The sequence below is a fragment of the Miscanthus floridulus genome, chromosome 19 (assembly GCF_019320115.1).
Source record: "Miscanthus floridulus cultivar M001 chromosome 19, ASM1932011v1, whole genome shotgun sequence".
In the NCBI taxonomy this organism is placed as follows: domain Eukaryota; kingdom Viridiplantae; phylum Streptophyta; class Magnoliopsida; order Poales; family Poaceae; genus Miscanthus; species Miscanthus floridulus.
This window is the reverse complement of record NC_089598.1, coordinates 96,548,455-96,691,784: the sequence shown is the minus strand read 5'-3', so window position 1 is coordinate 96,691,784 and position 143,330 is coordinate 96,548,455. Positions and strand designations below refer to the sequence as shown.

The 143,330-nt window shown below is 45.9% G+C and overlaps 6 protein-coding genes, 7 non-coding genes and 1 pseudogene across 13 annotated transcripts; 6 read left to right on the top strand and 8 right to left on the bottom strand.

Moving 5' to 3' along the window:
* Window positions 1-11,026: 11,026 nt before the first annotated feature.
* LOC136530205 (small nucleolar RNA snoR97) lies at window positions 11,027-11,132 on the bottom strand. The gene has a single exon (XR_010777691.1). It is a non-coding gene; the product is annotated as a small nucleolar RNA snoR97 (small nucleolar RNA).
* A 298-nt stretch (window positions 11,133-11,430) lies between these two features.
* LOC136530081 (small nucleolar RNA Z223) lies at window positions 11,431-11,530 on the bottom strand (annotated as a pseudogene).
* A 35,517-nt stretch (window positions 11,531-47,047) lies between these two features.
* On the top strand, window positions 47,048-49,952 carry LOC136526431 (uncharacterized). Its single transcript, XM_066519098.1, has 2 exons — window positions 47,048-48,789; window positions 48,960-49,952. Exons 1-2 carry the CDS (start codon window positions 48,034-48,036, stop codon window positions 49,443-49,445), a joined length of 1,242 nt encoding a protein of 413 aa, XP_066375195.1. The 5' UTR covers window positions 47,048-48,033; the 3' UTR covers window positions 49,446-49,952.
* A 9,312-nt stretch (window positions 49,953-59,264) lies between these two features.
* On the bottom strand, window positions 59,265-59,370 carry LOC136530199 (small nucleolar RNA snoR97). The gene has a single exon (XR_010777685.1). It is a non-coding gene; the product is annotated as a small nucleolar RNA snoR97 (small nucleolar RNA).
* A 96-nt stretch (window positions 59,371-59,466) lies between these two features.
* Window positions 59,467-59,585, bottom strand: LOC136530109 (small nucleolar RNA Z278). Its single transcript, XR_010777610.1, has one exon. It is a non-coding gene; the product is annotated as a small nucleolar RNA Z278 (small nucleolar RNA).
* An 86-nt stretch (window positions 59,586-59,671) lies between these two features.
* LOC136530076 (small nucleolar RNA Z223) lies at window positions 59,672-59,766 on the bottom strand. The gene has a single exon (XR_010777583.1). It is a non-coding gene; the product is annotated as a small nucleolar RNA Z223 (small nucleolar RNA).
* Window positions 59,767-59,831: 65 nt separating this feature from the next.
* Window positions 59,832-59,917, bottom strand: LOC136530222 (small nucleolar RNA U36a). Its single transcript, XR_010777706.1, has one exon. It is a non-coding gene; the product is annotated as a small nucleolar RNA U36a (small nucleolar RNA).
* Window positions 59,918-59,989: 72 nt separating this feature from the next.
* On the bottom strand, window positions 59,990-60,137 carry LOC136530230 (small nucleolar RNA snoR134). Its single transcript, XR_010777714.1, has one exon. It is a non-coding gene; the product is annotated as a small nucleolar RNA snoR134 (small nucleolar RNA).
* Window positions 60,138-60,230: 93 nt separating this feature from the next.
* LOC136530213 (small nucleolar RNA snoR111) lies at window positions 60,231-60,359 on the bottom strand. Its single transcript, XR_010777698.1, has one exon. It is a non-coding gene; the product is annotated as a small nucleolar RNA snoR111 (small nucleolar RNA).
* A 14,528-nt stretch (window positions 60,360-74,887) lies between these two features.
* On the top strand, window positions 74,888-75,190 carry LOC136526430 (uncharacterized). Its single transcript, XM_066519096.1, has one exon. It carries the CDS (start codon window positions 74,888-74,890, stop codon window positions 75,188-75,190), a length of 303 nt encoding a protein of 100 aa, XP_066375193.1.
* Window positions 75,191-77,718: 2,528 nt separating this feature from the next.
* Window positions 77,719-78,225, top strand: LOC136526429 (uncharacterized). Its single transcript, XM_066519095.1, has one exon. The coding sequence runs from the start codon at window positions 77,719-77,721 to the stop codon at window positions 78,223-78,225; it is 507 nt and encodes a 168-aa protein (XP_066375192.1).
* Window positions 78,226-80,089: 1,864 nt separating this feature from the next.
* On the top strand, window positions 80,090-80,896 carry LOC136526428 (uncharacterized). The gene has a single exon (XM_066519094.1). It carries the CDS (start codon window positions 80,090-80,092, stop codon window positions 80,894-80,896), a length of 807 nt encoding a protein of 268 aa, XP_066375191.1.
* A 10,004-nt stretch (window positions 80,897-90,900) lies between these two features.
* On the top strand, window positions 90,901-94,823 carry LOC136526814 (L-ascorbate oxidase homolog). Its single transcript, XM_066519400.1, has 8 exons — window positions 90,901-91,290; window positions 91,386-91,495; window positions 92,536-92,806; window positions 92,893-92,995; window positions 93,099-93,444; window positions 93,610-93,975; window positions 94,078-94,156; window positions 94,346-94,823. Exons 1-8 carry the CDS (start codon window positions 91,129-91,131, stop codon window positions 94,556-94,558), a joined length of 1,650 nt encoding a protein of 549 aa, XP_066375497.1. The 5' UTR covers window positions 90,901-91,128; the 3' UTR covers window positions 94,559-94,823.
* A 315-nt stretch (window positions 94,824-95,138) lies between these two features.
* Window positions 95,139-132,039, top strand: LOC136526815 (BEACH domain-containing protein B-like). Its single transcript, XM_066519401.1, is given in 43 exon segments — window positions 95,139-95,486; window positions 96,699-96,762; window positions 97,416-97,620; window positions 98,788-98,964; window positions 99,475-99,795; window positions 100,160-100,379; window positions 101,177-101,230; window positions 101,401-101,805; window positions 102,136-102,454; window positions 102,582-103,028; window positions 103,136-103,294; window positions 103,400-103,549; window positions 103,627-103,782; window positions 103,908-103,949; window positions 104,047-104,391; window positions 105,506-105,679; window positions 106,828-106,988; window positions 118,409-118,694; window positions 119,161-119,578; window positions 119,662-119,998; window positions 120,187-120,375; window positions 121,554-121,815; window positions 121,916-122,138; window positions 122,201-122,415; window positions 122,514-122,690; window positions 122,819-122,927; window positions 124,287-124,752; window positions 124,822-125,032; window positions 125,208-125,417; window positions 125,419-125,430; window positions 125,519-125,677; window positions 125,679-125,978; window positions 126,062-126,352; window positions 126,430-126,882; window positions 126,969-127,015; window positions 127,099-127,192; window positions 127,446-127,652; window positions 128,175-128,300; window positions 128,382-128,429; window positions 128,431-128,754; window positions 128,840-129,071; window positions 129,570-130,329; window positions 131,059-132,039. Coding segments are annotated over 42 exon segments (9,636 nt in total). The 5' UTR covers window positions 95,139-95,343; the 3' UTR covers window positions 130,268-130,329; window positions 131,059-132,039.
* Window positions 132,040-143,330: the final 11,291 nt, after the last annotated feature.

Below are 143,330 nucleotides of genomic sequence, written 5' to 3'. Positions count from 1 at the left end.
AGGAAAAAACAAGTAAGTTGTCACTTTATCACAACAAGTGCATGACACGTGTTGTTGCATTGTTGGTAGTAATAGCTATAGTGTAGGCTTAGAAGCCAAAGTAGTCCATCTCCAAGAGGAGAATAGCCGTGTGTCCATAGAGTGTGGTCGCCTGATGGAGGACAACAAGAAACTGGTGCACGACCAGTCGCAACTCTAGGACCGCACAACCAAGATGAAGGAGGAACTGAAAAGTAAATGTTCCAGACCACCTTGCTCACTTTGTTGCCCGCCTTATCTTGTCGTGGCGTGATATTTTAATGTCTTATACGGTTTGCAGTTTTAAAAGTCAATGCCAAGAAGCATCTGGAAACTGTGATGAAAGATCGTGACGGCTAGAAGGCGTGATGCCTAGAGATCACCGAGGATCAGGACACATGGAAGAACCGGTGCCAGGAAGTGGCAACTGGCATTTTGCCCGTCCTCAACCTTATCAACCCAGCGCTTATAGAGGAAGTGTCAAGGACGCCGCAGCTCGAACTGGTCAAGAGATGCCGAAAGGCATGGGGATGGTTCCAAGAGTTCGTGAAGGAGGCGGGTGAGTACACAGGCGCACATGTGCTAAGCATGGTGCGTGCCCACTACCCCCTGATCGATCTCAAGTGCCTAGAGGCTAGGTACCTAAAGGAGGTAGATCTAGACAAGGCTGAGGAGCTTTGAATGACCTAGCTGGACCTGTCTTCAAAGATAATTGGCGACATTAACCTATGTGGAGGTGGGACAGCACCTGTACAGGGTACGCCATCAACAAGTCAGCTAGAAACGCCATCAGTTGTGAGCCAACCGGTGAAGCCTGTGGTCTCAACCAGCCAGGCATCGACGGGGCCATCCTCTTTAGCTTGACCAGTACAAGAGTCCCCGAGACTCGAGCAGGATGTTGGAAGCAGCAAGCAGCAGGTGCCGCGTGCCCTGACCAGCCAACAGGATAGGCTAGAGCTATAGAAGAAGGATGTAGTTGTGTTATTGTAAACTTGTACCTCTTCAGGCAAGCTTGTAATAACGTAACTGTATATCATTATAAGCTTGTTTGTTTTGTATAAAATGTATTTAAGCTTCAACTCGTGTTGGTGTAACTAAGTGAGAACATGTTAGCTTTCTGTTTAGTTGTACCAGTTTACTCGACACGTCATCCTGAAAAGTTTGTACGGCCCTAATTTGCCATGTGGTCGGAGTGTGAGGTGCGTGACCTATGCACATGTAGATGCAGACAAGTCAAACCAGGGGGGACCTACCGATCACCCGTAGCGTAGAGAGTGGATCCCATGCACGCATTGGGAGGAACTAGAGATAGGGCCTACTCCGAAAACCCGGGAAGGATTGGTGGTCGGCTTTGACTGGCTAAGTTAGAATAACCTTAAAATTCGAAGTGACACATCAGAGTGGTCGGGGAAATCATAATAGCTTTATTGAATTAAATTAAAAGTACAAGAGGAGTACATATCTCAGTAGTTAAGCATAGAAACGCCTAAGCTTGTTGGTGTGCCATGAATGGGGTACGTCCGTACCGTCCAGGTGAGCTAACCTGTAAGACGTTGGTCGTGTGACTTCCTTGATCATGAAGGGCCCTTCCCATGGAGTTGCGAGTTTATGGACACCAGCCTGATTTGTCTTCCACTTCAGGACCAGGTCCCTGACCACGAAGAACCACTCTTTAATGTTCTTGTTGTAGTACCTGCGCAAAATAGCAAGGTATTTGGCTGTACGTACGCAAGAATCGAGCCACTTCTCTTCTGCACTATTCACTTTTAGCTCCCGCACTTCATTGACCTTGCCTTCGTCGAAGTTCTCGACCCATGCTGATCTGAAAGCTATATCTGCTGGGAGGACTGCCTCAGCGCCGTAAACCATAAAGTATGGTGAGACGCTGGTGTTATGACTGGGCTGAGTTCTGAGGCCCTAGACTACGGCTAGTAACTCTTTGAGCTATCTTTCGGGAGCTTTGTCATTTTCTCTGTACATCCTCTTCTTCAATGCATCCAAAATCATACCGTTTGCCCGCTTGACCTATCCATTAGCTCTAGGGTGCACCACCGAGACGTATTTTACTACTATGCTCCTTTCATCGCAGAAGTCCCAAAAAGCATTCCCGGTGAACTGAGTACCCAGATCAGTGATGATGTTGTTGGGTATGCTGAAGCGATGGATGACCTGGTCAAGAAACGTGATAGCCTTTTCTGAGGATGCTTGTACTAGAGGCATGTACTCTATCCACTTAGAAAATTTGTCGATCAGCACAAAGACACATGTAAATTTCCTAGGAGCCGGTTTGAAGGGCCCGATCATATCCAGTCCCCAGCATGCAAAGGGCCAAGAGGCTGGTGTTGTATGGATCTCATGTGCTGGTACGTGGATTCTCTTTGTGAAGAACTGACAACCCTCACAGTGGCAGACTAGCTTTTCTACATCGGCTACAGCTGATGGCCAATAGAACCCTGCTCAGAAAGCCTTGCCGACCAGCGTTCTCAAGGCCACGTGGTTGCCGTAGGAGCCAGAGTGGATTTGGTCCAGGAGATGTTCGCCATCCTCCTGGGTTATACACTTTATCAAGATTTCCTCCTTTGCGTTCTTGCGCCATAACTTGCCATCGACAAGCAGATACTACTTACTGTGATGCATTAGGCGCTCGTTTTCTGTCTGATCAGTGTAACCACTACCATCTGTTAGGTACTTGATGAAAGGTACTCTCTAGTCGGGCTCATGAGTGGTCAGAGGTGGCTCGGTGGTGCTCAACGCCAGACCGTAGCCACCAATTGCTTGTCTAGAGGCTTGTCGACCGTGGGATCTTCCTCTTCGATGGAAGGCGTGAGCAGGTCTTGGACGAATACACCATGTGGGACTTTGGCTCGGGATGATCCTAACTTTGACAGCGCATCTGTTGCTTGATTTTTGTCCCAGACCACGTGTGTGTACTCGATGCCATAAAACCTGCCTTCCAGCTTTCTGATCGATTTGCAGTATGCATCCATCTTTTCACTGGTCGTGTCCCATTCCTTGTTGAGTTGGTTGATGACCAAAGTCGAGAATCTATAGACATAGAGACGTTTAACACCGAGCTCAACCGCAATGCGCAAACCATGTAGGCATGCTTTGTACTCGGCGGCATTATTAGATGCTGGGAAATAAATCCTGAGGACATACCAGAGCTGCTCCTTGGATGGTGACACGAAAAGGACTCCTGCTCCTGCACCGTCGATGTTGAGAGAGCCATCGAAGTACATCTTCCAATACTCGTCGGACCCCTGAAAGGCAAGCGTGCTTAAGTCTGTCCACTCGACGATGAAATCGATGAGTGCCTGAGACTTGATTGTAGTACGGCTTGTGAATTCCAAGGAGAAGGGGCATAGCTCCATTGCCCATTTGACGATGCACCCATTCGCATCCTTGTTGCTAATGATGTCTCGCAGAGGGTACTCAGTCATGACCACCACACGATATCTATCGAAGTAATGTTTGAACTTTCAGGATGTTATCAGTATGGCGTAGATCAATTTCTGAATCTGTGGGTACCTGGTCTTGGATTCATTGAGTACCTCACTGATGAAATAGATTAGTCGTTGTACCTTGTAGACGTGGCCGGGCTCATCGTGCTCGACCACCATGGCAGTGGAGATCACTCGATTAGTCGCCGCAATGTAAAGCAGGAGTGTTTCGTCTTCTCTGGGAGCAGTGAGGACCGGAGGTGACGTAAGGTATGTTTTCAGCTGTGTGAAGGCAGCGTCTGCTTCCTCCGACTACTCAAACTTCTCGGATGCTTTGAGCAGTTTAAAGAACGGTAATCCCTTTTTGCCTAATCTTGATATGAAACGGCTAAGAGCGGCCATGCATCCGGTAAGCTTCTAAACATCCTTCACCTTTTTGGGCGGCTTCATGTCCAAGACAGCTTTGACTTTCTCCGGGTTAGGGCGTATGTCATCGTGACTAACAATGTTGCCAAGTAGTATGCCAGAAGGAACACCAAAGATGCACTTCTTTGGGTTTAATTTCCATTGGAATGTGTTAAGGGCTGCAAAGGTGCGTTCCAGGTTGTCAACAAGGGTATGTGCTTCCTTGGTTTTGACAACTACATCATCAACTTAAGCCTCGACGAGGTCGTCTTTTATCTCGTCTTTGAGGCAGGCCTATATAGCGCATTGGTAGGTAGCCCCGGTGTTCTTGAGCCCAAATGACATGGTTGTGTAGCAGTAGGCGCCGAAAGGCGTTATAAAAGATGTCTTGATCTAGTCGTCCTTTTTGAGAGCGATCTGGTGATAACCAGAGTAGCAATCGAGAAAGGAAAGCAGCTCGCAACCGGCGGTTGAATCTACGACCTTGTCTATGCGAGGTAAGCCGAAGGGGTCCTTAGGGCAGTGTTTGTTGAGATCAGTGTAATCAACGTACATTCTCCATTCATTATTCTTTTTGCGTACAAGAATCGGGTTAGCTAACCACTCCGGATGATACACTTCTTTGATAAATCTAGCTACCAAAAGCCATGTAACTTCTACCCTAATCGCCTCCTTTTTGTCAGCAGGTTTCCATGCAAACACATCCACATTGCTCCTCAAGAACCTGATGAGCGCGTCTTCCTATTTAGGATCCAGGTTGACCCCAATAAGGGCCGTTTTGCTGGGATCACCGTCGACCAGCTGGATCACCTTGTGCTCCTTGGACTTGATGTTCTTGCGTGGAGCCTCGAGCTCTGGGATCTCTAGGTGGTCGGCCGAGGTCTTCTTGGCGTCGAGCATGGTCTCGGCCATGCGAATAGAGAGGTTGTGAGCCTCTGCTATTTTAAAGATGTCGTCTTTGTAGGTATAAGCTGCGTATATGTTACCCCAGAGGGTTAGAACTCCTTTCTCGGTAGGCATCTTGAGCACCAGATACCTATAATGAGGTATGGCCATGAACTTGGTGAGCGATGGTCGACCAAAGATAGCATGGTAGGTGCCGTCGAAGTCAGCGACCACGAAGTTGACGTAGTCGGTGCGGAAGTGGTCCGGGGTCCCAAGCTGTACAGGTAGCGTGATCTGCCCAAGAGGTGTAGAGCTCTGTCCGAGGAGAACACCCCAGAACTGTGCCTCATATGGCTTGAGATCCGCCTAGGTTATCTTCAAGGCCGGTAGACTATTCTTGAATAGTATATCGATGGAGCTGCCGCCGTCAATCAGCACTCTGTCGAATTGAACTTTGTTGATACAAGGATCGAGGACTAGGGGAAAACATCCTGGTTCAGGTATTGCGGCCCATTGGTCTTTTCTACTGAAGGAGATCTCATAGTGAAACCAAGGAGGGAGCCGTGGATCGGCGATGAGGTTGTCAGTGTTGGCCACGTTCAAGCAAGCGCGGGTGAGCAGCTTGCGTTCTCGTTTGGTCTCGATGGACACTTTGCCTCCAATGATGGTGTGCACGCGATCGGTTGGCTTAACATACTTGTGATAAGGATCTGTGTCTTCATCGTCGTTATCCTCGTTGCGCTGTTCCCCTATGTCGTTAGGCTTGTCGGATGTATCCAGAGCCTGTTGACGTGTTTAGATAGACTTGAGAACACGGCAATTCTCCATGGTGTGGTTTGACTTGGGATGGAGCTGGCAGGGCCCTTTCAATGCTTTGGTGTAGTCTTCTTTGTAGTTACGACGTCCGCCACCTTTCTTAACGATGTTGACCTCGCCGTCGTCTTCCCGAGCATGCTTGCCCCTGTAATCGTCCCGGCGGTTACGTCGCTGATTATGTTGGTCGTGGTGATCGCGGGAGTCGTTGCGCTGGTTGCGGCGGTCAAAATTGTCGTTCCGACCACGGTTGTCGCGGTAGTCGTCGCAGTGTGGGGGGTGGTCGGAGCGTGGAACCCTTGCTGCTTCTTTGATAATTATCTTTTTAGCGTCATCGGCGTTCGCATATTTCTTAGCAGTGGCCAGGAGCACTGTAACCGATTCAGGTCTCTTGCGGAGGAGCTTATCCCTTAGGGCATCGTGGAAGCGTAGGCCAGTGATGAAAGCCTCGATTGCCTCGTTGTCGGAGATTGACGGGACCTTAATGCGCATCTCCGAGAAACATCGGACGTACTCTCGTAGTGGCTCATCCTTCCAATCTCGGATCCGCTACAGATCATATTTGTTGCTGAGTTGCTCGCAAGTAGCAATGAAGTTGTCGATGAAGGCTTGCTTGAGCTCTTGCCAAGAATCAAAGTAGTTCGCCGGCAAGCTGACTAGCCATTGGTGACCTACATGGCCAACAGCGACTGGGAAGTAGTTAGACATGACGTGCTCGTCAGCCATAGCTGATCTGCACGCAGTTTCGTAGAGCATGACCCATAATTTGGGGTTCTCCTTGCCATCGTACTTCTAAAGTTTTTTGAGCTTGAAGTTCTTGGGCCATATGACTTGGCGAAGTTGCGGAGTAAACTGCTTCAAACCCGACGGGCCGTGGGCAGTATCATATTCCATACGGCGATAGCTTTCATGGGATGTACAATCGTTGGCTCTCTGGTTGATGTGATCGCGCAGATCACGTCCTCCGAGGTAATGGCGGAGATCGTTATTGCCATCGCGGCGATCTCGGTTGCCATCTAGATTAGCCCTACGACCGTGGTTATCACGGCGATTATCATGGTTGTCTCAGCGGTTGTCGTCCCGAACATCACAGTGGTTGTCCTCCCGATGGCGGTTGTCATCCCGACCACCATCATGGCCACCGTTTCTGCCTTGACGGTTGTCTGATGGGTCGTTGTTGCGCGAGCCACGTTGGTTGGATGGCTGTGAGCGACTTGAGTACTGGCGGCTGTGGCTTGATTCGACTGAGACAGATGGAGCCCGGGTTTGATTTACAATCTCTACGGTCTGGGCCATAGCAGCCATCAGATAAGCTTGTATATCATCGCGAACTGCCTGGGTTTCCGGGGTATTGGGTAGCCGTTGCATTGTCACCATAGCAACGGCTACGTTGGCGCTTGGAGTCCTAAAGACCTGTTTGTCCCCCACCCTGTCGAAGGCATTGTTGAGGTCGCGTGGCTGGACCCTTATGCATCGTGTCTCCTCTTCTGCTTCGGCTTTGATTTGTCGGTGATTAAACCGGTCAATATTGCGTGCTTCGCGTGCAATCCTTTCTTGTTCTGTTTCGCCGACTGCTAGTGGTTCGTCATTACTGACAATATTGATCAAATCCCCTTGCCTTGGTGGGAAAGACGGGAATTGTGGGAACCCCAGGGCGTGGTCTGAGATATCCAGATCATATTCGACGCCTTCATCATCGTGATGCTAGAGCTCGATGTGGACGAAGGCATTAGATGCGATGCCAGACGAGGAGCTGGAGTCACCCTCTTGGACTGTGTGGATGGATCCTTCTTGATAATCCTCAATCCGGATCATGTTGACGAAGTTGCGTGGCTTCAGGCAAGGTCGATGTATAAAACACAGATCCGAGCGGCGTTGTATATTATACACATAGTTGGAGGTAGCGTTTCATAGGCCGTAGGGCTGGGCCTGGTAGTTCTCCATCGAGGCTTCATACTTGAAGAGCCGGAGACCCATCGTGGAGGCTGGCCAGCGATGAGCGGAGCGCCCTTCAGGAGTAGATATGACCACGAGATCTGTACCAAGTCATGCAGGACAACTGGCCCGAGCTAGTCGGGTAGATCTGTTGTGGGGAGCGGTTACCTGCTCATTAGGTTGACTTTGAATTGAACTTACCAGAGCTAGGGTTTCAGCGAGTTTGGTGCCGACCTGATCGATGGAGTCGAGCAGGTCGATGTTGTTGATCTGCTTCCCTTTGTAGTGGGGAAGCAGACGACGGGTTGTCGGCGTGGCTGAAGATGATGCGGGCGTGGTCAGAGCCAGATGTACCGTGGTCGAAGCCAAATCCACCATGGTCGGAGCCGTATCCACCGTGGTCGGAGCCGTAGCCGATGCAGGTGAAGCAGCGGTCGACATAGATTGAATCCACGCCTCCTCCATGGTCATGGTGATGAAGTCGTTGGAGCCGGTGGTCTAGGTGATCTAGCCGACGGTGAACATGAGGTCGTTCGGCGTAGCCACGAAGCCGGAGATGATGACCATCTTGTTTGCTTGGAGAGCAGTACACACACCCTCTACCTGGCGCCACTGTTGACGAAATATGGTCGGCAGTCTACCTAGGGGTATGCCCAAGGTAGTAGATTGTCGACAGATAGATGCGTAAGCCACAAACAAGACGGTGACGCAAGACAGACACGAGGTTTTATCCAGGTTCGGCCGCTAAGAAGGCGTAATACCTATGTCCTGCGTCTGATTATATTGATGTATGTCAATGAGAGATGTTTTTAGAGGGGTCCCCTGCCCGCCTTATATAGTCCAGGGGGCAGGGTTACAGATCTAGAAACTAATCCTAGCCAGTTACAATTGCCATAGGTGGCCGGACAAGGATTCCTATTCTAACCGACCATGATCTTGCTTGATCTCCAAATCTGCCTTGACTCCTTGCGCGGGACTCTGAACAAGTTGGCCGGGCCGCGCGTCATCTTCCAGTGGACCGGACCCCCTGATCCGGGCCGACCTAAGCCTAGCCGTAAGGGTATAGGGGTTAATACCCCCACACTATCCGACTGCTGCTGGCTTTGGCAGCAGCGAAGGACTGGTGCATCCATCACCTAGATGTAAAATCAGCCTTCCTCAATGGTGAGCTGGCGGAGACGGTCTTCGTCAGGCAACCTCTGGGTTTTGCTGTCAAGGGAGCAGAGCATGGGGTGCTCTTACTGCGCAAGGCGCTCTACGGGCTACGATAGGCTCCGCGAGCTTGGAACGCCAAGCTTGACACCACGTTGGGCGAGCTTGGTTTCACGTGGTGTGCAACCGAGCACGTGCTCTACACGCGGTGATGGGGGAAGAAGGAGCTCATCGTCAGTGTGTATGTGGACAACTTGATCATCATCGGTGTGCGTGCGGAGGACATCGACAGCTTCAAGCGCGAGATGGCGGCTCGTTTTCGAATGAGCGATCTCGGCGCGCTCTCCTACTATCTCGGCATCGAGGTGAGACAGGGGAAGGAGGCGCTCACGCTCGGTCAGAGCACATACGCCTCGAAGCTGTTGGAGCGGAGCGGCATGGCTGAGTGTAAGCCATGCGTGACTCCGATGGAGGAGTGGCTGAAGTAGACGAAGGCCAGTACCACGGCGATGGTAGATGCACACTCTACCGGAGCATCATCAGCGATCTGCGCTACCTAGTCCACGTGAGGCCGGGCAGTGCGTTCGCCGTGGGCTACGTCAGCCGCTTCATGGAGGATCCCCAAGAGGATTACTAGGCCGCGGTGAAACGGCTACTACGATACATCAAGGGGACGGTGAATCAGGGGATTGTCTTCCCCAAGACCAGCGGAAGTGGGCTATAGCTCACTGTGTTCAGCGATGCAGACATGGCGGGGGACATCGACGGACGACGGAGCACCTCTGGCGTGCTCGTCTTCCTCGGATCGGCTCCAATGTCATGGTTGTCGCTGAAATAGAAGGTGGTGGCGCTGCCCACGTGCGAGGCAGAGTATGTGGCGTCGGCCACAGCTGTGTGGCTGCGTCGGCTGCTGGGCGAGCTGACCGGTGTGGAAGCTCACTCACCAGCATTGATGGTGGACAACCAGCCCACCATCGCCCCCGCGAAGAATCCAGTTCTCCACGACCGGAGCAAGCACATCGACATCAAGTTCCACTTCCTCAGGGACTGTGTCGATGGAGGGCAGATCGTCATCGAGTTCGTCGAAACTGGTCGGCAAGTCACGGACGTCCTCACCAAGCCGCTCAGCCGTCTTCAGTTCACGGAGCTAGAAAAGATGATCGGCATGGTGGAGGTTCTAGGGTTAGCAGCAGGATTAGGGAAAGAATTGTAAAATAATTTGCTGCCCATCGGTGTGAACGCATGGCAGGGGCAGGCGCCGAAAGGGCTCCCTGCCGCTGCACTGTAGCCACGGCAGCAACCGGCGCCGAAAGGCTCCCCCACCGCACAGTAGCCACAGTAGGGGCATGCGCCAAAGTTAGAGCCTAACATGTCTGTGTACTAGCATTAGATGGGTAGAGTTGTATATATATCTCCCCACTACAACTCAGTAAAGAGAGCGAATTCAGTTTTGTCATCTTCTCTGCAGAGCTCCGGCCAACGCTGATGTTTGTGCTGTGTGTGTGCGCTTTGTTCTCCCTTTCTTCTCCTACCTCGAGCCATAGTGTGGTCGGTAACGCCGGTGATCGATCGGCTCACCCAGTGACCAGTCGGCTTATCCGTGCGGGAGATCAGGGGCCAACATAACTAACCTTCCAGAACCCCGCTCTGCATCAGAGTAATTACAGAGACAGCAACAAGCATTACCACCCCCGAAACACCAACATAATTCTTTAGCTCCAGATTAGGAAAACCACAAACCATGCAAACCTACCAGATCAAATCGAACAGCTAGCACCAAGGCAATGTTGAGCATGTCTCGTGTTTGGCGCTATGCCCGTACGTTTGTGCACCTCATGAGCAGCCTTTGATCAGAAACTGAACTAAGAATTGGATGTTCCGAACTGATTGATAAATTCAGGGAACAAGGGACAAATACGCTGTTATATAAGTATAACGCTTATACATACGCTTCACAGTCAAGGTGGATGTTGATCTTGATTCTGAGCCAGAGTAAAGATATCTGTTATCAGGTGAAGTTCAAAGAGGACGACTGTAGATGGATCTTAATCTTAACACCAATGTACTCTTATTAGCTTAGGTCCTTTTAAGCCGTTTTACCTCCTTAATTTAAAATTCAAAAGTTAAGTAGACATAGTAATATAACAATTTGTCCTCTGGAAAGCAGGAATTTCACCCACAACCAAGTCCCGTTCGATCTTGGCAAGGGGCACCAGGGCTCCATTTTCACGGATGTTATGGATCAATTGCAAAAGAGTAGAAAATTTCTGTTACATCAAAATAAAGATGCATTTGCAAAATATTTGTAGTACCTTTCAATTTGAAGGTATTAACAAAAAAATCAATTCAATTGTAGTAAACGATGTAACAATAAAATGGAATCTCGTGCTGTTATTTAACTCCCATCTCACAGGATAAGCAGAGACGAAGCTGATGACAATATATGATCACCGAGTTTTTCAGCCTCCGCGCAACTCAGAACACTTGCGCTAGGATAGTTAAATTTGGCACTACTTTTTGGAAAGCTGCAACTGTTAATTACGCAATGAATCATAACAAAACCAGAAGAAATTGCTTCAACGACCTCAGATTTGACCACAGTTATCATGCAAGAGCAGCGGCACCAAGTCGGTTCTTCCTGACTTGGAAACGACAGCAGCTCAAAGCAATTGGCGATTTCATCACTGAACAATGGAATTTATTCCAAACTTAAATATGATGATCAGAGAGACGGAATTTATCCTATAGCGAGTATGAACGTGCAAATACCTGTGAGTGTTGGATGCTCAGATAAATCAGCTTTATTTGTCATGAATTCTCACTTCTCAGAAGCAAAACTGGCTGGCGTTTTAAGCTGAATGGTTGTATCATCACTGATAGATAAATCACAGAGTTGACTCAGGTGCAGAAAACCGCGAAATGAAGGGAAGGGTCGCTACATTGTTGGACGTACGGCTCATATTAAGAAATTGAACCATTATTAACTAGTGTTATTCTAAATGCTAAACGGTCTGATCAATTATCATTTAGCTATTATATTATTCGAACAAAATGACCAATTAAACATATAAATTAGTCATTTAAATAGGATAAACATATGATTATAATAACATGACAATTACATATCTTTTGAAGGAACAGTACAGCGAGTCTAGGCAATTACAGTATTTGCTAGTTTTAAGTACTAGACGGCAACAATACTACATGGACAGGAACTCAAAAAGAGAGGAAGCCCAGAAACACTGTGGGGTGGTGTAGCAGACAAATCTAGGGACAAGAGGTAAATATAATTGAAAGGCTCCTTGACACCGGTTTATATTTAAGAGAGTAACAGGCTAGAACAAGGCCACGACCCCGATTGCTGCTTCCACGAGCTGAGCCGCGACACCGTGCAGGTGCAACCGCCCCTGGTGGAAAGCGATCGGGAGTGAGCGCGAACAGCAGGAGCGCAACGCCGGCCACCCAAATGAGGAAGCCTGCGGCAGCGAGGGCGTGGCTGCCGTCTGTGTCGTCGTTGTCGCTGGGACCAGCGACGGCGTGGAAGAGAGCCGAGGCCCCTAGCACCATGAGTGTCGCGGCGGCTGCGCGGAGGAGCCGGCTGTGGCGACCGAGTGGGAGAAGGCGGCGGTGGCGGTGGAGGAGTGCTGCCGTGTTGAGGACGAGCAGCAGGACACGGCAGAAGATGGCGGAAGCTGCCATTGGTATCCCAAATGTGGAGCAACCGAGCAGATCCCAGAGCTTGGAGCTTGCAGCTGTGCGAGTGCCTTTTGGTTTGGCTGTGTGATGAAAATGTTGTGGTATGTAACGCTACTTATAGGCCCGGTGGCGGGTTAATCCTGACTATAGGTACATAGCCAACGCTGAAAAAGTGATGTTTACAGCCAAGGCTGTGTGATGTGTTAGCCCACTGGATCATCGGCAACGCTGGTGAGTCGGTCGACTCACCCGTGCCGGTGATCCAGTGGGCTAACATGATGAAGTCGCTTCCAGAGCCAACAATGAAAGTGATGTTTACAGCCAAGGCGGCTGTGTGAAGTCAGGCCAGCCAAGGCGGCTGTGTGATGAAGATTGAAGTCAAGCCAAGGCTGTGTGACGAAGTACCGGAAGGAAACTATAGGTAAATTAGCCAACGCTGAAAGTGATGTTTACAACTAACGCTGATGTTTTTACCGCTCGGAAGCAGTGCCGGTTCTAGGATTTTGAGGGCCCTCTGACGAACTTGTCGCGACGGCCCCTCTCGACAAATGTTTCTTAGGTAACATTCTAAAATTCTAACACCTGACCTAAATTACAAGAAAAACATAACTATATGAGTACAAAGTACTAGACAAAAATTGAACAAGGAAAAAAACCTAGGGCCTAGACAATTTGGATATGAACTTATTCAGAACCAAGATTCACAAATCACAAAAAGGGCAGAAGGCAATAACCAAGATCAGATGTCGTCGTCTTCGTCGAGCCCTGTTTCAGCTGCTTGGTCGCCGCCGTCGTCTGGCTTGTGGAAGACTGGAACTCGAGCATCGGTGTCTCGGTGATATGCGCTGGTGATCGCGTGGTGAACTGGTGATCGGCGCTGCGTCTCTCGCAGTCTCCCGTCTCGCCAGAAGTCCGGAAGTTGCGACTCGCGATCGCTATGTCCGCGTGTGCGCGTGTTGGCGGCTCGGCTCCTTGCCTCCCGGAAAGAAAGAGGCCGACGACTCTTTTTGCTGATGGGCCGCTGCATCTTCTCATTAATCTTAAATCCTAATGGACTATAGCTAAAGGATATGGAGTATCACATACTTGGGCTTGGGCCCCCATCCCGCGAGGGCCATCGGCCGTCGCACCTCCTGCCCACCCCTTAGGGCCGGCACTTCCCGGAAGGAAACTATAGGTCCTCGGGCAGCCAACGCTGGAAGTGATGTTTATTAAACAAACTGTCTTTTCGCCGTAGGCCACTTGTGGATCACAGGTTGATATAGCAAGCCGAATGTTAATTAATTATGATATACGGTGCACTTATTAATAGACATGGCAAGCAGAAATTTGGTTAAATAATTATTATATATACGGTGCAGTGCATATATACAGGAGTACTTCATTGGCTGCAGATGTGGCACGGATTTGTCATGCTTCATTCCAGAACCCCGCTCTGGCGCTAGCTCTGCATCAGAGGAATTACAGAGACAGCACAACCATATAATCGTAACAAATCGGAACAAAGCAAGGCAATGTTGAGATGACATGTCTCATGTGCAGCCTTCGCTCAGAAACTGAATTTGGGGATATTGTATTGTTTGATAAATACAGGGAACAAGGAACAAACATATGCTGTTATATAAACTATATATACGCTTAACATCTACCTTACCGCCCTTCACAATCAACGTGTATTTGATCTTGAATTCTTGATTCTGAACCTTAGTAAAGATATCTGTTATCTGGTGGAGCTCAAAGCGGATGACTGTAGATGGATCTTAACCTTAACACCAATATCTACTTGTTAGCTTATGTGCTTGTAAGCTGTTTTATGTAATCCACGCATTCCAGGAATGATGTGGAAATAGACATTTGCAGATCAGATAATAACTAAAATACAAAAATGATTCTAATCCTAATCGCTCTTCTATCAAGTGCTAATCAATTAAATGACGAACTTGCGCTTTTAAAGCCTCTAATGCTTCTCCTTGTCTTTCCATCTAAATCTAAACAGTCCAAAAATTCTAGGCAATAATATTTCATAATTTGATTTCAACATTTCTTCATCTAATGAATCAAAGTGTCGCTACAGTAATTCAGTCCTCTCATTCCATGTAGAAATAGACACTTGCATATCAGGTAATAGCTAAATTACAACAATCAAGTGGCCATCTATAGAATGGAAACCCTTTTTTTTCCTAGTGCCAATTTGTAGTCAAAAGTTCAAGCGTTTTCAAACATGTTGATATTGCTAGGGCTCCCGCGGCGTGGGGAAAACATTGAGGTGATTGATTATCTTCACTATCCACTCTGGCTTGCATCTTAGATGTAGGCTTTCGTTGGCCAGGCTCTGACAATACAAAGTATTTTTTTTTTTTTGGTTGCTTGTATTCCTCTAGTCAGGATGCATCGGGTCGTTGATTAGTTGCATGAACTTCTGACCTAATTCAGAGACAATGCATACATCAAAAGCAGTCAAACTACATCATGCCAGCCAGACATGCAAGAAACAGACACTACCGGAAACCGGCACTTTGCCGAGTGCCGGAGGCTTTACCGAGTATATTTTATCGGGCACTCGGTAAAGATGGTCTTTGCCGAATGCCAAATAAAATACACTCGGCAAAAAAACACTCGACAAAATTCGTCTTTGCCGAGTGCCTTTTTTCTGGCACTCGGCAAAGATGGAGTTTGCCGAGTGCCTTTGTTGTGGCACTCAGCAAAGAGGCATTTTGCCGTGTGCACTTTTTTGGCCCTCGGCAAATCAGTTTTTTGAATCAATTTTTGAGGCCCTAAATGAATTCAAATGAAAAACTTTTCAACTACAAAGTTGTATAACTTCTCAAGATCTACAAAGTTTATTTTGGTCATTTCTTCATTTGACAAAGCGACAATAACGTTGTTCATAAAATCTACATCTCTCATATTAGTTTCATGAAAGTAGAAGAGAGATATATAAGATTTGTGAACAATGTTAGTACCACTATATCGGATGAACAAATGAACAAAATAAACTTTATAGATCTTGAGAAGTTATGAAATTTTGTAGTTGGCAACATTTTGATTTGAAATCATCTTGTCATGCAAAAACGACGTTTGAATTTGAAATTTTTAAAATTTGAATTTTTCAAAAGACCTCGGATGGAAAAACTTCCTAAATGAAAATTGTAGATCTCCAAAAGTTATGAAACTATGTAGTTGACAACTTTTTGATTTGAAATCATCTTATCATGCAAAACTATGTTTGAATCTCTCAAATTTGAAATTCGAATTTTTCAAACGACCTCGGATGGGAAAACTTACTAAATGAAAATTCTAGATCTCGAAAAGTTATGAAACTTTGTAGTTGACCACTTTTTTATTTGAATTCATTTAGGGCCTCAAACAAGCAATTTACTCTCAGTTTGCCGAGTGTCTTTTTTCTAGCACTCGGCAAAGATGGAGTTTGCCGAGTGCCTTTGTTTTGGCACTCGGCAAAGAGGTATTTTGCCATTTGCATTTTTTTTGCCCTCGGTAAATCAGTTTTTCAAATTAATTTTTGAGGCCCTAAATGAATTCAAATGGAAAACTTGTCAACTACAAAGTTGTATAACTTCTCAAGATCTACAAAGTTTATTTTGGTCATTTCTTCATTTGACAAAGCGACAATTATGTTGTTCATAAAATCTACATCTCTCTCATATTAGTTTCATCAAAGTAGAAGAGAGATATATAAGATTTGTGAACAATGTTACTACCACTATGTCGGATGAATAAAGGACCAAAATAAACTTTGTAGATCTTGAGAAGTTATGAAATTTTGTAGTTGGCAACATTTTGATTTGAAATCATTTTGTCATGCAAAAACAACGTTTGAATTTGAATATTTTAAAATTTGAATTTTTCAAAAGACCTCGGATGGAAAAACTTCCTAAATGAAAATTGTAGATCTCCAAAAGTTATGAAACTATGTAGTTGACAAATTTTTTATTTGAAATCATCTTATCATGCAAAACTACGTTTGAATCTCTCAAATTTGAAATTCGAATTTTTCAAATGACATCGGATGGAAAAACTTCCTAAATGAAAATTGTAGATCTCGAAAAGTTATGAAACTTTGTAGTTGACCACTTTTTTATTTGAATTCGTTTAGGGCCTTAAACAAGCAATTTACTTTTGGTTTAGTATAATATATGAGGATAGATAACGGAATCTAGACACAAGTGATAGTGTAGTGCAGTGGTAGAGCAGCAGAGACGCTAGGGAGATGTTGTGAGTTCGAATCCCGCCGGCCGTGTTAGCCGCGGATTTTGCACAAAAAAAATGCAGTGACTTCGATGGAGGCAGGTGCGCGCTGGCCGGTGGTGGCCTCCCTCGAAAAAAAAATTCGGGTTTTTTTGCTATTATTTTTGGGTTTTTTTGCATTTTTATTTTACCGAGTGTAAATCTTTGCCGAGTGTTTTTTCGGCACTCGGCGAAGTCTTTGCCGAGTGCCCGACAAAAAACATTCGGCAAAGTCTGTTTGCCGACTAAAATTCGCCGAGTGTCGTTTGCCGAGTGTCGACACTCAGCAAACCCTTTGCCGAGGGTTTTTTAGGCTTTGCCGAGTGCCCCTGGCACTCGGCAAACCTCCTGAGATTTCAATTTCATTTCTGCAGAGCCAGGCTGATGAAGGAATCTTGGCACAAATAAATCGCCAGGCAGACATCCAAACAGTAGGCTAACACATATACATCCAACCAAACAAGCCCCAAATAATACAAAAGCACATCTCGTCTGAACCATACTTGAGCATCAATACTTTCTCTCAACTAGTAATGGTAATATTTGTAAATGATGATTTTTCTTGTCTGGATATGCATAGAGAGCTTGATATTTCGTTCTGCAGACATCAAGCACCGGTGATCTTAATGTTGATTTATTGTAAATAGGGGTTGATTTTGCAGAATAGCTTTTGGTTACATGGTTGTAAGTGTACAGCTTTAGGTCCGGCCCTGACGGGGGTGTAGGAGTGCCACCGCACTGGGCCCATGAAGCGACAGGGCCCATGGTGCATTTTTACGGTAGCAGACATACTTCAGCATTCCTGCGGGCTGTGTATTGGCAAACGTCGTCGTCCGTCAGCCCCCACCGTTGAGTCCGCAAGTCGAGCCAAGCTACACGATTGATCGCAATCACGCGCACTGCCACGATATCCCAAAATCACATAAGGCTGCCTATTTACACCTTGCGCAGATCATATGAACGCATCAGATTTTGTGTGCCAGCGAGAGAACGTTCCGGCTGAATTATTGTGAAAGAAAACACTGTTATTGTTGAAAAAAAGAAATCAAACAAGACAAAACTTAAGGTCAGCCAAACGGGGCCATATAGTGTATCTTTTTTTCTCGATCACGCAAAAGATTTGCACATCTTTGTATTAAAGTAGAGAAAATGTTTAATACAACATGCCTTGGTGGTGCCCTAGATGGTCAGAAGAGTGGTACATGAACACTCGGACCATTCCTAGCGTACTTAAAGCTATGTTGTCACATTGGACACTGATCAACCCGACTTGTGGAGCCGACTAGGAGGCCTATGCCTGGGCTGCCGAGCGGCGACGGCGCTGCTTGCCACACCGACATCCAGTGGGAACAACTCACGTAGCGCTTGCATATTACAAGGGTCGTCAATGTAGATTTCATTGTACACCTTTAGAGCCGACATAGACGGCGATGATATTCCGCTGGTTAGTCCCAGACACTTCAAGACAATGTCGTTTGTATTGCATGCATCGGGAAATCGATGTGTTTTCAGAGGTCATGAAGCCGGCGAAGAGGAGGACGGTGTTGAAACTCGCGGTTTCAATCTGCGTGGAAGAGACTGAGGCCTCTGCCCGTCGGACGGTCGGCCTCGGGCGGAGGCTCGGGATAAGAACGATAGGGGGAGAGTGGTGAGTAAGGGAATGATACGGAAAACTATGGTTTCATTAATTCGTCTACCAACCAACCTCTATGGTTACAAGTATCCCCTATTTATAGGACTCAACTACTACATAACAGAATTTATTACAATGCCCCTCAACTGCTACAGTACATTCCTGGAATATTCCGCCGCTAGCCTCTTGTTCGCGGGGCAATCCATCCATACCGTCTTTAAGTGATGGGCTTCCATGAGCAGCCGGCCCACTGTAGCTCGGTCTTCGGCCCAAAGGCCTGGGTCCCTGGCGCTGGCCTTCATCTCCCGGGGCGCGCTGCTGCCTCAGCGGGTCTCCGCCAGACGGTCGGAGACATTACCCGCGGGTCTCCGCCCGGCCGCGCGGGGGCCATGGTTCTCGCCGCTGGCCTCCGCCTTCAGGGGCGCGCCGTTGCCTTGGAGAATCTTCGCCGGTCCTGGCGGAGGCATCATCCGCATGTCTCCGCCCGGCCGCTGGCCTCCGCCTTCAGGGGCGCGCCGTCGCCTTGGAGACTCTCCGCCGGTCCGGGCGGAGACATCATCCGTAGGTCTCCGCCCGGCCGCGCAGGGGCCATGCTGGCACGCTTGCGCGGACCGCGAGCGCTTGCGCCTGAGTACCTGCGCACACTTAGGCAAGATCGTTTGTTTGATTAGTTTAGAGATAAGGCGGCCTCCGCCCGTAATACCAGAGACGCCCGCCTAAGCGGTCGGCGGGATGCGTGCCTGGCCTTGGCGGAGTCCGCGATGAAAAGGAGATTCAACACCCTTCGAGCATAGCCAGGAAAGTTCATTTAGTCAGCGCCGGGTCACCACCCTAAGATGGTCGAAGACGCCTTGGCGACACCCCACTGTCGGGGGCCTTCGCCACCCGCCGAAGCCATGTTACAACAGTTCCCCCCTTTTGAGACCATGGTTCACCGGAGTGTGCCGTGAGCTCAAAACGCCTTGGCCGAAGGCATCCGTAGGGGCGGAGGCTGCCTTCGGTGTCTTCGAGCGAGGCCCCGCTACTTCCCCCCTAGCCCGCTCTAGCGTAGCCGTTGGTCTCGTTGAGAGTAGCCGTTGGGCGGCAAATCTAGCCGTTGCCCTACGTTGCGACCGTTTCCGCCATGTCAGTGTCCGTTGCATTCCCTACGACTTTTTCGGAGGTGACCGTTGTGCAACGGGCGAATCTTCCAGAGGTGACCGTTGTGTGGCGGGAGTCAGACCGCCTGCCCGCTGCCTATATAAGGGTGCTTTTGGCGGCAGGGTCCCCCCCCACACCGCTCATTCACTTTCATTGCGTCCGAGAAATCGCTCTCTGCCCTCTTCGCTTTCGCCTCTTGATGCCCTCGCGCATTTCGTCTTTCTGTTCGTGTCTCGCGCTTAGGTTGCTGTCGTGGTGGCTTTCCTTTCCGCCTCCGCCCAAACTCGCCGGCCCGCCTTCTCCGGACCCTACCGCCACCTTCTCGGCGTTAGGGCCGTCGGCTGGGGTGCGCGCTTTGAGGAGTGCATGCTTGCCTCTGCCTCCGCGTTGGAGTTGGAAAAGCTAGTGGAGGAGGATTTGGGGAGTGTCTCTGCGTCTATCGGAGACCTGATCGCCGTGGGCTCCGGAGACATGGCGATAAAGTCTTGGGACTTCGGCCCATCCTCTATTACTGAGGAGGCAATCGCGGAGATGCTAAAGGAGTCTTGTTTTCCTTCTTCCAGGGTAAAAATCCCTCCACCGGGTTAGACTGTTCTGAAGCCGGAGGAAGGATATGCGGTGGTCTTTTGGGACTTCTTCACCTGCGACCTCCGGTTTCCTTACATTCCCTTCCTTCGCCGGGTGTTGGAGACCTTCAACGTCCAGCTCCATCATCTGACTCCCACTGCTTTCCTGACACTTAGCAAATTCTGCTGGGCGTGCGTCTCTTATGGTGCCGAGCCGGATGTGGACAACTTTTGCACATACTATGAACTGCAGAAGCAGCCAAAGAAGAAGAAGGAGGTGCGAGATGGTAAGGAGGTGGAGGTGACCTACCAGTACGGTAGTTGCACTTTTATGTCTAAGAGGAACCAAGGCGTGGACCGCCTCGAGATCTCTTTTTGCCAGAAGGGCAAGTGGGACCATGGCTGGCTCAAGCAATGGTTCTACGTGAGGACTTACGGGGTCCGCAGCACAACTGAGGATGGCGAGGAGCTCTCGGAGTATCCATTGACTTCTCGGATGGAGGAGATGGCGCCACTCACGCGTGTGGATCCGCTGGAGGAGGTGTCTCCGACGCAGGAGGCCTGTGATCAGGCTTTTGTGGCAGCGTGCCACTACTCTGGTGGCCGCGATCTGGTGGAGGAGATCATGGCCTCCAACTACTGGCCCTTGGGCAAAAACAACCTAGCTTTTCAGCTAGAACAGGTCAAGGTTCCTGTTTTCGGGCCGAAGGCCGGGATTCCGTTCCCCCGCTTCGGTCGGTCTTTGGCGGAGGGGGTGACGGAGGACGGTTTTGTCTCCAAAGTTGAGGAGGCCGCCATAGGGTTGGTTGGCAAGATTTCCGAGCATGAGTACACATTTCGGATGGCCATGGCAGGCACCATGCCGCAGCTCAATCGAGTTTTTGAGGAGGTCGGGATCATCTACCGGGAGCGCGAGGTTCCTGCTGAGGTCCTGGCCTTGATTAAGAAGAAGAAGAAGAAGGCCTACGCAAAGAATGTTACAGCGGAGGCCGAGTCTAAAAAGAGGAAGGGCGCCATCGGCTCTCGGGCGCCTATGAAAAAGAAGAAGAAAAGCGGAGCCCCATTGATCGCGCCAGCCTTGTCTTCTGCTGGCAGTGCGGGCGCTGCCTCCGTCGGCAGCGAAGACGTTGAGAGCTCCTTCGCCCCGTCAGCGGACGCTCGAGTTGCGAGCGGAGGGGATCGTTGCTCTCCTATAGCTTCGGTGTGCCCGACGAGCGGGGCTGTGAGTGGTGCCGGGCGTCCGGAGACCAACGTTGTCCCGGCGCGCTCCTCGCATGGTGCTACGAGCGTCGGCAAACAACCGGAAGATAGCGCCGTCGAGCCTATGCCCGACATTCTTGGCGGGCTGTGCTCAAGCTCTGAAGAGGACACGGAGGCCATCCCATGGCATGTTCCTTCATCCCCTGCCACCGCCGCACCTTCGCCCGTGCCTGCGGCCGACGTCGGGCGGCTGGAGGCCGCTCTTGCTGAGGAGGCTCCGGCGGCTCGGCCTTCTTTGAGTCCTCCGCTCGCTAGGCCACTGGCTGAGGAAGTCCGGCCCTTTGGGCCTTCGCCACATGATACGGCGGAGACCTCTGCTCAGAGGGCGCGGCAAGCTGCCCTGCCTGGGCTTTTATGAATAAGTTTGTTTGGTGCACATCCTTGTGTTTATTGTCTTCGCCCAGTTCATTCCTTTGTGTATTGTGCTAAGTGCCAATACTATGCATCTGCTGCTTTGCAGGTGATGTCATGGCTGGACTTCTCACCCCGAAGGAGCGAGCAGCCGCCGCTGGCACTAGGTTCGGTCCGGGGCAACCTGGGCTGACGGCGCTGGGTCCGAGTAAGTAAAAATGTTTTTATCTTGATCATCATCTGGCCTGTTTGTGATCTGTCCTCTGACCTAAGCTATTGTTGTTGTTGTTTTTTTTATGTAGGCTCCTCCGACACTTTTATCTCAGGTTGGGAGGAGTGTTATCTAGCCGTTCTTGGAGACGTCAGAGGTGGTCTTTGGCTGTTGGTGCGTTTAACGTGAGATTTGCTTTTCTCACCTCATCGTTTCGTGTTTGTTTGTTCTTCTTTGAACAGATCGCTTCAAACAGCGTCTGAGGGATATGGATTTCTTCTAGCTTCTTCGCGTTCACCTAGAACACCAGAGCCTAGTGCGTCTCTGGCGGTTTTCCCCCTTTCCTTGTTTTATTATTTTTTGTGTATGCTCGCTTCTAGACTTGTTCTTGATTCCGTTGCTGATCACTTTGGGTTTTTTTTGGTCGCAGGGGTATCACACGGGCGTTGTTATGGAAGAGCACTGTACCCGCGAGGTCTCTGACTATGACGCCACGATCAAAGCGCTCAAGGTGGAAATCGAGCGCCTGGAAGGTGAAAAAGGGAGTCTGTCGGACTCTCTTATGGCTCTCTGCCTGTCTTTGACGGAGAAGGAGCGAGAAAAGGATGGCCTGAGGGTCGATCTCACCAAGGCCCGGGAGGCAGAGGTTTTGTCCGTCGAGCAGGCCCATAGGGCGAATGAGCTGGCCGAGGGTCTCCGGCGAGAGCTTGCCTCTGAGAAGGAATCCACAACAGCGGTGAGGGAGCAGCTTTCTCTAACGACGATGCATTTGGACTCGGTCAAAGGAGTCCTTGCTACGACCGTTGGTCACTACCGGGCCACCGTCGCCGAGCTTGGAGGCGAGACCTCCGCTCCTCCGAAGGAAGACAACGTGTACGCCCTCGCCTCCTGGCTAAAACATCATCTTGTGAAGCTCCCAGGTCTGATCAACGGTTGCATGGACTACGGGGCGCTAGCGGGGATGGTGAACTATGCCAAGCTTTTGGCACGTGGTGGGTGTACGCATACCGAAAGTATTCCGGAGGGGGCGCTGCCTGGTCCAGAGGAGCTCGGTGAGACCTCTCTTGGTTTGCGAAAAACCTTGAGAAATTTCATCGGGCACTTTTGGGCTCCATTTGGGAGATCTGCTACCCAGAAACTAGCGGAGGATAAGAGGGCGAAGGTACTTATAGTCTTTGTAGTCAACCCTTTTTTTTGATGATGCGGAGGCTTTCGTTGCTTTTGCCCCTGACATTCTAGCCTACGTTGCAGGATGCGCAGAAGGGTCTTGCGGGCAAGCCTCCGTCGGTTCCGCGCTCGGCGACTACGGTTGGTGCCTCCACCGCTGGTGGTGCTCCGGGGGGATCTACGATCGGCGGAGGCGGTGGTCGGAGGCCGCAGGCGCCGTGCCCGCCCACAGCTGATGCGAGCTCCGCTCCAGGGACTTCCGCTGTGGCTGATGCGCCAGAGGTCTAGGCTCTTTGTAGCATTTAGTTGTTCTAGCGTGTATCTCGCAGTCCAACTGGGCTTTTGTGAATAAAGTTTATTTTGTTCTGAATGGTTTTGTGGAAAATTTTAACCTTGCGCAAGTTCCGAATCAGGAGCCTGCGCAAGACGTTGCTCCTTTGACTCTCTACAACGACGATATTTATGTGAGCAGAGAGCTTTGGGAGTATTGGTGTTCGGCCTTTCCCCGTAGCGTTGCGCACGACGTATTTGAGTCGGTTAGGTTTGACATAGACGATGATCGTGCTGGGTTTACTCGCGCGCTCGCTTGGCACAGACCTCTGCCACAGTAGTTAGGATTTTATTTCAAGTTGGTGTCCTGTAAGAATGTTTCTCGACGCTTTATAGAATACAAGACAGGTTCACTTTCTTGATTGTTTGTGCGGTGGCTTGAGCCCGTCGTGGTAGTTTACATATCTCGTCTAGTCCCGAGCTCGCGCACCATTGTCCTTTGCTTGGGCGATCGAGCGCGATACAGAGGTGGTGGCCAGGACCTTCGCCCCATTTTTTCTCATTCTCTGTGTTTGCTTGATGGCCGGGGTAGAAGTCTCCGCATTTTTTCGACTGGCAGAGGCGTACTTGAAGTCCGCCTAGCGAGGTTTGCCGATTCATCATTTGATCCGGCTGGGGGTTTGGTGCAGCTTGTGCAGACGGCAGAGACTCTAGATATTTCTTTAGCTAGGTGTTTTAGCTGTCTGGAGGCATGGGTCTCCGACGCTGCACACCCGTGGGACATGGTTGACCTTTGGAGATGGCAGGTTAGGTCTCCGGTGTCAGGGGGATGTTACGAGTTTTTGTGCGATATCCCCCTGCTCCCGTAGGCCTTTGCTATTCATCACCGTGCCGTAGGACCTCTCTCTTTTTCCCACTGTCTCCGACTGTCTATCGTTGCATCCGATTTTACGAGTTTTCGTACAATATCTATGGCCGATTTGGATATCTAAGGAGACCCCTGCCTCCATGGCTATCGCTATGGCTTTTGCCTGCACTATGCCTTGCTCCCCCCTTGCGCCCTTACGCCTTATGCTGACTGAGTTTCTTAAGGGCACGGGGGGAATCCGTTTTTATAGTGGGGTGGTGGCTTTCGGGTGTTAACATTTTTGTATGTTGTTAGGTGGAATGTATCTTGGCTTTAATGGCTTGTATGTTGCCTGAATTATTCGTTCTCCTTGAGATCTTTGAAGTAAAGAGGTCTGGCGCCGCAGTGGTGGTAGTGTTTTGTCAGGCACTTTCTGTTTTTCCTGTTTCGGATGGCGGAGACCTTTTTCCTGGTTCTAGCGTCACAAATTTGTTGCCCCTGATGCTAGGGTTTTTTTTTGCTAAGGTCGGAGGCCTATTCCACCGAGGTTATTGCCTTGATGCCTAACTTTGGTCAGGTCTTTGTCAAGGGTCGGAGGCCTTTTCGGCCAAAGATTTTTGCCTTGATGCCTGACTTTGGTCAGGTCTTTGTCAAGGGTCGAAGGCCTTTTTGGCCAAAGATTTTTGCCTTTGATGCCTGACTTTGGTCAGGACTTTGTCAAGGGCGAAGGCCTGTTTGGCTATAGAGGTCGTTTTAAATTGCCCTTGCCTATGGCTGGCGCTTTGAAAGGACCTGTAGTTTTTGTTTACCGAATATTGCGGTGCCAGAGCTGGCCGCTTTCGGTTTTGGGTTCTTTGTGGCGTTCTTTTGGGGAATTACCTATACTTGTAGAGGATTTTTACATTGAGCCTGCCTCGTTAAAAACCTCACCTCCGCTTAGAGTTCCCCTGTGAGGAAAAGAGTGCAGGCTCTTTTACATTTTGTTTTGAATAAAGTAAAAAAACTAAGGTAAATGCATGTAGGGACCTCCGCTTATATTTTGCGGAGGTTGCCCTTTGGTACATTGCCTAGATGTAGTATCTGCGAAGACTGCAATATTCCATGTGTGGGTTGTCGTGACACCTTCGCTATCGGTCAAGTGGAAAGAACTAGGTCGGCCTACTGCCATTGCTGTGTATGGGCCTGTTGACACCGTTTTTTGCACGTGTCAAAATAATCGGAGTGGACTAATCGGCAAGGGGAAAGTTATTGAATACTTTGATAGCCGATGAAAGCCAGTTTGTAAAGATGGTTGCCGATAGCTGGTGATGGTCGATGGAAAGGTTGATTTGGACTCGGGCGTTGCCGATGAGGTTGGAGGTGTTATTGTCGATGCCGATGAAGGGAGGCTTGAGGACTACTGCCGATGAAACATGGAGTATGCCGATGAAGGGAGGCTTGAAGACTACTGCCGATGAAACAGGGAGTATGCCGATGAAGGAAGACTTGAAGACTACTGCCGATGAAATAGGGAGTATGCCGATGGGAAGGAGGACGGTGAGATTTCCATCGTAATTGAGGCGGACAGGGAAATAGATAGGAGTTGATTTCCTTTTCTATATTTGTTAGGGTATGATTCATGTAAGAGTCACGTGTTTCCTTAGATATGGGATTGGTGTCCTAGTTGTGTTTGGTTGTGTCTCTTTAGATCAGGGTATAAATATGGAGTAAGGGGCAATGTAATATATATATCAATCAATATCAAAACCAATTTTTACTCCTATTTGCATCTACTTACTTTTCGGCGACTCCGTCAATTTGCATATTTTTTCCTTTTTTACGAGTTCTCATTGATTCGGCGAGCTGCATCGTTTCAGTGCGACCTTCGGCGATTCTCGAGTTCCGCGTGAGCACCTCTTGGCCGTGACTTCCGGGCGTATCGCTGTTGTCAGGACCAAAGTGTTCGTATCTTCATCCTTGTCGATTAGCAGGTCAAATCGACTGGCACGCTTTGGATATCGATTCGGGTATTAGCCCTTTGTGTTTGCAGATCCACTTTTGCATCAACACATCTTTTGGCACGCCCGGTGGGACCAATCAATCAATATGTTCAATCCCGAGATCGATTCAGGGAACATTATCGCAGTATCAGAAGAAGATCTCAAGGAAGAACAGAGGCAGGCTATGGAAAAGGCTGTAGAAGAATACAAGCAGCTTTGTCTGAGATCGTTTAGCTTGAACAAGAGTGGACAAGTCATCCAGAAGCAAGATTTGTCGTTGCCTCGGCAGGTTACCTTTGACTCCAATCCTGGTAAACTTCAAGAGATGGTTAATTCTGCAGTAAATCATGCTTTGATTAATCATTCCAATGTGCTGTCCAATACTATTCATAATGCTGTGGTTCGAACTCTCAAAGAAGGACAAGCGGCACCACATTACGTTGGGCCTGCCTATCATCAACCAAAGCCGGCATCTGTCAAAACTCCATCGGCTCCTTCGGCCGTTGTGGGTACAGAAGTTACTTCCCCTCCAGTATTGGCAGGCTCACCTAATATTTAATCTACACCGATACAATCAGATCAGGTACTACCAGGAGGGCGAGTTCAGCTTAATACAGATCTATCGGCATCAGCTATGTCAGGCCCTGTGTCTCAGAATAGCCAGATTCCTACTAATTGGTGGGGATATGGCATGCCTCCAGAGTCATCTGCTTTCAATCCTAGATTACCTCAAGTGTTTGATGCAGTAGGAAGAGCGCCTATACCATCGGCCGTTTCGCCGATGGCTCAAGTGCCTCAATATGCCGCAACTACTTCTGTGCAACCAACTCCAGGAGGTTTCCAGATGCCTATGGTTCAAACATTCAATTCAAGTCCATCGGCGAGCTTACTGCCGATGCAGCAGAAAGCCCCTGCTATGAGTCAAACTGGGGTTCAGTTCATGCCTCAAACCAGTTATAATTATCCAACAATATCAGCAAATTACCAGCCATCGGTAAGTTTTGTACCGATAAGTTCTAATAATGATTGGTCAGGACAGTTACCTGTTCAACATACAGTTCAGCGAAATCAGCAGGTTGCAGGGATTCAACAAGGTCATATGCAAGCTGGTTTCCAGAATCAAGCATCGGCAGCCCAGCCGATGAATCCTTTCCAACAGGCTAATGGGCCACAAGTAACGGCAAATATGCCGATTGCTGGAGATCGTGGGCTACAAAGATATGTGGAGGGATGTCAGCAGGCACCTCCTGTAGAAATTCAACCAGTTCGTCAGCAGGAGGCTGATGCTTTTTGGGCCGATAAGATAGCAGAAATTGTGAAGGATCAGTTTGGGATAAAGCCCAAGGTCAATACTTATTCTTATCGGACTCCATACCCTCCTGCATACGATTTAATTCCTCTCCCAAATTGGTACAAGGTACCGGATTTCACTAAATTCTTTGGGCAAGATGATACATCAACAATGGAACATGTCAGTCGCTTCATTATTCAATGTGGAGAGGCAGCTAACAGAGATGAATTAAGAGTTCGATTATTTTCATCATCTTTGTCTAGATCAGCATTTACATGGTTCATTTCATTACCACCAAATTCTATTATTACTTGGGTTGATCTAGAAAAACAATTCCATAAGTATTTCTTTGCTGGAATCCATGAAAAGAAGCTTACCGATTTAGTAAAATTGAGACAGCGTAATGATGAATCGGTAGAGAGCTTTGTACAAAGGCTACGAGATGTAAAAAATAAGTGCTACAGCCTGGTGCTGGATGATCGGCAGCTTGCCGATCTGGCTTTCCAAGGGTTATTGCCACATCTTAAAGACAGATATGCTTCTCAGGAGTTTGAAAGCCTCAGTCATCTTGTGCAAAGGATCTCTGATCGAGATACTAGGGTTTTTGAACCTAAAAAGAACTGGAGTAAAAAGATATCATTTGTTGAAGAAGTAGGAGATTCTGACTCTGATGAAGAACCAGTTATCGGCTTAGCTGAGTGGGTTAAGAATAAAAAGCCGATATCATGTCCCTTTGGTCAAAAAGAGCCAGAAAAGTTTACCTTTGATATCACCAAGGCCGATAAAATATTTGATCTTCTGCTTCAAGAGGGCCAAATTAAGCTGTCACCTAATCATGTGATCCCATCGGCAGAAGAGTTGAAGAAGATTTTGTACTACAAATGGCACAATGCAACTTCACACAGTACAAATGAGTGCAAGGTATTCAGGCAACAGTTACAATCGGCTATTGAATCTGGGAGAATTAAGTTTGGTACTTCCAAGGCCCAGAAGCCGATGAAAATTGATCAACACCCTTTTCCAGCAAATATGTTGGATGCCAAAGGAAAGACCAAGGTATTGACGTCAGAGGCTGCTGAGAAAAACGCGTCAGTGGACCCCCAACATCGAATAACTACCGATGATGCAAAGAGTAAGGGTTTGCTAGGAGAAAGCAGTAGTTCCAAAAATCCTCCTCGACCTGGCATTGTGATTACTCATCGAAGGCAGCAGGAGGGTTGGCGTCAACATAATGACCGATATCGACAACAGCAAGAAATGAGACGTCAGGAAGAATGGAATCGACATAAAGATCATTGGAGATGTCCGTTTTTCATCCATTGCTGGGAAGAAGGTATTAAATTGCCAACTGTTGAAAATTGCCCTGAGTGTAATGGTTATTACGGAGTCAATCGCTCAGAAAGGAGGTTTCAACTTGGTAATCAGGGTTTGTCTATCAATGAGCCGATCAGAGGCAGAGCATCAGTGCATGATCGGCTGGGGGGCAGACTTAGTGTACATGAGAGGCTTGGTAAACGCGCTGGATATTTTCCAAGGAATCAAGAGGAGCTTGAGGAGATGGCAAACGCAAGAGTTCCCGATGAGGAAATATTCTACAGGGACCCTAATATACGTCGTGTAGAACCAACTAGGACTTGTTATCAGCCGGTTTGGAAAACCAAGTTTCCTCGATGGTGCCCAGAGGGTCTGACAAAGACGCAGAGAAGGAGGATGCAACGTGAGCGTCAGGAGGATTTATACCAAGAGGAAAATTCCTCCAATGAAAGGCCTGGTCATCAGCAGTGGCAGGTAAAACACAAAAATAAGGGTCCATCGGCAGATGTTAATATGGTATTCATGTTGCCGATGGAGTTTTTGGCACTATCTGATAATGAGGAAGAAGTTGTTCTCTCTGATCAAGTAGCTCAGTTAACACTAGATCCAATGATGGCTGTTTTTGAGAAACCTACCGATGACGAGAGACAGCATCTTAAGGCTTTATTTGTGAAGGGCAGAGTTGATGGGCAGCCTGTGTCTAAGGTACTTATTGATGGAGGGGCTGCGATTAATATTATGCCTTACGTGATGTATCAGAAACTTGGTAAGGGAGATCAAGACTTGACCAAAACCGATATGATGTTGAAAGATTTTGAAGGCAATGTGTCACCGGCTAAAGGGGCAGTGTGCGTTGAATTGACCATCGGCAGCAAAACCTTGCCAACGATGTTCTTTGTTATCAACGGCAAGGGTGCATATAATCTGCTTCTAGGGAGGGATTGGATTCATGCTAATTGTTGTGTTCCTTCTACAATGCATCAATGCCTCGTACAGTGGATTGGGGATAAGATTGAGGTCGTCCCTGGTGATTCTTCTTATATCATCGCATCGGCAGAATCAGATACTTATGAGCGAACTAAATGCATATCAGGAGAAGCTTGGGAAAAAGAGTTCCTTAGAGTTGCTGATTATGAAATTCCACCGATCCAAGCAGTCGGTTCTGAAGAGGAGTTTTAATGGATAGGTTTGCCGATGATGGAAAATTAGGTCAAGGGTTCACATCGGCAGATGATTTAGTAGAAGTAGATATCGGTGATGGTGATAGGTCAAGACCTACTTTTATTAGTGCTAAGTTAGATTCCAAGTGTAAGCAGCGAATAACAGATTTGTTAAAAGAGTATAAAGATTGTTTTGCTTGGGATTATACTGAGATGCCTGGATTAGACCGATCGATAGTTGAACATCGGTTACCTATCAAATCTGGATTTCGGCCACATCAGCAGCTAGCGCGCCGATGCAACCCTAATGTACTTCCTGACATTAAGGCCGAAATAACTAAATTAATTGAAGCAAAGTTTATTCGGCAATGTCGATACGCAGAGTGGATCTCTAATGTGGTTCCTGTTTATAAGAAAAATGGAAAACTTCGTGTCTGTATTGATTTCAGGAATCTCAACAAAGCCACACCGATGGATGGCTATCCAATGCCGATTGCTGATTTGTTGATTGATGCTGCGGCTGGACATCAAATTATCAGCTTCATGGATGGTAATGCAGGTTACAATCAAATATTCATGGCTGAGGAAGATATTCCCAAGACTGCTTTCAGATGTCCAGGTCATGTGGGGTTGTTCGAGTGGATAGTCATGACGTTTGGTTTGAAAAATGCCGGTGCTACTTATCAAAGGGCTATGAACTTTATTTTTCATGAGTACATCGGCACATTAGTGGAGATCTACATTGATGATGTAGTGATTAAGTCTGGAGATATCACAGCACATTTAGCCGATCTGCGAAAGATACTGGAGTGCACAAGGAAGCATGGATTGAAGATGAATCCTAATAAATGTGCATTCGGTGTATCGGCAGGACAATTCTTGGGTTTTATGGTGCATCAGCGGGGCATTGAAATCAGTAGGAAGTCTATTGATGCAATTAACAAGGTGATTGCTCCTGCCAATAAGACTGAATTGCAATCTTTGATCGGTAAGATTAATTTCATTAGAAGATTCATATCTAATCTGTCGGGTAAGATCAAGGCTTTCAGCCCACTACTTAAATTGAAAGCTGATCAGGAATTTGTATGGGGAGTTGAACAGCAATTAGCCCTTGATGAAATTAAGAAATATTTATCAAATCCTCCAGTGCTAGTTCCACCTCAACATGGGAAGCCTTTCAGGTTATATTTGTCAGCTGATGATACAGTTATCGGTTCAGCTCTTATTCAAGAATTTGAAGGGAAAGAACGTGTTATTTATTATTTGAGCAGAAGATTAGTGGATGCTGAGACGAGGTATTCGGCCATCGAAAAATTGTGTCTGTGTTTATACTTTTCTTGTGTCAAATTAAGGCATTATTTGTTATCTGCCGAATGTACGGTTATATGCAAAGACAATGTGGTCAAGTATATGCTGTCGATGCCGATATTAAGTGGTAGAATCGGCAAATGGATTTTAGCATTATCAGAATTTGAACTACGCTACAAATCAACTAAGGCAGTTAAAGGGCAAGTGATGGCTGATTTTGTCACTCAGCATTGTAATACAGTGGACTCTCTGGGGATTGCTCCCTGGACACTTTTCTTCGATGGGTCCACATGTGGTGAAGGAGCAGGTATCGGCATTGTGTTAATTTCACCTCAAGGAAGAAAGTATGAGTTTTCATTGCCGATTGTTGCTACAGCGACAAACAATCAAGCTGAATACCAAGCCTTGGTAAAAGGGTTAGAATTGCTAAAGGAGATACGTGCCGATGTTGTTGAAATCTTTGGTGATTCTATGCTAGTTATAAATCAATTGGCTGGAATTTATGAATGCCGAAGTGAAGCTTTGATTTCGTATTATGAAAGATGTTTGCAATTGTTGAAAGGATTTAGAGATTTTCGTCTTGAACATATCTCTCGATTGCATAATGAGGAAGCTAATCGACTAGCTCAGCATGCTTCAGGGGTATCAGCCTATTCAGGAAGTGCTAACATCGGCAGTTGATACCGATGACTGGAGGAAGGAGATTGTCGATTATTTAAAGGATCCATATAGAAAGGTTGAGAGACGTATAAGGTTCCAAGCTACCTAAATATGTGCTCCTCGATGATGAATTATATTATCGAACTATAGATGGAGTTTTACTTAGATGTGTTAGCAATGATGAATCGAAAAGCTTGATGGGTGAAATTCATGAAGGAGTATGTGGGGCACATCAATCGGCTTTCAAGATGAAATGGATGATCAGAAGGAATGGGTACTATTGGCCGACTATTCTTGAAGATTGTTTTAAATATTTTAAGGGATGCCAGGGGTGTCAAAAGTTTGGTAATATTCAAAGAGCGCCTGCATCGGCTATGAATCCTATAATCAAACCATGGCCGTTCCGGGGATGGGCTATTGATCTCATTGGTCAGATTTATCCGCCATCGAGTAAAGGACATAAATTTATTCTGGTTGCTACCGATTATTTCACAAAGTGGGTTGAGGCAATTCCTTTAAAAAAGGTGACATCGGTCAATATGATTGATTTTGTGAAAGAGCATATTGTTTACCGATTTGGTATTCCTCAGACTATCACTACCGATCAGGGCACTATGTTTACATCAGGAGAATTTGATGAGTTTGCTGTAGGTATGGGAATTAAAATTTTAAATTCTTCTCCATATTATGCTCAAGCTAATGGTCAAGCTGAGGCTTCTAACAAAGGGATCATCAAACTCATTAAGCGCAAAATTGAAGAAAATCCTAGGAGGTGGCATACAGTATTAAATGAAGCCTTGTGGTCATATCGGATGTCATGTCATGGTGCAACCAAAGTAACGCCTTATCAGTTAGTATATGGACACGATGCAGTATTGCCTTGGGAAATTAAGGTTGGCTCTAGACGAATACTGTTCTCAAAATCAGCTGACAGCCGATGATTATAATACTCTTATGAAGGATGAGTTGGAAGATGTGGCGGGTCATCGGTTAAGGGCTTTAGTTAGTATCGAAGAAAATAAGAAAAGAGTAGCTAGATGGTATGACAAGAAGGTGAAAGTAAAAGAGTTTGCCGATGGAGATCTGGTCTGGAAATTGATTTTACCGATTGGGACTAAAAGTTCAAAGTTTGGAAAGTGGTCTCCTAATTGGGAAGGTCCATATCGGATAAATCAGTCTGTTCCTGGTAATGCATATATTTTAGAAACCCTCGAAGGGGTTGTGTTTCCCAGAGCGTTAAATGGAAAATATTTAAAGAAATATTACCCTAGTATCTGGATAGATGCATAAAAGTATAAGTGCCGATAACAGTACTATCGGCTAGAATTATGCAAGGATGTCAATGTCTCATAAAGTGCCGATACAATAAATAAGATTACACGTTCAACAAGGATTGGATAGCTAATATCGCACGCAGGCGAATCTGGTCGGCTTCCTCCATTTCTTTGATATCGTCATCGGCAGCACCCTCCACAGGCTTGAGTTTTTTCTTCATGGCTAAAGCTTTGCGAGCTTGGATATCTCTTTCTTGCTGAAGGGCTTTGACGGCATTGGGTAGCTGGCTTTCTTCTTGTTGAGCATGAGTTAAGGCTGCATCGATTTCTTTCAATTCAGCCAATAGAGCTATCTTCCTTGCTGATAGATCCAAGATTTTCTGCTTAAGTGCAGCACCCGAAGTCTGCAAGTTGACGATGCCCTTGTGCTTCTCATCAGCGATTTGTTTCAGTTGTAGCATCTCTTCTTTGAGTTGAGCTTGAGCTGCTCTATCGGCAATGCGCTGAGCAGCCCGTTGATATTGCAGTTGGCGGCTTTCTAAGTGAGCTGCTGGGAAGAGTACTTCTTCAACATCGGCAGGGACCTGGCCACGAATTGTTTTGAAAATTGCCTTTGCGGGGTCCGAGTCATCTACCAGTTGGGCGGTACCTTGCTGTAGCAAGTTCAGGAGGGTTTCCAACTTGGATTTAGTCTCTGCCGATATTGTTCCCAGTGCAAGGGAAGAACTTGTTTCCTCTCCATCGTCGTCAGAAATGTCAATGGCAAAGGAAAATAGGCTGTTCGGGGAATCTTGTTCCTGAGAGAGAGAAAAGGAGATCAGTTAGGGGTAAGTATGAGTATTGTAAAATCAGCTAGGTTGATCGGTTTACCTGTTTCAAGGCAATTTCCTGTGCTTGACTGGAGGAAGCAACCTGGAGTATGTCGTGTGGGGGATCGGCTGAGCTTGCCGATGGGATATCCTCTGTGACTTCATCGGTGGTGGGCTCTTGAGGTATGATGACCGATGACATTAGGGGCAGATGTAGGGATCGGCATAGACCTTTGTCGTTTTGGCTGTGCTTCAGTATCTGTTAAAGCTTTGCGCTTTGCTTGGGCATCGGCAACGATTGGCTGGGGGGCATCGACACTTGTTGGTTGTGAAGCTTGGACATCTGGTACGTTTGCCGATGTACCCAATTGTTGCTGCAAAACAAGTGTAAGATATGATATTTAACAGATAAAATGTAAAGTCAAGAAGCTACCTCTGAAGGTTCATCGAAAGAAGTGGTGCTTGATATCGGCGGAATTGCCGATGACGATCCAGTAGCAGCTCTTACCCCCTAATGATTAAGGTTAATACAGTTTGTGATCGGCATAAGTGAAAATAAACAAGGTTGTTACCTTAAATGCTTTGACCAAGGTTGTAGCAGCGGCCGATGGAGTAGCCCTGGATGTAGCCAATTTGGACTTAGAAGTGATGGTCTTGGTACGAATCTTCTGGTGGGTCAAAGCGGCTAAGGTGGGAGCGTTGTAGCCAATCGGCGATGTTGGGGAAACAGGCCGGAGATTGAAGGGTTTCCCACTTTTGCTCACCGATGGTGCTGGGTTGTTAACCTGTTACAAGAGAATCAGTTACTGATATATGAAGGGAAAAGCAGAAGGGAGTTAAAGGAAACTTACCGCGTCGTCAGGGATGGCATATTCAGGGTCGATCATGTGCCGATATGTGTGAGCAGAAGTTGCGAACAGTTGTTCTTTCCACTCTCGCCACCATTGCTTATATGACTCGGTGATGAAAGATATTGGTGTCCAGGTGGATATATCAACATCTGTAGTATCGGCATCGGGGGAGAGTTGTACTACCTTGTTCCAATCTGTTCCGCAGGTGATTGTTTCCCTGGGTTTGATCACATCGGCAAAGCAGAGTTTGATTGGCAGTTGCCCAAAAGCCAATTGGCGGGATACTGCCGATGGGTTGTAAAATTCATATGTAATGTTGGTGTTTTTCCCGCTGCCGAATGTGTTTACTGGAATTGCCCTGGGAGTGATGATAGCCATCATGAGCTCATTATCTTGATTCAGAGTGTCATCGGCAAAGTTGAAAAGAAGGGGGAATCTGTTTTCTTCGTCAATATAAGGCACCCAGGCCCTATGATCACGAGAAAGACCATTGTAGAAGCTTTGAAAGAATCTGCCGATTTGGTCTTCGTTGGCTTCTGTTCCAGGAAGGACAATTATGGCTTCACCAAAATTGAGGGGTGAGCGTGTTGCCGATTCATCATCCCCAAGCACAGTCTTCAGCAATTTCTCGTGGGAATTGTTGAGCAAAAAAGTCCCATTGCAAACATTTGTGCATATGGGCATTCAGCCACATGTTGATAAACCACCACGGGCCTCCCAGGTTGCCGATGGGTTCGCCAAGAAAAAGTTTCTGAGACACTTGATGAAGAAGATGATAAGTGGAGCTCAGAAGGTATCGGCCAAGAGGAAACCTTACGCCATTAGCCAAAAGTTCAGCTGCAGGGAGGAAGGCGTTGGTTGGTCCTACTGATCGACCACAGAAGATAAATTTTTCTAACCACATATTCAGGAATGTGGCATGTTCCCTCTGGCTAAGTGTCCCGGTTTTCTGGTATTCTTGAATATATCCTGTCCAACCGCCGATGTTGCGGGTATTCACCCTATATTCAGACTTTCTACCATAGATGGAGCCTTCATCGGCAGTTGAGATGTCCAAGCCAGTAAGCATGTGGATATCGGCAAGGGTAGGAGTAGCTGGGCCATGTCCAAACATAAAAGTATTGGTCGTGTCTGACCAGAAATAAGCAGCTGCAATTATCATTGATTCATTTTTCTGCATATCGGCAATAGAGAGCCTAATGCATTGGTCTAACCTTCGTTCTGCCCAGTATACTTGCATCGATCTATTGACCCTCAAGTACCAATCTTTCCACCCTTTGGTGGTTTTGGGCCAAGATCAGAATGTGTCTTTCCACAAATTCAGAGAGAAATTTTGGGCTCTAAAGGGGATTCTGTTAACCTCTGCATTGATCAGATCGGTTGGATCTGGGTTGCCCATTGGTCCAAGGCATTGGACGTGCGGCTGATCGGTTGGGATAACTAATTTGTTGCGCAGTTCCTAAGGTTATGGAATCCAGAAGACAGAAGAAAGGAAAAATCACCAACTGAATGAATTTGCAAAAAGATCAAAGTAAAAGGTAATGGAAGTGGAGCGAACCGCGGGGACGTCGAAGTTGATGGCCATTGTCTTGAGGAAGGTGGAGGTACGAGCCGGAAACTTGAAGTTAGCGCTGGAGAAGGGTTCTTGTTGGTTGAGGTCGCGCGGTTGTTCGTCGGAGTCGCCGCCGGAGAGAGAGAATGCCAAGGATTGGAGGCTGAAGGTAGAAAATGAGGGTTCCGGAGAAATCTATTTATAAGCCGCCCAGAATAAGGGTATTTTGGACTTATCTCTATGTCGCGCGCATATAGGTCAAGGCGGTTCAGAGGGATATGGTAACTGTTCGCGCGATAATCAGGGGATTGTACAGATGAGTTGATGACAAGTAATCATGACTTGGAGGGGATATCGATACATGATATTTTAATTCTGAAAATGGCAGCATTATCATGTTAAGATCTTGCCGATGGGTTATTGTTTCGGTATCTTAACCATAATCAAGGCAAGAGTGGTTGGCGATTGTGCGATATTTACTGAAGTGCGTGAATCAAGATTAGATTTGATTGGATTTGATAACAAATCAAGTTTTGGCTTGGAGAATGAGTTACGGTAATCGGGCAAAGGCAAGCGTTATCTGGAGTAAATTTCGGAGCATTAATGGTTTTATACTCCGAAATTGGGGGGCATGTGTTGACACCGTTTTTTGCACGTGTCAAAATAATCGGAGTGGACTAATCGGCAAGGGGAAAGTTATTGAATACTTTGATAGCCGATGAAAGCCAGTTTGTAAAGATGGTTGCCGATAGCTGGTGATGGTCGATGGAAAGGTTGATTTGGACTCGGGCGTTGCCGATGAGGTTGGAGGTGTTATTGTCGATGCCGATGAAGGGAGGCTTGAGGACTACTGCCGATGAAACATGGAGTATGCCGATGAAGGGAGGCTTGAAGACTACTGCCGATGAAACAGGGAGTATGCCGATGAAGGAAGACTTGAAGACTACTGCCGATGAAATAGGGAGTATGCCGATGGGAAGGAGGACGGTGAGATTTCCATCGTAATTGAGGCGGACAGGGAAATAGATAGGAGTTGATTTCCTTTTCTATATTTGTTAGGGTATGATTCATGTAAGAGTCACGTGTTTCCTTAGATATGGGATTGGTGTCCTAGTTGTGTTTGGTTGTGTCTCTTTAGATCAGGGTATAAATATGGAGTAAGGGGCAATGTAATATATATATCAATCAATATCAAAACCAATTTTTACTCCTATTTGCATCTACTTACTTTTCGGCGACTTCGTCAATTTGCATATTTTTTCCTTTTTTACGAGTTCTCATTGATTCGGCGAGCTGCATCGTTTCAGTGCGACCTTCGGCGATTCTCGAGTTCCGCGTGAGCACCTCTTGGCCGTGACTTCCGGGCGTATCGCTGTTGTCAGGACCAAAGTGTTCGTATCTTCATCCTTGTCGATTAGCAGGTCAAATCGACTGGCACGTTTTGGATATCGATTCGGGTATTAGCCCTTTGTGTTTGCAGATCCACTTTTGCATCAACAGGGCCTTCCCATTTCAGTTGCAACTTACCGACAAGTTGTGCGTTGGGTTTTCTCCTGAGTACGAGGTCTCCGTGTTTTATGTCTTTCCTTACCACCTGAGAGTCTCTCCACTTCTTGGTTTGGGACTGATATTTTACAATGTTGTCGACTGCTTCTAGTCTGGTGGCTTCTCTTGTTTCTTTTGTATATTCTTCATCTTGCAACATCAGCTGATTTTTTATGCGGAGGCTTTCGTGCTTTATTTCTTCTAGCATCATGGCCTCTTCTCCATAAAGCAGTTTGAATGGTGTGAATCATGTTGTTCTTGAGACGGATGTATTGTGTGACCAAATAACTCTAGGTAATTCATCTATCCATTTTCCTTTGTGTAGGCCTAGCAGTGTTTTTGATATTGCTGAAAAGACTATTCTGTTTGCTCTTTCCACTGCTCCATTGGACTTTAGGTGGTATACCAAGGCGAAGGCTAATTTTGTCCCTATGCTTTTGCAGAATTCTTTGAAGTTCTCTGAATCGAATTGTTTCCCATTATCTACTATCAAGATACTTGGTACACCGAATCTGCAAACGATGTTCTGCCAGAAGAATTTTCTGATAGTTTTTGAGGTTATCTTCGCCAGCGGCTTTGCCTCTATCCATCTTGTGAAATATTCCACTACCACTACTGCGAATCTGTTTCCTCCTTGGGATGGAGGTAATGGGCCGACCAGGTCCATCCCCCATCTTTGCAGCAGCCATATCGGAGGTATAAGCTGGGTCTCCAACGATGGTTTTGACTATCCTAGAGAGAATGTTTGGCATGCTTTGCATGTTCTGACTGTCTGCTCTGCGTCTTGTATGTGTGTTGGCTAATAAAAGCCTTACCTTATTGCCTTTGCTGATAAAGCTCTGGAGCCAATGTGCGACCCGCAAATTCTTGAGTGTATTTCTTGAAGCAACTCTATGCCTTCGCTCTACGATATGCATTTGAGGAGAGGCTGGACTACTCCTTTCTTGTACAGTATGCCATTTACGATTGTGTAATTTCTTGCCCTGGCCTATATTCTTGCTGCTTTTGCTTCATCTTCTTCGGTGGTTTTGCCTTCTAGGAATTCTATTATCACCTTTCTCCAATCTTCATTTTGTAGGTGTAGTATGGGTTTTAGTGCCTTAGATGTCTCCGCAGTTGCCGGAGACTTCAAGATCTGGTAAAAAGTGTTTGGAGGCAGTGGCAGGTTGTTTGCCGCAGCCTTTGCCAATTCATCTGCCTCTGCATTTTCTGATCTTGGGATGTGCTTCAGGGTGAAACCCTCGAATCTCTGCTCCAAATTTCTAACAACGGATAGGTATTTTATGAGTTCTGGCTCTCTTGCTATGTATTCTTTCTCTACTTGGCCAGTGACCACTTGAGAATCTGTTTTGACTATCAATGTTTTTGCCCCTAGGGCCTATGCTTTGCTCAGCGCTAAGATCAGGCCTTCATATTCTACTATGTTGTTTGTTGATTTGAACTCTAGCCTTGCTGCGTATTTTAGTCTGACGTCGGAGGGTGTCGTTAGGACGGCGGAGGCTCCTGCTCCAGCTTGGCCCTAGGCTCCATCCATGAATGCTATCTAGCCTTGAGTTGTTGGTTGTACCTTGGGCTCTGTCAGAGGTGTCCAATCTGCTACAAAATCAGCTAATGCTTGTGATTTGATTGCTGTTCTGGGGACATATGAGATTCCAAACTGTGATAGCTCTATGGCCCATTTGCCTATTCTGCCGGAGACTTCTTTGTTTCTGAGCAAGTCTTGTAGTGGCAGCAATGTTGGAACTGAGATTTCGTGGGCTTGGAAGTAATGCTTTAGTTTTCTTGATGCCATCAGCACTGCGTAGGCAACTTTTTCTACCTCTGTATAGTTTAGTTTGGCTCCGGACAGTGCTTTTGAGATGAAATAAACTGGTTTTTGAGTTTTGCCTGATTCTTTTTCTAGCTCATGGACTAAGACTGCGCTGACTACATGGTCGGAGGCCACCACATACAGCAATAAGTGGCTGTCTAATTCTGGGACGGAGACCATCAGTGAGTTTGCCAGATACTCTTTCAAGTTATGAAATGCCTTCGACTGCTTGGACCCCCATCCGAAGTTGTCTCTGCCCCTTAGGGCTTGGAAGAAGGGTAGGCTGCGTTCTGCTGATTTTGAGATGAATCTGTTGAGCGCTGCTATTCTTCCCGTTAGCTTTTGTACTTCCTTCTTATTTTTGGGCTCTGCCATTGCCATTATTGCTCTAGTTTTGTCTGGGTTCGCTTTGATGCCTTCGCTGCTTATGATATAACCGAGCATCTTCCCTTTTGTGACTCCGAATATACATTTCTCTGGGTTGAGGCAGAGGCCAGCTGTCCTGAGGTTGGCGAAGGTCTCCAGTAAGTCAGAGACATGATCATCCTTGGTCTTGCTCATGACCACTATGTCGTCGACATAGGCTATGATGTTTCTATCTAGCTGTGATCCCAAAACCTCCTTTGTCATTCTGCCAAAGGTTGCTCCAGCATTCTTGAATCCCTCCGGCATTCTGGTGTAGCAGTATGTCCCGAATGGGGTGGTGAAACTTGTCTTGTCTTTGTCTTCTTTTTTCATCCAGATTTGGTGATACCCAGAGAAATAGTCGAGGAGAGAGAACCTCTGGCATCTAGCTGCCTTGTCGACGGAGGCATCTATTCTTGGCAATGGGAAAGGGTCTTTCTTGCAAGCTTTATTCAGATCTGTGAAATCTATGCACATTCTCATTTTGCCATTTTTCTTTGGTACCAAGACTATGTTTGCAAGCCATTCTAAATACTTGACTTCCCTTATCACTTTTGCATCTAGCAATCTTTGCACCTCTGCCTTTGCTGCTAGGATTCTGTCCTCCGACATTTTTCTCTGTTTCTGCTTTCTTGGTCTCATGTTTTCGTTGATATCCAGTTCGTGTTGTATGATGTCCATGCTGACTCCCTGGAGGTCGGAGGCTGACCAGGCGAAGATGTCCTTGTTTTTTACTAGGGTTGCCATGAGCTCTTCCTCTTCTGCCTTGCACAATTTTGAGCTGATTGTTACTTTTCTGTCTGGTAACTCTTTTTCTAGAGGTATCAGCTTTGTCTCTTCTTGACCTGCCATATTTGTTTCTCCTTTGGGCATGTCCGGAGGCTCTAGTTCTTTGTTCACCGACTCGACTGCATTGATGTTTCTTTGGGCTCTATAGATAGCTTTCTCTATGTTTCTTGCTTCTTTCTGGCTGCCTCGGACTGTGATAATACCATGGAGTGCTGGTATTTTCATGCACAGGTAGGCCATATGTAGGGCTGCGTTGAATTTGGTTGTGAATCCTCTGCCCAAGATGGCATTGTATGGGTAATACAGATCGATGACGTCGAAGGTTATGTACTCGGTTCTGGCATTCGCTTGGGTTCCGAACGACACCGGGAGTGAGATTTTTCCTAATGCTTGTATCTGCTTGCCTCAGAATCCTATTAAAGAGGATTCAGATGGTTGTAGTTGATTTCTGCTGAGCTTCATTTGGTCGAATGTATTTGCAAAGATGATATCTGCTGAACTGCCCGTGTCGACCAGTATTCTACTTATCTCCCATGCTGCTATGTTGGTCTTGATCACCATTGCATCTACGTGAGGGTAGCTCTCTAGCTGGAGATCTTCTTCTGTGAAGGTGATTGGGACTCTGGATCAATCTATGTGTTTCGCTGGGCCTTGGACTGCTACATTGTTTACCAGGCGGAGGTGATCCTTTTTCTGCTTTTTCGTTTGAAACTCCATTGATGATCCTCCGACGATTGGCAATATCATGCCTATTGTTGGCAGTGCTCCATGAGGGTTGACTTGGTTTTCTAGGTTTGGCTCGTTTTTTGGTGTTGGGGGTTGGTTGTGTGGTGGTGGCGGAGGCAGTTGCTGCATGTGGTGCTATGGCTGCGGAGGCTCAAACCTTATTCGGTTTTGCTCCGGTGGGTTTGTTTCGAGGTAGGTTATATGGGGAAATTTTGGGTTTATGTAGGTTAGGCTTGCCTCTAACCTGTAGTTGCCCACCGGAGGCTGCTGCGAAGGTGATGACCACCATGCTGGTAGGAAGCTTGGGTAATAGGCAGAGGCCAGTGTGGAGGGATGCATTTGGGTTGCGTTTAGCGCTAGGTACATTGGGCAGTACTGCTGGTGGCCAGTTGTGTATGTGATGTTGACCTCTCTTGCGCTCTGCTGTGTCGGAGGTTGGGCAGTCTGCTTGTTCTTCATCCTTTCTTGTGTTTCTTTTGTCTCCGAACAATCTTTGGTGTTGTGCCCTGTGTTTTCGCCGTGAAAAACGCAATATGGCCTGCGTTGTTTCTGGCTTTGGTTTCTGTTCTAGTTTTTGTCTTGGTAACCTTGCCAACCTTGGTTCCTTGACTGGGTCTCTGGCGGTGTTGGCGCTGCCTGTTGCCCTTGCTCGGGGTGGGGTTGACCCTCGATACTGAGCACTTGCCCCTGGCCTGGCTTCTGATTTGATACATTCTAGTTCGTATAGGTTTTCTGGGAATTTTTGCTGCTGTTTTGTTGTCTGTTTTGACCTTGCTCCTCCAGCCTCTTGCGTAGGTCATTGTCTGATCTGTAGTACTTCTCAAACTCGTCATACAGCTGCTGAATGGAGGATGGTTTCTCTCTTGCTAAGTGTGCTGCAAATGGCCTGATTCGGAGGCCTTTGATCGCTGCTTCAATGGCGATCTCGTCTGGGACATCTGGTGCCTTCGCCTTTAGTTGCATGAATTTCTAGAAGTAGTCATGTAGTGTCTCTCCCTGCATTTGCTTGCACTGAAACAGATCTGTGGAAGTCAGCGACTGTGCTGTTAGCCCTTTGAAGTTTGCCAATATCTTGTCCCGGAGGTTCTCTCAAGAATAGACTGTACTTGGTTTGAGCATAGAATACCAAGCCAGCGTGTCGCCTTCGGCTGCAATGACAAATAACTTTGCCAAGACGGCGTCGTCTCCACCGACGGAGGCTACTGCTGCCTCGTAACTCATAATGAACTGATGGGGGGTCAGTCTTTCTGTTGAACTTGGGTAGTGTGATTGGCTTGTACGCTGTTGGCCATGGCGACTGTTGTATGCCTTCAGATAGTGGGGACTTGGGATCGATAGGCCTCCGCATCACCTAAGATGGCATCGTCGGTTGGCTGATCACTGGCGTAGAGCCTTGAAGCATGGTTGTAGTTGGTGTTGCTGCGGAGGCTGGGATTGCGGAGGTTGTCGCTGGTACTGCATGCTGCATACTTAGCATCTCAGCATGTAGGACTGCCAACTGCTGCCTTATTTCTGCTGCTTGTGCTGGCGCTTGAATAGCTTGCTGATTAGCTGCGAATGCTGCTGCCATTCTGTCCCTCTCTTGTTGCGCTCTTTGCAACTGTGCTTTGCAGCTGTTGCAGTTCTTGCTTGGGTGCTGTGGCTGAGTTTGGTTGGGCCTCCGGATCTTGAATCTCTTGGTCTTGGGGTTCCGGTGGTTGACCCTGGGCATCTGCTCTAGTGTCATCGTCTGCTGGCGAGGTTGCGTAGGTGCTACGAATGTTGCGCCTAGGCCTTCCTCGTTGACCCGTGGTCACTGCTGCTCTGGTGGTGGTCTTTCTTTTCCCTACCATCGTTGGTTTGCCTTGGCCCAACCACGGTGGGCGCTAATGTTGAAACTCGCGGTTTCAATCTGCGTGGAAGAGACCGAGGCCTCCGCCCATCGGACGGTCGGCCTCGGGCGGAGGCTCGGGATAAGAACGATAGGGGGGAGAGTGGTGAGTAAGGGAATGATACGGAAAACTATGGTTTCATTAATTCATCCACCAACCAACCTCCACGGTTACAAGTGTCCCTTATTTATAGGACTCAACTACTACATAACAGAATTTATTACAATGCCCTTCAACTACTACAGTACATTCCTGGAATATTCCGCCGCTAGCCTCTTGTTCGCGGGGCAATCCTACCATACCGTCTTCAAGTGATGGGCTTCCATGAGCAGCCGGCCCACTGTAGCTCAGTCTTCGGCCCAAAGGCCTAGGTCCCTGGCGCTGGCCTTCATCTCCCGGGGCGCGCTGCTGCCTCGGCGGGTCTCCGCCGGACGGTCGGAGACATTACCCGTGGGTCTCCGCCTGGCCGCGCGGGGGCCATGGTTCTCGCCGCTGGCCTCCGCCTTCAGGGGCGCGCCGTTGCCTTGGAGAATCTTCGCCGGTCCTGGCAGAGGCATCATCCGCAGGTCTCCGCCCGGCCGCTGGCCTCCGCCTTCAGGGGCACGTCGTCGCCTTGGAGACTCTCCGCCGGTCCGGGCGGAGACATCATCCGTAGGTCTCCGCCCGGCCGCGCAGGGGCCATGCTGGCGCGCTTGCGCGGACCGCGAGCGCCTGCGCCTGAGTACCTGCGCACACTTAGGCAAGATCGTTTGTTTGATTAGTTTAGAGATAAGGCGGCCTCCGCCCGTAATACCGGAGACGCCCGCCTGAGCGGTCGGCGGGATGCGTGCCTGGCCTTGGCGGAGTCCGCGATGAAAAGGAGATTCAGCACCCTTCGAGCATAGCCGGAAAAAGTTCCTTTAGTCAGCGCGGGGTCTACGCCCTAAGACGGTCGAAGACGCCTTGACGACACCCCATTGTCGGGGGCCTTCGCCACCCGCCGAAGCCATGTTACAACAGACGGCGACGAGGTGGGGATCTCTGACATGTTCGTCGTCACCCCGCTGGGGGATTGGTTCAGCACCTGCGGAGGGTTGACGGCTCGGTCGTCGGGGCCGTCATCGGCCGTCACGGACGACGAGTTCACCCTAGAGATGCAGCAGTTTATTGTCCTATTCACTTAGCTGATAAGCCATGGCTGAAAATACTGTTGGCTGATTTGTTGTGAGAGAAAAATATTATTCGTTGCCTAAAAAATACTGTTCGAGCCGTACTGTTTTAGCAAAGAAACAATATTTTTCTCCCACAATAAATCAGTAAACAGTACCGATCATGGCTTTTCAGCTAAATGATACGCACATGTTGCTCTCATCCCGTATTCCCGTCGTCCCTTACTCCAGAAGCTTGCTACCATCATCTAAGTTTTAAATACCATACAGGCTATTCTTTTACATTTAATTATTACTACCATTATCTAAGTTTTAAATATATATGAACATAATAATTACTGTATAAATTAAACACTATATTTTTTTTGTATTTGGGACAATGTCAACTTAGAAGCACTGACCATATTTTTAGCTTAATATTATAACATTTGCTATACGAAAACACATTCCGTTAATATTGTGTCAGCATACATATCATATTGCACGATAAAGTAGATACTACTGTTTCTATTTAAAATAAATTAGAAATATTACATATAATACTCAGTACTTTATTTGAACTGACCGCGTATATTAAATAACTGCGTCAGTGTATTTATTACTTTCACTTGTGCTTTTCTAGTTGGCCCCTAATTTCTTTCCCTATTATAGCCGTGTTGAATCTTGAGCTATTTTTACACATTCTTCTTCTTCCATGCTGCAAACAATTTATTGTGGTATATTCCCTTTGTTTAAAAAATAATAATTCTCACTTTCTAAGAAGTCAAATAATTTTAAGCTTTATCATATTTGTATTACAATGCAAACACTTACGATACCATTTTGGAGTTATAAATGTTGATACTATTTTTCTTTAAATTCAATCAAACCTAAAAAGGTTTCACTTGTCCCAATCATATCATTGCATTCTCTTTGGTACATAAGGAGTATAATAATTGACTCGTTAAACATTATATTTTGACCATTTTAATTGTACCTGTCACTTAATTACATCGCTGTCCTTCCCAACTTATTTGATTGCATTTGACACCACATAAAATGGCCCATAACTACATTTTCTTTTAGCATTGTACACGTATTAATATTTTATCAGGAACTACTAGAATCGAACAAGGCACCTATGACGTATTCTGTTGACCCAAAATACATTTGTTCGTCACTCTAAAGCCATCAGAACTGAGAACACAAAAAAAAAAAGACTCTCCACGTGTATACAACATTTTACATATACTCACTATGATCCAAATTATAAGTCGCTTTGACTTTTTTATACGTCATGTACCAAAAAAAAATCAAAACAACTTATAATTTGGAACGGAAGGAGTATACAAAATGATACTTTCTTCGTCCACCAATTTTTTTTAATATTATGTCAGCATACACATTGTGCGATTTTCCTATATAGATTAAACTAGGAATTTTACATATAATCATCAGTACTTTATTAGAACTGACGATATATCATTAAATAACTATGTGGTTACCAGCTTTTTCATCCGTCTCCTACCATTTTTTTTACCACTGCTTGCGTCAGTGTACTACTTACACCAACTTTTCTAGTTGCGACCTTATATCTATCCATATTATAGCCATGTTGTATGATTGAATCTTCAACTATTTTTAGATATGCTTCTCCTTCCACGCTTCACAGTTTTTATTATGGTCTGCTCCATCTAAAAAGATAATTATTACTCCCGCGTCCCAAAATAAGTATTGCTACGATATTTGTGCCGATCAAATTTTATTAAATTTAACTAGGTTTACAGAAAATATTAGTGACATTTGTATCTCTAAACAAGGTTATTATAAAAATAGGGTCAACGATCTATCTAATGATACTAATTATATACTATAAATATTAATATTTTCTTATATATATATTTGGTCAAGTTAAAAGTATTTGACTTCTCGGGAAGCGAGAACGACACTTATTTTGAGACGGAGGGAGGTACCTACTAAGCAGTCAAGTAATTTTAAGCTTACCATATTTGTATTAAAAATGTAAACTTTTTACATTAAGAAATGTAAACTTTTATGATATTAAATAAATATCTTAAATTAATTATGAAATATATTAATGAGATGTACCAAAGAGACATGGCCAGTGGGACCCTAGGACACGATTGAGAACTCCAAACAAAATTGAAACTCAAGTGGTAGCACGCCTTTGTCTTAAATTCAAGAGCATAGGACATGAAAGTATATATAGAACATGAAAGCATGACTTACGACAATGCTATCACTAGCATGCGCCTGAAACCACGACTGCCACTAGTGCGCACCCAATGTTATATTTGAAAGCGTTTCTGGTAGATTATTACTTTTTTTCTTCTGTTATAACGCATAGGCACTTTTGCTAGCTTATATTATAAATGTAAAGTCTTATTATAACAAATAAATATTATTAAATTAATTATGAATTAGAATCTTACAACAAAAACTATTTGGATTCATAAATGATGATACAAATTTGATCAAACTTAAAAAAGTCATGACATAAATGATGTTGCTCCAATTAATTCATTCCAAAATGATCCACACATAGTTCTTAGTCCGTGCGGTACAGGTGCACTCTACAAATGATGGACACAAAAAATGCTCAGTTCTTTTTCAGCATTCTTCCGCGAGGACAAAGTTAATCTTTCTCACAATCATCACGTAAAATGCTCATCACGCTACTCGCTAACATCTACTCCAAGTCAGTTTCTGCAGCTACGCATTCTGATCACTGATATGCACTCCAAAATCAAACATGCATATCAATTAGCACACAGCCTCGATCTACCATACACATACACACGATGACGGTTCAAGTTGCTAGACACTTCTTAAGGATAGTAACAAATAATCTTTCAACTGTTCTGCACTTGTCCCGATCAATTTATTTGAAATAATTCCCTGAATCATCATCGAGTACCAAACATTCTTGCTCATTGTGCCCCTTAAGATCACACTTGGTACAACGATTATTTCCTTCCTTGCCATTTCTGCTGACATTTTTAACTGTACCGCTACAATCTTCTCTCACGTTGCCACAATTACTTTTATTGTGGCCTGGTTTTCCACATTTACTAGAAAACTTGCTCTGATATGGAACCCCTCTGTTTATCGGTGATGCTAGAGACTCTAACGTACCTTTGGTTTTCCCCTTAACCGTCTTTTTCCTTGTATTTGACTGACGTCAGCACACTTTTCTTTTGAAACTGTTTGACCACGAACACCAAGCTTTTTAGCCTTCTTTATATTCTTTTCCACTGATGACTTCAATCTTTTAATCACTGGTCGGCCCGCGATTTATCCCTGACTGGCGCTTTAAGGTTTAGAATATCTGAATCACTCATCCCTGCACTGCCCCCTGCTGCCCCATATCTATTTCCTTTTGCAGCCTCTACATCAGTTGCTTCTGACATTTCTTCATCATTGGAGCATTCTGTCTCAGCTTGATTCTTTCTAGCTTCTAGATCTTCGTTGACCTCCTTGATCGCTGCATCTAGGTGTTTCATCACTATGTCATGTGTCCTCCTGTCAGTGTTACCCTTGGTAACAGCCTCTAGCGCCTTTGCATTCATCCTTCTTCGCCATATGCATTCTGTATCTGATATATCATTCTTATTTGATGATGAGTTGAAATGCTTGCATGGTAGTACAGAAGATGATATGTGTGAAGAGGGGGATTGTGAAGAAGGATATCAGGCAGGAACAGAATCTGAACAAGAGAATGGCGAGGATGTAGTTTCAAATGGAGAAGTTGCCTTCAACCCTATTAACGAGACATATAATTCAATTAGGGATTTTGTTACTATCTTTAGTGACACAATTGCAAGGGAAGACTTCTTGCGTGGCAGGGGTTTTGATGATGATGACTTCGTTCGAGGGATAGATGACACAGAGCTTAATGGGTTTGAATTGAGCAATGGTGAAAATGGTGATATTCAATTCCAGGATGAAGTACCTGACGAAGCAAGTAAATATGGTGATGATATAGAAAATATCCCTGCTAATGTGAACGTGGAGGATGGACAATCAGAAGAAGATGGGCACCATGAGCTCAATAAAGCAAGTGCAGCGGAAGGGAGATGTTGTAATGATAATACAGAATCTGAAACCGATGGATACGCATGCCCAACCACACTTGGTGATTGCGGGTGTGCCAAGCAGGAAATAGCGCAAGAGATATCTGAAAGGTATCTAGCCCAAGCAGGGGTGGCTTACAAGAAGAGCTATAATAAATTTCTATGTGATGAAAGGACAACCCAACTAATGGTATATGTGGTAAAAAAATAACATGATGAAACATGTCTAAAGCTACTAGGATTTGGAATTTGGCACTCATACTCAAAATGAGTTCATTTTTTTATTTCTAAAGAATATGTTAAAACAACATTTGAATAATTCATCATATTTTTCTCAAACATAGAATGGGTAGATAACTCAAAAATTATTTTACATCCTGTAGTAACCTGAGTATCCTCTGTTCTTTTTTTGAAAGGTACCGGACGAATAAGAACATGAAGGGAACTGACTGCAGGAAACCAAGAGATATGGGTGCTGTTGAAATTGCAATGAGAACAGCGAGCCATCGAAAAGGTGAACACATATTTGAGCCGATATTGGGGATGGTTTTTGACTCAAAGGAGGAATGTTATGAATTCTATAATATGTACTCATGGGAATATGGTTTGGGGATTATTTACAATAAAAGCAGACCTACGAAAGATCCAGATTTTAGAACAAGGCAGGAATTTTGCTGCGATAAAGCGGTGAGTGTAAAGGCAAATACATTCGATACTTCTAATTGCTTTAGTGACGATATTATTAAAACCTTGAGTTTTTTTGTTTGTTGTTATTCCAGGGTAAAGACAGGCGTGTTAGTAGCACTACCAAGAAGGTTAACTGCAATGTTCGTTTGTTGGTTTTAGTTAGGGCTTATCAAATATGGTATAGTATTTTTCTCTTACAACAAATCAACGTCAGCCGAACTTATCAGTCTAGAAACTAACCAGCGAACAGACTGAAAGCTAGGACTAGAGGAAAATAATAATCGAAAGGTTGCTTGACACCGGTTTATGTTTAGCAGAGTAACTGTGCGTCGGCTAGAACAAGGCTCTAGCCGCTGCTTGCACGAGCTGAGCCGCGACAAGTGCAGGTGCAGCCGCCGCTGGTGGTGGAAAGCGGCCGAGCGTGAGAGCCAGCAGCAGCAGGCCAACGACGGCCACCCACATGAAGAAGCCCGCGATAGCGAGGGCCTGAATTGCCTCGGTGTCGTCGTTGGGACCGGCGGCGATGGCGTGGAAGATAGCCGAGGCCCCTAGCACCATGATGAGTATCGCGGCGTCGCCGCGGAAGATCCGACGGCGACGGAGTGCGGGGAGATGGCGGCGGTGGAGGATTGCTGCCGCGTCGAGGAGGACGCGGCAGAAGATGGCGAAAGCTGCCATTATAGAATCGCAAAGGTAGAGGAGCAGATCCTAGAGCTTCAGCAGGCGTGCAGCTGTGCGAGTGGTTTTTTTGGTTTGGCTGTCTGATGAAACTGCGATGCCATGGAACGCTACTTATAGGTGCTGTGAGGCCTGGCTGACGTGGAGTATGATGGAGAAGCCTGGCTGACGCGGAGTAGGATGGAGAAGTGGGCCTGGCTGACACGGAGTACGATGGAGAAGCCTGTGTACCGTTTACGCGTTGTTGAGTTCTACCTTAAATTCTCAAAAAATGCTACAGTATCTATCACATCGAATGTTTACGGCTCGTGCATAGAGTATTAAATGTAGACGAAAAAAATTAATTGCACAGTTTAGTGGAAAATTGCGAGACGAACGTTTTGAGCCTAATTAGTCCATGATTGAACACTAATTGCCAAATAAAAACGAAAGTGCTACAGTAGCCCCAAATTGCAACTTCCTAAACCTAAACACGCGCTTAGTTCTCTCCCAAAATGCCAATTTTTTTAAGATTTTCCGTCACATCGAATCTTTGGACGCATGCATGAAGTATTAAATATAAATAAAAAATAAAACTAATTACACAGTTTAGACGAAATCTACGAGACGAATCTTTTAAGCCTAATTAGACTATAATTAAATATTAATTGCCAAATAACAACAAAAACTACTACAGTATTATTTTGCCAATTTTTTCGGCACCTGAACAGGCAGCTTGGTGAGAAACCTAGCATCCCACATCAATCATCGGCCATCAGATGCAGTTAGGCATCTGTCAAATCAACCGTCAAAGTATACGCCTTTAGTGCTCCAACCCAGAAAAAGTAACGCTTTTATTTTATTCTAGGCCTTGTTTAGATGCATCCCAAATTCCAAGTTTTTTCACTCTCTCTCCATCACATCAATTTTTAGCCGCTTGCATGGAGTATTAAATGTAGGTAAAAAAAATAACTAATTACACAGTTTAGTTGGAAATCACGAGATGAATCTTTTGAGCCTAGTTGGTCCACGATTGGACAATATTTGTCAAATAAGACGAAAGTAGTACTATTCATCGGGTTGAAATTTTTTCGCAATCTAAACGAGGCCCTAGTGCCTTTGGATCCTAGACTGACTGTGACTCTAAGGGCTTGTTTGGCAGGGCTCCTCTCCGGCTCCGGCTCCGGCTCCTCCAGAGGAGCCCTGCCAAACGTTTTCTTGGAGGAGCCGTTTTTTAGTAAAAAACAGAGGAGCCGGAGCCGTTTTGGAGGAGCCACAATTTGTGGCTCCTCCAAAACGGCTCCGGCTCCTCCGGAGGAGCCCCTCGGGAGGAGCCGTGCCAAACAAGCCCTAAATCTGTGATTCTTTCCTAGGTTGGCTGAAACAGGTAAGTTTATTAGCCCTATAGATTACTAGCGCGCTAACAAATTCTTAATTTAATAATTTCCTCTTGCTGTCGTTGTCGTTAGCTGATTTGATTTGTTTATGTTTTTTTTTTTGTTCTGGTTAGAGTGAAGGGCTGAAGATATTAGACATTTAGGCATAGCACTTCGGTCTGTTCGCTTGTTGGTTTCAGCCAGCCTAAATCAGCCAGCTAACAGTATTTTCCTCTCACAATAAACCAGCATCAGCCAGCCTAAACCAGCCTAGAAACTAACCAGCGAACAGGCCGCTTGATTTAATATATGGACACTACTCCCTCTGTCCCATGTTATCTGTTGTTTCTGGTTTTCGTGCCACAAATTTGACTCGATTTGTAGAAAATACGTACAACATTTGTATCTCCAAATAAATTTATTAAAAAACTAGATTCAAAGATCTTTCCAATGATACTAATTATGTACCATAAATATTAATATTTTGTAATATATATTTTATCAAAGTTGTTTCTCGGGAAGCGAAAGCGACAGATATTTTGGGACGGAGGGAGTATATGAATTTATTTAAATTAATTCAATCCACATCATGTCTACTAGAAATAGAAAATATGATTCTTGAGGTTAGTAATATTTTTACTACATTTCTACATATTTCACAAAAGAATACATATTAAAGTTATAAATTTAAATGAAAGTATGTCTAGAATACATGTTAAAGTCATATATTTCATTGAAGCTATGATTTGATTTTATAAGCTTTTTTTTTTGTGAGACGATTTTATTAGCTATACAACTTGTATATAAATTTTAAGGCCCTAATTTGTCATTCGTTCCTGAGCCCCGGAGAGGCTCTGCCGTGGAGTTGCATCGGCAAGAAGGCGCGCCTTGCCACGAGGGCGGATTCGTCAGCGACCGCCGGAACCAGGCCGCAGTCGCTTTGGTAGCCGCACGAAATGAGCCACTCGCGTCGGCTCAGTAGAGGAGCGTGTGATAGAGCCCGTGGCCGTGGAGTTGGGATGCACGGAACCGGCATGTTGCTTGGGCACGGGGCAAGCGGGCACCGGGTGGGTGTGTCAGCACTCAGCAGCAAGAACAGGTCAACGATTGTCGTGGGAAAGGAAGGAGATAACAAGTGTAATCATACTCCCATTGGCTTGTCTTATAATCCGTACTTTTTAACCTTTTTTTTTCAACCGGAACCGTATTTTTCTCTCGCAACAAATCAGCCGGAACAGTGTTACGACTTGTTTTTTTCAGCGAAACGAACGGAGCCCACATGTCAGCAAGGGGAGGTAGGGAGAGTAGGAGGGGCACTTTGGTCCCTATGAAATTATGGCGGTCTGCACATGGGCCCAGGCAGGTAGGCATATAAAATAGTGCAGGTGCAAGAAAAGTACAGCGGAATCTCGCTCTGCTAAATGATAGTTGGAAAAGCTTCACACGGATGGTGAGCAGTCAAAATTATATTGCTACATCAGATAAGAATCCTCTGTTCCAATGATTATTCTCATTTGGCACAAGACGGTTGCAGACTCATCAGCATGCATATGACACAATCAAAAGATTATTTGAAACACAATCGAAATGGACAAATAAAACAGGCCGGTCATTATAGCATGACAATTACGCCTGAAAAATAATAGTACAACGAGTCTAGACCATTTGCTAGCTTCAACAACACACATGGACATGAGCTAGGATGCGCATAAAGTGTGCGTGGTGGTGTAGCAGAGGAAGCCTGGGGCAAGTAACATTTTTATTGCCACGAAAAGAATAAGGCAAAAACTTTGTCCCAAATCAAACAATATTATTTTTAACCATCTTTTTAAAAAAAATTATATCACGACATATGAATTATATATTATAAAAGTATTTTCATATATAGTTATTTTCTTGAATACGTAAAAGATTTATGTATTATTGTATCAAGAAGAAGAGATTAAATATACAGACAACGCGCCTCTATCGAGCGCCGAAGGAGGCCGACCTAAAGCAGCCGTAGCTGGACCATCATAACAAAACACCTCTAGTTTCAATATTACATAAATAGAAAACAATAAAAACCGACACAGCGGTGCGACCTAGGAGGTGGCCTTGCGTCTTCGCGGCTGTCTAGACGAGCCCTTTCGACCGTCTGGGAAGAGCGCGTCCAGCGCTTCGACGTTCGACGTCGTTAGGTTGCCATCAAAGATCTTGTCAAAGGCCTCCTCTGACACGGAGGGTGTTGATGGACCTTGGTGTAGCCCATACGCTGCATGATCAGCACCTCACCTCGCTTGGAAGTAGGTACTCGAGAGAGGGGCTGAGCCGCCAACCGTCTACTCCGCAGCGGCAGCACCGACTTAGCAGGAGGCTACTTGGGAGGCTCACGGATAAGCAGAGAGTTGACCTTCTTCAGCACACGCCTGGTGAAGCTTTTGAGGCGGCGAGCGGCGGAGCTGTCGCTAACGTCGACCGTGCGGTCATCCCGAGGCAGCGTACTGAACATGTCTGCAACCGCCGCATGCTCGGCTGGACCGAAGCCAGGCGGCCTGCCCACCTCGTCCTATGTAGGCACATCACTTCCTGAGGTGATCTGCGTGGCCTGAGGCAGTGTGACCTAAGATTGACCGTGCTCGAGTGGCGGTGTAACCGACTCCGGTGCTAGTTGAATGGGGTGGGAGACCATCGTCGAAGTGGTGCCGGTGCACGCACTGGTGGTTGCTGCGAACGAGGCAGCAGCCTCCTCCCGCATCGGGTCCTCGGAGACTTCGCGTGGGGCATGCATGGCGTCCGAGTATGGGAGCAACAACGGATCGAGCTCGGAGAGGCCCTATATATGGCGCGTCTCGTTGGTCAGCTCGCCGTGACCTGTAACACCCTCGGTGTTACACCGTAAAGCATATGCTAAAACATGCCATGAGCATCATATTTGTGTGTTAATGCATGTGGTGAAATGAGTAGATGAAGTGTCGTAACGTAGAAGGATCAATAGAATGTTAATCGGAAAGTTGTTCCATGATTCGCGTAATTATCAAGTGGGGTTCTAAACCAATTTTTATTGAGCAAAAATATTATAAAACATATGTGTGGCACCTTAATAAAGTTTGAGGTACAAACTTTGTAGATGATAATACAACTCTTGCTTTAGAAAAATAATACTTCTAGCTAGTATTAGTACTAGTTTGGAAATTGAATTCGAAATTAAATCTAGCTTCAAACTCTAGAATTTCTGTCTAGTAATGTAAAGGCAATGCTATCTTTGAGAGTTAATTCATGTTAATTTGGCTAAAAGAGGGTACCATGTTTTGGCATTAGTTGATAGCCCTATAGATCACCTATGTCATGGTTTGGATGGGGGAAACCTAAATTGAGTTAGGTTAGTTTTATACACGCTTTAAATCTCGTGCGTAGTAGCTTTGGGCCTGCTTGGCTTGGCTTTGGCCGACCTCGGCCAGCTGCTGCCGCTGGCCAGCCGGCCGCTGGCCGGGCCAGCCCTGGCCGCCGCTGCCCTGTGAGCGCCCCGTCGCCCTCTTCCCTCGCTGCGATGCTGCTGCTGCCTCTGCCTCCGCGCCGCCCCCACCGCTGCAGCTCTGGCCGCTGCTGCGCGCGGCTGCTCGCTGCCGTCGCGTCCGCCGATCTATGGGCGTTGCCGCGCACGCATGTGCGCCCTCACTGCGATGGCACAGGTACTTACACATGATAAAACATATAGAAAGATGCTGGTGCGTGCGACATTTTCCGAGGCCACGTCTCTGGTTTGGTTTACTTATCAAGCACTGCATTCTTTTGTGACGAACGACATGCCATGCCCACCGTGGACCTTTTTCTGGCTCTTCTTGCTGTCACCAACCCTCACGTCAGCACCTTCAGCAAATACTGATTGGTTCTCTGAAGACGAATGGTGAGGGTGACAAAGGAAAACTAGACGGCTTCAGTTTGTGCAGACTGCAACAAGCCTGCTCATACAGCCTGGTGGAGTGTATACATTGATGCAAAAGGCTAGAACACCATCCTCTACCTAAAAAGAGCCGTCTATATATATTGCCTAATGACATCTGTACAGAGATAGAAATTGGTTTGCGTACATAGATAAATTATGTTTCTTTAGCTAACCTGTCAGAATATCGTTGAAAATCCGAGGTACAGTTGGTGACTGTCTGCGAATACAATTAGTGGCTGAGTGGCTGGTTCTGAAAACCAATACTGATCAGGCCAAAACAGAACAGTTTCAATTTGCGAAGGCTGGTATAAGAATGACAGATAGATGGGCATGTTTGGTTGTTTTTAGTAATAACATTTTGTTGCTGAAAATATTGAATCCTTTCTGGTGTTGCAGAAATGCTTCTGCAGAAGGTCTTCGGGATCACCAGATTTCTCCGATGATTGATTGCCCAGGAGGAGTCCGGGGAATGCGCTCCGTCTGTACTCTGTAGGATCGAGCTCAGAGCCTGATCACCGTCGAAGACTTGCGCTCGCTCCTCCTTGCAACCCACACGTTGCCCACCTCGCCGTCGTCAAGGCGGCACACCTCGACCAGTCACTGCTATGGACCTGGCACTTCGCGTCCACGCTCATCGTTGACGGGGATGCCACGTCAGAGCTCCCTACCCTGTCCGTGGGGCGGGGCATTCGCCGTCGCCGAGCTCGACCACTTCTTCGCCGCCTCCTCGCTCCGTATGTCGCCGGCATACGCTTGGAGCGTGTGATAGCGCCCGTGGCCGTGGAGTCAGCATGAGCGGAGCCGGCATGTTGCTTGGGCACGGGGCAAGCGGGCACCGGACGGGTGTGTCGCCGGCGAGCACAGGTCAGTGATTGTCGTGGGAAAGGAAGGAGATGACAAGTGGGATCCATATGTCATCGAGTGGAGTTAGGGAGAATTGGAGATTAAGTGGTATTCTGGTACATGCTCCCTTCGTTCTAAATTATAAGTCATTATAAGAATATTGGAGAGTCAAACCATAATAAGTTTAACCAAATTCATAAGACGTATTTCAAACTTTAGAGGAATTGTAATTGCACTGACCCTATTAGGTGAGAAATACACATTAGTAATACTCATTATACCGTATTGTATACTGGCGTATCTAGGATTTTGAAAAATAAAGTATCAACGTATCCGTATCGTCATGGGTACTGACATATTCGTATGCTTCCTGCATCGGTGCTAACGTAGGCTGAATGACACCGGTTTCTGTTTAGCTCAGAAACTGTGCGTCTTTAGCTCAGAAACTGTGCGTCGGCCGCCTGCTGCTTGCACGAGCTGAACCGCGACACGTGCAGGTTCCCCTGGAAAGCGACCGGGCGTGAGCGGCGTCGGTGTCGCCGTTGGGACCGGCGACGGCGTGGTGGTGCGGAGGAGACGGCCGCGGCGCCGGAGTGGGAGGAGAAGGCGGCGGTGGGGGAGTGGTGCCGCGTTGAGGACGAGTAGCAGGACGCGGCAGAAGATGGCGTAAGCTGCCATTGGAATCGCAAATGTGGAGGAGCTCACGAGTGTTTTGGAAGTAAAGAAAAGGGCTGCTGGTTTACAAGGCAAGCCAAGAGAAAGGAGGTGGAAAAGGCAATTATGCGGAATATTTTTCCTTTGAAACAGGGAGTGGTCTTCTTTTTCTAAGCTGGGGCCAAATGTTTATGTCTACTATAAAGAACAGTCCAAATTATCCTTAAGTATGTTCTAAATTGCGCACCAAAGAATTTGTAACTAAGATTTCAGCTTGATTAAGGGCTAATACATTTCAGCTTTATTAAATCAATGGCTAATAATCATCTCGCAGAGGCTTCACCTCAATCCGATGGCCAGAGATCTTCGCATCATCCCCTCTCCAAAAAGGTTTATTATAAATGTATACTACATGTTCAATCCCATGATACTTTTTTATATATTTGGTAAAATTTTAAAATGTTTGACTATTCAAGAAGCGAAATGTGAGTTTATTTTGTAAAGAAGATAGGAATGCAGGTTTCGATCGGTTAGCCCAACTACCCAAATACTTAAACCAGTGTTATTACCCTGCACAATCATTTTAAAAGCTTGTTTGGAACGCAGAAATTTTATAAGAATTACACAGAAACTTCATAAAGAATCACTTCTTTTTACCATGGAAAACACAGAAACAAAAAAAAAATCCTCAATTCCAAACAAAGCCTGTTATTTTCTCCGGATCAGGGTTCAATGACTTTGCTTCGTAAAGTCACGTGGTAACTTTCCATCTCATCTCACCCCTCCATTCCAGATCCAACGACTCTAAAGCAATTAGGGCTGTGTGCTCCTTTTCACCAAAGATAGAATTTTTTTTACGGAATGCTGGTGGCGGGAGCGCTCAGCTTTGCGCGGGAGTTCCTCTCGCGCGTTGGCCGTCCCGCGCGCCGCTTCGCATGCTTGGCCGTGCGGTGCGCCGCCGGTCCCGCGGTGCACGCCATCCGCGTCCACGCTGCCAGGCCGCGCGACGCGGTGGCTGTCTCGCGCGACGCCTCGTCTGCTGGCCGTGAACTGCAGCTTCAGCCGTCCGGGCGTGGCCTCGCCTGCTGACCCAAGACCCGAGCCGGCCGTCCTGGGTATCGCCGTGCCGCAAGCCCGCATGTCCTCGTTGCACGCATCCACATCCTCAACACAGACTGGAGCTCAGAACTGCACCAGCCCAGGTGAACTCTTTGTGCGTCTCCATGATTGCATCTGGGTTGCTTTGCTTGTTTTATTTATCCTGTGGCTATAATTACTTAGATAGAAATTACGTATTATGTATTTGGTTGGGATTGCACACTGGAATATGCTTGACAGAAGATAGATGAAAGGCCAGATTCATTTGCCATTCTCAAATTGCATTGAACTTTATGGTTTGCTACAGAATTTGACAAGACAATGGTAGAAGTTCAGAAGGGGATACCTGAAATTGGTTTAAAATTCAAAAATCCAGATGAGGCTTGGCAGTTTTGGATGACATATGGGGTCATACAGGCTTTGATGTGAGGAAAAGATACACAAGTAAATGTGATTGCAAGGTCACTTCAGGTAGATATGTTTGTGCCAATGAAGGTCATCCAAGAAAAGGGGAAACTGATCATGTGCCGAAGTGTTTTAGAGCTGAAAGAAGGACCATGGACTATTTGAAATCAGCCATGACTTGTGGCCGTTGCAGGATGTCAAAAATATTCTCTATGTTTAGTGCTTATGGACTGAATGGAGCAGTGACTGTTGAAAAAATATATTTTTTTTATATTTGTTAATTGTTGACTATGTGAAGACGTCAATTACTTTGTCAAATATCTGCATTTTTTCCATGTATCGTTGCTTCATGTATGCTCAGCAGGATGTGAGAATTCCGTGTGAATGGTGTGGTTCAGAGAATAATTCTGTGGACTAAAACTAGCTAAGACTGAGCTAATTAGCTGACAGCTATAGAGTCGTTGGATCTGGAATGAAGGGGTGAGACGGAGGCGATCGGGTGCTCTTGGCAGCTCCCAATCCAATCCGCTCTCGGCTCTAGCCTAGCTAGTTGGTTTCCAGGCCTCCAGCAGTGAGCGGTGGACCCCACTATCACGGAAGCTACACTTTCTATCCGATTATGGCACAACAGGCCCTCTTTCTATCCGATTATGGAACTGTTGAGATAGGTGCTTCGGAAGCGTAGAAACTGCAGAAATGTGTTCGGCTGCACTATGCTGCGGCTGATTCAACCATCTGCTGACTTTTAGTATCAGCATTTCTATCGCAAATTTTAGTTTTAATTCTGAAATGAAGTAAATTTGGTGAATCCATTATTATTTCGCTGTTACAAACCGGTCCCGTTCGACCTTGGTGAGGGGCAACCAGTCCCGTTCAATCCTGGAGAAACTTGCCTGCATTTTCACGGATACGAGTCGTTTTGCGAAAGAGTAAAATTTCTGTTACATCGAAATAAAGATACATTTGCAAATATTTGTCAGACCATTATATTTGAAAGTATTCATCAATCAAGAAAATATGGAATCTCGTGCTGTTATTTAACTCCCATCTCACAGTATAAACAGAGACGAAGCTGATGACAACACACGCTGTCCGAGTTTTTCAGCCTCCGCGCAACTCAGGAAACACTTGCGCTAGGATAGTTAAACTCGGCAGTACTTTTTGGATAGATCCAACTGTTAACCAAGCAACGAAATCAAAACCAGAAGAAATTACATCAATGACCTCAGATTTGCCCAGAGTTATCTAGCGGGTGCAGCGGCTCCAAGTAGGTTCTTCCTGACAAGCAGGAACTTGGAGACGACAGCAGCCTCAAACCAATCGGGGGATTTCATCACTGGCCAATGGGATTTGCAAACAAAAAAACTATGATCAGAGAGAATGAATTTATCCTATAGCGAGTATGAACGTGCGAAGACATGTGAGTGATCGATGCTCAGATACGAATCAGCTTTATCAGTCATGAATTCTCAGAAGCAGAACTGGCGTTTTAAGCTGAATGGTTGTATCATCACTGACAGATCAATCACATGATTCTGATGCATATCAAACGGCAAAAATGAAGGGACTGATCACTACATCGCAGGACGGCTCATATTAAGAAATTCAACCATTATTTTTCCCTTTGCTTCACGGGTAAGATCAGAAGCGCGGGTAATGTCAAATCACTGCCACCAATCAAACGAACCTGCAAAGCAAAAAGTCCAGAGATGAGAAATCACGCAGAGATAAGAGATGCTATGAATATCTGTATCCATTGCTTTGACACAGACCAATCACAAGATTCGTCAGGGCCTGCAACACTGAATGGCACACGGTGGATCTAGCACAGGCATTGGGGCTTCCTTCTTCAAAGGGTAGAAATCCGACAAGCCCGGGGTTAGCACCGTGCATCAACCTATCCTACCTAGTCTAGATCCTTCGAATCGCAAATCGCAACCATCGCAAACGAAAAGAAAAATGATTCAAAAGGGGGCACGCGCAAATCTGTGGTCAAGCAAAAATCATATTGCCTACTGGAGGCATGGCAACTGAAACGATTTCTTGGCGCGTCGATCTATCCCCTCCTTGCGAGCGCGGCGCCGCACGTAAGGCGTTCGTGCCCCCGCCCGTTACCAACAAAGAGAGAAACAGAAACGCTGCGATCGATGTCGATGCAAACAACTCAAACCAATCCAAATCAAATCAAACAGAGAAAAGTAAAGGAAGAGCGGGTTAATTTGATGTCGGCTCTGATGCAGCGGCGGCGGCCACTGGTGCTTGGAACCCTAGGCGACGATGAGGAGGCAGGCTTGGCGCGGCCTTTGGTTTTATAGTCTCCCTGGCGGCGGCGTCGAGAAGAAACGACCTGTGGGAGGTGCGTCGCAAGCGTAGAAGCGCAGAAAACCTAGAACGCATAGGCCTTATGGGCCTCTAGAAACAGGTGATATTTTGTTCACAAGCTGGGGAGCTGGGCTTGTAGGAGCGAATTCGTGAAGGACCTGGGGTTGTAGGCCTTGCGGGTCATGCAGACTCATGCCATGAAACAGGGTATGTTGGGCTTGAATTCTACGTCGCTAATACGGGCGTCCGTCTGTCCGTCCGGACCCAAAAAAAAAAAAAATCTCCTCACCAAAGTTCGTCTCCCCCACTCCGCGCTCGTCCGTCGTGGCTTTACGGCACCGTGCGGCCATCCAATCGTCCCAATCCACCACATCGCCGCCTGTCGAGTATCAGTATCAGGGATACCCAGAAGAAGGAAGCTAATGGTCGTGAACGCTAATTTCATCGGATGGTTAAGAGTGTATCTTGGCCTCGTCCGACCCTGAGGGCACGAGCTCCGTCTCGCCCGACCTCAAGGATACGGGATCCGGATCACCCGACCCCAAGGGCGCGGGCTCCGTCTCGCCCGACCCCTCGGGCGAGGGCCCCATCACGCCCGACCCCGAGGGTGAGAGCCCCGTCACGTCCGGCCCCGAGGGCACGGACTCCGGATCAGGCTCCGCCTCGGCTGACCCCAAGGGTGCGGGCTCCGCCTCGCCCGACGGAGGTCCGTACCGCCCCCAACCACTACGGGTCTAAACATACGAGTCTAGGGTCAAACTTCTGACGCCAGAAAAGGAGCAGGCGCGTCTTGACGTGACCCGCGACCACGACGGGCCACGTATGAGGACGCATGTCGCCAACAGCATCGGGCGTGCCGGCGCTGTGCTACCTACGCCCCGTACGGCCTCCAGCGGAGGCGTCAGCGAGTCATACCGTCCACTAGGACGGGATGAAGCGCCACGATTGGCTGACAACGCCCACGTACGGCGCCAGTGACGAACAGGGCCACAACGTGGAGCCATCCCCGTCGTCATCTACTGGGCTGGCGGGATCCGCTGTGGTAAAACCGCCCAAAATAACTCACTTACGGAGGCGCTTGTCTTCCACTAACACTAAGCACCCCGAGAGCGAGCTACATTGGGCGGGTTTCGTCGGGCACACCCCAAGGGAGAGCCCGAAAGATCCACATTTTTTCCGCAGGATCCAATAATGAGAACGAGTTACAATACTTAGTCCATTTCATACATCCAGAGTTCTTCAAAATATATTATTATAATACCAAATTCAGAGTGCGGAATATTAAACAGCGGAATAAAAATAAAACTCGAATAACATCTATCGATAATAAGCAAGGATCCGTCTGAGCCAACCAGAAGAATCATTCACACAACGGCTACTCCTCAAGTAGTACCTGAAATAGGGGTAAATAAACCCTGAGTACACAATGTACTCGCACGACTTATCCGACTAGAGGGGATAATTTCTTGACTCTAAGAAATATGATAAGTTTTATGGTTTGCTGGTTTTCTTTTTACAGAAAGCAATACTAATAGTGAATCCTTATTTATGTTATTATTAGCAGTCATGATTAATTCTTTATCTAGTCATTCTATGTAAGCACATGTTCTACTTTCAAGTAAGAGTTGAGCAACAGTTCTATTTCTTCACCTTTCATCTTTCAGTTCTTACTACGGTGCTAAAGTTTAGACAAGCCATACCGGATTGCTCGGTGATTCGCGAATCAATGCCCCCAGCTAGGTGCCCCAAAAACACACGCCTCGCTTATACCCTAGGCACAAGCAGGACTAACCCATCACTCTCCTATCACAGGGTCCTAGATCCCTATCCAAACTTAGACTCTAAGCCCCCGCTCCTGAGTCACGGACTCAGTGCGGTGCAAGGACCTCCACCATCCCCGCCTCCAATCAGTCGGTTCAGAAAGAGCCAGAACCCACGACAAGCGAGCAATAAGTCTTCCCTACGCCCATACCCAAATATGTGCTCGGGATAATAAATTTATGACTTGCCTAGCGTCCAATGCAGCAGCCGGTCCTTAACCGACACAGACATGAAAAAAGTATAACCAAGCTATGCCCTGTTGGCTGTAGGACACAACCTCTTACATCCACCAATACCCCAAACCGTATCCCTGTCCGGTCACCATTTTTTCTTTCCACCACTTTATCATGAGTGATCATAATTATCACCTATTGTGAGTAACGATAGGTTACTCACGCTACCAAAATTCTGAGCATAGTAGCTACTCGACCTATACTAGTAGGACTCATAGGTAGATATATTTATGCATATAGTTTCCATAAAATGCCTGTACGTAAATACACCTCATATATATTCAACGATCTTTCAAAATAAGGGTTATGCACCGGGGCTTGCCTTGGACAGGCGGTGGGTCAACAAAGTCAGCAACGAACGGCTTTGGGGCTCCCTCCTGTATGAGAACCTTCTCCTCGTACTTCTCAATAATCTTCTCATAGTCCTGTTCGTCCACAAGCACGAACTCTACCAACTCGTGATCTATATGCATGAAATAATGATGCAACACTTAGTAATACGGCAACAGCAACTCTTAAAATAAAAATACATCTGTCAAGCTACTAAACTAGCTCTACCGACTAAGATGCTACGTTACTTATCATTTCCACTAAACAGGTATGAGACATTTTATACATTAACTTAGAAACTAAAGGAGTCCCTATTCTTAATATCGATTTACTCTATATATGATAAAACAGGGAGTTCTAGTTATTTTATTTATCAACCTACTCTATAGCTATAAAAATTACAGTGAGCACATAATAATCTAATGAGCCTACTATAAAATTTTCATAGCTAAAGCTATCACTAATTTGCCACAAAAATTCCTACAAATATTAAGCTAACTAATACTAAGCTTTCTAAATTGAATTTATGAAACTATCATTATCACAGCTAACTATAAACTAACTACACCAACAGATAAATAGTATTTTTATGAACCTAACAAATTTTATTTCGCTATTTTTGGACACTTACAGAATTTACTATAATTTTACCAAGATCAGCTCAAAACTAAATTGAATAAACATTTGTTAATTCACTAGAAAAAGGAAACTAACTACTCGTGGCTCGGCCCATGCTCATGCAGCGCGTGCAAACACGAGCCATCGGCGCGGCCCACATGCGCGACGCATGGACGCGGCCCACGACGGAGCCCGCGCGCGAGCTGGCTCTTTTGCTAAATAGCCCTCGTTCTCTTTCCTATTCGCGAAGCTAACTCGAACACTATTTAACTAAGTCTTGTACTTGCATCTAGCACCCTACCCTTAATTCAATTCCTGTTTTTCAAGGTCCCTAGTCGGAACTACTAAAGGCCGTAGCATCTCTGGCCAAACATCGGCGAGCACGGACCTCCCCGGCATCAACTAGCACCACCATGACACTCTACGTGCAAAGCGCAACCAATCGAGATATCAAATACGACAAATGGTGTAGCCCGAAGGCATGGCCATGCACCGTGGCAGGGTCTGGCTATGGCAACACCGACGCCGGTGAAATCACCTAGCCCAATGCCTCTGCCGCTACCCTTTTATCCATCTATAGACTACGAGCAACAAGATAGAAGCCCTACTAGAACCGCTCCATGGAAACAACATCCAATCCAGTTCATCGGTGGCAACGAACGCGTCCTGAGTGACCTAGACCCAATTGGTTCAACTACCTACCCTAGGAGCAAGAGGACCTCACCAGAGACGTGTAGGACAGACTAGACACGGTTGTGAGGCTCGGCAAGGTGGTTGACCATGTGCGTGGGAGTGCTTCGGTTCATGGCAAGCGTGGCGACAACGTCCTCGGTGACCTGCTGCTCCATCGGTGAAACTGCTACACGGGCGAGGCAACCAAATCAAGGAAACGCAAAATCACCGCTCAATTGAGACAATGGAGCATAGAGTGACGCCCTGGCCGAGCACCCGCCTCGATGGCCATGGCATACTACCGTGAGGAAAATGCCCCGCATTACCTCACTGGAGGATGAAATCTTGTCGGGTCAACTCCAATCATGAGCTAACTACCAGAGCTAGTTGGGTGCACGGTTAATTGGATAGAGGTGGACTATGCAAGGCCAATTAGATGGACGACTTAGCTCGGTCTTATGGTGGCTGGTGGTGGGGCAAATCCCAAATTGACGCCCCAACCATGTACGCCTACAGGAGTGGCAAGCTTGGCACGAAGCTAGACTCCAAATCAACTCTAGACATGTGCAATTACAAGGATGGGGCCAGCTCTATGGGTTGGCCTTGGCACGGCTCGGCCGGCCGGTGCGACGCCATTCAAGGCGACGTGATGGGGAGCGTGGTGTGGCGTAGTCACTAAATGGGAAAGGACAACAGCGTGACAATGATGGCTTCTCATGCACGTACGAGTCTGGCATGACGACGAACGACTGCAGCGCATTGACTTGCAAAACGACGATGGCCAGGCCACGCGACAGCGTAGCGAGCGTGCGCAGCAGCGGCAACGGGGGGAGCAACTCCATGTGCGGCAAGGTGACGGTGCCGATAGGACCATGTGCCGTCCGCATTAGGCCAAGCACGGCCATGCATGCATGGACCCGTGCAGGCAAGCACGAGGTGGCAGAGCGGCCAGGCAGATGCGACGGTAGTGGTAGAGCGGCCAAGCGGACGCGACGGCGGCAGCGGGACACACACGTGCGGCTTCGACGTCATAAAGGCAAAACAACGACATGACGGCGAGCGTCACTGGAGATGAGAGCGCACGCGGACGACCCAGCAAGGCAGATGGCGGCGGTGGAGCAAAGTGGTTGGACCCTACTGGCCCTAAGTTCCCAAGTGCGTGCTTGGGTGCGGCAGCGGGTGGTAGTGACCAGCAGCGCGGCGCCAGCGGCAGTCCCGGCTAGGGCGGTGGTATGCATGCGGGAGCGTGCGTGTCGATGGCTGCTGCTGCGACGCTGATTGCCGGGCACGGTAAGCGTGCCCAAGCAAAGGACTCGGCCCAAAACATGCCACGCACGCTTTTTAAAGCGCCCCAAAAACCCAACTCGATGATCCAATTGCTAAACCACCAATTCTATACTTGAGATGGCATGTTAGGCTACTAAAACAAGCCCTAAGACCATACCACTACTTAACCTGATCCTCCTACAAAAATTGCCAAACTTAGCTTCCTCACAGCGTTTTCCGACTTAAGAAATTTGACTAAGCCTTGATTGGTTCGCGTCAGATTCGATTTCCAAGCTACCAACCATGCAAGCTAGGGAATTCCATTCTCGACCGCATGTATTTCATCACCACCTACGAAGTTTGTACTACAAACTTTATTAAATTTTCGTATATGCATTCTATAGCATTTTAGTTTAATAAAAATTCGTTTAGAACCCTAAGTGATATAATGCGACATGAAATATAACATTCATTTCGCGTTTTTGACGAACGTTTCAAGTTACGTAAATTGCTTTACAACCTATATTACACATGTTTACACACAAATATGATGCTCATGCAGTGTTTTAGCAAAAGACTGTATAGTGTAACACCGAGGGTGTTACACCCGCGTAAAGAAGATGGAAGACGTTGCAATCTCGGAAGCCTTCCTCGCCTCGTCTCTCTTTCTCTCTCCGATGTAACCTGCATCTTTCTCTTCATCTATAAAAGGGGAAACAGGGCACCCCATAGGGGGGCGATTCCCACGCGTCTAACACGTCTAAGCAGCTAAAGGCTTAGGCACTCGATAGTAGACAGAGAGCTCAACCAGACTCACTCCTTTCACTAGAGACTTGGAACCTTCTCCCTCTCTCGCCTGTTTGTAACCCCTACTATGAACCAAGTGCCGGTAACACGAGCAGCAACAGACTATACGTAGGGATGTTCTGTAACACCTCGGTGTTAAGCGTGCATTAACATTTTGCAAATCATGAGCATAATCATTATTATGCATTCATAAGCATGACATGAAATATAGAATTGAAACATACTAATGAAACATGTATGTTGCATAGTTTTGTTTTAATAGATTGGATGCTATGTTTGTTTTGCCATGTGTGTACCTTGGTTGATCACTTAGACCACTTAGAAGTAATTAGGATGCAATTCGGAGCAAGGTGTATGTTCAAAGTTTTCTCAAATTTTGCTTTTAAAAATAATCTTCTAAAATAGTGTTTTTGATTTAAATTAACTTTAAATCTATAGTTCAAAATCTAATTGGATTTTGGCCTTACTCTTTTTGGCAAAGTTGTAGAGTACATTTTTCGGAGCAACTTCTATTTTGGGTCCAACTTTTGAAATTACTTTGAAAAGGTTTAAAAATTTCATTTGAATGAATTTGGGAAAGAAAAGAAAAAAACAGTTCTTACCTTAGTTGGGCCGCCGCCTCCCTTCTGGCCCGCTCGCGGATTCGGCCCACAGCGCTCGCGCGCTCGTGCTCCCACGCTGCGCCACGCCCTGCGTCTGGCCCAACGTCGCTTCGCCGACCCAGGCCCACGCCGTGCCGCTCCCGCGTGTGGACGCGCCGTGCCCACCTTCCCCGCCTACCCGACCGCCATGCGGCATCCGTACACCAGCGGCGAAGGGCGGTGCTCCGACCAGCGCTCGGCTCAAGAGCCGACCAGACGCGTGCTCCACCCCACGCTCCTCTCACTTGCTGCCTTGTCCCCCTGCCTCTCACTCTGCTATAGCAGTGCAGTGGCCGTCTACCACCGCACATGCCCGCTCCCTCGCCAGAGTTGGCTCGTCCGGCCACTGAAGCTCACCGTCGACCGCTCCGTCTCGCCAAAAGCTCTACCTCCACCTCGCGCACCCCGTGCTCGCCTCGGTAAGCCATGGGAAGCTTCCCTTCCTCGGGAATCCCTCGTCGGAGTAGCAGTAGAGTTCACCGAAGATGCGATGCTCCATGGACCTCGCCCCTCCGTCCTCCTTCTCACCTCTTTTTTATGCGCACGAGCACCGCACGAACACGGGGTAGCTCCCAAGCCCCTCCCCGCACCTCACCTCGGTCGGAGATGGCCGGCCGACGTTGAGCCAGGCCACCGCGCCGCCATGGATGCCGGTGAGCTTGCTCCCGAGCTCCACTGGCCCCGATAGATGCACCGGTAGGTCCGCCTTGGCCCGGTGGTCACGTGGGTGGTGACCTCGTCGCCGGCCACCTCGCCGATGGCGAGCTCGCGCTAGTCAGCGCCGCCTCCCCTATAGCAGGTGGCTGGCAGTTGGGGTCGGCTGACCCACGGGGGCCCGCTGTCAGCACCTCGGCATGAACCTGGGTGCACTGCACCGGGTGCACCCAGCATTTTCAATGGCTAGATTTTTGTTTTAAAAGAAAAAGATTTCTAGAAAATACTTTTAAAGGATTCTAAAATACATAGTTGCTGCTGTGGTGCCCCAAATTTTGGTGAAACAAATTTCTATATGCTTCTTATTCTTAGATCTACAGTAGAAAAATATTGCATGTGGTTTTGTGATACTTTTGTATAGGGTTTTATTTAATTCTTGTATTTGCTGTTATCTTAGAAAATATCTAGTAAATAGAATAATTATTAGAAAAATATGGTTCTAGTTTTATTAATCTCCTTTAGTGATGTACTTTGTAGGAAAAATATATGTCATGTATATTCTGTAGAGAAATATTGATGTGTAGTTCAAGTGCCTTTAATTGATGATGTTTTGTTATTTTGATAGAGAGCAAAAATTGTATAAAACATGTGTATGATAATTTTTGTGCAGTGATTGTTTACTGTGTAGAACATAGAAAAAATATTAAATCTGTTGTTTGATACTTTTCATAATACAAAGTATTTTCATGCTCATATTTATGCCATAGCTTGTCATGTTTGTGTAGGCTATTTTACTTATCCAAATACCATGAAAATTTTATGGTAGTCTACTTAGAGTAGTACTATGCTACTGTAATTTTCTTAGATTTTTCTGTGCTACCAAAATAGGTGTTGCTGTTCAAACCTAGTTTCAATTAGGGTTTAATTAACCTTTTTAATGCATGTTTAGTTAATAATGTTTGCTTTGGTGTATCTTTGAAGCATCTTAGCTTGCTGTGGTGACTTGGCATGTTAGTATAGTGGTTGTAGTAGTAGTATAGTAGTACATGTTCTTGGATGATGTTGGCTACCTTATAGAAGAGCTTTACTTCTACTATGTCCAATAAAGTTAAACATGTCCATCTACATTCCATGCATCATGATCATTACATGTCATCTCTCCGATGCACCTATGCATGAGCACTTATATATCTGCATCATACAGGATCGCAGGAGGAGTTGCTAGTAGTAGTTCAAGAAGAGCAGACCGGGACAGATCCACAAGAAATCAAGGCATAGGTGGTGCCAGAGGAAGAGGAGCAAGGAGAGGACTTGCCCAAGTGCGTGGATCATCAACCTAGTTCGTTCGAACGAGGCAAGCCCTGGAGCATTCTAAATCTCCTACTTTATAAAAGCAATTCTTTCTATATATGAGTTTATATATTGTTGCATTAAGTTGTAGGAGTTGATTGAAACTGTTGATGCATTTATTACTATCCTTGCCTACCTTATTACCTTGTTACCCTATTAGGTCAGGATCGAATAACTGCTTAGACTGGTAGCGATCGGTGATTTCTGGTCACCTACATTTATAGGTGGTTACTGGAAGAATTTAGCTATGGAACGAATGATATCCTAGAATTAACCATGTGTGATGGATAATTGGAGACTGGACGGAAAAGTTGGAGGCAACCAGATAGGGTTTTGGAGTGCTATTAGTTTTCCGTCTATGTCGATTAAGGACCGATCATTGCTCATCCCTCTTGTCATGTTGAACGTATGCCTCACATTTAGCTGGCTGAATAAAGTACCTTTCGACCGCGAAGCTAGTGACACTATTTGAGCTGGGATAAACTCGGATTGGCAGACTGGTGCTGAAGGGGGTATGACAGGGACGTGAAGAGTGAGCCCAAGGTGCATCCTGGCTGTCGGGCGGTCCCTGGGTAGTGCGGTCCATGACTGTTATCCCACGGCTACTTAGAAAGTGTCATTAGTGATCTGTAGCTCACTTGATCGGTGAGTGTGGTTTGTGTGAGGAATAAATCACTAGCTGGTTAGGAATCGATTCGAATCGCCATCGCTCCTAGATAGTGAGCACTTGACTTGAGCTACAGCATCGTAGTAATTATGATGGAACACTGATGGTTATCTGGATGGTATGGGATATGCTAAATCTAAGTTGGTAACTGGATGTTATTGGTTAATCAAGTGGTTGCTATAGTATAGGTGCTTACCTAGATAGATATGTCATAATAAAGATGATGCAAAGTACTTAAAATGGTTTCTTCATGATAGCTTATGCTTTTCAAAAACGAGTCAGCTAGCCCACTAAAGAAAGCCTTGCATAATCCTTGGTGTCGCTTTATTTTGGTTTAAGACGGGTAAGTCTAGCTGAGTATCTTTTCGTACTCAGGGCGTTGTTCCCATTGTTGTTGCAGATGGTCAAATGTACTACGGTTATTGCATTAACTGCCTGTACCCGGCGACGGGCGACAACTAGGACCAAGGGCAATGGTCACTCCGTATCTCTCATCTGATGCTTTTGTTGGAGATGACTACCTACTGGCACTGTATCTGAACCAAAAGTGTGTGTGTGGCTTTAAAACTATTTGCTTCCGCTATTTCAGTTTGAATTTGGGTTGTAATAACTTTATGTTCTAAACTCCGATGTATCCAACTGTCATCGCGAACTTTATGTAATATGTGACGGTGATTGCTAAACTTGTATGATATAGGTTTGTATGTCGATTGGTTTGAAATCCTTCATGGTTTCACGGACTACCGGGTTATACGGGCTTAAGTTTGCTAAATTATCTACTTCGGCGGAAGATTTCCTTACTTAATCTCGTATAATTGGTTGGTTCTATTACACGTTCCACCTGAACGAGTATAAATCCTTATGTTCTCTGAGCATAGCCATCTGGGTTAGATACGCAAACTAGAAATTTACTAGCCTGTGATTTGAAACACCGATAGTTGGTGCACTAGGTAGGGGCCTTTTGCACGTCTCGTCATCCACAACAGGCCATGGATGGCTAGCCACAACATTAGCAGGGTCCTAGGCATGCATGTGCGCTTCGAGAGCCTAGACTTCATCATCGCCATGGAGGGAGAACTAGCGCAGGCTCCTGCCCTCATCCAACTTCTTTGCTCCACTGGCCTCGACACAACCGTCGAAGCCCCTAAGAAGCTATAGCTACGCACACCGAAGGCCCATGTCCTCGGGAGCTACCAACTCCTTGGCTTCGATTATGAGAGGCTAGAGCGTCAGCTCAATGCCTTCCGAGGACCTAGACCGTCCTAGGAGGATGTGCACTACCTCACCTTCTCCTTTGCCAATGTCATGACGCAACTTGCCGAAGGGGAGCCGCTCTCCCTAGAATATCTCACCAGAGATGCCCCGATAGCGTTCCCATTTGGTCTACGCAATGCCGTGAGGACCGTTGGTCACCTCGCAGCACAGCGCACATACTCGCCCCCCACGGATGATGAATTTGTGGGAATGGCCGATTACGTCGTGGAGTCTTTCCATGACCTTCTCATAGGAGATTTAGAGTCGATCTCAACCTCTGACTCTAGTAGGGAGAGCCATCACCCCTCGTGAGAATTTATGGTAGGTACCCCCGAAGGATGCGTCAAAGGTGTCTATGAGGGAGGGGCTACCCCATCGAACGACTTCAATGACAAAGTCGAAGAAGATGCGGGGGCCCTTCCCCGTATGCAGGTGGAACAGCTAAGGGCGTAGCATTAGGAGCTCAAAGATGCACGCCTCCAGCTAGAGCAAAGAGCACGCGAACCTTGAACGTGAGATTGAGCGCCGTGGGTACGATGTCCGCGCATGCGCCATTGCCCACGATGTAAACCGGAGGATCGTCGAGGACAAAGGAGGCCTCCCGCACTTCTCCCGAACAAGTCAGAACATAGCTGCTGTGGTGGCCCCACTCCAAAGGCTCCCATAGCCCATGACACCCGAAGACCATTTGGCCCACCATGAGATCCGCACGCTGCTCGAGCGAGCAGCGGTGCAACAGGTGGAAAGGTCGCTATCTCGGTGACGCGAGCTCGATGCCAATCAGCGCATGTCTTTAGGGCAACATGGCTAGGATGTGTCCATCCACCAGGCACTAGGCGATGGTGGGGGACTTGCCATGGTCCCGATGCATGAGCGTCTCAGCCCTCTTGATGTGGTTCCTGTCCGACGGTTCTGATAAGGGGAACCAGAGAAAGAAGCCTGAGCCGACGACAAATGATGCCAAGGGGAAGGATGGCGGCTTTCTAACCTTAGACGGCTGCCTTATGATCTTCAGTGGGACGGCGGCCTATGACTCCAAGCATCGCCAAAAGATCACATGCCATAAGGTCTACGAGGCCGAACCGTCCATGCTGTTGTTTACACCAAAATTTGGAAAGAAGAATGCGGGAACTCGAAGCTTTCAGGATTGTGTCATCAAGGAATCGATTAGATGTGAATTGGTATCAGCTGATTTAGATGTGATGTTAGAATCGGCTATTTTATAAATGACGTCAGTAGATGGCGTCAATGGGCTATGCTTGAATGGCGCCAAGAAGATGTGTTAGACTCTACAAATAAGGAAAATTAGGGTCCAAGTTACTATTAAGTTAAAAAGTTTTCTGTTATTCCAAGAATTGCTATGAGTCGTATTTGAGTAGGATTCATATTTAGGTTCCGGGTATAAATATTAGACCCTGGTTATTGTACAAAAAAATAAACATATTCAATTAATACAATCTTTCTGGCTTTCACCATCGCATTAGGAGTAGGTGTACTGTAGATCTCGGCGAGTTCTTCAGCAAACAGGGCTGCATCGATTGATTGACCTTCAGCTTGCTTATGAGTACTATCATGACTTGTATTATGCTTGTAAAGCTGCATCAGCTGATTGATCTTTTATGAGCCATAATATAAGTTAGTTATCAATCTGTATCGTAGTTTATAAGGCTGCATTAGCTAATTGATCTCATACGAATCATAATATAGATCAAAGTTATTAATCTTGTGTTAAATAACTTGTTTTTAATACAATATCACCAGTTATCGAATCTGCTAAGATTAGTAAGATTTTCCTTGTTGTTTTTGGTTGATTCACCAGTTATCGATCTTGCTATAATTAATGTTTTATTAATTATAACAAAATCATCCGATTGAGATAGAGATGGATCGACATCATATCATCTTAATTGGTCACGCTTTAAATCTAATAATTGATGGCTAAATTCTAATCAAACATAGTATGTATCCAAAGATATGTTTCAATCTTGAATAAACTCACTAGTAAATAAGATCTAATATAATAACACTACCATAACTGCATCGATCTGGTTGAACCTTACTGGCAAGACTTTAGATTAGAAATTATCGATTAATGGTCTTATTCATGATCAACATATGTACACTGTTTGTTTGCTATGACTGCATCGGCTATTTTAGCCGATTTGCCTATACTCTCATGCATATAGTATGTTTTCATGAATCTATCAACATATAGATGGTTTTATAGATTCTTTGGCTTTAGTTTGTTGTCATTACCATAGCTGCATCAATCCGATCGAACCTCACTGTTGATGATAATAGATTAGATTCAAACTGTTCGTAGATTCACTTATATTAGACAGTCGATTTATTCACATGTTATACTCTTTTCATCAAACTTATCGGCTCGATGCTTTATATCGATCATGTTCCATTGAGCCCATTGAGCCGATGATGCTTTCTTACATTGCTTCTTTGCTGATTATCAATTCTCTAATCGATCAATGACATCAATCGACCATTTGGTCATATATATTAGAATTTTAAGGAAAGATCTTCTGATTTTGTATTTGGGAGTATTGTACTTGTTTTTGTTTAGATTAACCAGTCATGATAAATCTGCTATGATCCATGAGCATCGGTTATTTTGATTCATATCATTATCATTTAATATTAGCCAATAATCCTTGATTTAAAGTTCTTCATTTCATGGATACGCTAGATATCGACTATTTAGTCGATAGCCTTATTGAATCGACTATCTAGCCATATATTTGGAACTGTCTGGTGCAACACCGACATGTTCCACCTTAAATTGCTGATATGATTTTCTCTCCGTGTCAATTGTAGGTCAAATTAACTAGCACATCGTTGGGTTTTCAGAATCAGTTGGTTCTGTGTTGAAGCCAAGCAGATCTCTGGTCTCGTTCCACTCAGATCCTCTCGCTTGCTATGTGTTGATCACATCGCTATATTTTTATGTCAACACACTTTTTGGCACGCCCAGTGGGACCACAATCATCATGGTGGTTCACAACAACAAGGACATTATTATGGAACCTTATGAAGACTTACTTGATGAGTATAAAGATATCATTGGTAAGGCTATAGAAGTGTTTCAGAATAAGTGCTTGTTGTCATACACCAAAACACGTGACAATAAAGTTGTTTAGAAATATCCACTACTGAGAGTTTTGATGCATGTACAGTCAGATATAGACGAAGCTGATGATAGACGTTTCTTTGTAGAAGCTGTCAACAAATCTGTTCATGATGCAATGCTGAATCATAATACAACTTTCTTGAATATGTTCCACAATACCATGAAGGAGATGTTTCATGGATTTCCACTTGATCAGGTTAGACCGACTTATTATAATATTCCGTATCCATCGACTCAGGGGACTAATCAAGCCAGTACTAGCTATCAAGAAGCAACACTAGCTAAGAGTGATGATGCCCAGGCAATTCAGAATTCATCTAAGCAAATTTAGGGTGCTACTACTCATAAAATGCAATATAATCCTGGATCATCAGTGCAACATGTGTAACAGCCAATAGGCAAGTTCAGAATCAGATGGTTAATTTTGGTACATTAGGCCAAATACCACCGTCAGATCAAAAAATAACACCATCAGTTTAAAGGATTCATAGAGATACAGATCCTAATGTTTTCAATCAGAGATTTCAAATAGTAAATCAGCAAGTTGGAAATGATACTATCGTGGTCGACTCAATCGTCGGCATGAAGCGCCTCACCAAGGTGCTGATGGATGGAGGCAGTAGCCTCAACATCATGTACGCCGAGACACTTGATGCCATGGCATCGACCGGTCGTGCGTCCAACTGATCGGGGCGCCTTTCCATGACATCATGCCAGGGAAGCAAGCCATACCGCTTGGGTAGATTGACCTACCCATCACCTTCGAGGATCTGACCAACTACAGGACAGAGACCCTCACCTTCGAGGTGGTGGGATTCCATGGGACCTACCACACCATCCTAGGATGACCATGCTACATGAAGTTCATGGTCGTCCCCAACTACACCTACCTAAAGCTCAAGATGCTAGGCCCACGTGGGGTCATCACCATCGGCACCACCTTCCAGCACGCTTACGAGTGTGAGGTTGAGTGCTGCGAGCATGCCTTGACAATCATCACCTCTAAGGAGCTCACGGTCATCAAGGAAGGGACTACCGAGGAGGCACCTAACTCCAAGCAATCGGCTGGATCCTTTGAGCTCATGGAGGACGTCAAGGAGGTCCTCGTAGACCCTAGTAGCTCTAAGGGCAAAGTGGTGCACATCGGCACCATGCTTTCCTCCAAATAGGAAAGCACACTCGTCGACTTCCTCCATGCCAATAGAGATATCTTCACGTGGAAACCCTTGGACATGCCAAACATCCCAAGGGAAGTCACCGAGCATGCCTTGAAGATCAGGCCGGACTCCAAGCCGATGAAGCAGCGCTTCGACGAGGAGAAGTGTAGGGCCATCGACGAAGAGATCACTAAGCTTTTAGCAGCCAGATTCATCAAGAAAGTGTATCATCTAGAGTGGTTAGCCAATCCCATCCTTGTATAAAAAAAGAATGGGAAATGAAGAATGTGTGTTGACTACACGAGTCTTAATAAGGCGTGTCCAAAGGATCCATTTCCTTTGCCATATATAGATCAAGTAGTCAACTCGACCTCAGGGTGCGAAACCCTCTGCTTCCTTGATGCATACTCCAGGTACCATCGGATCGCCATGAAAGAGTCAGACCAGCTCGTGACTTCTTTCATCACCCTATTTGGGTCGTTCTGCTATATCATGATGCCTTTCGGTCTAAAAAATGCGGGTGCTACATACTAGCGATGTATGCTCAAGTGTTTTAGAGATCTCATCGGGCGAACCATTGAGGCCTACATAGATGACATCATGGTCAAGTCCAAATGGACCGACCAGCTCATAGATGACCTAGAGCGGACCTTCACAAAACTACGAGTAAACGACATCAAACTCAACCCTGAAAAATGTGTTTTTGGGATCCTAAGGGGCATGCTGCTTGGGTTCATCATCTCCAAGTGCGGCATCGAAGCCAACTTAGAGAAGATCTCAGCCATAATGAGGATGGGTCCGATCTAGAATCTAAAGGGAGTGCAGCAAGTCACGGGGTGCCTCGCCGTGCTTAGCCATTTCATCTCATGCCTCGGCGAATGAGGCCTCCCGCTGTATCAACTTCTGAACAAGACCATTTAGTTTGTGTGGACTCCCGAGGCTCAGGAGGCACTCAACAAAGTTAAGGAAATCTTGACAAAAGCCTTGATCCTAGTCCCCCTGATCGATGGAGAGTCGCTCCTGCTCTACATCACGGCCACCACACAAGTGGTCAGCGCCGCCCTAGTGGTAGAGCAAGAGGAAGAAGGACGCGCCCTCAAAGTGCAGCGCACCATATACTTCATTAGCGAGGTCTTGTCTGACTCCAAGACTCGCTACCCACAAATCTAGAAGCTCTTGTATGCCGTCCTAATCGCCAAGAGGAAGCTGCATCACTACTTCGAGTCACACTAGGTGACGGTCGTGACGTTCTTTCCTCTCGGCGAGGTCATCTAAAACCAGGACGCCATAGGAAGAATCACTAAGTAGGCACTCGAGCTGATGGGTCAGGGCATTTTGTATGCCCCTTGAACGACCATCAAGTCCCAAGCACTGGCCGATTTTGTTGTGGAATGGACCGAGGTCCAGATGCCGCCAGCAGCCGTTGACCAAGAGTACTTGACGATGTACATCAATGGGTCACTAATGAAGAGAGGCGCCGGCATGGGGCTGGTCTTCATTTTACCCCTCGGGATATGCATGAAGTACGTGGTCTGCTTCTATTTCTCCGCCTCCAATAATGTGGTCGAATATGAGGTGCTCATCAAACAGCCTATGCATTGCCATTGAGTTGGGCATCCGATGGCTTGATGTCTGAGGTGACTCATAGCTGGTCATCGGTCAAATAATGAAGGAGTCAAGCTGCCACAACACCAAGATGGCCACCTACTGCCGAGAAGTCTGCCAGATGGAGGACAAGTTCGATGGCCTCAAACTTAATCACATCCCAAGGTGGCTCAACGAGGCGCCCGACACACAAGAGAAGATGGTGTCTAGCCAATAGCCAGTGTCGACGAGCGTCTTTGCTAGTGATCAGCACAAACCTTCGATCCACTATGAGGAACAGGGATAGACCGAGGACAAGCTGCTTGCCCTGGTCATGGAGCTTGGTGAAGGTCCAGTGGCAGAGCCCGACCCTCTATCTAACTAGAGGACATCGTACCTCAATTGGATTCTCCATGAAGTGCTCCCGATGAACAAGATGGAGGCCTGGCGGATCGCACGCTAAGCCAAGTCTTTCGTCATTATCGAGGAGGAGCTCTATAAGCGAAGCCACACTAGGATCCTACAACGTTGCATTCCCACCGAACAAGGGAGGCAACTGCTGAAGGACATTCACGGTGGGGTCTGCGGACATCATGCCACACCTAGAACACTGGTTGGAAATGCGTTCTGATAGGGCTTCTACTGGCTGACCGCGGTGGCCGATGCTGAGCAGATTGTGTGCACCTATGAAGGATGTCAATACTACGCCCAGCAGACCCACCTACTGGCCTAAGCACTCCAAATGATCCCCATCATGTCGTCGTTCATGGTTTGGGGGCTTGATATGGTCGAACCTCTCCATGATCAAGTCCGGGGGCTACACACACTTGCTTATCACCATAGACAAGTTTACAAAGTGGATAGAGGCTTAGCCAATCTCCATGATCAAGTCTGAGTAGGCCGTATTATTCTTCCTCGACATCGTCCATCGCTTTGGAGTCTCGAACTCTGTTATCATGGACAACGACACACAGTTTACTAGGAAGAAGTTCCTCCAATTCTGTGATGAATACCACATCCGCATTGATTGGGCTGTTGTGGTGCACACTCGCATGAACAAGCAAGTTGAGTGCATAAACGACATGGTCCTACAATGTCTCAAGCCTAGGATTTTCAACAGGTTGAACAAGTTTAGAGAGCGTTGGGTCACAGAGCTTCCCACGGTGCTCTGGAGCTTAAGGATGACCCCTAGCCGAGCCATCAGCTACACACCCTTCTTCATGGTCTATGGTTCCGAGGCTATCCTCCTTACTGACCTTGACTATGGGGCACCGAGGGTTAGGGCGTACAACGAGCAGGGAGCCAAGGCATCCCTTGAAGACGCCATGGATCAACTCGACGAGGCGCGTGATGTTTCCCTCCTTTGCTCAGCCAAGTACCAACAGGCATTGTGCCGGTACCACAACCATCAGGTGAGGGGGCGGTCCTTCAATGTCGGGGACCTGGTACTCCGCCTCGTCTAGAGCAACAAAAACTGTCACAAGCTCTCTCCGCCGTGGGAGGGACCGTATGCCGTCATGGAGGTGCTCTGACCAGGCACCTACAAGCTTAAGACCATTGATGGCAAGGTCTCTGCCAATGCATGGAACATCGAGTAGCCACGTCACTTTTACCCCTAACCTATGCATATACTTAAGAATGACATTTCTAAAATACGAAAACATTTTCTCTTATCGGTTTCGCTATCGTTCCCTCTATCTTTAGTGACATCCGACCTCAGCAATGGTAGGGGGTCGAGCATCACTCAGAGGCTGATAAGAGTATATCTACTCAAAGACATTCTCTGCACCTAACCCTCCCTTATATTAAGATCTCAAAGTAAGGGTTGCGGAAACAAACCATGAGTAAAACTGGTCGAACTGCAAGAAACCTACGCCTCAGCGGCCACGATGTTTTTGCTTACCAGCGTGATCAGAGTTGTTTCGCTCATATCCTAAGCTTTACAGCCTTAACCATAGAAAGGGTCAGAACACATTAACCTTTTTATAAAAAAAGAAAGGATGAAGAACTAAAAGATTGTTCAACCATAGCAGAAATTAAAATATGTCCATTTATAACAAGGTCACTATTTGGCCTAACTAACTAATTTTTTAGGAGGATGATCTCATCCTCTATCTTGGCAGATAAATCCTATGCCAGAGGGGCCACCTCCTTCTTGATGTCCTCTAGCTTGGCGTTGGAGTAACCAGGCCTGAAGCCCTGGCTCATCGTCTCTAGATCGATGTTCTCATAATGACAACGAGCGATCGTGAATGATCGATGAACGCCGAAGCAAAGTGTGTCCCTCACCATCTCACGCATCTGATCCATGATTCGGATGGCGCGGACTGCGAGCAAGCTCGTCTCCTACGTCGAGGCCATCTTGAGGTCATCGCAGACCAGTTGGACGGCGACACATAGGGCATCGTGCTCATCGTTCTCCTTTAGGAGGGTGGCCTTAACCTCACCAAGCTCCTTCTCTAGGTTGCGGCTCTTCGTCACCTCTGCCCTGAGCCTGTGATCAAGACCTACCCAAAACACACACAAGCCATATCAAAAAGCCTACCATGGATCATAGAGAGAAGGACAGCAAAGGAAGACCAGGGGCTTACCGTCCACGTCCACCTAGAGCTTGCTTGCCTCATCATGCTACCAGGCCACCTCAGCCTCCAAGTTCTAAGACTACTCCTAGCGCTGGATGACCTACATGGTGAGTCTAGCGGTCATCGCCTCTGCCACGGCCCCCTCGAGATCACCCTCTAGGAGGTTGATCCGCTGCTGGGTGTTGTCATGCTCCTTTGCCACCATTTCTTCTTTTTGTCGTCCTTCTTCATCCGCTCATCTACAGCATGGTTCACTACCCTCACAGCTGCATGCTCTAGCAGTGGTGTGACTATACTTGGCCATGCAGCCCGAGGCACGACGGCACGGCACGAAGCACGTTTTTTTAGCCCGACACGAGCACGGCACGGCCCGGTAACATGTGGGCCTGGGCTGGCCCGGCCCGAGGTAGCAGGCCGTGCCTGGGCCGCTGCTCAGGCCCGTGGGCTGGCACGGCACGGCCTGCTCCTGTACCGAATGGCCCGGCAAGCTGGCCTGCTAAGAGCCAGCCAGCCAGGCGCCCAGGCCACTCCGCTCGGCCGTCCCCACCCCCTGTCCACCGTCCCCCCTGAACCTAAATCCCTAAATCCCCCTCCCGTCCCGGCTCCCCTCCCTCCCTGTCCCCGCTCGGCCGCTCCCTAGCTCCCCTCCCTCCCCGCTCCGGCGCTCCCCACTCGCGGTCGCAGCATCGCTCTTCTGCCTTGCTCCCTCTCTTCGTTCGCCGGCCAGGTGTGGGCGCGTCCGCTCATGGCAGCGGGCACCGCGTGCTCCATCCCCGGCCACGCCGCCGCCTCCACCTCCACTCCACTCCGCCTCCCCCATCCCCATGCTGTCGCCTCCAGAGCTCCACCTCCATGGCCCCTCGCGCGACGGCGTCGAGTGCGGCGGCGGCCGCCGCCTCCACGGCCCCCCGCGCGTCTAGATCTGGCCGCCTCCTCTGCGCCCCCGCACGGCTTTGAGCGGAGCGGCCTCCATCCCCTCCGCGGCGCCAACTCCACTAGCTACTTTGCCGGATCCGGCCGCTACTTCGCCGGACTCGCCTCCTCCGCCGGATCCGGCATCAAGCGACCCAGGGGGAAGCTCGCCGGCGGCCGTCGCCACCTCCACTCCTCGCCTCCCCCTCTGGCCTCCTCTCTGTCGCTTTTGGTGGGCCTCGGGCCGGCCCGACCTGCAATCGCCGCCTCCTTACCTCCCCACGCGGCCCCACATCCAGCCTCCAGGGCGAGCGCGCCGGTGGCGGCGGCCGCTCCCCGTGGCTGCCCTTGCCTCCTGCTCTCCCCTTCCCTCTCTCTATGGGCCTCGGGCCAGCCTGGAACGCTTGGCAGGCCGTGCCTTCTCGGGCTGGCCCGGCCCAAAAAATGGCCCAGCAGGCCGTGCCTGGGCCCTTGGTCAGGCACGACGCCCGGCTGGGCACGGCCCGGGAGGCCCGCGTGCCGTGCCGGCCCGACATCCTCCGGGCCGTGCCTGGCACGGGCCCGTGCCGTGCCGAGCCGGGCTGGCCCGATGGCCAAGTATAGGTGTGACAAAGGCCCAAAAGCCCAAATCTACCGGTAGCTCGATGAAACCCGGCTCTGGCTGCATCATGAGATGTCCTAGGATCAGGATCATGGCATCAGACTCATCTGTTGCCTCCTTGATGCGCTGCGCAATCTCGCTGTTGCGAAGCGGCCCTTGAGCGAGCACCGTCCCACCAAGTCCCATGACGGGCACCATCCCAAACCATGGGAGGGCGCGTGCCATCAGTGGTGCCACCCTTCTCGTGTGATATGCTCCAACAACGCTAGCCCCACAAAGGCCACGGCTCCTTAGTGACACGACAGCCTTGAGGATGTCGCACATCCTTTCTTCTCTTTGTCGGGTGGCCCCCACGGCCACGTCGGCGGCCCCTCTTCAATCAAGCGCCCGATGAAGTCCGGCAAGGGGGCAACAGGGTCGTTCTTCAAGTAGAACCACTACACGTGCCACCCCTTGTTGGATCTAGACAACTAGTAGGGCATGTACTCGGCCGCCCGCTACCCTTGAAGGTGGATGCCCGCGCAACCCATCAGCACCGGGATCTCCCCGCCTCTATCCTTCTTCCTGTGCAGGGAGATGCGAAGAAGTACCTCCACAACTCGAAGTGTAGCTCGATCCCCAGGTACCCCTCACACATCGTGATGAAGGTTGTGATGTGCTGGATCCCATTGGGAATAAGGTGCTACAGCTCGACCTGGTAGTGGTGCAGTAGCCCCCGAAAGAACTGATGAAGGGGAATCATGAGCCCACGCTCATGGAAGGGTGCGAAGGAGATGATGTAACCGTCGGGCAGCATCGACACCTCCTCGTGGCTAGGAACCAGCCACTCCATCACGTAAGTCCTCTCGCGAAGAAGACCACGCTTGACGAGGCCCTCCATGCATGCGTGGGTGACGTCGAAACAGTACCATGACTCCATGGAAAGTGAAGACAGAGGAGCGAGGACTTTTTGGCGACAACAGAGAAGCGAAAGCTATGGATCTAGGGCGTTGGTGGAAGACTAGTAGAGGCAGCAGATCCAAACGACGACAGTGGAAAGGCGGAGAAGGCAAGATTGTAGTTTGGTGTGCCAAAACATGAAGGGGAGCCCACTATTTATAAGGCAGGGTGAGACGAGAGGCAAACCGTCTGCCTATATCGACGCGCCCACCATGCCCCATCACTTCACCCCTTCGGGAATCGTGCACACGCCACCCCCGGTCGCTCCTTGAAGGGCGCGCTAGATAGCGGTTCGGCCCCCTCGATGGGCTAAAAACTGCCGCAGATAAGTAGGGATACGGAGCTAAAAATGCTTCCACATCCCATTAAGGACTAGGAGTTCGAAGGTTGGCCCATAAACGGGTTCGCAAACTGCTCTAGGGCACCTTTAGAGTGAGGGGTGAAATAGGATGGGCTCGCTAGCAGCCAATACTAGGGCGCACGAGCACCGTGGGCATCCCAGCCCATGTTTGAGTCTTGACAGAGCACAGTCCATGGTTTTTCTTCGAAGAAAGGCAACGAGCCCTGGACTGGTCGAATAGACCTGAGAACTATATGGACTGGCCGTCAGGAACCTAGAGTCGGTCACCAGCTGACCCATGCCGGACTCCCGTGAACGGGAAGCTAGGGCCCTACTCAAACTTGCCCGCTAATAGCTCATCGAGCACCATGGTTCGTCCATCGAGGAAAACATGGCATGGCTTAGCCCCTCAGTTTTATCGAAAAAACGCTTAAGGGAGGACGACCTTAAGATGAGCCGACCCCTCGACCGAACCCTTGCTGCATGCAGGGGCTCAAGAGTTGGACTTGCAAGGAGATCGAATACGCGGTTGCATAACAATGGTGGATCGGTCAGATCCTAGGGAGGAATCAGAATCAAGAGAGATCTTCTCTGATCCCCCAAATTGCGTAGCTACATGCTCCTGAGGAGTCTGAACACGATGGAAAAGGAAACTCAACCATACCAAGACATCCCATGGCCTGCAAAGGGAGATAAAGATCCTCATAATCCTTCTGTCTAGAAAAACCTTCGAAGGAGTATCCTACCCCTCCATAGGCTTGGGGGCTACTGTCGGGTATCAGTATTAGGGATACCCAGAAGAAGGAAGCTAATGGCTATGAACGCTAACTTCCTCAGATGGTCAAGAGCGTATCTTGGTCTCGCTTGGCCCTGAGAACTATATGGATTAACCGCTGAGGATCTAGAGTCGGTCACTAGCTGACCCAAGCCAGATCCCCGCGAATGGGATGCCGGGGCCCCACTCGAACAGAGCACCATGGCTCGCCCATAGAGGAAAATCATGGCATGGCTCAACCCCTCCGGTTGTGGAAACCGTGAACGGGGTGACGATCCCAAAGATGAGCCGACCCTCAACCGGACCCCCGCTATGTGCGGGGGCTAGAGGAAAGTTGGACTCGTATGAAGACCGAACGCACGATCGTAGAACAACAGACCCCTGTAGGGGTCAAAATTAGGAAAGACCTTTTCTGACCCATCAAATCTCACGGCTATACCCCCGAGGAGTCTGATCTCAATGAAAGGGAATCACCATCCCTAGGTCGCGCTGTGGGCGACAAAAGAAGGCCAGGGCCCTCAAAGTCCTCCCATTTGGAAAAGTCTTCAAAGGAGTATTCTACTCCTCCGTAGGCTTGGGGGCTACTATCGGAGACCAATACTAGGGTACCCGAAGAGGAGGAGCTAATGACCATCAATATTGACTCATCCGAGCAGTAAAGAGCGCGACTATAGCTCCAACCGACCCCCAGGCGCGCAACCTCCGCCTCGCCCGACCCCTGGAGGAGGGCTCCGTCTTGCCCGACACCGAGGCCAAGGGCTCTACCTCACTCGACACTAAGGTTGCGGACTCTGCCTCGCCCCACCCCTAGGGGAGGGCTCCGCCTTGCCCGACACCAAGGCCACGAGCTCCGCCTCGCCCGACCCTGAGGCCGTGGTCTTTGCCTCACTGACCTTTGGGGAAGGGCTCCGTCTCGTCCGACACCGAGGCCGCGGGCTCTACCTCGCCTGATACCAAGGCCGTGGGCTCAGCCTCGCTCGACCCTTGGGGGAAGGCTCTGCCTCGTCCGACCTCTAGGGGTAGGCTCCGCCTCACCTGACTCCGAGGTCACGGGCTCCGCCTCACCCAACCCCACGGTCACAGGCCCCGCCTCGCCCGACCCCTCGGGTGCGGGCTCCGTCTCGTCCGATGGGGTCCCATACCGCCGTCAACCATTCCAAGTCCAAGCGTATGGGTCTGAGTCAAAACTCTGATGCCAAGGAAAAGACCGGCATGTCCCGATGTAACCCGTGGCCATGACGGGCCATGTCTAGGGATTCACATCAGGAATAGCGTCGGACGTACTGGTGCTGTTCCGCCTAACCCTCGTACGAACACTGACAGGCACGTCGGTTCACCACGACGTCCGCCAGGATGGAGTGGAGTGACATGACCGGCAGACGACGCCTGTGCATGGCGCCAGTGACGGACAAGACCGCGATGTGGCGTCGTCCCTGTTGACATCTACAGTATCGGCGGGACCCGCATGAAGGAGAAGAATGACATAGCGATCCTGAAGGCCCTCTCCCCCTCGTTTCTTCTCTTTTCCTCCGCTGTACCCCGTGCTTTCCCTTAGTCTATAAAAGATAAAGCAGGGTGTCCCATGGAGGAGGACTTGCATCACATTGATCCGGGCCAGACCTGATCGAACCATCACGAACCCATCGAACTTTGAACCGATTAAAGCACAACACAAGCACACGATCGAGCAGCAACTGAGCTCTCGGCACCTGTTCATTCTTTCTGCTAGAGACTTGGGTCATGTCCCTCTCGCGCCCGTTTGTAACCTACTACAAATTTTCCATGCTAGTAACACGAGCAACAGTGATGAACTGGACGTAGGGACGTTCTGCCCGAACCAGTATAAACCTCGGGTCCTCTAAGCACACTATCCGAACCAGACACGCAATACTAGAAATTTATTCATTGGTGGTAACTCGAAACACCGACAAGTTTAGTCATTGATTTTAGTAGCTAAACCAAACAAGCCCTAACTATAAAGTTTGTATTATAATAGTTAAAAATTATTAGCCTAATTATTGGTTAAAGTTTTTAAAATTTTAATCTTGATATGTGTGTGCGTAGGTAGTAGTATGGACGATTACAAATGTATATATATTTTTTAAAAACAAATATTCAAACTGAAAACTCTTTTAACTTCCGTACCGTTTTTTACACGGAGTGGGCCAGCCGACGGACTGCCACACATGAATTTAAGCCTAGGCCACGTTGTCCCAAATTCTAGAATTTAGCACTACGTAAAAAGAAGATTATCCGTCACATCAAATTTACGGTATATATATGGAGTACTATATATTGACGAAATCAAAAACTAATTGCACAGTTTGGTTGTACTTTACGAGACGAACGTTTTGAGCCTAATTACTCAACGATTGGACAATTAATATCAAATAAAAACAAAACGCTACAGTATCTACAGTGCCAACCCGAATCCGGCAGCGCCGATTCGGTGGCCGAACTAAACGCGGCCCGCTTCGTTAACTCGCACTGTGGCTGAGTGCTGACACCAGCCACACTCGTCCGCTTTGTACAGTACCGGTGCTGGTTTCAACCAATCGGAAAGCCTGCACCCCCAATAATCACGATCACATTCACAGCGCCCCACCTACCCGTTTGAACCCTGTCGGTGAACGGTGAAGGATGCTGCTCCATTTTTGTCGGTGCAACGGGGCTCGGCGTGGTAGCTGCTGCTGTTACCCGTAGCGGGGTCAATCGGACGCTCGCTCGCTGCCGCTCTAGAAGCAGAAGAAGCGGAAGCAGGCAAAACCAACAGGAAGGTCCGTGGGCTTTTGCTTTCGCCGCCGGCTTTTCTGCTCGAGTGCTGTTCGTTCGTGGCCACTGGAGGAGCGCGTCGAGCCGGCGATCGACCTTGCTTCAATTCTCGGGTAACTACTACTGGCTCCTGCTGCGCCAGTACGTAGGTCCGGTTTTAATCTTGAGATGAGATGATGCAAGTACCTACTTGCATGGTTCTCGTTGTCGATGGTTTGGGGTTTTGCCGTTTTGGTCTCCACGGGCTTTGTTTCGGTTGCTCTCACGCAAGCACAGGACTAGGACCAACAACATGTTCGTTTGACCGTGACTTGTCGTAAATGATCGTAAATTTTTAGTTGGAATAGTATTTTTCTCTTATACAAACCAGCCAGCAGTACTTCTTTACGAACCAGCAACGATACGAACCAGCCAACCGAACAGGTTACAAGCGTCCGAATTTGCACGCATTACTATTTATGAAGCTCAGGCATAAATTGAAAGAAAGAAAAAAACGTTAACATGAACAATAAACACTGAGTGGAGGCACAAATTAACAGGCAGCAAACCCGCGGTGACTAACGACCTAATAAATGATAAAGAGAAAGAAAGAAAGAGACATCAGACAGTACGGAATCCATATCAAGTTTCTCAGGTGCATTGCTACTTAATGGTGTCATCAAGGATCCAAGTGTGTTTCCTCGATTTAGAATATTGATATAACATGAACAATTAATTAAATAAGTCAAGAGAAGGGCGATTTTTTTTGAGATTACAAAGAAGGACAATACTCCCATACTTTCATGTGTAAGTGTTTGATTGGATATTTGGATGTAATTGAAACTTTTATCCAAATTATTAAATGGGAGGGAAACTCGCCCAATGCAAGCAGGAACTTAGATGTATAAGTATTAGTGATACCTTAAGATCATCAGTTAATTGAACTAAAGAGGAGGATTTACAAGAAACAAAGTGGAGTCAAGTGGGTTAAGTTTTGGCATGAAAATAGATACTTTTCCCAAGCTTATAACGCCACAATCAAACATAGAAGAAAACAATCACCTCACTTAGAGATAGTCTTTGCAACCAAATATTAGACAATGAAGGTAAAGTTCAACTTGTATGGAAATCCTACAAGGGTAGACTAGGTTCGTCTGATTCCACAATCATGCACCTGAACCTTGCTCACTTGCTTAGTGCAAGATATGACTTGGACTGCTTAGAAGCTCCTTTTAGGCTTTCACCATGGAAGAAATTGACAAAGTATGGCCAATCTTCCATCCAATAAATCTCCTTAAGTTGATGGTTTCAATGGATACATTTTAAAGAATGCCGACACATCATCAAGAGTTATGGTCTATGCAACAATCTATAGGCTCCTATAGAGCAATATGCGGATGACACGCTATAGTGCTACTACAAGCTGATGCCAGACAACTCTTCTTCCTCAAGGCCCTTTTGCACAGCTTCGCAATCTCAACAGGTCTCCATGTGAATTACAGAAAGTCACATATGTACCCTATCAATATTACTCAAGAGAAGTTGTCTCATCTTGCTGCTACGTTTGGATGTGATGTGGGCTCAATGCCGTTCACCTATTTGGGGCTACCCATGGGCACAACCAAGCCGAAATTTGAAGACCTGACCCAATGATGGATAGAGTGGAAAGAAGACTCTCAGCATGCTACACTTGGCTGTCCTACTCAGGTAGACTAGAAATGGTCAACTCTGCGATCACACCCATTACCACCTATGCAATGTGCACTATCAAGCTGCCAAAAGGGGTGATCGACAACATTGACCAAGCAAGGAAGCAGTGCCTATGGAGAGGCAATGACGCTGAACGCAAAAAGGGTGGTAATCTGATTGCTTGGGAAATAGTTATGAAACCAAAGGAGAAAGGTGGATCAGGTGTTTTGAACCTAAGACTGTAAAATGACGCTCTGCTCATGAAACACCTAAGTAAGTTCTATAACAAGGCCGACATCCCCTGGGTGCATTTGATTTGGAATAAATACTACTCCACCAAAGTACCACATGTTGCTAGAGAATCGGGCTCCTTCTGGTGGAAGGATGTGCTCAGACTCAACATCATTTTCAGAGGTGTTGTCAGGTGTGAATTAGGCAATGGCTCCTCCGTCTGCTTCAGGGATGATCTATGGACAGATTCGGTGCTAGCTCAAACATATCCAAGATTGGCCTCTTTTGCCAGAAATAGGGGTGCTTCAGTGCTGGAAATCATGGAGGCCGTTGATCTTGATAGCTTGTTCCTACTACCTCTATCACAGCAGGCTTTCGAAGAGCTTGAAACTCTACAAGCTCAGTTGCAAGATATACCATATGACGAAGATGCAGTGGATCAATGGATTCCTGTTTGGGGGCAACACATATACCTCACGACGTTTCTATTCTCAGGTATTCAAGAATATGGATGCACATCCGATCTTCAAGATCATTTAGAAGTCTAGATGCACCCCGTGTGTCAAATTGTTTGCTTGGCTAGTTCTGGTAGATCGCCTCAACACCAAAACTATGCTGCGTAGAAGACATCTCGACGTCCAGGGCACTGATATATGTGTCATGTGTGACAGTAGAGACCATTGACCATCTGTTCTTTGAATGCACGTTTGCAAAAGAATGCTGGGAGACTCTACATATCAACCGGGACACATCACTACCTCTGCTGGACAGGTACACCCAAGCTCGAGGCACCCACAACATACCTTTCTTCACAGAAGCAACTCTAATAGCAGCTTGGGAGCTGTGGAAGTGCGCAATGACAAGATCTTCCATAGAAGAGACCCAACCCCTAGTATTTGGTTATTGAATTTCAAGAACCACTGTAAACTTCAGTCTGTTCGTCTTAAGGATGACCTTAGGTCATCCTTGTGTGTTTGGCTTGATACTTTTAGCTAGATTTGTATGTAAGACCCTCTCTCCTGTTTTCAATTAATTAAAAAGTTGCTCACTGTGGGGATCTCCCCCATAGTATTTTCGGTAAAAAAAAAATCAATTTATAGGCTCCTTTCACCATGGAAGCAGTTGAGAAATTAGTGGCCAATCTTCCATTCAATAAATCTCTTGATGGTTTCGATGGAGACTTTTTAACAAAACTCCGGCCGGCACATTATCAAAAGCTATGGTCTCTGTGACAATCTATAGGATCTTTTTGTTGCCAAATACTAAAACAATACATAAAAGTTATGGTATATGCAACAAGCCGATACATGCAAACATTAAAGAAACTTGCAAACTAATGATTTCAAGGGTACCCACATTCTTAAATTTGGGAGAAATGACTACACTTTGGGGATAGCGGTCGGCTTTGCTCCTTTGCTCGCCTGTAGCAATTCCTTTGTATTGCCAACCTTTGAAATATGGAAGGTTCTGTAAATGGTTGGTGAATTGAAGCAAAGAAAACATGGGCCTCGCCAAAGCCGGAAAGAGCGGTCTTCACCAAGATAAAGATTGTGAAGTACGAAAATCCGCATCTGGAGTATCTAGAGTACGAAGAGTGAGAGGCTGAAGCAAAGATTTTGAGGTGAAGGTCCAAACTAAGAGGGCCAAACTGTGGAGACCAATTGCAATGGCACGATTCAATTCTCAACACACCCGAGTTATAGTAACAATGCAAATGCAGTAAGGCAACAACCAACCTGATCCTAAATATTTGAATAATGTAGTTGTTGAGAATGGCAGCTGTATAATTATAACTTGCAATGGTGTGCCACCCTATAAAGGGTCATTGTAAATAATATGAAAACCATTTACTCTTTACACCACGCTCTACTTCTACCATTTACTCTTTTTTTGTCTTAATTATTGGAGAACCCACTAGATTTTCTTATCTCATACGAAACTCTTAAGTCTGAAACCCCCAAATAGACCTATACTAAATAAAGAGGGGGTGGGGAGGGTGAGATCATCAACAAGGCTACCCTGAAGGTTTATATCGTAAGCATTAATTAGATGACACATGATTTTTCATAGATTTGGCATGAACTTTTTTCTCAAACACGCAAAAGGCTTGCGTATCATTGTATTAAGATAGAGAAATAGTTTGGTTACACGACGTGTCACGCAATGGCGCACTAGGGGGGCAGATGTTTTTGCAAGGAGCTTATCCCCACCTAGAGGAGTTTGAACAAGGTGATTACTCGTGTACTAGACAGCTGTGGCACAAACTTAAGAGGGATATCCTAAGGATAGCAGCTATATATGGCTCGACGTCATACGCAAACCCCTTTTCTTTGTAGAGCAGAAGAGAAATGCAAATACAAGTATTTATTAGGGGATATCCTTACCATCGATATGGAATAACCTAATTGAACATAGAGATGTGGATATCCTTAGCATTATCAGATGGTTGACCAGAAAAATATAGTGGATGTCTTAGGATCCTCGATTAACTAAGCTAAATGGAAGCGGTGGATACATGATCATTAATAATCAAATAAGTAGAAAGGAGATATGAATATCTTTAATGTCACTAGCTAATAATAAAACAAAACATGTGGTGGATATCTAGGTTCATCAATTATTTCGACAAAGAAAAACTAAGGATATCTTTAAGATTTTATCAATTACTCCTAAGCGAACTCTCCCCACCCCAGCGCAGACCAAAGGAAAAATAGGAGCGATGGATGTGGAATCCCTTGTGGTGATCAATGAGTCAAACAAGGAAGAGATAGATGTGGCTGTCATAAAAGGAGAAAAGAGGATGAGATATGGATATCTAGCTCCATCGATTAATCTAACGGAAGAAATGCAGCGGATATCCATGAATTAATCAGAACAAAGAGAAACCTTGGATACCCATATATCCTTAAGGTCATGCTTCATTTATTCTGATTAATCAATGACTCATGCATGGATTAACTTAACCAGAGAAGCTAAAATTTTTACCATGCAAGTTGCTCGCCGCGTGAATTGAACCCTAAACACTCGAAATCCGATTAGCCACTGACCACTGTCCACTGTAACAAAGAATCCGACGCGTACGGGCCTCGGGTTTTGAGAGCCTGCGGTGCCGAAACGGCCCGCGCCACCACCACCGCCACCTCCGTCTCCGTCTCCGTCTCCGTCTCCGTCTCCGTCTCCCCCACCAGTCCACCACGCGTAGGCGTAGCGAAGTTGGCGGGTACAGCTCATGCCACTTACTGACTTACCCCACCCGCCCCCTGAAATCACGAGCACCATGGCAGACAGTGAGGCAGACACACCCCACCCCACTCCCCTCGGATCCAGAGTTTCACCGCAGTGCAAAAACCTGCACCGCCCTCATTTATATTCTCTTCCATCCAGCCCTCGCCGCGGCAGATCGACCGTTCCCTCCCTCCTTCCCTCGCTGACACTGTTTGACCCCTGCCGCTCGTGCCGTGTGCTCCTGTCCTCCAGCTAATAGGGTCGAGCGGCGAGGCGATAGCAGCGCTAGCTAGTGTAGCGCCGTACTACGCCACTCGCGAGATGGGTAGAAGAATGGAGGGCCCCTCCTCGCCCGCGTCCCTCGTCCTCGTCGTCGTCCTCCTCGCCTCGCTGCTCCTGCAGGCGCGCGCCGACGACCCCTACAGGTTCTACACCTGGAACGTCACCTTCGGCGACATCTACCCGCTCGGCGTCAAGCAGGAGGTACGCCCGCCCGCCCGCACTGCCTCTGTTCTACCTTGGTTTTCGGCCCTGCATCCGCTAATGGCCGCGTGGATGGGATGTGACTGCGAATGCAGGGGATACTGATCAACGGCCAGTTCCCGGGGCCGCAGATCGACGCCGTCACCAACGACAACATCATCGTCAACGTCTTCAACAACCTGCCGGTCCCCTTCCTCCTCTCCTGGTAACCTACTACTATTACTACTACTACTAGTAGGCAGTAGCACCAATCTCCTGTTACCAATTGTGCTCTGTTTTTTTTTACTGTCTCGCTTAAAAGCTTGCCTGCTCAAGATTGCCATGTTCTCTCTGAATGTTCCGGGATGCAATGCAATGCAACTGGTCGGCTCTTTTCTCATACGGAGGCCCTGAGTCGATGGTCCAGATTTGTAGTTGCAACGGCGTGATCCAGATCATGCTCTGAACTGAATCTTGCAGCCATCTCTGTTCTCTCTCTCGATGGAAGTTAAACGCTAGTGGCTCCTGACGTGCCCGGGTAAATGGGTAAATGCCAACTCCTTGGCACATGCTATGTCGTTCCTGGGACTAGTGGGATCGGTCTGTTTAGACATGGACACTTGTGTGAAGACGCCAGGCCTTCCAAGTGCAACTTGGCAGTTAAAAATTTCCTTGGATAGAGTAGGCGCAGCTGTGAATCTTGGTTGCCTTGCAGCGCTTGTTTTGTTGCTACTGCATGTCACGTTCATGTCATGGAGAGTGAGCTGCTTCAGGATAAAATTTTCACTACTCCCTTTTCCTTAGTAGCTAGTAGAAGAATCTGATACTGTTTATAATATATTAATATCCGCCCAATCTTTATCCTTATTAATAGTTCCCCTCCCTCTTTTACTTGAGCTTTCGCTTTCGTTCCAAATCCAGGATGCAAAGAGCACATGTACAAACAACGCATGCTTCCATAGACCATAGATCAGTGGGCCTCCAGTGGTTTTAGCATTGATAATTTGCACATTAGTGCGATCTGTGGCTTCTTTTGCCTTAAGAGAGTGACAAGAGTGACTCTTGCCACATTAAGGCGGTCACACGAAAACTGTATAAGAAAAAAAAGAAGAAAATGCACATTGTCCAAATTACCTATCGACTGACTATACTGAACGTTAAATGCATCAATCTCATGGCTACTTGATCATGGACCACTGTCCCTGTCGATCAATGTCAATTTTTTAGGATTAACTGTTCCTCTTTTTTTACTGTTCTACATTGCAGGCAAGGAATTCAGCAGAGGAGGAGCTCATGGCAAGACGGCGTGTATGGTACCAACTGCCCGATCCCTCCGGGTGGAAATTTCACTTACAACATGCAGTTCAAGGACCAGATCGGGACCTACTACTACTTCCCTTCCCTTTTATTTCACAAGGCAGCCGGTGGCTATGGTGGCATCAGGGTTCTTAGCCGGCCGAGGATCCCTGTCCCGTTTGACCCACCTGCCGGTGATTTCACCATATTGGCGGGTGACTGGTTCAAGCTCAATCACACTGTATGTTTACATCCTCAAGTATCCTGCATTGCATATTACCGCCCATTTTAGTGCACCCCTAACACTGCAAGTACAAATCTCCGCAGGATTTGAAAGGCATTTTGGACAGTGGTAATGACCTGCCGTTTCCTGATGGCCTTCTTATTAACGGCCAAGGCTGGAATGGCAACAGATTTACGGTGGACCAAGGTAAACTATATAATCGAGTACATCAGACAAAAATGCCTGGTAACTGTTAATAATCTTCATATACGTAGAGTTGCGCTAAACTTGCTTGACACAATCTTGCCAGGGAAAACATATCGTTTTCGGGTGTCGAACGTGGGCATAGCAACATCAGTGAATATAAGGATTCAAGGCCATTCCATGTTCCTGGTTGAGGTGGAAGGGTCTCACACCATGCAGAGCACATACACATCCATCGATGTCCATCTAGGCCAATCCTACTCGTTCCTTGTTACTGCTGATCAGCCACCTGCAGACTACTCCATAATTGTCTCCACTCGTTTTACCACCCCTGTCCTCACCACCACTGCCATCCTCCACTACAGCAATTCAAATGGTGCTGCAACTGTACCGCCTCCCGCAGCGCCTACAGTTGAGATCGATTTTTCTCTCAACCAGGCTAGGTCGATTCGGTAAGACTGTCACGATTCTTTCAATAATCTTAGCTTCCTCTGAAAACTTTGTTTTGGATATCATATCATACTACCTAACAACATTACTGTCTCAATTTTCATCAAAAAATTGTCTTCCCTGACTCTTTGCTCTTTGGTAACTTTTGTTGCCTACCTTCTGAACAGGTGGAATCTGACAGCGAGTGGACCGAGGCCAAATCCTCAAGGCTCTTACCACTACGGCCTTGTCAACACCACAAGAACCATCAGACTTGCCAACTCACGGGCAACCATCAATGGCAAGCTGAGATACGCAGTCAACAGCATCTCCTTCATCCCGGCCGACACTCCTCTTAAGGTCGCTGATTTCTACAAGATTCCGGGAGTTTTCATGCTGGGCAGCATGCCCGACAACCCGACGGGTGGCGGCGCCTACCTCCAGACATCTGTCATGGCGGCCAACATGCGGGACTACGTCGAGGTCATCTTTGAAAACACGGAGAACTTTGTGCAGTCATGGCACATCGACGGTTACGCGTTCTGGGTCGTCGGGTGCGTCTCCTAGTTCCATTCTTGCTGGTCCTGACATGTTTAGTATCACTGGATCTGAATGACTGAAGATTGGTGTGATTTTGTTTGTTTCCGGATGATCAGGATGGATGGAGGACAGTGGACACCGGCTAGTCGTCAGGGCTACAACCTTAGAGACGCCATTGCTCGGTACACATTGCAGGTATCGTTTAAATTGGTCGCTCTCTCTCCATGTGTGATTCGCCTTCCCGGATATGCAATTGCCATCACAGCACTGTTGCGGTGCCATAACAAGAAGTCAAGAAACACCTGTGCTTGCAAAAGTTGCTCTGATGTCTGAACTCTGAACAACCACTGATGTTCACTTGTGTTACACTGGCCATGTTTTCAGGTGTACCCTCAGTCATGGACAGCTATCTACATGCCGCTGGACAACGTGGGGATGTGGAACGTGAGGTCGGAGAGCTGGGCCAGGCAGTACCTCGGCCAGCAGTTCTACCTCCGCGTCTACTCGCCGGTGAACTCGTGGCGGGACGAGAACCCGATCCCCAAGAACGCGCTGCTCTGTGGCCGGGCCTCTGGGCGCCGGACGAGGCCTCTCTGAAGCTGAAGCCCTGAACCCAAGAAGACCTTGCCTGTTTCCGGCCACGAAGGGGTGGCCGGAACTTCCGGGGATAAGTTGAAGCTGAGGGTAGAGATAATTGAGGTGTTCAGATTGCTGAACAGAGTTCCGTTTTGCACTGTGGCGCTGATAATCGATCAGCTCATATATTATTTAACAATTGTAGTTAAAACATTCCGATCCCGGTGGATTTGTTGTATGGGAAGCTTTCTCGCTTCCTCGCTCACACCACTGATGATGATAATATTCATAGTTACCTGATTTTTCTTTTTGTTGCATACACGTCAGATTTCTCATCTATTCGAATGAACTGATGCTGAGGAAACACTGAAAGTCGGAAACGAACAATACGTCTATAGAAAGAATACGCCTTCATAGCCGTGTAGCGTTCGAGCCTGAAAGGCGCCAGCGTGCAAGAGAAGCGGACAGTTTCAAAATAGTTAACGGCCGGATTAGTTGGATCACTTTGCAAAGCGCCCCCTAAACTTCCTCCTTCTCCCTCGTCTCCCCCAACCGCAAGCTCCTCCTCCCCTCTCCTCTCCCAGTCACTCTCTCCCGATCGCTCCCCATTTCGCGCTCTAAACATAGGCGAGCTCGACGCGCGTGGCGCGTGCCCGCCATCGCACACGGAATTCCCCATTCCTCCGCGCGAATCTCCCCACAAGCGATCCCCACTGTCGAGGCCCGATTCGAATCACCTTGGTTTTCTCTTCGCGACCGGCGAGGCGGCGGCGAGGATGCCGTGCTAGGCTTGGGTCGGAGGCGAGATGAACATCGTGCGCGGCGTCGCCGATTATCTCCGCAAGGCGCCACCTCCTCCTCCCCCCGCACCGGGCAGTGATGCGGCGCCTACCACCTCCTTCCCCGCCGGCGACTTCGACGACGCGCCCACCCCGTGCGTCGTCTTCAGGTATGCGCGAGAGGATGAGCGCACTCTCTCATTCACCTTCGCACTCCAATACCTTATACATAACGCGACTTGTTTAGTGCGGTGGCCGTGTGGGTTAGGTAATCCCCAATGCTCGTCGCGATTGTGCGAGATTCGAGTTAACTGTTGGAGAAATGCTGTGCCACTTGAAACTCATCATCAGTGGTTCAAAGCGGCAGTGAGCCACTGGGGCTTTGTTTCAGTTGCTAGTTTAATTATATATATTGGCTCCTGACTGTTAAATTAATATTCTGGGTTGTTTAGCATGTTTTTGCATGCTCGTTACCTGAACCAATCCACCCATTAGTTAAGAATGGTTATACAGACAATTTATACTGATGAGTGCAACCATAGGCTTTGCAAATAGCAGAAGGAAAGGAAACAGAAAGTGAATGTATATGTGCAAGTGAGATTTAAAAACGGGAAAATATAGCATCATCTCAATTAACTGTAAAGCCTAAACAAAGACGAAATGACCGTTTCTAATTTGCAGTTGCAACACCATTTTGCCGCAGACTACCGAAGCTTATTTGCCCCTGTGGCAAGCCAGGTGCATTCTTCATCGTTGAAGGCAGCAAAAACTTGTTTGTTGTGACCAAATACTGATGTTAAGTCATGATTCAGATAAAAGTAAACCACTTGTAGCCTCAAGTTAAGCTTGCCCGTGAGTCTTTCCTACCAAATAACACAAAGAACTGTATGATTGTAGCGGACTGCTTGTTAGTTGTTTCAACTCTTTTTCTTGTCTGATGAGTAAGATAGGTGTTGGGCTAGGATAGCCTACCTTAGTTTAGCTGGTTGGTGGTCTTTGTGGTCAGGCCTCACCCCTTTCTCAGTTCTTTTAGTTTAAGTTCTTCAATGTAAAGAAACAACCCCTCGCAGCCCGGACCGGAGTGAGGTGGTGGTGTTTGTAAGGGGCCGATCCTTTTCTCTCTATAATGCAATGATACGCAGATCTCCTGCGTATTCGAGAAAAAAAAGTAAGATAGGTATATGGAATGACATTGCATTGAAAGTCACATTAATCCTTGCCAATTAAGCAAATTATTCATGTTAGCTTGGCACAAGTGTAGCATCTATATGCTGATTTTAATTCTATAAATAAATCTGTCATCAGATCTTGTAGCCTTTTATTTTTGGTGCTTGACTTGATTGCGTGAATGTTTCTTCTCATGATCTGTTATCTGGTTTCAGTGGTAGTCTGGAGGAGGGAGCCTTGAATGTACTTTGGAAGAATTATGAGAATGCACTTGATAAGGTACTTTTCTGAAAGCCTGGCAGTTCCCTTCTAGTTCTGCTTACAGTTAGGATCTTAAATTAGACACATATTTCCAATCTAAAAATTTGCTAGATGTTTCAATATTACGATGTAATGTAATGTAAGAGCCTAGAGGACTAGCCAGTGGCCATATATTTTAGTGTCCATTTGACTGTTATCCATGACATGACTTAGTAATGTGTCATCCAAGCATAACTTAGGAGATGACAGGAACACAAATTGTTTGAACAAACAAACATCTTTAAAAATCATAGGCTAATGATTAAAACAGTCTGTTTTAACGCTTGTTAAGTATTTTGGGCACCATGATTAGAGTTTGTTTGTGTGCAGCTAAGATTATTCTTTGCGGAGCAATATATGTTTCTCTAAAAGTTGAAGTTTGGTTCAACTTTGACCCAAAACTATCCTTAACATGATGATGATTCATTATGCTTTTTCTTCTTCCAAAGATGTAAAAGTCGATGCCTTAAATGCAATAACCCGATATTTGCTTAATGGTAAATAGCATTGATATTTTTGCTCCATGATAACCTAACCTGCTGTAGTACATAACTATTCTGCTGGCAATTGGTTCAGAATTTTATGCAACTACTTTATACAGTTATGCTGTATTACATCTTGTGCTCTTACAGGACGAGAAGGAAAAATCTCTTCAAATTTTTGTCTTGCAATTTGTAGAGACATTCAGAGATTGGGGACCACACCCAATTGAGCAACTGGTTGATCAAGAATTAGGAAACAATGAAACAATTGTAGGATGCTCTTGCGGGCATCCTTCTGAGGTCATTCTTATTCTGATTCAGGAGATTTCTCTAATTACATCAACTTTTACTGAAAGTAAGCGGCTTTATTCTATAGTGACTATTTATTGTGTGATATTCCTCCAATATTCTTTGATTTTTTAAATTCATAATTTTGATGTTTGTTGCATGTGGTAAGTCTCCCCACCTTCCATTCTATGTTCACGAAACAACTCTTTCTTGAGCATGGGTAGAATGCTCTTCTTGGACAAATTTGGCTTCTTAAAATCAATTTTTTGTGGAATTTGCTTCCTAGAAACCTGTTTTTGCGAGTGGACAAAGTTGTACCAATTTGCAAGTGGACACTGCAGGCGCTGAAAGTTTGGAGTAATATATACTGCTCATAGGGTTGTGGCTTGTGAGAAAACTGATGAAATGACTATTTACCCCTTATACCTGAACTGTTGCCATCAGCTTAAGTGCTACAACTACAAACATCTGAGTGGACATTATATATTTTAATGCTCATCAAACAGGAATTTTGCATAATATTGCTGTGTCCAAGATCCCCACAGAAAATGTCACAAAGCTTGAAAGCCCTTAACCCAAATTTTCCATCTTTTTATGCCCTTCAGGGCTTCTGGCCTTAATATATAATATGCTGATCGCTGAGAAACAAAACACGGTGGAACTTTCAGTGGCATGACAATGACCATAGCTTTGCTTAGTTGAAGAAGTAAAATCAGGTTTACTTATTTTTCATCATATGCCTTTAAAGTTTAAAGTAGTTGAATAAGGAGGAGGTTATTCCGAGGGTACTGCTAAAATGCTGAACTTTTGTTCTATTTGTTGAACACTTTTGCTTTATCTTGTTGAGTCATTGCACTTGGGGCTATTTTTCAGCTGTGTTGTGGCGTGTTGGTGTTTTCTCCCCTTGAACACACTGTGTTGGTGTTGCATTGTGGAATGTAGTTCATTAGAGGTAACCTTTACTGATTTGAAAATAAGTTGGCTTTTATAGCTCTGAACAGATGCTTGAGCAAGTTGAGCATTAATCAATGTGACTTAGTGCAAAAGGACACTATTAGAATTTATTTTCTGAATGAACAATATCTGGTAGAATGCTCACTTTGTGAATGAGAAATAGACTATTGTTGGTTTTGTCATTATATGGATTTTGCTTTTGACAGCTATTTTTATAATTTAAATCATATTTTTTTTAAATAAATTTAAATCATGTTTGTTCTTTTTATTGCATTATTAGGTGGCAACAGTCCGGTATCTCCTACAATTCATCATTCAGGGCAACAAAATAACCTGGGTTTGAGCTCACAGATATTGCAAGTTCTGGAGTGTTTGGAAATTCTGACTCGCTCCTTGCATAACTGTAAAGTATTCAGCTACTATGGTGGTGTACAGAAGATTGCTTCTCTACTAAAAGGTAGGAGTTCAGTCAGGTGCTGATCACCCATTCTAAGAAGTGTGTGGGTACTGGATTCTTGTCCTGTCCTTTTAACCCTTCTTCTTTAATGGAAGGGTGATTAATGACTCGCAGCTCTCCTGCGTATTCAAGTTGACAATTATGCATCATGTATTTTTTTAAGCAACAATTACACATCATTTATTCGTCCTCACTTTGAACAGTTGATTAACCCTAAACCCTGTTAAGTACACTCTTAGAACTTCAAATTGCTAATTTCTTAACTAATGAGCAGTTTTCCACCACCCTCTAAGAGGCTCAGGCCCCATGTTTCAAATCCACCACGAGTTTGGTTTTCTTTTATTTGTTTTGTTGGGATTTGAGCTGCTCATGACCTCATTGTATATATACCTCTTTGCTGTTCAGTGAAGTGTACATCATTATACATAACTTCTCAATTCTCTAACTAACATCCGTGAGTCTTTTTTTAATGGATTATATCTTATTAGCTTCCTTTTTTGGTATATTCAGCTGCTGTTGCTCAGCTCAAAAACTTGAACAGGTTGCTGGCTGCAGAAGATCAATCTTCAGATGAAGCAGTGGAAAATGCTAGGCTGATGCTAAATATACTTGTATGCATAATCACTATAATTTCAAACTTCATGAAGTTGGAAATAACTGTTGGAAGGATTCCCCATATTGCCGATACCACAAAGCATACCCCATCAAGCAACCATTTGGCTGCAGTCACGTCTAGCTCTCCTGATAGAATCATTTCTGATACACTTCAACATTGGCAGCAGAAGGCAATTGTTCTTGTGATGGAAGCCAGAGGTGTCAACTGGTTAGTAGGTAATAAAGTTATCTTTAGTTTTCTTTTGGGCTTATGTACTGTGATTCTGGGTATTTCTTTTAGATTATCATGGGGATACTCATTTCTTGGGTATATTGTGCTGATGCTATAGTACCTACTGGATTGTCATATAGGCCTGTTTACTGAAAAAGAAAAAAGATTCACTATGGGTGTAGTAAAATTAGGACCATTTCTTTGTCCCTTTTCAGTAAATTTCTAGTCTACATATTATGAAAAATACTAATAAAGTGGTTGTGCAATTAATGGTGCCAATGTATTGCCCATTCTTTTTTACAGAAAATCATATGCGCTATTATTGAATTATACCATATTTTTTTAATAAATCTCTAAATGATACTGCAGAACTATTACGTGTCGTTCAAAGGTTGAATTTGAAAGAGCAGTGCATTGATCTCACACTCCATTTTATTACTTTGTGCACTCTGCGATCAACTGTTTCTGGTACTCGTGCTCAGAATCATCTCAGAAGCATTGGTGGGCTGGAAATTCTATTAGATGGACTTGGACTTCCTTCTAGTAAATTTTCAGTTTTGAGGCAATCATCTATCTCAAGAAATGAAAGGTGCATTTTTGCAGCGCCATGGTTTACCATTATTTATTATTTTGTGCTTTCATTCCCTTTTCTATTTCTTATGCATAGAATCGCAAATTTGCTGCATAAACTTGAAGACAAATATTGACCAATGATTTTCTGTATTGAGCAAAATCTATTTTTCTAAATACTTGGAGCTAAAAATCTGATAGTATTAAATTTGAATTTGCCCAAATGTTAAATGTCTAGTAGTATTACATTCATACTTTATACCCAAATGTTACTAGTCTGATAGTATTTAATTTGAATTTGGTACATAAATATTATTTGTGCATCATAGCTAAATTTGGTTTTTGAATGTGACATTCCTATTTTGGAATTTCAGCTTCAAAAATTTAGATTGTTCTGTGCTTTTATTCACATAATTGATTTCTCTTATGGTGCAGAATGGCTGAAAGTTTGAACCATACTCTTTTGATACTCCACATATAGTTTCTCTTTTATACATTGGTCTTACTGTTTAGGTTGGTGTTTATTTAGTTACAGAGGAGTCCATCCCTCCAATTTGTTTTTCGGCTTTTGACATCTATGCAAACTACCTGCGCGTTCGAGAAAAAAAAAACATCTATGCAAACTAACTGTATGGTAATATGTTAATCTTGTAATGAACATTTTACCTTTTTCTAATAAAAAAGGTCCACAGTGATGTATGAGAATCTCAATCCTTTAGGGCCTTATGGTTGTTTTCAACTTTATATAGTGCAATAGGTTTTACCTCCTTGTTTCTTGTGCACCTTTTATGTTCTAACATTTCTGTACTCTTATAGGGCTGAAATACTTCTGCTCCAGATACAGTATTTGCAAACTCTGAGTGAGGCAGTGTATCCTTTGTTTTCAATTACTTTTATGTGGACTTAGCATATGAGTTGTAACTTTCAGAATATTAATAGACTCTGCTAATATATAGTTCAGGACTTCAGGTAGATTCTTGGTCATGCCATAGGAGGCATTGATGTACTAGCTAATTGTTGAGTCCTTGACTTCTAATTAGATTTGGCAACGTCAACAATTTGAAAATTTTATGTGAAAATGGACGGGTACACAAATTCGCAAACTGCATTTGTTGGCCTGCATTTATGATTCAGAAGTTCCATCGGCAAAAGGATAATACCAAAGCTTCACCTACACTAGATTCTGTCTCTGGTCCAATTTATTGTCTTGATAGAACTGAATGGATTGACTACTCTATAAAATTGAGCAATGCCCTTTGTTCTTTTGTTCTTCCTTCGGAGGATATCGGACACTGTTCTGATGAAATAGCTGTCAGCCAAATTGTATTATCCATCCCATTGGCATACCTGGAGCAATCTGTGAGATGGATCATAAGGATTCTTATGACCGTCTTTCTATGTATCAGAGCGTGTACCAAGGAAACTGAGCTGCCAAACCACATAAAGTGAGTTTTTTCTTAATGTAGTCATGAATCTCCCTTTGAACCAGAATATTTAAGTATTTAACTATCGCGTTTCGTTAAGTTTGTTTCACCACAAAGAAGATATACTTTTTGGAATTTGACACATTTTCCCATCATAATGCTATGCTGGAATAGTCAGTCTTTCATCAATGGCAACTCTAACATATTAATTAGTTATATTTATTAGGTAGCTATTAATCTTCTGAACCCTGTAGTCAGTTGCAACTGCTTTCTGTGCAATAGATTAGTATGTTACCAGATAGCAGCTACTACTGTACAAAGTACTAACCAAATCCTGAACTCATTCTGCAGGATTTTTTCAAAGACCCTTCAATATTACGTGATTCGCATGTTCAAAAGAGTTCTTATTTCAACACCAGCTCTACTCCCAGCTTTCCGAGAGGAAGGTGTATGGGACCTGATATTCTCAGGGAATTTTTTCTACTTTGGTTCATCTGTAGAAGACACTTGTTTTCATACTGTTACAGATATTCAAAATGGTGATGTTAACAGTAACCAAATATCTATTCATTCTGAAAGCTTGTATCGTACTGATGTTAAAATTCTTCAAGCGGAAGCTATTTCCTTCTTGGAGTTTGCTGCAACACTCCATGAAAACACATATAACACGGTAAAACTTTTGTCTTTTATAATGTAATATTGTAGGCTCAGTGTCTAATCACCATTATTTTTTTTTTCTCGAACACACCAGTATTTTGTTCTGAATCTCTTCTACTTTATTTTTCTTTTCATTGTAGCCAGAATGCTCGGCACTGCTAGATGCACTTGAACATTGCATTTCTGATCCTTTGGCAGTTAGCACTCTTCTCAAAAGCTTCCGTGTTATTCTACAACTTGCGACAGAACATACTCTAGCTTCATTTGAATCTTTGGATGTAATTACAAGAGTCCTTAAGGCTGCTTGCCGTCAGGCACAAGAGCTACGAAACTTCAGCAATTTTCTTTGTTCTAATGTCATGATCAGTCAAGATGGTTCTCAATTTAAAAATATTGAAGGCAGAACTGAGGACGCTCTTATATGTACAGAGTTAGCTTTGAGCCTCTTTATGGAATATGTCACTATATCGATAGATGGAAGAATTCTCGTTTTGCACAATGCTGACTGTATTGAGTGCTTATTTGACTTGTTCCATGAACAGAACATTCGAAAGCATGTGCTGGAGCAAGTTCTTGCCTTATTTAGGGTAAATCTATGCTTATCTTCTGTTCTAAAAAAGTTTATGTTTACCATAAGTTCTCCTTCAGTCTTCTTATTAATGTTGGGAGCTAAAATATGGTTCCCTGTAACCAGTTGCCTTCATCGTCAGCACAAGATCATACAGCAAAGTTGCAGTTATGCTCAAAGTATTTAGAGAACTTAGCACGGGCAAATGAAAAAGATAAGGTCAACACAGAGTTGTTAATTGACCTTCTGGTCAACATGAGAGAGATCATAATGATGGATCACATGGTAGGTTCCATAATGATTTTGTATGTAGTAGTAGAATTACAATTGTTTTGCCATACCAGTAATGCATAATGGTTGACAAATGTGCTTCTATACTTCACTTTCTAGTACTATCAAAATCTGTTTCGCGACGAAGGGTGCTTTCTTCATATTATTTCCTTATTGAATGGAAATTTCAATAAGGTGACTGATGAGCGGCTTGTCCTTAATGTCCTTCAGACCTTAACTTTATTACTTGAAGGGAATGATGCATCTAAGGTAATCATATTGACACATGTGGTTCATGCAATAACTCTGTTTGGTGTGTGACAACAATCTTGGTTCGTTTTGTCTAGGGTGCCTTTAGGTTAGTAGTTGGTGCAGGTTATCAAACATTACAGAGCCTGGTACTGGATTTCTACAAATGGTCGCCAAGTGGGAGACTCTTGGATGCATTGCTTTGCATGCTGGTTGATTGCAAGTTTGAGTTAGATGAGAAAACAACTATAAAGGCTAGTAGTTATCAATCTTTTGAAAAGCTAATACAATATAAGTGTTTCTGGGTTCATTTAATTATGGCATGCTTCGTTCTTTCATTATCTTTACTAATATAATGTTTGCCCTATAATTATTTCAGAATGAAGATGCTGTTGTATTACTTCTAAATATTTTGCAGAAGGTCTTTTCTCTTACGCACAGAGATGATAGTACCATTTCCTCTTATAATTCCCATTTATATGCTTTTTTCTTGACATCAACCAATTTCTAATTGGCAGAGCAGCACGTCACTTCAGCACTATGGGCTTGTAATCTTGCAGCAGTTGCTCAAGCAATCCATTACAAATAGAACCTCTTGTTTCAGAGCTGGGTTGCTTAGTTTTCTTCTTGATTGGTTTTCAGTAGAGGAAAAGGATGATACAGTTATTGCTATTGCAGAGTTAATACAGATACTTGGTGCACACAGTATATGTGGCAAGGACATCCGGAAAATCTTTGCCCTTTTGCGTTGTGAGAAGATTGGTGCCAAACACAAGCACACGTCTTTGCTTCTGACAAGTCTCAGTCACATGCTGAAGGAAAAGGGGCCAGAAGCTTTCTTTGAGTTCAGTGGCCATGATTCTGTGCGTGTTGTCCTATTTATTTAGCAATTTAAAATTTCATCTGTTGTGATCCATAGTTGATTTTCAAAGATTATGCGCATAAAACAAAGTTGAGCAATTCAGGATAGGACACCGAGTTCAATGGTAATTTTGTGACTGTCTCATTGGCATGTGGCCCTGAACCCCACGTCATTGAGATATAAAAAAACTAGACCAACCCAGGAGGAACCAGGTGGCATTTCATTAGGAAGAAAATAGGCGCCCAAATTTGCCTCGATGAGGGCTTGGACCTAGGTGGTCTGGGTATACATCCACACCCTTGACCAACTGAGCTAGCTCATCAAGATACAAATCCTGAATTACCACTGAATTTATTGTGAAGTACTTGATTATACTGTCAAAATTGTGCAGTTATTCAACACTAATGATTCTTTTGAATCCATGAGCATCAGAATGTGAAAGTACTCATCTCTCTTATCCTGCTACAAGAAAACATATATATAAATATATATAGTTTGTTTGAGAAAAAAACATATTTATAGTGTCTCATCAAGCTGTACTTTGACTGCTTCTTATCTCATTATATAAATGGGTCAATGCTAGTAAATGGCAAAGGTGTCGGCAATAGTAGCTGGAAGCTATTCAGACATGGAGTGCAAGAGAGGTCAGGTGCTTTTAAAAGCAACGGAAGAAGAAAATTAGGATTTTTAATATTAGGGATAGATTGTATTTCATCACGAACCTTTGAAGGCTTTTGATACAGATGTTCTGCCAATTTTTTTTTTCACTTCATGGGCTTGGGCTCCTTTGATATTTTACACACTGAGGAGTTGAGGTTTTGGAGTTTGGCTGTGGCTCGAGGTGTGTCTTATCTCCTTGCCCTTGTGCCAATTGGTACCTAAAGTTTGGCCAGGATTGTTTTTTCCTTGTTTACTAGGTGCGTGAGTTTTATTTTCTTCTAGTGCTAGGTGTTTGTGTGTGTGTGATCAGTATGGAGGCTCTAACCCTCCTCTTTTCTTCTTAATATAATGATACACAACTCTCCTGCATGTTCGAGAAAAAAAAACTTCCCTAATTCTGCTTTTAAAATATTTGATTTGTTGATTGACTGGCATTCTTTCTTTTTCCTTGACAGGGTATAGAAATAAAATCACCCTTTCTATGGCCTTACAATAGAGGGCTATCTTTTTCTTGCTGGTTAAGGGTTGAAAACTTCCCAGACAGTGGCATGATGGGCCTTTTCTCCTTTTTCACAGAAGACGGAAAGGGGTGCTCAGCTGTTCTTAACAGAAGTGCTTTAGTATATGAGGTAATTGTGATTTTATCCCCACTTTTGAATCAAATCAAGTTAGGTCCCATTTGGCTCCAAAAGGATTTTAAGAATCTGGATAAAAAAAAAAATCTAATGTGTTTTATTGGATTGTGTGTCTGTATGTTAAAATCCACTAGAATCTAGTCTGTTTGGATGGGCTTCTAGGATTCTGAGATTTTTTTTAATCCAGATTCTTAGAACTCCTTAAGAGCCAAATGGGACCTTATTCAGTACAGAAATATTTATTGGATGTGTATTTACTTTGCAACAAAGAAATGTGCCATTAGCTAACTAGTGTATAAACATGATTTACCTTTAGAGGGGCCACTCCTCAATCCTCACTATTGGAGCTTTTCTTTAATTATTAAACTAGTTTGAGCCAGATGGGTTTTGACACAAATTGATGATTTGGTCTGCACAACCCATAGCTTCTTGTGTAATATATTTTGATAGTAGATGTTAATATTTTTTTGCTAAACTTGGTCAAAGTTAGATGAGTTTGACTTAAGACAAAGCTAAAATGACTTAATAATTGGAAACGGTGGGAGTAGATGAGACCTTGGCTGCATCTGGTCATTGACATTGGTTACATCAGTTAACCATGTTCCACTATTTATTGACTTCCAGCTTGCTTGACAAATAAATGGAAGTTGGCATAATAAAATCTCATTAGGAACATACTTGGTTTGTAAATAAATTTAAGAAATAGGTTGAATCCAGTGGAACCATTTTTTTGGAAAAAAGAAGTGCTAATCTAGGCCATATGGATCCATTTGTAATGTTACATGATTTTGATGTCTGTACAATATGCATTTGACTCATGATGTAGTAATGCTGATTCCTGTTTGAAGAAATTTCAGCTATTTCTTATAGTTTTGTATGATATTTATGGGTTATGACTGATTATTTATAGGTTTTCAAACAATTCTCTAGCTATATTGTAATCTGCAGATGTGCAATACAGCTGAGCTTAGAGACCCTTTTTTTCCCTTTGATCTGGACTTTCGAATCTCTGGAGTATAAAGTACTTTGTGTTTGTTTTTTCACCATAGGAGCTGTCAATATCTTACTCTGCACAACTTGAATTTGTAACTTTCGCAGGAATAACGAACCCATGCTAAACTCTGGTCTTTCCCTGTTGGCAGTCTATCTATCAAAAACATCAGTGTGTTTTGTTACCACTCAAGCTCCCACCAAAGGAATGGAGATTCCTTTCTGTTACTCATACAATCGGGAGGGCTTTCTCTGGAGGAAGCCAGCTGAGGTGTTATGTAGATGGAGAGCTAGTATCATCCGAGAAGTGTGGGTGAGCAAATTCATCTGCATTTGCAATTTCAAATAACATTGAATTTGACTGAAAATCATGTGAGCTCCATTCTCCATTTTAGGTGTATATAATGCATGAATTAGTTATGGTCTTCTGGGCCTATGTAGTTCTAGAAAAAACTAGACCAACCCAAGCGGTGTTTATATATACCGCCCAAGAGGTTCAATGCAAATCCTTCCTAGTTCGAGCAGCAACAGATCGTCATGGTGGCTCACTGTGGGCATCGATGGGCCGCTGCATTGCTCGTCATCGTCGTCGACCCTCTTCACCGCCCTGTGGAGTCGCCATTGTTGGGAACCGCTGCCCTCCCTAGCACGCCCGATCCGCCTCCCCTCCCACCCCAGCACCGGTGCTTCCTCTGCCCTTGAGTGTGAACGTGTGGCTGTGGAGGAGGTCCTTGGGGATGCCGGGTTGCCGCTGTTCCGTTGGGGATGCTGGGTTGCTGCACCATGGTGGCTGGTCATCGTGAGTGGATGTCAGACCATCGTGCCGTCCCCCGGGCTTGCGACCACCATATGAACTGATCAAGGATCAGGATTGCGTTGCTGTCAATCAATCCCTCAACGCTCAATCCTTGACTCTTCCAAGAGCAATGCCGGTCACTGCCTATCCATATGATGATGCCACCCATGCTGCCGGTCCTCTTCACGCTGGCTCTAGATTTGAGTCCATGCCTACTGCCCCTATGGGACATCGCCACTAATGTCGCTGAGGGATGACGTGTGCGTGCTTGTTGATACGTCTGAGCAGCCCCATCTACCTTCGCTGTTTGGTCAGCTCATCGTCCTGCTACGGTTCGTCGGCTAGAAGCTGGTGATTATGTGTACTCGTGTGTCTCTGTTAATTCTTTGGACCCGCGCCTCCTTCCACGGCTTTGATTACGTCCACTTCAACCTCAGAGATACTTCAGTGACAAGAAGGGCCAGTCTGACAGTCTGCGTTGTCCCACTACGACCGCCGGGGGGTGTTACATTATATTTGGTAGTTAGGATTGTAATTTGATATTGCCATATGTATCCCAGGAGATGTCTGCCCCCCTGAGTCTCTATACTCTATATGTACCACTCAAGAGGCTCAATACAATACGTCCATGTATTATACGCAATCCTTCCTGCTTACAGGAGGAACTAGGTGGCTTTATATTTTAGAGTAAAGTGCACCAGCGGTCCCTAAACTTGTACTGCTGTGTCATCCTAGTGGTGACACAGCAGTGCAAGTTTAGGGACTGCTGGTACACTTTACTCTATATTTTAAGTGGAAAATATACACCCAAATTTGCCTTGACGAGGATTTAACCTTAGGTGGTCTAGGCATACATCCATACTCTCAACCAAGTGAGGTAGGCTCTGATATAGTCTATGTAGTCCTGGCAAACCACTTCACAAAATGTTATTTGACAAATTAATGTATCAAAGTTTTTATTTAGCAGTGTGCAGCACAGCACAGCTGCACCACTGTTGACGAACCAAAATCCTACAATTTTCGTTAGAAACTTTATCATAATCACATCTTAAAAATCCTAACAGTGTTTGGCCACATGGAAATTTTGTTGGTAGTTCATCATGAAAGCTATTTACATAAAATATTTTTTAATAAGTTTTGCTGATTTGTTTTTGTGCAAGTGAAGTTTAACAACATCAATACTTATTTAATAAAAAATAATTTAAAAAAAATGAGAAAAGGCACCAATCAAGATCGCTACACATCGGATACATACTGAATACTAGCATCTAAAGTACCAGGTTCTTTTTTTTCTTGAACATGCAGGAGAGCTGCGTATCATTATATTAAGAAGAAAAGGAGTCTAAGAAGACTCAAAATAAGCCCATTAGGGCATGAGATTACATGAGCGATTAGCCAGGAAAACTATTAGACATGTATAGTCCTGTATACATTGTATACATGTCCAAATACAATGTATACAGAACTATACATGTCTAATACTATACATGGATAGCTATCCTATACAATTGATCCTAATGGATTCTTTCCTAATACCCGCCAGCAGTCGTAGCGGTAGGATCACGGACGCACAGACTGGTCCGAAAGTCGGTGAACAACTGTATAGGAAGACCCTTGGTCATGATATCCGTGAACTGGTGCGCCGAGGGAACATGGAGGACACTGATGGGATAAGTCTCTGTGTTGGCTGGTCTTTGTGGGGCTGCAGCATATGGTCCTTATGGCTGCATGGTGGTCTTGCTGCCCATCAAGGACAGCATCTTTGACTGGCTAGGACAGCATCTTAGCATCTAGGACAACATCTTAGCATCTAGGACAACATCTATTTTAGGACAGCATGTTAGCATCTAGCATCTTGGCATATGCTTGGCTGGCTAGCAGCCTATAAATATGTATCCCCAACCCCTCAGGTTGGCATGACATTTTGTGTAAGAAATAAACCAGGAAATTGCCCCAACTCCTAGTGTCGTCCTCTCTCGATGAGAGTAAGAATTCTGCTACTACCGAGAGTAAGAATTTAGCGACTAACAACTGGTATCAGAGTCGTACTATCCTGTAGCCTGGGCATCTCCTGCTCATTTCCTTTCCCAGCCTCGCAACAGCCCTAGCTGGGAGCAGCAGCAGCTCCGGCCGCTCTTGCTCACTCCTCTCCCTCTGCGCAGCTCGTCTGAAGCAGCCCTCTCCCCACGCAGCAACCCCCCGTAGCGTGTTATGTCCGTAGGACAGTCTCAGCGCTCAGTCGCCTCGAGCACGCGGCGTCGGCAGGAGGCCGAACTTGCCGCGGCAAAGGAACGCGAGCGAGCGGCAGCAGAGACCGCTGCGGCGGCGGCAAGGGCATCAAAGCTGGCAGCGGCGAAGCTGGCAGCAGCTAGAGCGGCGGCGGCGGCGGATGCAGCGCGAGCGGCGGCGGCGGCGGATGCAGCGCGTGCGGCGGCAGCGGAGGTCGAGGTTCTGGGCGGCAGCATCAGCAGCTCCATTTCTACTGACGACAACGCCGATGTGGACCTCGAGTTGCTGGGGAGGGAGGCAGCGCAAGCGCGGGCGGCGCAGTGGGCAGCCGCGCACGCCCACGAGCGCGGCGGCAGCCCAGACAGGCGCGGACGCGCCGGCGGCGCTCCTAGAGGTGGCACGCACGGCAACGGTGGCGGACGGGTCGATGGAGAGCGCGGCCTTCACAGGCAGGGTGGCTCTCTCTCCCCGGATCGGTACCGTGGTTACCACGGGCTCCAGGCTGTTGTCAGGGATGTCGGCCCTGGCTGTGGGTGGCCTACCCTCACTAAGACCAACTACGTCGAGTGGGCTGCGGTGATGAGGGTAAAGCTCTAGTGCGGCACATGTGGGAGGCAGTCCGGTACGGCGACGTCGACTACGACCAGGATCGACGGGCGCTGGATGCCCTTATCGCTGCAGTCCCGTCCGAGATGCAGTTCTCGCTTACCAACAAGCGGACTGCCAAGGAGGCTTGGGACGCCATTGCTGCGGCACGCATCGGCAGCGACCGCGCCCGCAAGTCCACACTGCAGGCACTTCGCAAGGAGTGGGAGAACCTGACCTTCAAGCCAGGTGAGGATGTTGATGGCTTTGCTCTCCGTCTCAACACTCTGTTGCAGAAGATGGTGCAGTTCGGCGATGACACCTACGGCGAGGAGAGAGCTGTCGAAAAGCTCTTCCGCTGCGTCCCCGAGAAGTACAAGCAGATGGCTCGCTCGATCGAGTCTCTGCTGGATCTCTCCACGATGTCGATCGAGGAGGCGATAGGTCGCCTCAAGGTCGTCGACAGCGATGAGCCACAGTCTCTCTCGGGGCCCATCACCACTGGCGGGAAGCTCCTTCTCACTCGGGAGCAGTGGGTTGCCTGCCAAGGTAACCGGAAGAAGGGGGAGCCTTCTTCCGCGACAGGCGGCCGCAAGCGTGGCAAGCCGCGCAAGACGCGCAGAGACGCCCAGGCCGGGGCGCGAGGACGTGCCGAGGGTGATGCCCGCGGAGGCGCCTAGGGCGGCGCCACCGGCAAGCACGAGCCGGCACGAGACGACACCTGCCGCAACTGCGGCCAGCTTGGCCATTGGGCCAAGGACTGTCGACAGCCACGACGCGGCCAGGCCCATGTCGCACAGGCGGAGGAGGAGCCGGCTCTGTTCATGGCACATGCAAGCATCGAGCTACCTCCAGCGGCACCGGCCGCAGCGGCTCTCCTCCACCTTGACGAGCCAAAAGCACACGCCCTCCTCGGCGACGGCTCCGGCAACGACAAGACTGGTGGGTGGTGCCTCGACACCGGCGCCACCCATCACATGACCGGTCGACGGGAGTTCTTCACCGAGCTTGACTCCAGCGTCCGAGGCTCCATCAAGTTTGGGGATGCCTTTGGCGTGGAGATCAAGGGCGTCGGCTCAGTCACCTTCACCGCCGTGTCTGGTGAGCACAGGCTGCTCACCGGAGTCTACTACATCCCCGCGTTGAGGAACTCTATCATCAGCTTGGGACAGCTGGATGAGAACGGTTCGCGCGTGGTGGTTGAGGATAGTCATGAGGATTTGGGATCGCCGTCGTCACCTTCTTGCCAAGGTAACCAGAAGCGCAAATCGACTCTATGACCTTAATGTGCAGGTGGCACAACCCCTCTGTCTCGCTGCTCGTCGGGATGACGAGGCGTGGCAGTGGCACGAGCGCTTCGGGCACCTTCATTTTGAGGCCCTGAAGCGGCTCAATGCCACGGAGATGGTGCGAGGCCTGCCGTGCCTCGACCATGTGGAGCAGCTCTGCGACGTCTGCGTGTTGACGAAGCAGAGGTGACTCCCCTTTCCCCAGCGAGCGAGCTTTCGAGCCAAGGAGAGGCTCGAGCTTGTGCACGGGGACTTGTGTGGCCCGGTGACACTGGCCACACCGGGAGGACGACGCTACTTCCTGCTGCTCGTCGACGACCTCTCCCGCTACATGTGGGTGATGGTCCTCGGCAGCAAGGGAGAGGCTGCGGACGCCATCAGGCGCGCGCAGGCTGCTGCGGAGGCGGAGTGCGGCCGCAAGCTGCGCGTGCTGCGCACCGACAACGGCGGCGAATTCACGGCGGCTAAATTCGCGTCGTACTGCGCTGATAAGGGCATTCAGCGCCACTACTCCGCGCCGTACAGCCTGCAGCAGAACGGCGTCGTCGAGCGGCGTAACCAGACGGTTGTGGCGATGGCTCAGGCCCTTCTCAAGCAGAGGGGGATGCCGGCTGTCTTCTGGGGAGAGGCGGTGGTGTCGGCCGTCTACATCCTCAACCGCTCGCCTACCAAGGCGCTCGACGGCAGGACGCCGTACGAGGCTTGGCATGGGCACAAGCCGGCGGTCTCCCACTTGCGGGTCTTTGGCTACCTCGCGTTCGCCAAGGAGCTTGGCCACATCAGCAAGCTCGACGACAGGAGCACTCCGGGAGTGTTCATCGGCTACGCGGAGGGCTCGAAGGCCTACCGCATCCTCGACCCAAAGACACAGTGTATGCGCACGGCGCGCGACGTTGTGTTCAACGAAGGGTGAGGATGGGCGTGGGACAAGGCGGTGGACGACGGCTCGGCTCCGACGTACGACGACTTCACTGTCGAGTACGTTCACTTCGAGGGAGCTAGGGGAGTAGGCAGCTCTTCTTCGACGAGCGCGTCTACCCCAGTCCCCGAGCCTCCACCGACCCCGGCGCCTGCTACTCCGACAGCACCACGCTCTCCAGCCAGGACCTCGGCTGCGATGAGTTCTTCGCCGGCTCCACCACAGCCGGCACTGCCACGCACTCCAGCACCGACAGGCATCTCTCCGGGCACGTCTACTCTAACACCAGCTCGTGTCGAGCACAGCCCGGTTGAGCTCGCTACTTCGCTCTCACGACGAGGAGCGCATCGACGCGTACCACGATGGCGAGCCGTTGCGGTACTGTATGATGGAGAACCTTCTCGGCGACCAGCCGGTGCCGGGACTGGTGCCTCACGACCTGGAGGCACAGTTGCACCTTGCGTGTGACGACGGCGAGCCTCAGTCGTTTGCTGAGGCCGAGAGACACGCGGCATGGCGCGCCGCGATGCAGTTGGAGATGGATGCGATTGAGAAGAACCGCACCTGGGAGCTTGCTGACCATCCTCGGGGCCACAGCGCGATCACCCTTAAGTGGGTGTACAAGCTGAAGAGGGATGAAGCCGGCGCCATCGTCAAGCACAAGGCTCGCTTGGTGGCACGAGGTTTCGTGCAGCAGGAGGGGGTCGACTTCGACGATGCCTTTGTTCCCGTGGCACGGATAGAGTCCGTGCGACTCCTCCTTGCGTTAGCTGCCCAGAAGGGCTGGCGTGTTCATCACATGGACATCAAGTCGGCGTTCCTTACCGACGACTTGAAGGAGGAGGTCTACGTGCACCAGCCGCCGGGATTTACGATCCCCGGCAAGGAGGGCAAGGTGCTCCGCCTGTGCAAGGCCCTCTATAGCTTGCGGTAGGCACCGAGGGCATGGAATGCCAAGTTGGATTCCACGCTAAAGGGGATGGGCTTCGAGCAAAGCCCGCACGAGGCGGCCATCTACCGACGGGGCAGTGGAGGAAATGCTCTGCTGGTGGGTGTCTACGTCGATGACTTGGTGATCACCGGCACCAAGGATGCGGAGGTGGCGTCATTCAAGGAAGAGATGAAGGCCATCTTCCAGATGAGTGATCTGGGGCTTCTCTACTTCTACCTGGGAATCGAGGTACACCAGGATGATTCCGGGATCACGCTTCGACAGACCGCCTACGCCAAGCGCGTCGTTGAGCTAACCGGGCTCACCGACTGCAACCTAGCTCTCACTCCGATGGAGGAGAGGCTGAAGCTGAGTCGCGACAGCACGACGGAGGAGATGGGCGCTACGCAGTACCGGCGTTTTGTGGGGAGCCTTCGCTACCTCGCCCACACACGGCCGGACTTGGCATTCTCCGTCGGTTACGTTAGTTGGTTTATGCAGCGACCAACGACGGAGCACCAGCAGGCTGTGAAGAGGATCATCCGCTACGTTGTGGGGACTCTTGACCACGGCCTCTACTACCCTAGGTGCCCTGGGGAGGCACACTTCGTCGGGTACAGCGACCACGCCGGCAACATCGACAACAGCAAGAGCACGAGCGGGATCCTCTTCCTCCTCGGCAAGTGCCTCGTTAGTTGGCAGTCGGTCAAACAGCAGGTGGTGGCCCTGTCCAGCTGCGAGGCCGAGTACATAGCGGCCTCCACCGCTTCGACTCAGGTGCTCTGGCTCGCTCGACTGCTTGGTGATCTCCTCGGCAGAGACACTAGAGCGGTGGAGCTCAGGATGGACAGCAAGTCTGCTCTAGCCCTGGCAAAGAATCCCGTTTTCCATGAATGGAGTAAGCACATCCGGGTGAGGTACCACTTCATCCGAGGCTGTTTGGAGGAAGGGAGCATCAAGGCAAGCTACATCAACACCAAGGACCAGCTTGCGGACCTGCTTACCAAGCCTCTTGGGAGGATCAAGTTCCTTGAGCTCTGCTCCAGGACCGGGATGATTCAACTTTCCCACAAGACGACGCACAAGACTTAGGGGAAGAATGATGGGATAAGTCTCTGTGTTGGCTGGTCTTTGTGGGGCTGCAGCATATGGTCCTTGTGGCTGCATGGTGATCTTGCTGTCCATCAAGGACAGCATCCTTGACTGGCTAGGACAACATTTTAGCATCTAGAACAGCATCTTAGCATCTAGGACAACATCTGTTTTAGGACAGCATGTTAGCATCTAGCATCTTGGCATATGGTTGGCTGGCTAGCAGCCTATAAATATGTATCCTCAACCCCTCAGGTTGGCATGACATTTTGTATAAGAAATAAACCAGAAAATTGCCCCAACTCCTAGTGTCATCCTCTCTCGATGAAAGTAAGAATTCTGCTACTACCAAGATTAAGAATTCAGCGACTAACAGACGCGAACCTGGCCCAGGGCCAGCTTTCAATTGATCCTAATGGATCCTTTCCTAATAGATATGCTGATTTAGTCGAGAATTCTCTGAAAGGAGATGATGTCCAAAGATGCTGGTCTTCCACTCCAGGAGTAAGGACCACCTGAAATAAGATCTCCCATAATTGCAGGTATTCCAATAGAGCTTCTGTTGTCAGACCACCCCTAATATCTGAACCACGAGTTATCCATCAATGCTGTACGAACTGTTCTTCGGTTTAAAATTTTCTTAGGCACATACCTATACAAGGATGTCGCAAGGTCTGTCAAGGATTTCCCATACACTCATTTATCACACCAGAAGAGTGTCTTGTATCCATCACCCACAATAGAAATAACCGAAGTAGAGAACATTGCCATTGAGCGGGAGCTCTCTGCACTGGATACGCCCTTTTAGAGAACATTGCCACTGAATTAGGATACACCTGAATGTCAAGACCAGCCCATGGATGGCAGGTTGTGTCTTCTTCAACCATAACCATCTCATTCTCAAAGCCCCAGCCAAGTAATTCCAAATCAAGTATTCCCAGACCTCCTAAATCAATTGGCCTCTTGACCTGGCCCCATGCAACAAGGCAATGACCTCCGCTAACCTCCCTGCAGCCTTTCCAAAGGAAGGATCTTCGAATCTTGTCAATTGCTTTAATTAACCAACCAACAACAAAGCCTTTAAGTCCCAAACAAGTTGGGGTAGGCTAGAGTTGAAACCCAACAGAAGCAATCAAGGTTCAGGCACGTGAATAGCTGTCTTCCAAGCACTCCTATCCAAGGCTAAGTCTTTGGGTATATTCCATCCTTTCAAGTCTCCTTTTATTGCCTCTACCCAAGTCAACTTCGGTCTTCCTCTGCCTCTCTTCACGTTACTATCCTGACTTAGGATTCCACTACGCACCGGTGCATCTGGAGGTCTCCGTTGCACATGTCCAAACCATCTCAACCGGTGTTGGACAAGCTTTTCTTCAATTGGCGCTACCCCTAATCTCTCACGTATATCATCGTTCCGAACTCGATCCCTTCTTGTATGACCGCAAATCCAACGCAACATACGCATTTCCGCGACACTTAGCTGTTGAATATGTCGTCTTTTCGTAGGCCAACATTCTGCACCATACAACATAGCAGGTCTAATCGCCGTCCTATAAAACTTGCCTTTTAGCTTCTGTGGTACCCTTTTGTCACTTAGGACACCAGACGCTTGCCGCCACTTCATCCACCCTGCTTTGATTCTATGGCTAACATCTTCATCAATATCCCCGTCCCTCTGTAGCATTGATCCTAAATATCGAAAGGTATCCTTCCTAGGCACTACTTGACCTTCCAAACTAACATCTTTCTCCTCCCGAGTAGTAGTGCCGAAGTCACATCTCATATACTCAGTTTTAGTTCTACTAAGTCTAAAACCTTTAGACTCTAAAGTCTCCCGCCATAACTTCAGTTTCTAATTCACTCATGTCCGGCTTTCATCAACTAGCACTACATCGTCCGCGAAAAGCATACACCAAGGAATGTCCCCTTGTATGTCCCTTGTGACCTCATCCATCACTAAAGCAAACAAATAAGGGCTCAAAGTTGACCCTTGATGTAGTCCTATCCTTATCGGGAAGTCATCCGTGTCTCCATCACTTGTTCGAACTCTAGTCACAACATTGCTGTACATGTCCTTAATGAGCCCGACGTACTTCGTTGGGACTTTATGTTTGTCTAAAGCCCACCACATAACATTCCTTGGTATTTTATCATAAACCTTCTCCAAGTCAATAAAAACCATGTGTAGATCCTTCTTCTTCTCCCTATACCGCTCCATAACTTGTCTTATTAAGAAAATGGCTTCCATGGTTGACCTTCCGGGCATGAAACCAAATTGGTTCATAGAGACCCGCGTTATTGCTCTCAAGCGATGATCGATAACTCTCTCCCATAGCTTCATAGTATGGCTCATCAACTTAAATCCCCGGTAATTTGTACAACTTTGAATATCTCCTTTATTCTTGTAGATTGGTACCAATATACTTCTCCACTCATCAGGCATCTTGTTCGATCGAAAAATATGGTTGAACAGCTTGGTTAACCATACTACAGCTATGTCCCCGAGGCATCTCCACACCTCGATTGGGATACCATCCGGTCCCATCGCCTTACCTCCTTTCATCCTTTTCAACGCCTCTTTGACCTCAGATTCTTGGATTCTCCGCACAAAGCGCCTATTGGTGTCATCAAAAGAGTCATCCAACTGAAAGGTTCTGTCCATATTCTCACCATTGAACAATTTGTCAAAATACTCTTGCCATCGATGTCGGATCTCATCCTCCTTTACCAAGAGATGCTCCCTTTCATCCTTAATGCACTTAACTTGGTTGAAGTCCCGTGTCTTTCTCTCACGAACCCTAGCCATCCTATAAATGTCCTTCTCTCCTTCCTTCGTACTCAAATGTTGGTAAAGATCCTCGTACGCTCTACCCTTTGCCACACTTACAGCTCACTTTGCAGTCTTCTTTGCCACCTTGTACTTCTCTATGTTGTCCACACTTCTGTCATGGTACAAGCGTCTATATTATTCTTTCTTCTCCTTAATAGCCCTTTGGACTTCCTCGTTCCACCACCAAGTATCTTTAGCCTCGCGTCCCCTTCCTTTGGTTACTCCACACACCTCTGAGGCTACCTTCCGAAAGTTGGTTGCCATCTTGTCCCACATATTGTTTATGTCGTCTTCTTCCTTCCAAGAGCCCTCTTTGATAACCCTTTCGCTAAATACCTCTGACGTCTCCCCTTTCTGTTTCCACCACTTTGTTCTTTCAATCTTAGCTTGTTTATCCCTACGGGCACGTACCTGAAAACGAAAATCTACTACCAAAAGCTTATGTTGAGAAACAACACACTCCCCTGGTATCACCTTGCAATCCAAGCATGCTCGTTTGTCCTTTCTTCTTGCGAGGACAAAGTCAATCTGGCTACAGTGTTGTCCACTACTGAAGGTCACTAGATGAGATTCTCTCTTTCTAAAGAAAGTGTTGGCTATCATCAGGTCAAAAGCTACCGCGAAGTCCAGAACTTCCTCCCCCTCCTGATTCCTACTACCATACCCAAAACCTCCATGAACTGCCTCGAAACCTGCGCTTGTAGTACCTACATGCCCATTGAGATCTCCTCCTATAAAAAGCTTCTCACTACTAGGTATAGCTCTAACCAGGCCATCTAAGTCTTCCTAGAACTGTCTCTTAGCACTCTCGTCGAGGCCTACTTGGGGGGGCATACGCACTAATTACGTTCAAGACCATATCACCAACGACAAGCTTGACTAAGATAATCCTATCTCCTTGCTTTAACCATTTAGGAAAATTCAAGGCGAGGAGAGGTTCTTATTTTGTGAAGTTGCTTTTCATTGCAAATTATCTGTGTTTTGTGCATGCTTTATGTTTTTTGAGTTTTCATTTAACACTATTTGTAGCTTGTGATACTGAAAATTTGTCCTTCGTATTTTAAGGTATGCAAAATTCAACGAAGCAATGACTCACTGCACCATTGGCACAGAATTGATGCCTGTTGGTGACGAATCTATCTCAATTGGTTTCGAAAAAACTTTTGCCTTCACAGGTCAAATGGGCCCAGTCTATGTGTTTTCTGATGCACTTTCTTCAGAGCAAGTAAAGGGCATATATTTTCTGGGACCAAGTTACATGTACTCTTTCCATGGTGATGATTGCTACAGGGGAATTCTTGATGCTAGAGACGGCCTTTCATCAAAGATAATTTTTGGTTTCAATGCACAGGTTCAAATTCTTTCCACTGACTTACATGATATATAACTTATTTCATAAATTCTAACACTCTGGGTCAAGTAGTGGTGGTCCATCTCTGTAATTCTAGTGATGGGGCTTGTTCTACTCATGAGTTTTTAAGTGGGTTTACGTGTCATATAAACCCAAGCAGTGGCGAAGCTACGTTGTAGCTTGTGGGTGCAGATGCACCCACAAAAAAAAAATGAAAAACCAATACTAGGATCAAATTTTCACCATGGTTGCAGCTCAAATCTTCACACCTACAAGGCAAGTGTGCCCCCTCTAATTTGCTCTAGCTTCGCCACTGAACCCAAGTGAATTGCTTTATGTGTCCATAGTCCGCCCTCTTTGGGGGCTGGGTCTTAATTTTTTTGAGCCCTCAGTTGTTACACTTGCATCAAGAGCCAATATCTTCAGATTTACTAATTTTTTTTTTCTATTTTCCCCTTGTCCCTAGGCTAGTGAAGGTCGGAGTTTGTTCAGTGTGTCATCAGCACTCGATAGTGCTGACAGAAATACATTTGAAGCAACAATTATGAGGGGGACAAAGTTATGCTCACGACACTTGCCTCAGGATATTATTTACTGCGTTGGTGGTGTCTCTGTATTTTTCCCACTCTTCACTCAATTTTTTGATGCTGCAAGTGATATTGAGAAATGTTGCCATACATCTGTTATCAATGATAAATTAGCGGCTGAGGTCATTGAGCTAGTCGCAACTGTTCTGGATGGAAATGTATCAAATCAACAACAGATGTATCTACTTTCTGGGTTATCTATTCTAGGCTTCTTGCTTCAATCAGCTACCCCACAGCTGTTAACAACCAAAACTCTTTCCGCACTGAAGTATATGTTTGACATTCTGAGGAAGTGTGGTAATCTCTCTTCCCCTCTCCCTCTGTGTTTCGCATGCATACAATAAGATGTACATTACTTATACTTTTTTCTGCATATTCAGGCATGTCAAAAGTTCTCCTCAAAGATGCTATCTCACAAATTTATTTGAATCCTCAAATATGGGTATATGCAAGCTATGAAGTACAAAGGGATCTCTATTTGTTTGTGATAAAATATTTTGAAACAGATGGAAGGCTTTTACCGCTTCTATGTGGACTTCCTTGGGTTATTGATATTGTGTGCCGATATTACTGGGAAAAGGCAGATTCTAGGCATGTTGTTGCTTCCAAGCCTTTGCTTGATCCAGTTACCAAACGAGTTATTGGAGAGAGACCTAAGGTAGTTGAAATTCGCAAGCTTCGTCTTCTCCTTCTGAGTTTAGCAGAAATGAGCTTAAAGTAAGCACTTCCACCTCCTACCAAGCCTTTTCCATTCCATAGGTAGTAACCTTTTGTTTGATCCCATCTATATAGAGTTTGGATATCTTTTAGTATCGTTTTTGCCACACATCACATTACATTTTTCATATGTTTTCATAGCATTCCGTAGGCATCTTCTATTCTTAATATGACATGTTGGTTCACAGGCTAAAAGTTTCTCCAGATGACATAAGAGCGCTTGTTGCTTTTTTTGAGAGGAGTCAAGACATAGCATGTATCAGCGATGTACTGGACATGATCATCCGTGCTCTTTCACAGGGTGCAGTTTTTTCATCATTTGTTGAGAATATAAATTACCTTGGTGGTTGTTGCATTTTCATTAATCTTCTTAAAAGGTAATATATTCTTACTTTTCTCAACCTAGAGCTAATTTCTACGAGTACTACGGCTGTTTGGAACTAAGTTGCTTGATAATGTAAATTATGAGCTGCTTGACAATCTGCAAGACAAGTAGGCAACACATTAATTTCAAGTTGTTATTCTCTTTGACTAAAGTATATAATGAGTGTACTAGTGTTCATCCTAACCTCTTAGGCAAAGGGAAAATCCTGAAGTTGTAATGAACTTAGATCATTGGTTGAATAGGCTGGTCTCCTGCGGTAGGTGCTGGACACCTGACCGACTTGCATGCCGAGGACTTAAATTCATGCCTGCCTCTTCTTAGACCAAGCCGTGAAGTCTATCGACCACCTTCTCATATCCTGTGTGTTTGTGCGACAGTTTTGGTTTATCTTCTTGTGGAATGTCAGGATTCAATTCCTCTATTCACAGCCAGGTGAAAAATCTTCTTATGACTGGTGGGTTAGAGTTGAAGGTTTGGTGGATAGTCAAGTTTGAAAAGGCCTCAATTCTGTTATCATTTTGGGTGCTTGGTTGATTTGGAAACACCGCAATAGGTGTGTGTTTGATGGTCCTGTTCCTAACATAGCTGCAGTCATGATGCTCTTTGAGGAACTACATCTCTGGGGTTTAGCCAGGGCTCGAGCAATTTCTAATCTTCTTGCCCTTGCAGCCGAAGGTTGTTACTTTGTGGTCTAGTCTTAGCTCTAGGTTGTTTTATTTTTTAGTCAAGGTGCTACTGTTTTTCCTTTTCTCTTGGTTGTGTGTGGGTCTGTTCTTGTAAGGGTTCTTATTCCATTGTTAATATCATGGTATACAGCTCTCCTGCGTGTTCGAGGAAAAAAAATAGGAGATAGATCTTTGGAAAGAAGGGGGAGGAAGAAGATTGGGAGAAGATTTAATTCATTATATACTTAATCAAACCACTGAATCCTGATCCCATATATTATATGTGCTATGTATTGTAAGAGAGATTCATCTGTTTGTTTCTTGTAAATTGTTCTTCAAGGGCCTTCTGTTTGCCTTTATTTTTATGTGAATTGTGCCTCTAGATTTTGCATATTGTTGTCAGTAAAAAAAAAGACTTGAAAATGCATAATTTCTCCATGCATAATATATATTTAACGCACGCAGTTACTTTTTGGTAAATATCTGACACTAGTTTTTTCTTCAGGGAATTTGAGCCAGTCCGTTTGTTGGGGCTTCAGCTCCTTGGAAAACTTTTGACTGGAATTCCTTCTGAGAAGGAAGGAACGAAACTATTTACCCTACCCTTAAGGAAGTCTAGACCCATGTCTGTAAACTTAACAAAAGAAATAACAGCTGCACCTCAGTTGTTCTTGAATACAATGTCTGAAAGGCTATTCAAATTTCCACTATCAGATAACTTATGTGCCGCACTTTTCAGTGTTCTTAGTGGAACCAGTGCACAACAGGTTATTGTACTAACTTTATGTCATATTGTTTTTTCTCTCTTTTTTTTTTCTGTTTCACCAGTATTAACCGTATATGTGATCTGCTGTTTTCTCTGTATAGGTTCCCCAGGAAAATTCTCAATCTGATCCATCAAGGGATAGAAATTGCAACCTTTTAAGCTTGCCACCCTTTTCCCTTCCTCATATTTTGATCTGCATCTTTAGATTTATGCATTCTTGTAAAGATTCCTCAGAACGCACAAGAATCTTAAATCTTCTTCTTGGTTTGCTGGATTCAAACTCTTCAAACATTGAGGCATTAATGGTACGTACTATTTTATTTGGTCTATACTTGTTACTTATTGTGTGTTCTGTGTTGATCCTGGAATTTTTATCAGGAGCACAGGTTGGAACTCTTGGCTTGAAACATCCACAAAGCTTGATGTATTCAAGGACTACAAATCAGTTTCTAAAGGCGAGCCTGACGATGTGAAGACAGATGAACTAAGTCTTGTGAGGAACTTGTATTCTTTGGTCCTTTCATACTACCTGCGCTTCGTTAGAGGTGGCTGGCATCAACTTGACAATACTGCTAATTTTTTCCTCTTAAAAATTGACCAGGTTGGATGCTGTTTCATCCCTTTTTTTCTTTATGTGATAAGCTTGGTGGTGTATGTTGTTTTGCACTAATGATGATATTGTGATTCATTAACATGCAGGGACAGCTATCAAGTTCTGATTTGCTGAGGGACATACTTGATGATATTGCTGGGAGCCTGCTTCAGAAATCTGTGGAAGATAATATTTTCCTTTTACAGCCTTGCTGTGATAACGTTTTACATTTTTTGAACCTTATACAGGAGCTGCTTGTCAGTCAAATGGGAATTGGGCTATTGGTATGCTTCTAAACATACTTGTATTGATTGAACAGAAAAATACATGTTAATACATACATGATGCTATATCTTCTTTTTTTCTCTCGAAAGGACCATACATAAGCAATATCTGTTCCTTTCTTCTGCAGTTTCTATCTCCCAGTATTTCGGAGGAATCTTCACATGATAACATATGGAAAGAAGATATTAAGTCAACAGTATATGATATTTTAAATACCGAGAGCAATGGTCCACTTTACAAGGTACTAGTTCAAATCTGCATTCCCCATTTCTAAATATGTGTCCAAACATTTTGTAATAGCTACATTTGAAATGGATCCTAAGGGTCATTAGTGCTGGAGCTGATGCATGTGCTTTCTCTGGTCAAAACACCACTGCACAACGAACTATGTAGTCTACTAGTTTTTACGAATCTTTTGCCAGATAATAGTAGCGGCTGCAGTGTTTTATGGTACAAAGCTTCAGGTCACCGCCTTGTTCATTTGGATAGCAGTACAAATGATACATGGGTACTAGGTACCCTTTCAGTTGTCTTTCTGATCACAATCCATGAAAGGTGGTGCCAACTGATTTCAGATGAGACCTTCCAACAACAATCATGGCCATTAGTCACAACTCGCAACATGAAACACTAGGGCTTGTTTGGATGCCCATGTATCGACCTCAATCCATGTGGGTTGGAGTGGTTTGGTTAAATTCCACACCAAACCACTCCAACACCCATGTATTGAGGTGGATACATGGGCATCCAAACAAGGCCCGATTGATGCATCTCAAAGATAGGGTTTCAACAGCGCTGTCATTCAAGGAGGTTGGACCTTATGGAGACAAAGAAACATGTGCGTCTTTGAGGGAGCTCTTCCATCAGTCCAAAATGCAAGGTGCCTCTTCTTGAAGGATCTGAAACTTTGGGAATTTGCTGGAGCCCGTAAATTCCAGGACCTAGGTCTATGTCGGGTTGAGGGGTTAGTTTAAGTAGCCTTTCTCTGGTTGTGTCCTTTTTATTTATTGGTGATTGTATTTTTTTTTTCCTAAATCCTCAGCTGCAGTCCCTTTGTTCTCCTAAAGTGAGACGAAGTGGGTTTTCGTTTTTTCTCTCTCTAAATTAATACAAAGATATGCAGCTCTCCTTCTTGTTCGAGAAAAAAAGGAACACTAGGGTGGCAAATTAATGATTGTGTCCTTGCATTCACTAGCCTAGGTACTATATCATTTGTAAGATGTACATTTTTTTTTCCTCATAACGGAGTGCTCCCTCTGATTCCAAATGCTGGTCGTTTTATACTTGTGCATAAGGATTAAGGAAGTAGAGCAAATGATCTTAGTGCCCTTCAACTAAAACGTACTGCATTAACTTAAGCACATATGGTATTGGTAGTTGAACATTCAACATTGACACTCAAAATGAAGCTAACAATTTAACCAGTGTGTTAAAGTTCAGTGAGTGCAAATTTGTTTTCCAGGATCTAAGGTGACCTAATATTGTCATATGAACATACACCATTTTTGTACCCTTCCATTTGAATTTAGTTTTGTGAAGTTTGCAAACTAGAAGTAGTTGGGCACTGGCATTGCCGTTAATTACTGTGTTAATTCCCAGTTTGCTTTGGACTGCTTGCAGATTTTCTGATGTAAATAAAATCAGTGATGATTGGTGGAACTTCTTTGACAAGGTGTGGAGTATTATACGTAATTTGAATGGAAAAGGACCAAGCAAAATTGTACCAAAGGATCCAAATGTTGAGGTTGCATCTTTGGGGCCAAGGGCACGTGGACTGGTGGAGTCTATGAATGTCCCTGCTGCAGAAATGGCTGCTGTTGTATCTGGTGGTGGAGGTATTGGTACTGCATTAGGTATAAAAATGAACAGATTTGCTGAGAAACATACAACGTCAAGGGAAGAGATAATTCCAAGAATTTTCTTCCACCTTGTGATTCTGTACCTCTGCAAAGCTGGATTAGAGAATGCATCCAAGTGTGTTCTACAGTTCATGTCGTTGCTTCCGATTCTTCTTATTTCAGATGATGACCAAAGCAAAAATAAGTTGCACTTTTTGATATGGTATGTTTGATACTCTGAGCTCCCTCTGAATGTGTATGAAACATTCTCCTTAAACTTTCTTTTATACAGGTCTTTATTAATTGTAAGATCTCAGTATGGGCAGCTTGACGATGGCGCTCGTTTCCATGTTTTTTCGCACTTGATTCTTGAAACTATCATATATGGAAAGCCCATGTTGGTCACTAATATCTTAGGAAGAGATGACTCCGTGGACACCACCAACAACAAGGAGACTGGCTTCATCCTTAGCTTTATACAGAAGGATCGTGTTCTTGCCGCGGTTTGTTTCTTTGCCCTTTTTTTATCTTTGTCTGGAATTGTTTTGTTGGCATGTACAAAATGAGAAGTTCATCACTTTAGGAGGGTGTGTTTCAAGTTTTGTGCATTTGATCAATTCTGCTGTTTGTTCAACCCCGCACCCACTCCAACCGATGATCAGCTTTATTGGTTTACAGGCTGCTAATGAGGTTAAGCACATGAAGGCTGTTCAGGCTGATCGCTTAAAGCAGCTGCAGGAACTTCGCTTGAAGCTTAACGAGTGTTCTGCAACGGAGATACAGCTAGTGCAGGCCATTGAAGATGAGATACATTTTACTATCACTGCTGCCCTTTCAGCAGATGACAGTAGAAAAACAGCTTCTCAACTTTCTTTTCGTGAGGATCAAGCAAATTATCACGGTAACTGAGTCTTTCTTATATTCAACCAACGCAAATGCTTGTTAAGGAGAAAATTTGTCATGCAGTAACTATTTGCTTTCTGTATCAGGATAAGTGGATACATATTTCCCGTGCTCTGATGGATGAGAGAGGACCATGGTCTGCTAACCCTTTTCCAAATGATGTTGTGACTCACTGGAAACTTGACAAGACAGAGGATAGATGGCGGCGGCGGTTCAAGCTCAAACGTAATTACAAATTTGATGTAACGCTTATGTCAACCTTCACAGTCAAGGAATGAAATTACAACGTCGTCAGCTGACCAACCGTACATCAGTGCCAAAATTCCTGAGAAAATGAAGCGATTCCTTCTTAAAGGAGTGCGGGGAATCACAGAGGACAGTAGTTATGAACCATTTGAAGACACTAACGATGCGAGTGAATCTTCCCAGAGTAATCCTTTAGAGAGCCAAAACCTGAATAATGCTGCAGATACCTCTGATTATCATGCTGCTGTACATTATAAAAAAGAGCCATCATCTACTAATGGAGATAATGATTATACAAAGGTAAAGAAAAAGTTTTAGTATAAATTTCAGCTGAAAGCAGAAAACAATTGTTGATTTCTTTCTGTTCATTGCCCATTTTGCAGGTGCTATGTTCAGTTCGTTGTGTTCTTGTAAACCCAAAGCGAAAATTAGCAGGACAATTGGATATCACACGAACTGTCATGCATTTTTCTTTTGAATTTTTGGTCGAAGGAACTGGAGGATCATCTGTTTTCAGCAAGTTTAAAGACAAAAAAGATTCAGACTGCAAGAACGAGCTGGGAGGTGTGGACAGACTTGATGGATGCCGAGACAGTATGATTGAAACCAATGGTGTTTTGATGCAAAACCAGTCTAACAAGATCAAACGTCACAGAAGGTGGAACATAACCAAGGTATCTCTCTCTCCTAGACTCCTAGTCTTTCCTCTCACTTGCTCACTCTCTTAATCTCCTTCCATACATGCTTACAGATAAAAGGAGTTCATTGGACACGCTACCTACTGCAATATACTGCAATGGAGATCTTCTTTGATGATTCAAGTGCACCTATATTTTTAAACTTTTCCTCCCAAAAGGATACTAAAAATGCTGGGTCTCTGTTAGTTTCTCTTAGGAATGAAGCTTTGTTCCCTAAAGGAAGTACCAAAGACAAAAATAATATCATTTCATTCGTCGACAGGCGAGTTGCACTTGAAATGGCTGAGAATGCCAGGGAAAGATGGAAAAGGAGGGAAATCAGTAACTTTGAGTATCTTGTGATTTTAAACACCCTTGCTGGAAGATCTTACAATGACTTAACTCAGTATCCTATATTTCCATGGGTATTGGCTGATTACACCTCAGAAAAGCTTGATTTCAACAAGTCATCGACTTTTAGGGATCTTTCAAAACCAGTTGGTGCGTTGGATGAAAACCGCTTCAAGGTGAGGTTACTATTGCATACTTATTTGTATTTGTAGGCTATCATCACCTTATCATAACTTCATGTCAGTAATGCATTATTGGGCAGGTTTTTGAAGATAGATATCTTAGTTTCTGTGACCCTGATATACCAAGGTTGAACCTTAATTCATTTGTTAGTGTTTTCCCTTTTTTGAGTTTACTCTTTTTGCAATAACGACGATGGTTGTTTCCTGCAGTTTTTATTACGGATCTCACTACTCTAGCATGGGAATCGTTCTTCATTACATGCTTAGGCTCGAGCCATTTACAGCTCTGCATCTAAACTTTCAGGTTGTCACTTTGCTCATCATGGAAATATTTATCATGCTTAAAATTCGAACACATACCTCTTATTTTCAAAACATTATTCACAAATTTGTGAATCGATAATTTCTTTTGTCGTATTTCACCACAGTTTTAAAGAAGCAATCTTGTCATATTGTTTTACATTATGCCATAATTTCTCCTGTCGTATTTCACCACAGTTCAAAAGAAGCGATCTTGTCATATTATTTACATTTATGCCTGTCTGACACTTGTGCAGGGTGGCAAGTTTGACCATGCAGACCGTTTGTTCCAGAGCATTGAGAGCGCTTACATAAATAGCTTATCAAGTACAAGTGATGTCAAAGAGCTTATTCCAGAATTCTTTTACATGCCCGAGTTTCTTGAAAATTCAAATTCATATCATCTTGGTGTTAAGCAGGATGGGGAACCTATAGGCGATGTTGCTCTCCCTCCATGGGCAAAGGTAATAGTTCCTCTTGAAGGTAGTTATATTTGTCATAATTCCTTGAGGATGAATTATTTGTCCTGCTTTTCTAATGACAGTTAGTTCAGCTTTGTAACTGTTAGTAAAAAACTGTACTGTTCTCAATACACAGGATATATCTAGCTTTCTCAATATAAAATAGATTTTCTCATGAAAGACATCCCAGGCTAATTTACTTCACATAATGTTTTCTTTATATTCTGACTTTGACCATCTTCAGTTCGCAAATTCAACCCTAATAAGTTTAGCATTGCAAAGAACAACTTCTGTATACTGTTATGTTAGCCCAGCTTCATAGCATTCATTGTCAATTTTGAAGGTGATGACATTATGTTTCCTGCATTTTGGGAAAAAAAAATCGTGAATGGTACAACATATCACATTGCTTCATCATTCTACGAAATTCTTTTACATGCCCGAGTTTCGCATACATGTTACATTTCGTATCCCATCTAATATTTTACTTGTGTTATATGATTATTAACCCATACAAAATTGTAGGGTTCGCCTGAAGAATTCATCCACATCAACAGAGAAGCCCTTGAAAGTGAATATGTGAGCTCTAATCTCCATAACTGGATTGACCTCATATTTGGTTACAAGCAGCGTGGACAGCCAGCTGTTGAGGTGCAACTGTGTTGCTATTTCCAGCATCATTGAAACACTGTTAGTAGAATATTACCTAACTCATGCATATATTTTGGATAGGCAGCAAACATATTTTACTACGTGACATATGAAGGTGCAGTTGATCTAGGAAAATATGGATGACATGTTACATAAATCTGCTATTGAGGATCAGATAGCGAATTTTGGACAGACACCAATCCAGATTTTCCGGATGAAACATCCAAGAAGAGGACCTCCCATCCCAATTGCTCATCCACTGTATTTTGCACCACAGTCGATAACATTAACTTCAAGTGTTTGTAGTACAGTCAGCCACATGTGTGCTATCCTATTCATTGGTTTGTTGGAGAACACTGTTGTATTGATGAATGAGGGACTCATATTGTCAGTAAAGCTGTGGTTAACAACACAGCTGCAGTCAAGTGGAAATTTCACATATTCTGGACCACAGGTTCTTCTTGACTAAAGGCTAAATGTTAAAGACATTGGTATCCCAGTAAATTTGTGTTTATTACATTTGCTCTTTTTTTTTGTAGGAACATTTATTTGAAATTGGTTCAGATGTTATCTCTCCTCGTAAAATTGGCACTTTCCTTGCCGAAAACGTTAAGTTTGGAAGACAATGCTTAGCAACAATGCAAAATAGTTGTGATAATTATTTGATTTTATGTGGAAATTGGGAGAACAGTTTCCAAATAATTTCTCTTAGTGATGGAAGAATTATGCAGAGCATCAGGCAACATAAGGATGTTGTTAGCTGTGTTGCAGGTATTTAAGACATTTAATGAGTTTATGCTTATCCATTTTCTTTAAACTTTCCTGAATTAAGCTACTAGATTTTGGCTGTAAGCAAAAATAACTGTATTCAAATAAAGAGATTCCAATAAAGATACAGATCCCTTTTTCCGGCTTAAGCCCCTTGAAAAGGACAGTAGTGAGTTGATGTCTCCTTATTGTGGTTTTGGCATGTAACATAAGAGAACTTCTAATACTGAATATAGTCTGTTGGCCACTGCATATAACATGATGCAGCCAGACCATTTGTATGTTTTCAGTTCGGTGATGATATCTAATTAGATATTTTCTGAGTAAGGCAGCTCAGCTAGGCTGCCTTTTTTCTGTCTTCATTATGTTTCCTGCATTTTGAAAAAAAAAAACTGTGAATGGCACCATATCACATTGCTTCATCATTCTATGAAATTATCTGCTGTGTTTCTCCTTTTTTTTGTCGATATAAATAAGGCAAAACAAACTTTTATGCTGCAGTTTCGTCTGACGGAAACGTGGTTGCAACTGGTAGTTATGACACAACTGTTATGATCTGGCATGCATTTCGAGGAAGACCAATTGATAAGAAAATGAGGGGTGCCAATTTTGAACTTTCAGAAAAGGAACATGTTATAGTGGAAAGGCCTGTTCATATCTTATGTGGTCATGATGACATCATAACATGCTTATTTGTTAGCACTGAACTTGACATTGTAATCAGTGGTTCAAAAGATGGGACTTGTATTTTTCATACACTGCGTGAAGGGAGATATGTTCGGTCCATCCAGCATCCTTCTGGTGTTGGTTTATCAAAACTGGTAGCATCACAGCATGGGAGGGTGGTATTATATTCTGAGAATGACCTCTCCTTGCACATGTACTCCATCAATGGACGACATATTGCTTCTTCAGCAACCCTTGGACGTCTCAATTGCATAGAACTTAGTTGTTGTGGTGATTTCATTGTTTGTGCTGGTGAGCTTGGACAGATAGTCTTACGCTCAATGCATTCTCTTGGTATTGTTTGGAGGTATGATGGAACTGGGAAGACAATTACTTCCCTAGCTGTGACTCCTGAGGAGTGCATCCTAGCAGGAACCAAGAATGGTAGACTGCTGGTATTTTCAATAGAAACTCCTCTCCTTCGCAGGGGGAGCATGCAACGAAATAGAATAAAGCCCTCCACAACTGGTTAAGTCATTGGCTGCAACATATCCACCGAATGTAAAAAATGACCGCTTCATGCTGTAGGCATAAGGTGTGTCAAGTTTTAAACTTAGTTGCTTTTCTTATTGTTTTGAACAGCAGGGCCTTTTTTGATGCTATAAATTCCGTACACCATAATTATGTTTTTTTATTTACCTTATTATGTTTTAGTGCCCTGTAGAACTAGTCCTGTGGTCATCTCATGCACCTGCATGATGAACTGCATGCACTCACTGTTAACTGTTTATAATGTAGACCAAGGCAAATATTTAGATATCTTTGCCTGTTTTATCAGGAACTATTAAGATTGTAGTAACCAAATGTTGCCTCCTGTAGGATGTCCCCGCACTAGATTGAGAAAGCCAGATGGTCTTATAGAGTAGAGGCGGGAAAGGGACACATTATGACTTGGGACGTGAACTTACAAGTTAAGCATGAGCTTGCCGAATTATATGAGCTAGCTATACTCTTATGCGAAACATTGAACAAGAAAAGTAACTAGAAAGCATTTAGTTAGAGTTAGTGATGTTTTAATATTTACGTAGTGAACTAGATCTGTGTTATGTTTGGTAATTCAGAAAGGTATTTCACCTATCAGATCCAAAAATGTCATGTCAGGTTTGGTTCTAGACTCTGTAAAACATTTTTTCGTCCTGGTCACTAGTAATCTGCCAAGTTCATTTTTATTGACTTGGATAATTTAGCTCAAGCAAACTGCTGTTACCTTTTCTGTTGTTTGCTGAAAGTACTAAGTGCTTAATTTCCTTGAAACTCTGTGCAGGTCATTACCAGCTTATAGAACTGTTCTCACGACCACGTAGTCTGCACATAATGAAGCACGCTTTTGTCATTTGTGAACACTACCTAAATTAAAGATGGCATTCAGGAATGAGGATTGTCAAGATATTGAGCTGGTGGTGGTCCTTGAGTACTCAATCTGACAATATATCGAACTAATGCCGGGAACACTGGTTAGCCCTAGGTCCATAGTTGATTTAAGGCTAAGGGTAGACGCAAAGAATCTTCACTTCTTAGCCTTCACTTGGTAGGCACTGACATCTATCACCATTTTATTGTAGCATTTCACTTCGTTGGTGGAGGGGTTAGGTTCCGTGCGACAGTTTGTCTGTGTAGTATATATATGTATTATATTACTCTGTTCCTACTCTGCCTTCTGCTATGCTTGAGCAGGAGAGAGCACCCATCGTATTCGCTTGCAGATGGAAAACAGGCGTCGCCTGACGCCTGGTGCCAGATTTTGGCACGAACCAGCTAGTTCCGATTCTGTTCCGGAGCGCATGGCCACCATCCATTTCCATGCCTCTTTGGGCAGGGATAAGCTGGCTAGGAAAAGTAACGAGCCTTTTACTCGTGCCATTATAAAAGATGATCCTGGCTACTAAAAAATTCGAACGCGCTATGACATTTTACTTTTTTTTGTCTTCTAAATTATTCCGTCTACTTTTTCATCTAATGCTATCAATATGCGCTGCAAATTATTCCGTCCACTTTTTCATCTAATGCTGTCAATATGCGCTGCAAAAAATCTCAAATGCCTTTACCTCGCTTCTTCACCGTGCCCTTCTTTGTTCCTCCGCCGGTCGTCTTCCTCTCATCCTCCACCGTGCGCCAGGGCAGGGGCGGAGCCAGCCACGCGTGGGCATGGGGCAGGGGTGGAGCCGGCGGGCCCGGGGGCCGGCCATGGCCACCGCCGTTTCCAACGACGACGCCAATAAACTCACCGTCGTCGTCCTCGGCCCGGGCACCGCCACCACCAAGCCTCCGCCACCGTCGGCGCGTCACGTCCCGTGGCTGCGCGCCGCGGTGCTGGGCACGAGTGACGGTCTAGTCTCCACAGCGGCGCTCATGCTGGGCGTGGGCGCCGCGCGTCCGGGCGACGCCAACGCCGACGACCTGCGCGGCGGCTGCGGCGTCCTCCTCGTGGGGCTTGCGGGCCTCGTCGCAGGGCCTGCAGCATGGCCATCCGCGAGTACGTGTCCGTGCACGTGCAGCTGGACGTCGAGTTGGCCGAGCTCAAGTGCGCGGCCGAGTAGGAGGACGAGGAGTCGGTGGCGGGTGACGGAGACAGAGATGACGGAGCACCACCGGACCGGGCCGCAGCCGCGGGCCTCCTCTCGAGCCCGGGCCAGGCAGCGGCGGCCTCCACGCTGTCATTCGCGACCGGGGCGGCCGTGCCGCTGCTCGCAGCGTGGTTCGTCACGAGATACAGGGCGCGGGTGGCGGTGGTCGTGGCTCGTGCGGCTCTCTGCTGCAGCTTACCACCGTCTTCCTCGTGTGACTGTCGGAGCTCTGCTCGAGCACGGCCAGGTGGGCGAACTCCCCTGACCGGCACGTGGGCGAGAACTATGTTTTAGACTCAAACTCACATGTTGCGCCGTGTCGAACTATATTGGCTAAATTTAGCTACTGCACCATATGGATGTATCCAACCAGAAACGGTAGGCCCCATGCACGGAACACCACACAATGAGCACATCTTCTCACACCATAGTAAAATTGTAGTTCAAATATAGCAACATATTGTTGTCCAAGTGCAGAATCGCCGCCGCCTAGGGTAGAGCCCCCGCCACATGCCTGCTCCTCGCTCCGTCGTCGTGTCTAGAGGTCCTCTCTCTTTTTTTTCTTTCCGGTGCGTCTGCCGGAGACAAAAAGGTGAGGGGATCTATCATTTTTTTCGTAATTTTCTAGTGTCTTATTGTTGAGTCCAAATAAATGACTGATGAAATCAGATGATTTTTTGTCGGGATCGTGTGTCCTGCGATGACTTTGGTGATTGTCGCGACGAGATTGTCGTTGCAGGCGTCGATTTCATCGGGCAAGCGGCCAATTTGTGGCCTTTATCTGTAAGGGGAAGGGTGCTTCTGGACTTATGAGGACAGTGACTCTGGGTCATCAATCTCATCATCGATGATCACGGAGAGAAAATTAAGATCTCGAGGTGATGAATTTGCATCCTATGTCGTACCCGACGATGCAACTGCCGATATTCTTTCATCAATTTAGATGCGTTTTGGACGGTTTCCAAAGAGTTAGGTCCAATGTTTTGATGTTGGTCGTTGAATTCGGCATAAGAACTGCACTTTGGCTTCGACGTTCAAGGGAAGGCATTGAGAAAGAAGACGGGAAAATCTAGATAGAATATTATTTATTTTTTATTTCAGATTTTTTTCATGTGTAATTTGGGGATATATTGTGCCAAAATTTAATATAACTTCCCATTCCCTTTAAAAAAAGAAGAGAAACCAGCACTATCAATACCGGTTCATTAAAAAAAACCACAACGCATACTTAGAGCCACACCTCAACAACAACAACAACATAGCCTTTCAGTCCCAAGTAAGTTGGGGTAGGCTAGAGTTAAAATCCACCAAGAGCCCCAAGTCACTGTTCAAGCACTTCAATAGCTGCTTTTCAAGCACTCCTATTCAAACATAGATCTCTAGGTATATCCCAAACTTTCAAAACTCTTTTTATAGCCTCTCCCATATCAATTTCGGTCTTCCTCAACCTCTCCTCATATTATTAGCTTGGCTTAGGACTCCACAATGCACTGGTGCCTCTAGAAGTCTCTTTTAGACATGGCCAAACAACCTCAACCGATGTTGTACAAACTTTTCTTCAATTGGTGCTACCCCTAGGCGATCACGTATATCATAGTTCCAAACCCGGTCCATTTTTGTGTGACCACAAATCCATCGTAACATACGTATTTCTGCAACACTCAGTTGTTGAACATGTCGAATCTTTATAGGTCAATATTCTGCTCCATACAACATAGCCGGTCTAATCACTGTTCTATAAAACTTGCCTTTTAGCTTTTGTGGTACCCTCTTATCACAGAGAATGCCAGAAGCTTGTCACCACTTGATCCACCCTACTTTGATTCTATGGCTAATGTCCGCATCAATATCTCCATCCCTCTATAGCATCGATTCCAAATACCAAAAGGTATCATTCTTAGGCACTACTTGATCTTCCAAACTCACATCTCCCTCCTCCTATGCAGCTCCGCCAAAGTCGCATATCATGTATTCGGTTTTAGTTCTGCTCAATCTAAAACCTTTAGACTCAAGGGTCTGCCGCCATAACTGTAGTTTCCTATTTACTCCCGCCTGGCTTTCGTCCACTAACACTACATCATCAGCGAACAACATACACCAAGGGATATCCCCTTGTATGTTCCTGGTAACCTTATCCATTACTAAGACAAAGAGATACGGGCTTAAGGCTGACCCCTGATAAAGTCCAATTTTAATCAGGAAGTAATTTGTGTTACCATCGTTTGTTCAAACACTAGTCACAACATTGTTGTACGTGTCCTTGACGAGGGTCACGTACTTTGATGGGACTTTATGTGTGTCCAAAGCCCACCACATAACATTGCTTGGTATCTTGTCATAAGCCTTCTCCAAGTCAATGAAAACTATGTGGAAGTCCTTCTGCTCTCTAAACCGCTGTATAACTTATCTCATTAAGAAGATTGCTTCTGTGGTTGACCTTCTGGGCATGAAACCAAATTGGTTTGTTGATATATGCGTCGTTTCTCGCAGGCGCTGCTCGATGGCTCTCTCCCATAACTTCATAGTGTGGCTCATCAACTTAATTCCCCGATAATTAGTACAACTTTAGATATCTCCCTTGTTCTTGTAGATTGGTACCAATATGCTTCTTCTTCACTTCTAAGGCATCTTGTTCGATCGAAAAATATTGTTGAACATCTTGGTTAGCCATACTATAGCTATATCTCCGAGACATCTCCACAGCTTGATTGGGATACCATCAGGGCCTATCGCTTTGCTCCCTTTCATCTTTTTCAAGGCTTCTCTGACCTCCGATTCTTGAATCCTCCGCACAAAGCGCCTGTTAGTGTCATCAAATGAGTCGTCCAGCTGAACAGTGGTGTTCTCGTTCTCACCATTGAATAATTTATTAAAATACTCTTACCATCTATGTCTGATCTTATCCTCCTTCACCAAGAGCTGCTCTCTCTCATCCTTTATGCACTTGACTTGGTTGAAGTCCCCTATCTTCCTATCATGAGCCCTAGCCATCCTATAAATGTCCTTCTCTCCTTCCTTCATACTCAAACGTTGGTAAATGTCCTCATAGATCCGCCCCTTTGCCTCACTCACCGCTCGTTTTGCAGTCTTCTTTGTCACCTTGTACTTCTCTATGTTGTCTGCACACATGTCATGATATAAGCGCTTATAGCACTCCTTTTTCTTAATAGCCTTTTGCACATCTTTATCCCACCACCAAGTGTCTTTTGAGTCGCATCCGCTTCCTTTGGTCACTCCACGCACATCTGAAGCAACCTTCCGAACGCATGTTGCCATCTTCTTCTACATGCTGTTTGCATCGCCTTCATCCTTCCAAAGGCCCTCTTCAATGACCTTTTCCTAGACCTTTGATGCCTCCCCTTCTAATTTCCACCACTTTGTTCTAGTAATCCTAGCTTATTTGTTCCCACGAGCTTGCACCGGCCAGAAAGCGAAAGTCAGCCACCACCAGCTTGTGTTGAGTGACCACGCATTCTCCAGGTATCACCTTACAGTCCATACATATTCGTTTCGATTTGTAATTTTTGTCCCCACGTGTTCCCCGTGTCGTTCTTACCGATTTGGCCGACCCGGGCACACTGTTTTTCCGTGTTTCGCGTAGAAGTACAGAACTACTAGCTACTTACCAGTTGTAGCATGCATGCATGTGGGCCCGGCCGCAGCTGACACTCTGACAGCGACGGTAACGGGCAAGTGTTTTTGTTGTAAGCCGCTGCCGTTGCATAGACGAAACGATCGAGAGCACGCCTAACATAGGATGTACGCACACGCCACAAAACAAAGCCATGCGCGCGCGCACGTGTGCCAGCAAAACACACGTGCGCCGCCCCAACACAAGAAGCAGCAGGTGGCGACGGGTTTAAAAGCACGCCGCTCCGGCCATCTCTTCATCTCCCATCGCCTCCGTCCCGTGCTCAGTTCGCATTCCTTGCTTTGTTCCCTCTCTCCTCTCTCCCAGATTCTAATCGTGTCCAGCAGGGAGAAGGAGAGGGCCAGCTGAGAGTTAGCTACAGAGATCGATCAACTGATCCATGGAGACCAACCAATCGGCCATGACGACGAAGCCGAGCATGCAGAGCGGGGCTGCGGTGGCGGAGAAGGCGGCGGCGGCGGGCCGCGGCGTCAAGGCCACCGAGGAGCAGGCGAGGGCGATCATCTGCACTGCCAAGAGGGCGGTGGAGGAGGCGGCAGCCAACAAGGCCAAGACGATAGGGGACGGCGCCGGGAAACCGCCGTCGTCGTCGTCGCTGAAGAGGTCGCTCGAGTGCTTCCTGGAAGGGCGAAAGAACAAGGCGCCGTCGTCTTCCGCAACTCGTCGCCACCTCGAGACCTCCACCGCATCTTCATCTTCGTCGTCTAACTAACAGATGGCCGGCGGCCGGCCGGCTCGACCGGGAGCAGTCATCAAGACATCAAGTCGCTTCTCCATGATCGATCGCCGTCAGTTTTTGTTTCATGTCTTTCTGTAAACAGATGCATGCATGCATGCATCATGCTGGGTACGGTGCAAATGCACGCATCAACGATTGAATGACATGTCGCAGCCGGAATTTCGCCGAAATTAAATCTCCCTAGAGTTATTATGATCGACGCGATATGACATTTTCTTGGATGTTCGACCTATCTTCTGCTCGTTCATGGCTCTGCATGCCTTTGTTCATGTAGAAAACACACCGGCGCTCTCGATGTCTATCGATCTCGTTGAAGAAGAGTACGTGAGATCTTTGAAGAAGAGTACGTGAGATCATATCTTTTTAGACCATCTCTAGTGAGTCATGGGATGAGCTTGGTAGCCCACGAGTCAACATATGCCTACCAGAGAGGACAAAAAACTCACTCTAGAGTACAATCAATGCTGTATGTAAGGAAAAAAAATAATATATGTACAATGAACCAACCACTCGTCGTCTCCTTGACCGTTGTCAACTAGCCGTTGTTTTAGGCTGCCTGTATATTTAGTTTTTTTTTACTTCAAAAAAATCTAACACATGTACCTACCCTACTTCTAGAAACAAACCGATACATCTTACAAAATAACAAGCAACAGATACGACAAGTGCTCATATCTCATATCTATTTTACAAAACATAAGCATGGGCTCACATTCATCTACTAGTTTCACAAGCCAGTTGAACTCTTCAACCAACCTCAAGCGCATAACTAAACAGCCCACAAAGTGCAAGCAACTAGTAGTACCAACATTCCCATCCACTTTAGCTTCTGAGATGACGAGATTGAGATGTGCCTTTGTCAAGAGATGAGTGATTATTTGTCAAGGTGAATTGAGAAGCTTACAATTGAGTTAGTTTGGGTGTGTTAGGTTGTTTATGAAGATGTGCTCCCAAAAGAACACCAGATGGAGCAGATTTGAATATAGCCCTTTACACCATTGTTTATGATTTTGGTCATCGAGGCCCCTCTTGGAACGTAGGAATTTCATATAAATTATATACAAATTTCACAGGAATAATTTATTTTTTATAGGAAAAACGCAGAAACATAAAAAAAAATCGCATTCCAAGATGGCATGAATGGTAATATATACGGAGTATAGTCATTGAGACTAACATGCCACACATTTGCCATCCATTTATGAAAATTGTTATGGAAAATATATACTAGTCTACTAAAAATGTGGCAAGCTATAGATGCATTAGAGAATTGTGAACCATGGAAAGGTGAAAGTGCATCATCAAAATATCTTATTTATAAAATTTATTTCAGTTATTAAAACATGTGACAATAAAGGCCATGGGATATGCAAGCGGGCTGACCCAGAAACCCATATGATAGAATCGAAAATACGGGGTTTCTGGGAGATTGAAACCTAAATCCTCTTTCTAAAACAAATTAAAAGAGCTACATTAATTAAACGGCATTGAAATGATATCTCGCACGATCTTAAGCCCCCTTTAGAATGTTTTTTAATCCCTTTTAGTACAACACAGTACTACACATCTTTGCTAGAAGAACGAACTGAGCTGTGGTCGTCCAAACACGCACGCTGCTCCTCTTAAATCTCTGTCAGTTTCAGCACGTGTGCTCCTCATGTGTTCTAACCTGCAGATTTGGCCGACCCGGGCACACTGTTTCCCATAGAGGAGATATTACCGATTGTAGCATGTGGCGGCCCCGGAGCTGACAGCGACACGGGAGTTTGCCAAACTGGCAAGTACGTGTGCTGGTAACCCATTGCACAACCGAAACGATCCTAGCACGCCTTAACATTAACAACATAGGACGCACACGCCGCAAAACGAAGCCATGCGCGCGTGCGGCAGCCGCAAAACGCACACGTGCGGGCGTGCGGCCCCCAACCCCAACCGTACCCAAGAAGCAGGTGGAGACGGCGGGTTTAAAAGCACGCCGGCGATCTCTTCATCTCCCATCGCCTCCCGTGCTCCTTATTCTCTCTCTTCTCTCCCAGATTCTAATCGTTTCCAGGGAGAAGAAGAGAGACTAGCTAGCAGAGCTGCAGAGACCAACTCATCGGCCATGACGTCGAAGCCGAGCATGCAGAGCGGGGCTGCGGTGGCGGAGAAGAAGGCGGCGGTGGGCCGAGGCGTCGAGGCCACCGAGGAGCAGGCGAGGGCGATCATCTGCACGGCCAAGAGGGCGGTGGAGGAGGAGGCCAAGACCAAGACGAGAGAGGACGGCGCCGGCTCCGCCGCCGGGAAAAAACCGTCGTCGTTGCTGAAGAGGTCGCTCGAGTACTTCCTGGAAGGCCGGAAGAACAAGACGACGTCGTCTGCCGTAACTCGTCGTCGCCACCTCGAGACCTCCGCCGTGTCTTCGTCGTCGTCATCGTCTAACTAATTAACAGATGGCCGGGCGGCGGGCTCTGCCGGGAGCAGTCAATGCAAAGTCGTCGACGTCGCTTCTCCATTGTCATCATCAGTTTTTGTTTCATGTCTTTCTGTAAACAGAAAAATCATGCTGGGCACGGTGCAATGCAACGACTGAATAGACATGGCGCAGCCGGAATTGGCCGAAATTAAATCTCCCTAGAGTTAATATGATCGACGCGATATCACATTTTCTTGGATGTTCGGCCTACCTTCTACTCGTTCATGGCTCTGCGTCTGCCTTTGTTAGAAACACATCAGCTCGATAACGATCTCGCTCATTGAAGAAGAGTAGGTGGGATCATATCTTTTTAGGCCTGACTCATGGGATGAGCTTTGTAGCCCATGAACCAGATGCATGCCTATGATGAGTCGACGTATGCCTACCAGAGAGGACAAAAAATACCACTAGAGTAATCAATATATAGTATGTAAAAATAAAAAAATAAAAAATATATGTACGATGAACCAAACACGTCGTCTCCTCGACCGTTGACAACTAGCCGTTGTTTTAGGTTACCTATATATTTATTTTTTTTACTTTAAAAAATATCTACACATGTACCTACACTACTTCTAGAAACAAATCAATACAACTTATAAAATAACAAATAGATACGATAAGTGATCAGATCTCATCTCTACTTTACGTACAAAACACAAGGCATGGGCCCAGTTAAACTCTTCAATCTCAAGCCCATAACTAAACGGCCCACAAAGTGCCTGAAAAAAACATTTCCATCCACTTTAGCTTCTGAGATGATGAGGTTGAGATATGCATTTGTCTAGAGATGAGTGATTAATTGTCAAGGGAATTGAGAAGCTTACAATTGAGTTAGTTTGCGTGTGTTAGGTTGTTTACGAAGATGTGTTGTCAAGGTGAATTGAGAAGCTTACAATTGAGTTAGTTTGGGTGTGTTACGTTGTTTATGAAGATGTGCTCCCAGTTGGAGCATATGTGTATTGAATATAGCCCTAATACATTTGGAACGCAGGAATTTTACAGAAATTATATAAGAACTTCGCATGAATCAATTTATTTTTTATAGGGAAAACCACAAGAACATAAAAAAAAACCACGTTCCAAAGACGGCCTGCATGGTAATATATAGTCATTGAGACTAACATGCCACACATTGTCATCCATTTTTTGAAAATGGAAAATATATACTACTCCACTAAAAAGTGGAGAGCTATAGATGCATTAAAGGGTGAACGTCGGAAAGGTGCAAGTGCATCATCCAAATATCTTATATTTTTTATTAATTTTATTTCAGTTATTAAGGCATGGGATGGGATATGCAAGGCGGCTAACCCAGGAAGGCAGAAACCCATAGGATAGAAACTATTGGGTATTTGGGTTCTGGAAGACTGAAACCTATAAATCCTCTTCCTAAAACAAATTAAAAGAGGTAAATTAATTAAACAGCATTGAAATGATATCTCTCGCACGATCTGAAGTCTCTTTTAGAATGTTCTTTTAAAAAAAACCCTCTTAGTACAACACAATACTACCACACATCATTGCCCTTGTTTAGTTCTCCAAAAGTACACTATGCAAAAAGAAGATTCCTCGTCATATCAAATTTGCGGTACATGCATGGAGTACTAAATGTAGACGAAATCAAAAACTAATTGCACACTTTGCTTTAACTTTGCGAGACGAATCTTTTGAGCCTAATTAGTCAATGTTTGGACAATAATTCACAAATACAAACGAAAATACTACAGTGGAGAATCATGCACTATGCAAAGTTTGCAGGTGCAAACTTTGCCGAACTAAACGTGCACCTTGCTAGAATTGAGCTGTCATCGTCCAAACACACGCGCTAGCTAGCAAGATGCAAGCTCTAGCTGTAGGTCGATGATCATTGCCGTCACTAGAACCTAATCCGACAGATCAACCAGCTAACAACACAGCCGCACACACGCTCCTCCTAAATCTCTGTCAGTTTCAGCACGTGCTCCTCGTGTGTTCTAACCTGCAGATTTGGCCGACCCGGCCATACTGTTTCGATTTCGCATTGGTACTTATATTACTGTACTATTGTAGCATGTGGCGGCCCCGGAGGTGACAGGTGACAGCGACGGGACTTTCCCAAACTGGCAATACGTATGCCGGTAACCTATTGCACGGTTATTACATCACTGTCGGTTCAAAAAACCCCTTCACTGTCAGATTTTGAACCGACAGTGACATATCGGTAGTGATAAGGGGGTTGACATCACTATCGGTTCTTAAAAACCGACACTGATCTACAAGCAACGGTGTCGGTTCCTGTTCCACCCGGCAGTGTCCACAATATTGTCGGTTTGTAGTCCCAACCGACAGTGATGGTTGCTTCAAGAGTGTCGGTTCTTGGCTCAAGCCAGCAGTGTTGAGCAAGCCTACACTGTCGGTTCATGGCTCAAACCAGCAGTGTTGTCGTAACCATCACTGTCGGTTCATGGTTCGAAGCCGACAGTGTTGAGCAAGCCAACACTGTCGGTTTGTTTCTAACTGACAGTGATGGTTACGACAACACTGTCGGTTTGTTGCTAATCGACAGTGATGGTTACGACAACACTGCCGGTTTATTGCTAACCGGCAGTGATGGTCCGTTCGTATTTTATTGTTTTATAATTTATTTTAATTTATATTTTTTCGTGGAATCGGGTTTCGCTTTATATACGCTACGTAGACGACAGGTCCATCAATATTAAACACTACAAATGTTACGGTTACAGTTCAAATGTTCTTATCAAGATCTCGATCCCTCAAAATAAAAAAGAAATTATTCGATAAGATGAAGCATACTTCTCGGACTTCTTACAATAATCTAGCGAGCCGCTCTGGGCCATACTGGTCGTTGAACTTCACGGGTTGTGCAATGGAAAATACTCCATTTTTTTCTAATACCTCGGCTAAGATGAATTTTGCCAGCTCCGATTGCAGTGCGACGATCTCCATGTCTAACAGCCTTTCGTGGTTATATTTCTTGCGCCGTCGTTCAAAAAAGATGATATCCAAAGAGGAATCAGTAAATTATTTTGTTGAATTATTAACAGACATAAATAAAATGGGGATTATACACACAAACTTATCTGCTTCTTTTGATTTTCCACCGATGTAGCGAAGCATTGCCCACATTACATAAAACCCGCATTCATTGTTTCCCGTCGGCTGTTTTAGGTACTTCCCTCCATTTCGACAACCTTGAATGGGACATGCGTCCACCGATATATCTTCTTCGGACACTGTGCAACATTAAAAGGAGAAACATTAGAAAGCGATATGTGTGACTAGAAAATAATATGTTATTAGGATCGCTTACTAATTCAGCACTGCCACCAGTGCATCCAGATGATGAAATTGTTTTTTTCTTTGAGCCCCACACCTCAATCAGATTTTTAGCAAGATTGATCCAAATGAAGACGAAATGGTTGCTGCAATCACAAATTCCTAATTATCGAATAATCTTAATGAAAAAAGAAGCATAAAATTAAAAGCCGAGAACACATACTCGCAGTTGTAGGCTAGAAGTATGTGGGTTTTGTTCTTCATCTTGAATTCATCGAAAACCACAATCAATCTCTCTTTCAAGTCTTCCACGTCACATCCATGGAGGCCTAAACATGTCTTCGCATTAACTCGCAAGTGGTCCAAGAAGCCTATGTTATCCTATTTGTTTTTTAGTATGAAAAATTTTGCTATACACCTGCATAAAATCATGGGAATTGGTCAAAAGTTAACAATTTGTGTCTCGAGAGAGTAGTTAATTATAATATCGTGCGTGTAGGGTACTTACATAGTCCACAGCGTCAACATTTGTGAATCAAGAGAGCGTTTCTGGTATAGCTGGAACAAGCACTCCCACTCGACATCGAACTTCTCTTCTTTAGGATAATGAAAAACTTGTGGCGGATAGATAATAACCTCAAAACCAAAGTACTCCATCTCTGTTGCTTGAGCCATGTAATATTCATGCAACTGGCATATATATGTTGTCAAATTTTTATACTTGTCATTGGGAACCAAAAGATTGCCCCTTTCATACTTCATTGCTAGTGTTCCCATCCCTTGTACATCATAATAGATGTTCATAGCCTCTTCCATGGTTAATTCGGGGTTGTCTTCGATGTACTTC

Coding starts and splice junctions, on each gene's coding strand:
- LOC136526431 (XM_066519098.1), top strand. CDS start 48,034: ATGTCATGTGTCCTCCTGTCAGTGTTACCCTTGGTAACAGCCTCTAGC. Junction 48,790..48,959: donor AAAGGACAACCCAACTAATG/GTATATGTGGTA, acceptor GGTAGATAACTC/AAAAATTATTTTACATCCTG.
- LOC136526430 (XM_066519096.1), top strand. CDS start 74,888: ATGGTCGTCCCCAACTACACCTACCTAAAGCTCAAGATGCTAGGCCCA.
- LOC136526429 (XM_066519095.1), top strand. CDS start 77,719: ATGGACAACGACACACAGTTTACTAGGAAGAAGTTCCTCCAATTCTGT.
- LOC136526428 (XM_066519094.1), top strand. CDS start 80,090: ATGGCAGCGGGCACCGCGTGCTCCATCCCCGGCCACGCCGCCGCCTCC.
- LOC136526814 (XM_066519400.1), top strand. CDS start 91,129: ATGGGTAGAAGAATGGAGGGCCCCTCCTCGCCCGCGTCCCTCGTCCTC. Junction 92,807..92,892: donor GGTTCAAGCTCAATCACACT/GTATGTTTACAT, acceptor AAATCTCCGCAG/GATTTGAAAGGCATTTTGGA. Junction 93,445..93,609: donor AACCAGGCTAGGTCGATTCG/GTAAGACTGTCA, acceptor CCTTCTGAACAG/GTGGAATCTGACAGCGAGTG.